Below are 139000 nucleotides of genomic sequence, written 5' to 3'. Positions count from 1 at the left end.
GAACTCCCCTTATATATATACTAGTTTTGTACCCGGGCGATGCTCAGATTGTTGTTAAAATTTTAGGATAAACTTTTTTGCTCAAATTTTAAATCATGTACTCCCTTTTGATGATTCGGAATATTTAGACATACGATATTATATCGCTTATTTATATAATAGTGTACTTTTTGTAGTTTTGGTTGTAAATAGATTTCAATGTTATTATTAACTTGAAATTATTTTTATTGAACTGAAAGTATTTTTATCAAACTAAAATTATTTTTACTGATTAAAATTTATTTTTACTAATTTTAAAGAACTTTTTAAAATGAATTTTATGACGAAAATAGAACCAAGTTATAGGATATTTATTAAAAGTTATGATTAATTTTGTATATATGAAATATTAGATTTTTATCAATTATAAAACTCCACACAACATTTTTATTTTACAAAATCTATCCAAAATTTGCTGACAAAGCATTAATAATACCTATTTTTTGCCTACATGACACGACACTTGACGAGAATCTAGAATGCCAAGTGTCGATGTTTCGTGGCCTAACTACGAGACCGACTTTATTAATGATATGATATGATATTAGATTATTGATGATTATTGATTGATTATTGATGATTATTGATTAGGAAAAGTTGCCATGATTTCTCTGTCCATTGAAATTAATCCCAACATTCGTTTATTTTTTTTATTAATCCCAACTTTATACCACATCCGCCCAAAACACTACCAAGTGACTTGCAACCGGTTAAGCAGGTTAACATTTGCGAGTTGGATTTTTTTTGCACATGTATCACCACGTGATTGGTCAAATATAAAAAAAAAAAAAGAAACCAAAATTAAAAAAAAAATGTAAAAAAAAGGAAGACACCCTTAACGTCTGCCACCTGTTTCGGGGTTTTCTGTGTACTCGGGAGTGTTACAACACCAAGACTACACTCGGGATGCCTGTACCTACAAAATAACAAAAACTCTGGTAGGGTAGAGTTCCGCCTCCGACGATCAAGTTAGAACGTGTATGGAGTCTGTAAAAAGTGCAAAAAGTAAAGTATCTTCTCGGATTCTGAGAGAATATCTGCAATTAATGATTGCTCAGTTTTTGTGAATATTTCTGAACGTGTCCCTTGATGGGAACATCTCCCTATTTATAGGGTCTCGCAATGCGTGCCACCATCCTAGGTTATAGAAACCTAGGAATGGTGGGCTTCCTTGGGAATTGGGCCAGAAAGGCCTCCATTTTTCCCAATCATTAGAGATGCCACGTGTCAAGGGGATTAGTTCTCTGGGAACCTCTCCTGAAGTGACACGTGTCACCTTCCCATTGGACCACGTGTCCTGGGTAAAAATACCCAAAACATTTGCCCCTCACGGGTGTCACGTGGCATGCCACGTGGCACCGGTGACACCTGTCAGGCGGCCATTGGAGAACGATTTTTAACAGTTTGTCTTCTAGGGAAATTACGGGGATGCCCCCTGAAATTACTCTTCTATAAATAGATTTTTACCCCTCCCTTTTTTGGACATTTCCAAAACTTAGAGAGATAGACACCCGTTTAGAGAGATAAACTATGACAACCACCTATATACCTTGCTAGTAGTTGCTTTCATTTCACTACTCACAGCCGGTACACCGTCTGGGTAGTTTGCAAACAATTATTTTCTTCCAAGGGGTACATCCGGTTATCTTCTCTAGAACCGCATGTGTACCCTTCGAGCAAGATTTGGCATTTCAAGTGGGCAAAACCAGTTACCCGTCTGAGCCTTCTAGCAAGAAATAGTTCAGTTCCCGCCTGTCAGTTCAGCCGATCACCGCTTGACTACTTTGCAGGTCATCTCATAGGTACCGTGTCACTTCTTCTCAACTCTTTCATATATTTCCGTTTGTGTACATTTTACTCCATTAATGGATTCACCAATAGCACACACGGCACACCATAGTGTAGTAGGGGGCTGTTCCCCTGGAACGGCTGAGTCTAGAACTGGGGGAGCCGCCTCTGGGTGCCCGGATCACTCTTACTCATCTCCCAATCCGACCGTCTCCGTGTCTGTGTAGGACACTATGGCTAGGACTAGGAAGACAGCTGTGGATCCGGAGTATAGGGAGGAGAGCACCGAAGAAAACCCGCCTGAGGTAGATCAGGATGAGATGGCAATAGGATCCCCCATGGGCACACCCAGAACTCCCAGTGATGGGATTCTAGGGTCCGAAAATGGAGACAGAGAAGAGGTCGCCTCCATATTTGGTCAAGAGGAAGAGGCAGATATGATTGCCTCTAAGAGAGACGGGAGTGAATCCGCCTCTAGATCTGACTCCGTAGCCTCCAGCGGCTCTCTATCTCCAGATGTGGATATTGAGGAAGAGGAGAGGCCAACATGGAATATCAAAGGGGATCCACTTTAAATCCATATTTCATCCAAAAACAGAGCAAATCTGGAGAGGCACCTGGAGACGATTAAACTCAAGCATCCTGTGGGAGAGGGATATACCATCTGGGTGCTGCTTGAGCTGGGGACCATAGCCTGGAATGACGACCAGCCCAACACCAATAAATATTTCGGCTGCTATGAGGCGAAATTTTTGGCTGGGCTCCGCTTCCCCCTTCACCATGCAATAAAGGCTATCCTTAGAGGATATGGCCTAGGCGTGTGGTAGTTAACCCCAAACTCCTGGGTGAACATCTTGGGCTACATCGCCACCTGCGAGATGCAGGGTCTCCATCCCGGCTGGGAGGCCTTTGCCAGGATGCACTATTTGAGCCGAAGTCCAGGAGGGTGGAGGGCATGGTATACTTTAATCACCTGCCTAAAATACCTGATGACCCTAGGCAAACCATCTAAGTGGTCAAACTGGAAAAATCGCTTCTACCTGGTTTCTGCCCCCACTAAGCGAGAAAACTTTGAACTTCACAGTTACAACCGGAAACCAGAGCTGCTAGGGCACAAGTGCAAGTTACCTCAAATCCCAGATGAGGATTATGAAAAAATAATAGAGGCGGGGTTTTTTGAACTTACAACTACCACTCTCTCAACCGGAGAATTGATTAGTGTACCCAAAAACTTGGTACCTAAACATGAGTTTTTGAGGGACGAGGCGTTTTTGTCTGCCTGTGGGTTAAGCACCCAATTTGACATACGTATGTAGATTATTTTTCCGGCTATGCTTTGCCATCTCTATCCTTTGTAACTAGTGATTTTTTTTCCTCTTTCTTGATGATCTAATAAACGGTTTTGTTTTGCAGAAACTGCATTAAACATGCTTCCTGTCGACAAAACGCCTGCTAAGTCCGCCACAGACATACGCAAGGAGAATTCGCAGAAGAAGAGAGCCGCACAGGCGGCTAAAAACAAGGTATTAACCGCCTAATCCAACTTCCAATTTATTGCTTTATTTCTATATGTACATCAGACGGTGATAAATCGTTTGTATAGTTTGTGCCTGGTCCCAGCTTTATGCCTAATTTCGAACTTGTTTTTCAAGAGACAGACAGGGATCTTAGATCCCTTTCCAGGGTCATCAGACCAAGGTCTGGTGAGGAGACTTCTGGCAACAAGATTAAGTAGACCTCGTCTGCTCAAACGGCTTCCCGGATGTCCGTTGGAGGAAAAAGTCTACAATTATGCGTTGACCTTTCCTCCCAGTCGGATGCTGCTGTGGCGCCGTCTGGTGTCCCGCCTCCTAGAGCTGCAGGGGATATGAGCCTTCAGCCGCCTCTCCAAGGTACTGCTGAAACCTTCAACTCCCTTGAGCTTGGCTGGCCCATGCGGGTCAAGTCACATTCTTGTCTTCAGTCAGAAGGTTCCTCTGGCAGCCGGAAATCTATTGGAGGCGGTTATATTGCTTTCTCACCATCTCTTTCTAGTGCAGATCTATCTCCTTGATGGCCGGATGTACAACAATTTTCCCGGCCCATGCTGAAGGCCATCTTCAAGGAAGACAAAGAGGCCATCCCGGGTATACATGCGTTCAGTGTTGACCGCATCCTAGCCCAGTTGTCTGAGGTATGAGTGTTTCACTTCCAGTTTTACTAACTTCTTAGTATTTGCTGGTTGCAATCTAACACTTTAAATGAACAAACGATGCTACGGGTGAAGGGGCTTAAAAATCCGTATGCCCGAAAACAGGAAGAGGTAAGGCGGGCAAAAAGAGCCACTCTCGACACGTGTGATGTTGCTCAGTACAAAATGATTATTCATGACCTCGAGACTAAGTCTGAGCTTTTTCAACAAGCGGAATCTATCAAGCGGCTTCAAAAATCCCTCGATGAGGCCAACACAAAAATCTTCAATCTGTAGGTGGCAATGGACAACGCTGAGCTCGAGCTCAAAAAGAAAGAGGATGCCCTCAAGTCCTTGGAGGACACCAAGAAGGAGAACATCTCTTTGAAATCAGACAATGACCGCCTATTGAAGGAAAGGGCCACCTCTAAGAAAAATTTCAGGGCCACGCTGGAGGCTAAGCAGAGCCGGCTCATTGCAGAGAATGAGCATGACTGCAAGAACCGCATGAGGATGGCCTGGTCCCTCCTGAGTCTAGAGGCGGATTACAGCACCTGGGAGCTTGCCTACAAATATGCATATCTTGCTATCATGGCAAAGGAGGAAAACTAGCCAGAGCCAGAGCCATTCAAAGACTGCGTCAAGAAGGAAGCTGCAGTCGCCGAGGAGAAGACGGACTCAAAAGGAGAAGAGGAGGATCTTTAGGAAGACCAGGAGGCCTCTGCCCTAGTCCCGCCTACGAAGGATGCACCTTCACCCCAAGCTCAGTAATTCAGCTGCTTGTATTTCCGGCCTGCGTGCCGTATATTTTTATGTCTATTTTCACCAGATGTGGATCCAGTTAACAATTACACTCCCGACCTCTTGGTCGGTTTTTTTAATGACATGTTCTACCGACTGTGTCGGCGTTTGCCAAATTTTTCTGCAATTTTTCAATTCTTGCAATTTTTGTTAAGTATTCGAACGCATACGAATTTTTGTTAAGTAGCCGGGTGCATGCGGCTTACCGGATGCAGCAGGTGTATTTTGCCCCTGGACGGGTTTTTGTTTGGTAATTGTCCAAACCCAAGCGAATAGTCGTCCAATAAGCATCCGGATGGTCATTTAGCGGTCATTGACCGCCTCTGAATCAATTCTCAATATTTAATTTTAAGTTGGAATAACAGGCGGTTTTCTATGGCGCCTGGGTTCCAACTTTAATTTTTCGAGTCAACCGACAGTGATTTACCCCTTGGGATAATCAGTCTTTGCCAATTCTCTAATAGCAAGCGGCCATTGACCGTGTGTAGGTATCATAACCAAGTTATGTTTTAGCTGCTAAGTTTTTAGCTTAACGTAAATCTTCAATTATGATAACCGTTTGTATTGCTTCTGAACAATGACTGGTTATATCCAACTAAGATACCAATTACCATTTGTATTGCCTTTGAGCAATAACCGGTTATATCCAAGTCTCAAATGATCATTCAAAGGACTGCAAGTTATCTTAAATCTAGACAGTCGGTAGGGCCATTTGTGTTATAGTTTATAGAACAATGTACCACCGAAATAGGAGATGTTCTCTTCGACGAATTCACCCGGATGGGCGTCGCCGATTGCCTGCTCATGTTGGAGCAGGTGAGGGTTTCAAGGATATCCGGCCATTGGCCACATCAATAGCTGCTAAGTATTTGACTGAGCTTATCTACTCATGCTGCAGCAGACGTAAGGAATTTATACAAGTCCGTCTGTACATTGTACAAACGGTATATATGCAGAAAGCAATAAACATGTGAAAATAAAGCTTTTTTTCATTGATAAACTGTATTTACAGAAAATTTATAAGTCTCAGAAGTAGTACTTTTTCAAGTTATCTACGTTCCAAGTTATGGCTAGCTACCTGCCGTCTGGAGTTTCCAGGCGGTAGGTGCCGCCTCTCACTTGTTCATAAATCCGGTAGGGGCCTTCCCAATTGGGAGTCAACTTTCCTTGCTCATTGGCCCTACCGGTTGCCTCCATTTTCCGTAACACAAAGTCCCCCACTTTCAAGGGTTGTTTGTATGCTCTTTTGTTGTAGGCTCTTGTCATTCTCATACGATAAATCTCATGACGCAAGGCGGCATTGCCCATGCGCTCAGGAAGTGAGTCCAATGCTAGCCGTATGACCTCCCAATTTGCCTCTTCATCATAGAGCATGATTCGAAGAGTTGGTTCATAATGCTCAATAGGTAGGACGACTTTTGTACCGTATCTCATGAGGAATGGGGTTTCACCGGTTGCCCCTTTTTCAGTTGTCCAGATGGCCCATAGGACATGAGGCAACTCATCTGCCCATAGACCACCAGCCCTTTCAATTTTCTTCTTAATGCCGTATGAGATGAGCTTGTTGAAGGCTTCAACTTGGCCGTTTGCTTGGGGCGGCCGACTGATGCAAAACAATGTGAGATCCCTTGATCTCCCAACCAATTTTTGAGGGTAGGCGTCTCAAACTGAGGGTCATTGTCAAAAACCATAGACATAGGTACCCCAAACCGGGTGATGATATTCCTCCAAATAAAGGAGATGACATCCTTTGTCTTTATGCCCTTGACCGCCTCTGCCTCTACCCATAGCCAAACGGTGTATGAGTTTACCGAATTTTTGACATATATCACACTTCTTCACCATTTTCATGGCATCTGCCTCAAGAGTGGGCCAAGTAGCCTGCCACCTGACCCTTTTTGCTAGAGTCTTGCCGCATATATGTGATGCACAAAAGCCCGAGTGCAAATCCTCTAGAACCTCTTTCCCCTTCCTGAGGTAACACATTTTAACAACTGCTGGAAGTAACCCTTCTTGAAGAGTTCTCCATTATGGATGTCAAAACTTGTAGCCCGTTTTTTCATTGTAGCCGCTTCTGAATAGGCATCCGGCAAAGTGTCGTCTGTTAGATAAGCCCGGATGCCATCCATCCAGCTCAAGCTTCGGTCAAGAACTCCAATGGGATCATGCTCAATACTTCTCTTATCCATGACTTCCCAAAAGACTGACCTAGGCGTATCACAGGAGGCAGATGATGCCAATTTAGAGAGAGCATTCGCCTGATTGTTTTCTGACCTGGGCACTTGACTCATACAAAATTCATCAAGTGTCTCGGCCGCATCTTTCACCGCTTGCAAGTATTTAATCATAACTGGGTGGGTGGCCTCATAGTCACCATGGTATTGGCTAACAATCAGTTGTGAATCAGAGCAGGTGTCAACCTTTCTTGCCCCTGTCGCCTTACACATTCGGACACTGGCTAGCAGGGCCTCATATTCTGCCTCATTATTTGAGGCTTGAAACTTGAACCGTAACGCATATTCATACTTGTACCCTTCAGGGGATCGGCATATAACTCCTGCACCACAACCGTCCATAGTAGAGCTCTCGTCTACATACACTTTCCAAACCTGGTCGAGATTCTCCAGCTCAGCCGGCCTTGTCATTTCGATAATGAAGTCGAAAAAACGCCTGACCTTTCACTGCCTTCCTAGGTTCAAAAGCGATTTCAAGACTTTGCATTCAATAGCCCATTTGAGCATCCTGCCGGATGACTCCAATGTTGTCATTGGCCGCTTTAGAGGTTGATCTGTATAGACCACAACCGGATGTGCCAGGAAGTAAGGTTTTAACTTTTTGACTGACATGAAAAGAGCAAGGCCAAATTTTTCAACCATGGGGTACCGTTAATCAGATCATAAAGGGCTTTCGCTACGTATTACAATCATAGAATTAATCTACCAGTATTAAATCGCATCTCTCGAATCTTGACCTAACCATTTATAAATTAATCTGCCTATTGAAACTAAGCCTAAACATCAATTCTCATCTCTCAAATCTCGAATCAATATTGCATAACTCATCAATTAAACCAGGCCTAATCTAATTGCATAGCATTAAATCAATCAACAGGAAATCAACCAAAGCATTAACAATTAACAATAATAAATTACCCCTTCATATTATTTATGGATCCTCATAACCCTAGAATTAAACTACTCACACATAATTAAATCTAAACTAATCAAAGCAATTAAGCAAGACATAATTAATTTAAGCAATAAAATTACTGAAAATAAAAGGGAAGAAATCGTTACCAAAATAAACGGAAATGGTGAATTGTATAAATCTCAAGAGTGTAGAGAGAGAAAGTAAGAGTATTAACAAAAGCTTAAACTAAATCCGAAAACTAAGTAAAGAGTAAAAAAAACCGTCTAAAACTTCCTAAAATAAATCGTATTTATACTTAGGCTAAAAAGATAAAACAAATTAAATCCTAAAACTCTTCAGAAACACGCGCCCGGTCAGGCGGAGCTTCGCCCGGCCGGGCCCGCCTTTTTTACCCTTTTTTGCTTCATTCGCGCCCGGTCGGGCGCGCGTCAGGGCGAACACTTCTTTTCCTCTATATTCCTCGCCCGGCCGGGCGCGCCACTGGGCAAGGGCTTGCCCTGTCGGACGAGCTTTCGGGCAAAGCTGGACCTTCACTTTTGGGCTATTTCTCTTGGCCCAATTTCAGGTTTTCCACCTTGGGTCTTGAATACTATGTCCATTGCCTCGGTCTCTTCTATGCCGAGCCCTTAATCACCGATTTGATGACTCCAACCGGTCTTGGGCTATGAAATACGGTCATAATTCTCCAATGCTCGTAGTGGCTTATCATAAGTCCGTAAAAATGCTCCAAATCTGCAATTTCCTATAAAATAGTACCAAAACTACGAAAACACTAGAAAACGCATATTAGTTTTAATAGTGGCTCTAAAGAGCCAAAAATACTCCTAACTATGACCAAGGGACGGGGGTAAATCACTATATAAAACGAACATATCAACCGTAATTTAGCATTTCGAAGAACATGGCTAATGAAATAAACAGGAAGCTGAACGCCGTCTCTTTCAGCCAAGAGTGCGGCACTGAGGGCATGGTCTGAGACGGCCAAATACATGTAAAGCACCTCCTGTTATAGAGAGCTTACAAGCCTTGGCAATGAATTCAAGTGCTCCTTCAACTTCTGAAATGCCGCCTCAGCATCATTCCCCCATTCAAACCTAGTCTTCTTTTTTATTGCTTGGAAGAAATAGAGGCACTTGTCACCTGACCGGTTGAGGAATCTCCCCAACGTCACCAGACAACCGGTTAACTTTTGAACTTCTTTAACAGTGCGGTTGAGGAATCACCTCACTCACTATTAGCTCCCCCAAGCCAAGTTTGGGACTAGTAACCAATGGGGCAAAATAGGCGTGTAATGTGGCTAATAAACAATAAAAGGGCACAAGCAACAACATGGGTAGCAAGCAGGGAAAAAATGTATCTAATATCGTGTGGTTGTGGTGGTGATGGTACACGGGGTCAGGGCTGTGCCGGGCCCTGGGCATGGACAAGCAGAATATCGTATGTGTAAGACTCTTGCCCAGGGGGAAAGGCAGTCAGCTCGGGGTTAGGTTGAGGGAAAACGGGGGTGTAGTCCTTCCCCACCCTGACAATCCACTCTAGAACATTACTATGGTTAGGTCTAACCCAGTTCAAAAATTGAAAATACGGAAAATTCATTAGAGTGTCCCCCCCACAGTTAGTTAACCCCTCATACCTAGACTCGTTAAACCTGCCTTCTTAATTGTTATCCTGGTAATTAGGCCGCCACAACGAACAAGGGTCTTAGCATTGTTGCTACAGGCGTTGGCGTGCCTACTCAGATGGGTAATGATATAATAGGCGATGTTCAATTTCCCGTATCCATACACATAGTGCCCTAGGATAGCTAGCTCGTTGGTTTGGGCATTATGGGGTTCGTGGCGAGCTAGGAAACAAGTCCCCGAAAATCTTTGGAAGATTTTGGGGACGGGATGGTGAACTGGAAGAGCACTAGCACGCTGAGAGTTAGGGCAATGTTTGCCCGATAATGCAAAATAAATATCGTCAGCTTTTTACTCTTCATGCCATTGGGTCAGGGGTGGGGATCAAGATCAAACAATTGGGCAAAATCAACATATGTTAAACTAATATCCTATTGTTCAATCTAAAATGCATAACTGGTCCATTATTTGTTTGAACAACATTTAAAAAAGACAAAAATTCACAAGTTAATTCCCTAAATTTTGGATAATGCATATCTACAAATTTACGCATGCCAATATCATTCATAAAAAGCCTAACATGCTCGTATAATCCTAGGGATTGTAGGGTGTCTCGGTGTAACCACCGAGAAGGAATTACCTCCCGTTCGTAGAGGTTGAGTAGCCTTTCTTGTTGTTGTGTCGTGGTTATCCTTATCGTCGGCCATTGTTGGGGTAGTTGGAGATCCGGGTTGACCGGTGCGCTAGAACCCGAACTACGGCCTGTTTGACTTCTTGCCCTCTTGAACATTGTGAATTTAGCTTCTTGAAAAACAAAAAAATATAAAGTTGGGTATGTATAGGATGAGGAGGGGAGTAAAATGATGTAAAAATTGTAGATTTTGGATGAGGAATGAAAGAGAAATCTTAGAGAGAAGTTAGAAAAAAATGGAGTTTTAGAGAGAGAAAGTATGGAGGAAAGAGTACGAAAGAAGAAGGAAAGAAAAAGAAAGGAGAAAGAAGAAGAAAAATCTCGGAGAAATAGGGGCGCACCCGGTCGGGCGACCTCTCGCCCGGTCGGGCGATCTAACGAATTCAAAATTGCTGGGCTCGCGCCCGGTCGGGCGGTCTTCAGGTTTCAAGTTTGCTTCCTCTCGCGCCCGGTCGGGCGATTTTGACTCTTTATGGGACTTTATTCTCGCGCCCGGTCAGGCGGATTCTAGCCCGGTCGGGAGAATTGTTGCCAAAATCTTCCTTTCTCTCGCGTCCGGTCGGGCACCATCTCGCTCGGTCGGGTTAAATTTGCTCGTAAACGGACTTCTTCTCGCGCCCGGTCGAGCGCGCCATAGTGTTTCAGGTCCGTATGTTTTTTTCTTTTCTCTTCAAAATTTGGCTAACTCTTTTTCTCCAACCTGTACAAAATACTCTAAAACACATTACATGCAATCCTTTCTTCCTCTTAAAAGACAAAAATAAGGGAAAGATTATTCTAAAAAGCAAGAAAAATACGGGTTGCCTCCCGCAAAGCACTGGTTTATCTAGATCCCGCACGACCTTCTTACCATATGTCGTTCAAGATGAGATAGAATCGATTAGGTGAAGTAATTCAACTGCACCAATCGTAGCCCCTTCATGGTATAATTTTAGTCTTTGGCCATTTACCTTAAAATCACCACCATGTTCATCATATAACTCTACAGAACCGAATTTGTTTTCCCTTTTAACAGTTAAAGGACCCGACCACCTTGACTTTAACTTTCCTAGGAACAGTTTAAGTCTAGAATTAAACAACAGAACCTTATCACCCTCTTTGAATTCTCTCGGAAGGATCATCTTGTCATGCCATTTCTTGGTCTTCTCCTTGTAGATACGTGCACTATCATAGGCCATCAACCAAAACTCATCTAGTTGGTTAAGTTGTAGTAGCCTATTCTCTCCCGCTAACTTAGCATCTAAATTGAGCTCTTTAATTGCCTAATAAGCCTTATATTCTAATTCCACTGGGAGGTCACATGCTTTTCCATACACAAGTCTATAGGGGGAAGTACCAATGGGGGTCTTAAATGCAGTTCTATATGCCCAAAGAGTGTCATCCAACTTATCGCTCCAATCCTTCCTAGACTTTGCTACCACCTTCTCTAAAATAGCCTTAATCTGACGGTTAGAAACCTCAACTTGGCCACTAGTTTGGGGATGGTAAGCTAAACCCGTCCTACGGTAGACACCATACTTTTTGAGAAGGGTATCTAACTTTCGCTCATGAAATTGAGATCCTCCATCACTAATTACGGCTCTAGGGACTCCAAATCTAGGAAAAATAGTTTTCTTAAAAAGCTTATGGACCACCTTGGCATCATTGGTAGGTGTGGCAATGGCTTCAACCCACTTAGATACATAATCAACGGGGACAAGGATATATCGATTCCCTTTTGAGGAGGGAAAAGGTCCCATATAATCAACACCCCAAACATCAAAAATTTCAACTTCTAAAATACCAGTTTGAGGCATCTCATACCGCCGCAAGATGTTGCCAGTCCTCTGGAAAGAGTCACAAGCTTGGACAAAATAAAGAGTGAGCATCCTTGAACATGGTAGGCCAATAGAAACCCGACTCATTGATCTTTTCTACTGTCTTAGTGGGACCATGGTGTCCCCCATATGGTGAGTTGTGGCATCTTGTAAGTACACCGTGAACTTCCCATTCGGGAACACACCTGCGAAATAATCCATCTGTACACTCACGAAACAAAAAAGGATCATCCCAAAAATAATGTTTAACATCATAAAGGAACCTCTTTTTATGTTGGTAGGACAAATCAGGAGGTAGAGTACCACCCACCAAATAATTAGCATAATCTGCATACCAAGGGTGTTGCTCTACAACTATAAACAAGTGATCATCAGGGAAAGAATCATCAATAAGAAGAGAATCCTTTCCCTCATCATACCTGATCCTTGACAAGTGATCTACAACTACATTCTCTGCTCCCTTTTTATCTTTAATTTCTACATCAAAATCTTGGAGTAAGAGATCCCAACGGAGGAACCTAGGCTTTGTTTTCGCCTTAGCTATAAGATATTTCAGAGCTGCATGATCAGTAAAAACAATAATTTTAGAACCAACTAGATATGATCTAAATTTTTCTAAAGCATAAATCACAGCAAGAAACTCCTTCTCCGTGGTGGCATAATTAACTTGGGCTTCATCCAAAGTTTTACTTGCATAATAAATAGCATGCAAAACTTTGTTCTTTATTTGTCCTAGCACGGCTCCTACTGCAAAATCACTGGCATCACACATGATCTCGAAAGGAAGATTCCAATCGGGTGCACATATGATGGGTGCCGATATCAAATCCTGCTTAATCCTGTTAAAAGCCTCAAGACACTCATCAGTAAAATAAAATGGGGCATCCTTGAGTAAAAGTTGAGTCAGTGGTCTAGCAATTTTAGAAAAATCTTTATAAAACGACGATAAAACCCCACATGACCTAAGAAAATTCTAACCCCCTTAACATTAATTGGTGGAGGTAATTGCTCAATCACAGAAACCTTAGCTTTATCTACTTGTATACCCTTATCAGATACAATATGACCAAGGACTACTCCTTCTGTCACCATAAAGTGACATTTTTCCCAATTTAGGACCAAATTGCATTCTTCACGTCTTTTAAAATTTTAGTGAGATTAGCTAGACATGCATCAAATGAAGACCCATACACACTAAAATCATCCATAAAGACTTCCATGATAGACTCTATGAACTCAGAAAAGATACTCATCATGCAACGTTGAAAAGTAGCGGGGGCATTACATAGACCAAATGGCATCCTACGATATGCAAAAGTACCATAAGGGCATGTAAATGTGGTTTTTTCCTGATCTTCAGGCTGAATCGGAATTTGGAAAAATCCCGAGTACCCATCTAGATAGTAAAAGAATTTATGATTAGCTAACATTTTTAACATTTGATCAATAAAAGGGATAGGGAAGTGATCTTTCTTGGTGGCAATATTTTATCTACGATAATTAATGCACATACGCCACCCTGTTACAGTTCTAGAGGGGATCAATTCATTGTTATTATTTTTAATCACAGTCATCCCACCCTTTTTAGGAACTACTTGTACAGGACTCACCCACTTTGAGTCAGAAATAGGATAGATAATACCTGCATCAAGTAATTTCATAACCTCTTTCTTAACTACTTCCTGCATGTTAGGATTTGACCTTCTCTAGGGTTGAATACATGGCTTGTGATTTTCCTCTAAATGTATCCTGTGCATACAAAAATTAGGGCTAATACCCTTGAGATCATCAATACTGTACCCAATTGCCTTTTTGTGGGTTCGAAGAACCTTAAGAAGTTGGGAAGTTTGTGGGTCATCAAGTGCAGTACTAATGATCACAGGGTGTAGTTCGTGCTCATCAAGAAATACATATTTTAAGTGAGAAGGGAGAGGTTTTAGTTCAGGTTTCTTAACCTCTGTAGGTTTTGATTCCTGTCTAATTTTACTACCTTCTTGTTCTCCTTAAAGTCAAGCTCTTCAAGTGCAAGAGCCTTCTCTATAGCATCCACCTCATTGCTCCAAATATCAGCTTCACCTGTACTAAAATTACCACAAAGTACTTCCTCCAAGGGATCCCTCGCAAGGACCTGTGGTAAGCTATCTTCACAAATAACATCAATCACATCAATACTACAACAATTTTCCTCTAACATAGGACCTTTCAAAACCTTCCCTAAATTAAAAGTGATATTGTCATCTCCGACAGATAGAGTTAGTTTTCCATTTTTTACATCAATAATGGCTCCTGCAGTGTGGAGGAAAGGTCTACCTAATATTATTGGAATTTGTGTATCCTCAGCCATGTCTAAAACAACAAAATCAACAGGGATAAAAAAGTTACCAACCCTAACAGGGACATCCTCTAGAATACCTAAAGGGTATTTAACAAAACGGTCTGCCATTTGCAAGGTAATGTTAGTAACTTTTAAATCACCCATATTAAGCTTTGAACACACAGACGATGGCATAACACTAACACTAGCACCCAAATCACATAATGCTTTATCAATGAAGACATTTCCAATATGACAGGGAATAGAAAAATTACCAGGATCCTTTAATTTAGGTGGAGATTTATTTTGTAATACAACACTACATTCCTCTGTAAAACTACAGTCTCCACCTCATTAAAGGCTCTCTTCCTAGTCAAAATATCTTTCATGAATTTAGCATATGCAGTAACTTGTGTAAATAACTCTGTGAAAGGAACTGTTACCTGAAAGTTTTTCACCACCTCCAGAAACTTACCAAACTGGTTATCTAACTTAGTCTTCAATTGTCTATTGGGGAATGGTAGTTTGATAACTGGTTTCTGTACATCTCCACTCTTATCTTGGGTTGTAATTTTCTTAGGAGTTGTTCCCTGCAATGTATTATCAGAAATGTTAGTTTTACTCTAGAGCCCTGCAGGGTCAGTAACAAAATCATTTAGTATAACAGAATCAAGATTAGCAATTTTTGTTAAAACAGGTTCATCATCCTTGGGCATAGCAGGCCCATCATAGTGTGAACCACTCCTTAGAGTAATTACATTTGCATGATCTGTAGGTTACTTTGGTTGCGATGGTAGGGCTCCCTGCTGGCGAGTTTGTAGAGCAGAGGAAAGTTGCGCAATTTGATTATCTATAATTTTATTGTGAGCTAGAATTGAATCGATTTGTGCATCCCTACTCTGCATATGCTTTTGCATACTAGCCAACATAGTTTTAATTTCTGACAAGGCAGGGTCAGTAGATGGAGGTGGAGTTTGTGGTTGGGTCCTTTGGTTGGGTGGTTGATAATATTTTTGATGTGGTTGTTTTGGTGCTTGTTGTTGTGGTTGTTGTGGAGGTGGAGGGTTTTGAACATTTGTACTTCGGTAAGAAAGATTTGGATGGTTCCGGAGACCAAGATTATAAGTGTTGGAGTATGGGTTATTTTGCCTATAGGTTTGGAAGGCATTAACTTGCTCCATGGAACTCCTACAATCTTGTGCCCAATGACCTACAATTCCACAATTTTCACAAAAAGCATCGTTAGTATTATTGACAGCAGAAACATTAGCTAAAGAAGTAGGAATAGCAGTACTAATATTATCTAATTTTTGGCAAATAGAGGTTAATTGAGCTTGCACAAAGGATACTGAATCGACATTATGTTTCCCCTTGTTTGCAAAACCTCTAGGATTCCCGTATTGGGAATTATGAATTGCCATCTCTTCAATAACTGTTCCTGCTAAGTCTTCTTGGAGATTCATAGATCTTCCATTGGTTGCTGAGTCAAGTATTGATCTAGATGTATTTCCAAGCCCATTGTAGAAGGCTTGGATTATCTGCCACTGCGCCAAACCATGATGGGGACACTCTCTCTACAAATCCTTAAACCTTTCCCCAGCTTCATATAGACTTTCATCAGCTTCTTAGGCAAAATTTTGGATTGAACTCCTTAATAAAGCTGTCCTCTCTACATAGTAATATTTATTATACAAATTTAAAGCAAGAGTATCCTAGTTAGTAATACCAAGTGCAGTTCTATTCAAGCCATTGTACCACAATTTAGCTTTACCACATAAAGAAAAGGGAAAAAGAATCTCCCTGATTTGGTCCTGCGTAACCCCTGCTTGCCTAATATTGGCAATATTGGCAAAAATCCAAGATGTGAAGATTTGGATCTTCACCCTTAGTTCCACTAAAATGCTTCCTTTCGATCATGGTAATAAACTGGGATTTGATCTCGCATTGTACTCCCTAGAGATCGGGTGTAGGGGCAAGGTGTGGAAAATCTGCCATGGACAGCTGCGAATAATCGCTGAGCTTGCGAGGTGGTTGAGCCGTCATCTCTGATTCTAGTTCTAAAGAAACTTCTGTATCGCTGGAATCAGATGGGGGTTCCAAAGGTGTAATACCCTCGGATTAGCTTGTACTTGTCTAAAAAGGTTCTTCTGTCTATGAAAAGAACGTTCAATTTCAAGATCGAATGGAATGTAACCTGATCTAGAACTCCTGGGCATAAACACATAATTAAACAAACAAGTATGAGAAACTGTCCCAAAGAACTTGCGTTCTCTGAGACTAAAGAAAATAATCTAGACTACAAAAATAATTAGAAATAAAAATAAAACCGTTTCCCCGGCAACATCGCCAAATTTTGACAGGCTAAAGTCGTATCACCTAATCAAAGTAATTCCTAAAACCACTAACTAATATAGATAGGGAAGAAGGGTCGAATCCACAGGGAAACAAGTCTTTTTATTCCTAATCAATTAATATAATCTAAATTATCAAGTAACCAAATTGTTTTTAATGAGAATTAAACTAATGGAAAATAATTAAACTAAGGGAGGAAATCAATAATGAAAAGGGCTAGGGTATAGGTTCACCAATAAATAATATTCCAGGGTAAAACACAACAATCAATTATCAATGCATCAATTAATCAGATCATAAAGGGCTTTCGCTACGTATTACAATCACAGAATTAATCTACCGGTATTAAATCGCATCTCTCGAATCTTGACCTAACCATTTATAAATTAATCTTCCTATTGAAACTAAACATCAATTCTCATCTCTCTAATCTCGAATCAATATTGCATAACTCATACAATAATTAAACCAGGCCTAATCTAATTGCATAGCATTAAATCAATCAATAGGAAATCAACCAAAGCATTAACAATTAACAATAATAAATTAACCCCTTCATATTATTTATGGATCCCCATAACCCTATAATTAAACTACTCACACTTAATTAAATTTAAACTAATCAAAGTATTAAGCAAGACATAATTAATCTAAGCAATAAAATTACTGAAAATAAAAGGGCGTTACCAAAATAAACGGAAATGGTGAATTGTATAAATCTCAAGAGTGTAGAGAGAGAAAGTAAGAGTATTGACAAAAGTTTAAACTAAATCCAAAAACTAAGTAAAGAGTAAAAAAGACCGTCCAAAACTTCCTAAAATAAATCGTATTTATACTTAGGCGAAAAAGATAAAACAAATTAAATCCTAAAACTCTTCAGAAACACGCGCCCGGTCGTGCAGAGCTTCGCCCGGCCGGGCCCGCCTTTTTTACCCTTTTTTCCTTCATTCGCTCCCGGTCGGGCGCGCGTCAGGGCGAACACTTCTTTTCCTCTATATGCCTCGCCCGGCCGGGCGCGCCTCAGGGCGAGGGCTTGCCCGGTCGGGCGAGCTCCCGGGAAAAGCTGGACCTTCACTTTTGGGCTATTTCTCTTGGCCCAATTTCAGGTTTTCCACCTTGGGTCTTGAATACTTGGTCCATTACCTCGGTCTCTTCTATGTCGAGCCCTTAATCACCGATTTGATGACTCCAACCGGTCTTGGGCTATGAAATACGGTCATAATTCTCCAATGCTCGTAGTGGCTTATCATAAGTCCGTAAAAATGCTCCAAATCTGCAATTTCCTATAAAATAGTACCAAAACTACGAAAACACTAGAAAACGCATATTAGTAATAATAGTGGCTCTAAAGAGCCAAAAATACTCCTAACTATGACCAAGGGACGAGGGTAAATCACTATATAAAACGAACATATCAACCGTAATTTAGCATTTCGAAGAACATGGCTAATGAAATAAACAGGAAGCTGAACGCCGTCTCTTTCAGCCAAGAGTGCGGCACTGAGGGCATGGTCTGAGACGGCCAAATACATGTAAAGCACCTCCTGTTATAGAGGGCTTACAAGCCTTGGCAATGAATTCAAGTGCTCCTTCAACTTCTGAAATGCCGCCTCAGCATCATTCCCCCATTCAAACCTAGTCTTCTTTTTTATTGCTTGGAAGAAATAGAGGCACTTGTCACCTGACCGGTTGAGGAATCTCCCCAACGCCGCCAGGCAACCGGTTAACTTTTGAACTTCTTTGACAGTGTGGGGTGACTTCATGTCAATTACCGCCTGTACCTTTTCTGGATTGGCTTCTATCCCCTTTTGATCAATCAAAAACCCGAGAAACTTCCCAGACTCAACACCAAAGACACACTTCTTGTGATTGAGCATGACCTTGTGCCGCCTAAGGGTGGTGAACGTTTCTCAGAGGTCAGTAAGGTGATCCACCTATTGTTTGGATTTGACTATCATGTCATCTATGTACGCCTCTACATTCCTCCCAATTTGATTAATGAAGACTGTATTAATCATTTGTTGGAAAGTTGCAAGCGCATTTTTAAAGCCAAACGGCATCACAGTATAAAAAATAACCCTTGATCAGTGACGAATGCAGTCGTTTCTTGATCTTTTTTCCACAAGGGTATCTGATGAAAGCCTGAGTAGGCGTCCATGAAGCTCATCAAGGCATGGCCGACTGTAGAGTCGACCAAACTGTCAATCTTTGGAAGGGGATAACTATCCTTCGGACATGCCTTATTCAGATCTGTGTAGTCAACACACATGCTCCAGGTTTCATTCGACTTTTTAACAAGAACAACATTTGCTACCCAGTCCGGGTAGTAACATTGCTGAATGAACCATACTTCCATCAGCTTCTTTACCTCGGCGGCTGCTGCCTGTGATCTTTCTTCACCGTGGTTTCTTTTTTTTTTTTTTGCCTAACAGGCTTCTTTTTTGGATCTGCGGCGAGTTTGTGGATAGCGAGATCCGGGCTGATGCCTGTCATCTCTTCCACTTTAAAGGCAAAAATGTCTTTGAACTCTTTCAGTAGTTAGTGCAAGTCTACACCCAACTTTGCGAATGTAGCCGTCCCAACCTTAACAGTTCGCTCTGGACGTGTATCGTCTAAGGCGATGTCAATATTTTCACCAGGCGGCTGGGGACGGAGATCATCCGACCATTCCCTGATCAGTGATTGCTATTGCTTTTCTTCTTTGACGGCCACTAACTAGTCCACCTTCTCTTTTTGTCGGCTGCCCTAGGGGCAGGCGCGGCTTCCTTGAAGTCATCAAGGTCAATGGGCTCTTCACCTTGGCCGGCTGCGGCCACAGTAGGCTTGACGTTTGAGAGATAACACTCCATCGCTGCCTTTTGATCCTCATTCAGTGATCCCACTGACCCGTCATCTCTCTCGAATTTCAACAGCATGAGAGATAGGATGATGACAGCCTTGGATTCATTAAGGGCTGGACGACCCAATATCAGGTTATAGGCAACTAATTCTTCAACAACCAAGAATTTGACGACCATATGGCGCCCTTCCCCCTTCTCTCCTAGCCGGATGGGTAGGTCAATCCTCCCCATCGGATGCACTACTCCACCCCCAAAACTAACCAAAGGGTGAGAGACTTTGTACATGCTGTTGGGCTTGTACTTGAGCTTCGTCAAGCACTTGTAGCTGATAAGGTTAGACGAGCTCCCGGTGTCAATAAGGTTCCGTCCCACTCTTTGATTGGCGACCTTGCATTCAATGACTATGGGGTCATCAAGTGGCCGCCTGACCTTACCCCTGTCCTTCTCAGTGATAATGACGTCAGGAAAGGTGTCTTTTGACGCCTGGTCCTCATCAACTAAATTGACATCCAGCCGCCTGATATAGTCTTTAGTGCCCCGGATGGTTGGACCCCCTCCAGCAAAACCGCCGGCTATAGTATAGATCTGTTTTTCGTCAGTGTCCGAACTAATTGCAAGTTCGTCTGCTTTTTTGGACGGCTGTCCGCCATCTGTTTTTAGGGTCACCTTGGACTTCAGAATGTAGGACTGCAGCACCCCTTTATCAGTCAGACGGTCCAACAACCGTTTGAGACTATAACAGTCGTTGGTGTCGTGGCCTATATCTTCATGAAAATGATAGTATTTGTTTTTGTTCCGACTTTTGGCGGAACCTCTCATTGCAGTCGGTTTCTCAATTGTCACCTGGTCTTTGATCTTCATGAGGATGGAGTAGCAGTCTTTGTTAAACTCGTACTTGGGGACGTACGGTTTTAACTCTTTCTTTTTCTTCTGGGGTGGCTGATCAGATTTATCTGCCACCCAGATTTCTTTTCGTTTCTTGCTCTCTTCTTTTTTAGCCGGCTGAGCAGACCGACTATCTTTTTTGTCGGATTTCTTAGGGTCCGGCTGTTTGCTGATGACACAGAGTACAGTCGCCTGTATATAGGCTTCCGCCTCCATCAGCGCCTCTTTGAGGGTAGCAACCCTCTTTCTGACAAGGTCAAACTTAAAGGTCGTCCCGTCTTTCAGACATTTGAAGAAGTCTGTGTAAGCCACTTTGTCAGACAGCCCTTGAATCTGAATTCTCATCAGGTTGAACCGCTTGACGTAGGACCTAAGCCCTTCTCTATCTCCCTGTTGTATAGCACTCAAGTCTAGACTTGTTTTCTTTGCAGGGATGTTCAAAGAGAAGTTGGAAGCAAACAAGTACGCAAGCGTCTTGAAGCTGTTTATGTATCCGGCTGGCAGGTTGCCAAACCATCGTTGGGAAATGCCCTTCAATGTAGCCGGGAAGCATCGACACCAGGTGGCATCGTCCGACCTCTGTAGATACATGAGGTTGGTGTAGGCCATCAGGTGGTCTTCAGGGTTGGTGGTACCATCATAAGTACCTACCAACATATTTTTAACCTTGGCCGGCTGAGCCGCCTCGGTTATCTCCTTAGAGAACGCAGAAGGTTGTTCCCTAAGTTTGAGCAGACGGAGCTGCCAGTCCAAAGGTTGGACATTCTGTGCCGCCTAACCCCCAAAGAGAGTCGGCTGCATATATTGTTGCCCATATGACATGTATGGCTGTTAGGGCACATACAGAGCCGAATGGATTATCTGAGGGCCAGAATGGACGGACATGCCGCCTGACTGACCCTCTCGGTTTGATTGCAAATACCTCATCAAGGTATTTTGAAAGCTGTCTGGGTAAGTCGACGTTGAGGCCGACTCAGATAGTTGTTGATTTTTCTTTTGCTGGATTAACATCCGGGCATCCGAATAAGTCTTCTTTGATCCATCCGGCTGAACTTGTCGGATGTCCTTCCTCTTCCCTGCATTAGGGAATCAGATCTTAGACAACTCAATCAAGGGCCGGTTCTCATCTTTGGTTTGGGATGTGGAGTAGGCACACGGTCCTTGACTGGTTTTTTCTTCTTGGCCGACTGACCCCTGTTGGAGCCAGCCGTCTTCTTGTTGATTAAATCCTTGATTTCCTCTTTGAAACTTGTCATGAATTCCGTGAGCTCATTTCGAGTGACAGGGGCTGCGCCTTCTGCCACCTGGGGTTCAGACGGCTTTATAATTGGCACACTTGGGCTAGCTTGATCAGTACCCCGTTCCTTTATTTCTAAGGGACGGGTGCGCCTTGTTCTGAGTGACCCATCTGGGGCCATATAGGTGTCGACATCGAAGTCGTCGCCACTATCTTGGTCCGTATATACCTCTACTCCAACTAAAGGCCGTTTCTCATTAGCAGGCGGTACAGACTCATGCAAAGCCATCTTAGAAGTACTCTCCCCACAGACGGCACCAAAATGTTTCGGGGTTTTTTGTGTCCCTCGGGAGAGTTATAACACCAAGACTGGACTCGGGACGCCTGTACCTGCAAAATAATGGAAACTCCGGTTGGGTGGAGTTCCGCCTCCGACGATCAAGTTAGAACATGTATGGAGTCTATAAAAAGTGCGGAAAGTAAAGTATCTTCTCGGATTTCGAGAGAGTATCTACAATTAATGATTGCTCAGTTTTTGTGAATATTTCTTAATGTGTCCCATGATGGGAACATATCCCTATTTATAGGGTCTCGAAATGCGTGCCTCCATCCTAGGTTACAGAAACCTAGAAATGGTGGGCTTCCTTGGGAATTCGGCCAGAAAGGCCGCCATTTTTCCCAATCATTAGAGATGCCACGTGTTAGCAGGGGATTGGTTCTCTGGGAACTTCTCCTGAAGTGACACGTGTCACCTTCCCATTAGACCACGTGTCCTGGGTAAAAACACCCAAAACACCACCCAAAACGCCAGCCACCTTAAAGGACAGCTGGAATCGGGGAGGGGAAGGGAGGGGTGGTCGAAATTCGACCGAGAAGGCAGCGGGGTGGTCGAATTCAACGGGGAAGGATGAGAGGGCGGAAATCAGTGGGGGAAAGGCAGAAATTGGCGGGGATGGGAGGGAGATGGTCATAATTCCACGGGGAAGGGGTGAGAGGGCGGAAATCGGCAGAGGGGGAAAGGGGCAGAAACGACGAGGAAGGAAGGAAGCCTGCCGAAAACGACAGGGGCTGCCATCTGTTGGAGGTGGCAGGGGTTGCCACCAGCTGGGTAGGGTTAGGGTTTTTATTTTTATTATTATTTTGTTTTAATTTTATTGAGTTATTTTTTATTTTTTTTAAAAAAAAAAATTTGGACCAATCATGGCTGACACATGTCTAGTAACTTGCTATATCAAGTTGGATGACCGGTAAGGTGCAATGGGAGTGGATTGGTTATAAAGTAGGGATTAATAAAAAATAGGAAAAATTGATGGGAATAATCCCAACTTTGGTCGATTCGTCCAAAATAATCCCAACTTTCGATTATTTTTTAATAATTCGAACTTTAATATCAATTTGCTTCTAATGGTCCTAACAGGTCACCTAACTTGTTATAACAAGTTAGATGACACGTGTCGTCACCTAATTGGTAAAAAAATAATAAAAAAAAAGTTAAGACTTTTTTAAGAAAAAATAAATAAATAAATTATTAATTATGATTCAAAAAAAAAATATTAATTAAATAATTAAAAAAAACCACCCCAACAGCCCCAACCACCATCTCCACCACTCACCCCGCTAGCCCGACCCCCCTGCCTCCAACCCCGGCGACGCCCAGACCCTCTCCTCCCGCGCCGACGCCGCGCCACCCACCCTCTGAACCACCAACTCTCCACCCTCACGAAATCCTAGAAAACCAACGGCCCACTATCGAGTCAGCCGTCGCTACCCTTCTCCACTCCCTCGCTTCCCTCCCAAGCGCCGCCCAACGTCGATTTCTTCCATGGCAGCTTGTTCTCTGCCTTGGCTCTTTCGACCGGGCCGTTGATTCTGCTTTAGCCACTGTTCTTGGACGCCGCCTTGGTTACAGTGGTTGTGGTAGGATTGGGTATAGGGTCGGGGGAGGTAGGGTGGTGGAGGTGGATAGATCGGTGTTGGTGACCCAGGGGAGGTAGGGTGGAGGTGGCTGGGTCGTTGACTAGTTGCTGGCGTGGTTTGGACTTTACAACATCAAACTGCTTTTTTTTTTTTTTTGGTAATTATTTAGTTTTAAATTAATTAATTAAGTGTAGTAATTTTGTTTAAAGAGTTAATTAAGTGTTAATTTTTTTTGAATAAATAATTAAGGCTTGGTTATTAACAAATAATCATGTTTTTTTAAACAATAAAATTATTAAAAAAAAATTTGACCGATCACGTGATGACACATGTAAATTAAATCTAAAAAAAAAATATACCTACTCATTACCGGTCACCTGGGACCATTAAAAGCAAATTCATATCAAAGATTAAAAAATAATTGAAAGTTGGGATTATTTTGGGCTAATCTAGCACAGTTGGGATTATTCTCGTCAATTTTTCCTAAAAAATAAACGTAAGTTGGGATTAATTTTGACAAACGGAGCAAAGTTGGGATTAATCCCAGCAATTTTTCTATTGATTATTGATGATGATACTAACAAGATATTTAAAAAATAAATAAAATTAAAACTTAAAAAATCAAAACCAGAAGAAAAAGAAGATAAACTGTCCAAACCCAGCCAACGGGCAAGAACAACCATGAAAATTAACCTTCAATAACTTATTAGCCTCTTCTACTACTTCATCCCAATTTCAAAAAATCATGTCAAAAACACCATTTTTACAATATTAATCATCTCTTCTATGAGCTTGTATTCAATCAATGGGAACTTTTACTAGTTGCAGCAGTCTTATTACTCTTAATTTCAGAACCACCATTAATGGGGTCCCTTCATTTTCTTCCAATATACACAGAAAACCTCAATTTGTCAATGATAACTTTGGGTCAAAGTTTAATAATAGTAATAGTTGTTATTTGTGCCAAAAGGGGTTGAAGAGATATTTGTTAATTTCCCAGAAAAATAGGGGCTTGTTTGATCGATTAATGTGTTTTAGTAGAGGTAGTGATGAAGATGGTGATGACGGAAATTCGGCAAATGAATCAAATTTGGCGACTAAAGAGAAAGAGAGAGTGGTGGAAGATAAAGAGGAGGGTGTTGGTGAGTTATGGTCGGAAAATAAGCCTACTTCCTTTTCTTCTTCCGAGGTGAGCACAATTTTTATATCCTACACTCGAGAGCATGATGGGCGTTATGCACCCGGTTACATTATGTTTTTGTTTATAGTTTCTTGAATTAATTTGTGGGCTGTATGCTAAAAAATGTAATTTCATTTTGTTTTAGTATCTGTTATGTTATGATGATTGAATACATAATTAGTTGGTATGCCAATTGATAATGCACCCTTAATACTGAGTGGTATCTGAGTTCAGTTGATGAGGTGTATGCCTTACCATTATAGGATTAGAATGTTGAATTTCACTAGTTTTAGCTGCGTAAGATAGTAATGTGATGTATTTAGGGGAAGTGATTGGAGCTGATCCTTACACTAGGCCTTTCGGCTTTGGTAGGTTGCTTAAGCAAGATGTTTTGTTAAATGTTCGTGTATTATTGGGGAATCAATTTGTGATTTTAGAAAAGAAAAGCCCTCCATATTACATACCATGCACTTTAGAACTGGCAGTCATGGATTGCATATCATCAATTTACACTTTGTTAGGGGCCGGGGTTTTGCAGGCTATAAGAAGAATTCCTTAAGTAGTTAGCCATACTGTTCCGAATCTTCTGATTGATTCTTTTATATGCCCTTGGTGGAAAGAAATCGAAATCCCATTAATATTATTATCTTTGCAGCCACCACCAATTTCTCCTGTAGGGACACCATATAACAATTTTCAAGTCGACTCTTTTAAGTTAATGGAACTTCTAGGACCGGAAAAGGTTGATCCAGCTGATGTAAAGCTGATAAAGGAAAAGTTATTTGGTTATTCTACCTTTTGGGTGACAAAAGAAGAGCCATTTGGTGATCTTGGTGAAGGAATTCTTTTCCTTGGGAACTTGAGGGGGAAAAGGGAGGACGTATTTGAGAAGCTTCAAAAACAGCTCGCAGAACTCATGGGTGACAAGTACAATCTTTTTATGGTGGAGGAACCTAATGCAGAGGGTCCTGATCCTCGTGGTGGACCTCGTGTTAGTTTTGGTATGCTACGAAAAGAGGTCTCTGAACCTGGGCCTACGACACTTTGGCAGTATGTAATTGCTCTACTTTTGTTCCTTCTCACCATTGGTTCCTCAGTTGAGCTAGGCATTGCATCTCAGGTATACTTATATCCATTAATTCCTTGGCAACAATTATATATCCAGATTATATCAACCTTACTGTCACAATTGTGGACATTCACAGATAAATCGTCTTCCTCCAGAGGTAGTGAAGTACTTCACAGATCCTGATGCAATTGAGCCTCCAGACATGCAGTTGCTACTTCCATTTGTGGATGCTGCTCTGCCTCTAGCTTATGGTGTCTTGGGAGTTCAGCTGTTTCATGTAAAGATGTTATTTACCTTGTCTTTTGGTTCTTCATTTGATTTTGATTCATGAGAAGGATTAAATTTAGCCTTATATGCTCAATCTTAAAGAAATTTAACTCTTAAAACTGGAATTAAGGGTTTATGTTACTTATTTCATAGCATCTTTTGTTTAATATGATGATGCTGAAGGAAAGAGGTGTTGTTTCATAACTTCATTTTCTTGGTTGGGTAGAGATAAAGCATGTATCTTTCAGCTTTTAATTATTTCAGCTAATACTCAACCACCTGTTTAAGTTCCTATTGCATGGAGTTTTCTATAACCAGTCTCGTTAGTCTTGGGTCAAAGTCAATTACTGGCAACTGTCATACATTTCTCTGTAATCAGATGGTAGGCTAAATGCTAGTTACCATTTGATTACCTTGACTTATTGCCAATCGTATCTCAGATCGAAGTAATTGACAATGGTGAGCTGTTAGTCATTCTGTTGACCTTGTTGCATACTTGTATTTTTCTTATATTTAACTATGACTTCTTCTTCTTCTCTTTTTTTTTTTTTTTTTTTTTTCGTTCTGTAGGAAATTGGGCATTATCTGGCAGCTTTTCCAAAAAATGTGAAGCTCAGCATTCCTTATTTTATCCCCAACATAACTCTTGGTAGCTTTGGTGCAATCACACAGGTAAGAACACGTGCTTTTGTAAGCCAACTATTGAGCTCTCCACAATACCTCTGCAGTCAATAAGCATCTCTTACTCAAATTCTTACATTTCTGACTGAAATTTCAAACAGGTTTTCTATATTTAGCTGTTTTTCTTATTAATCCATTTCCAAAGGAGAAAAACCTACATAATTTGTATGATTCAGTAAGATGAAGATAATGTATTTATCATTTAACAAAAAGGGAAGAAAGGTTAAGGAGCTGAAACTGTCAGTCTTGGAATTTCAGCACTACTTTATAGATTTATAATGGACTAAGTCTCAATTATAATTTGACTGATCTCTGCTTTTTACTAGAGTTAATTTTTTTTTTTCTTTAGATAAAAAAAAGAAATAGCAAAGATATGGTAATCTCTTTTAAGAAATGTGTTAGGCTGATTGTATGAAATTGTGTTAGCGGTTTCTTCTATATCTTTGCATATTTGTTTGTTTGTGTTTTTTTGATAATGTTTTACTTTATATATTAGTATAAAAATGCGGTCCAATTTAGTCAAATTGACCAGATGAGACCAGACCAGACCATATAATTAAAATTTACATCAAACCAAATAAGATTTTATTGAAAATCAGTTCAGATCACCGTATTTCATGTGAAGTGAACAAGTCCTTAATCCTTATGTATGTATACCCCCCAGTTTTTCCCAAAGGATTAGAATAAGCCTAGGCTCATGCTATGTGGTTCTAACCTAAAAATTAATACATATTATGTCATTCCACCAACATGGTCAACACCATAGAGGACCCAACCTATGATGGCTTACTAGTTATCATCTAGGAGTTTTCAATCTAAGTGATAAATTACTGTAGAAAAATAATTTTGTGCGTGTACCATCACATAAGTCACATAACATAATACTTTAATTGTTTTTAATTGTAGTTAATCATATAAAATTAGTTCCATCCTAATAGATTTTTAAGATATATATATAATAGATTCCGATTATTCAATTTTCACATAAATGATCTTTGCAAGACTATTTGAAAATCTTTACTGTAATAAGAAAATAGCAACCATCATTAGAAATAAGAACCCAAATTGGACCAAATAATATTTGTATATGCCAAAATAGTTGCTTGGAAAGGGAAGTAACAAGTCGAATTCCTTCCCTAAATCACATAATACACTTATACACATAAAATACGCATTATCACATCAAAAACTTTGTTTTCATTTAGATTGATAAAAGTAAAATAAATACCTTATCAAGCTCGTATAACACAAACTAAGATTTTAATATCCACTAGATTCTACTACCCACCTGCAACTAAAACGAAATAAATTGGTATTAGTTACAATAAGCATGAATATCATGACCAAGATAATAAACATGTATATCATCACGGCGAACATGCTAGTGAATGATTGGATCAATCGCTGTCTACATTTCAATCAAGTTTAAGAAATTCCCGTTACTATTTTGATACAATCTCTCATTAGTACCACGAAATGCCAAACTATGTTTTGCAAGAAATTTCACAATTGAACAATTCTTGGCAAAACCTTTTACCAATGATCTTTTTCTTTTTCATTTATTTTTGAGCTACTTTATCAATAATCTTATTACAACTTTGATTGCAAATCATACCAAATTGCCATGTTCTTAAAATACTCCATACTTGTCTTATGCTCTTTTAATCTTATTCTAATATGATTCCAATCATGACATGTTTAATGGCTTTGTTTTATTTTTGATTTATTATTTTTTTTTTAACATTTGACAACAAAAATAGAAATCTTTATCAAGCTCTTTTGAATAACCAGGCAATCTCTCTATTATAAGAGATATTTAATTAAACTCATTTTTATTTCACACATTTGAGAGATTGTAAGAAAGATTATATTAAACACAAATTTTTGTATGCGGTATGCTTTTCGGTGCAGTAATTTGGTTATTCATCACGTACGAGGATTCCCTCCGCAGGGGTTACTCGAGTTACTCCGTCAGGGGTTACTTGAGATGCTGGGGTTACTCGAGTTTCTCGATCAGGGGTTACTCGAGTTGTTGGGGTTACTAGTTGTTGGGGTTACTCGAGTTACTCGGTTAGGGGTTACTCGAGTTGCCGGGGTTACTCGAGTTACTTGGTCAGGGGTTACTCGAGTTGTCGGGGTTACTCAAGTTACTCGGTCAGGGGTTACTTGAGTTACTCCTGAACGAGTAACCCCTCAAGTAACCCTTGACCGAGTAACCCTTTGAGTAATCCATGACCGAACCCCTCGAGTAACCCCAGACTGGATCCTCAAGTAACCCCTAACTGGACCCTCAAGTAACCCTTGACCGAGTAACCCCTGATTGAATTACTCGAGTAACCCTTGACCGAGTAACCCCTCAAGTAAACCCTAACCGAGTAACTCGAGTAACCCCTAACCGAGTAACTCGAGTAACCCCGACCGAGTAACCCCTCAAGTAACCCTTGACCGAGTGAACCCTTTGAATAACCCATGTCCCGAACCCTTCAAGTAACCCCTGACCGAGTAACTCGAGTAACCCTTAAAAAAATAACTCGGGTAACCCCTGCCACACGGTGTGGCCTGCTGCACCAAAAAGTTGTATATTAAATGCATTTGTTTCATTCTTTATTTTATTATGTGAGTGTGCTACCACATTTCCAAAATAGTGGTACTACAGCCAATTAATGCAACAAAAAATAATGTGATAACTTTTCAATATACTAGAAACCTAGACTTACTAAAGAAAATTATGATAAATGTTCATATAGGATGAGAACAATTCTTGATGCACAAGAAGTTATGGAAATTGTTGAAAAATGCTATACCCAACATGAAGATTTGTCTAAATTCAACCAAACTAAAAAAGATTATTTGGAAATCAAGAGAAAAAAAAGATTATAATGCACTTACTACATGAAGGTTTGGATGATGATATGTTTGAGAAAGCTACTGATGTAGCTACTTCTAAACAAGCATGGGATACTCTTAAATTTTTTCAATGGAGTAAATAGGGTTAAGAAGGTTTGCCTTCAAACTCTAAGAGGAGAGTTTGAAAATCTTGTCAGAAAATTCCATCATAGATCATTTCACAAGAAATTTATACATTATGAACCAAATGAAGAGGCTAGGTAAGTCAATGCAAGACTCCTGCATAGTTTAAAAGAAAGTATTTCGTTCATAGAATTCTAATCTCTTTAACCACATTGTGGTTGCTATTAAAAATTCAAATAAGGTTTTGGATTCCATGATAGTTGATGAATTTAATGATTCTCTTGGAGCCCATGAGGCCATGAGCAACAATGGTAGAAAGGAAAAAAAGAAGAGCAATAGGTTTTTAAGCCGAAATTTCCTTTAACAATAAAATATATGCATGATAAACATAAGTATCAATACTGTGGTTGAGGTCCCAACAAGGACGTGGTCGTGGTAATGGCAATGGACGTGGTCAAGGAAGAGGAAAAGATGGCCAAAACTTCCAAAATTATTATAGAGGTGAAACTTCTACCATGGACATGTAGATGAATGAATCAATACCAAAGATTTAAAATTAATAAGGCTCATATTTAATGTTACAATTGTGATAAACGTTGCCATTTTCCATGGGAATGTTATTAAAAATAGGGTACCGGAAGAAACAAATCAAATCTTATTGAAGATAAAGTAGATGTAGAAGAATCAATCATGCTATTAAATCTAGAAAAGATGATACTTAATGTTGTTGTGGTTTGAGATTGTGGTTAATGATTTGATTTAGGTAGTTCTTGATTGAGTTGAATTGAAGTAATTCGTATTGTTGGATGATGATGGATATTGGGTGTTGAATATTGGCTTGATTACATCAATTTGGGATTGTTTCAAAGTACAATGATTGGTTGTTGTGGATATTGAGTGGTAGCAAAAGTTATCTAACATTGTTTGGTGGATCTTTGGGTTGAATTGATGATGATTTTTTGAAGTTTGGTGTGACCAAAAAGGTCAATTATGAATGATTTGTAGCCCATAGAGGCTTTTTTTTTTGTGACCCATAGTTGGTCTTGTTTATGAGCCCAAAGAGGCATTCTCTGATCAGTTTTTTACCCAATAAATGGTCAATATTCAGACCTAATAGATGGTCAATTTGTTGTGCCCATCTATGTTACTCGAACTCGGGTAAGTCGGGCACTTGATTTTGTGAAAAAATTCTATGAGTTTGAGCTAAAATGAAGTGTCCAAGTGTCATACCAAATTACCAAGTGGGGTCCAACATGGGAACTTGAGGTAAAATGAAGAGTTCGAGTAACATAGGTGCCCATAGAGGCCTTTTAATCTAATCCATAGTGATATTTGTAGTGGCCCATTAGAGGTCTTTGTTGATGATCCATAGAGATCAAATTTGATGACCCATAGAGGTCCTTTCTTGCCCATTGAGGCCATTTCTCAAGATCCGTTGTGATCAAATATTTAATTTGGATGTTTTTTAGCTCATTTTCTAGCTGTATTGTCTCACATTTCTTCTGATTCCCAAACAAATTTTTCTTCCATAATTATTCTCCTCTTGTTTCACCATTTACATTGGAGTTACGGTGTATTATTATGCAATTGGTGGTTGGTTTGCTTCTTAAATTTTTTGGAGTATAAGACAAGAATCGGCACTTTTAATGTTGTTTTTCAACTGAAAGTTAGGTTGTTGGAGATTAGTTTGGTTGCTGGTGCATGGTGCATGGTGCTTTTATAGTTTCATCATTTTCAAAGAACAAAGGGATAGCCAGGTTCTCTTCCTGAAATCAAACGTTTCTTGTTCGATTGGGCTGGTTGTTTCTTGTGCAAGAATTGTTGATGACTATATGGTGATTATGAAGTGTTCTTTTGGCTGTGCTAGTATATATGAAGTGTGGCAGCAATGGTTCATTTTCTTATTCAGTGTTGCATTGCAGTTTGGTGCAAAATTACGTGGTATGATTGTGGTGGTATTTTGAGGACCTGGGACAGTGTACAACAGTAGTTATCTGGTGATGTTGGTTCAACTGGAATTACTTGTTTTGGAGATTGGTATTCTGGTCTCCAACAAGATATATACTCCATTAGTAGTTCAGCATGTCAAGGAATGGTGGTCATGTTTCAGTGCCTTTTCAAACTACATGAATGAATGAAGTTAAACTGGAATACTTTTGCAACCATTCCAGTTTGAGGGGGGATGTTGGAATTCAAGTATTTTCTAAATCATGGGTAGCAGTTTTTTTATCAACATTCTGTCAACACTAACTTTGTGATCTAGCTGGTATAAGAGAGTTGATGTTAGCAGATATATTATATCACTAAGTACTGACAAGTGACAAGAAGTTTACGAGTTCACGGTGTACTGCAGTCTACAAAGGAACTAGTTTGCTACATTGGGTCAAACATGGGAGAGTGTTGGAGTTTATGATTTACTCACATTGATTTAGTTAGTTTATGTTTTATTATTAGCATTAGCTTGTAAATATAAATACTCTAAGCTTGTACCATTTTCATAACATAACAGAATCATATAAAACCTCTTTTTCTTCTCTCTTCCTCTCCAAGCTTTAGCATACTCTTCAATGGCTTCCTCTCTCCTTCTACATGACTTCCTGCCCCCATAAACATGAAATATAACAGTTTCTTATATTTATTTTGAGCTTGTGTGTGTATATTGGTTGCGGTGTATGCACATGGCTACCATCAGATTCTACACACAGGCAATCCTTTTCGTTTTTTCTTAGCAAACCCACCTAAATACTTTTATTGCTTTAGATGCATTTAATTGTTCAGTAGTGTAGAAAAAGCATTTTATATAATAATAAATAAATTTGACAAAAAAAAAAAAAAAAAAAAAAACCTCAAATAATATTGGCTTTTGGTTTATAAAGCCTATCACTAAACCCCTGATATTAATAAGAATTCTGCCTTATTTTTATATACTTGCCTTTTCTGTTCCTACTTGTGATGTGAAATGGATGAAGTAGATTTTGTACTATTGTTTTACCAGTATCATCATTGTGCAATGTTCCATTAAAGGTGCAAAGCGCTGAATGCTGATTGGCTGATTGCTTTTTTTTTTTTTTTTCCAGTTCAAATCTATCCTTCCAGATAGAAAGACTCAAGTTGATATTTCACTGGCTGGTCCCTTTGCTGGTGCTGCATTATCTTTGTCCATGTTTGCTGTTGGCTTGCTGTTGTCTTTGAATCCTGATGTCTCCGGGGATTTTGTACAAGTGCCTAGCACCCTATTTCAAGGTTCTCTGCTTCTTGGACTCATAAGTCGAGCCACTCTTGGTTATACGTATGTCTTCCCCTGAAGTGCTTTTTTGAAACTATTTTTTTTAATTGATTAGGAACTTTCTTAGTCTACAGTATACCTGATACACTGTCGAAACTTTTTCTAGTGCTTAGTATATGTTCCATCTCTTTTACGGATAAGTAATTTGAAGAAATAACTATGTTATTGATATGGATGAGGAGATGACCCATGTAAAAAATTAGCTTATTATCTCAAGGTCAGTGTATAGTGTGCTTAGGTGGCAAGGTGCAGGGCATTAGGGGTCATGCGCCTTACGCTCTAGGCAGCTAGGCTAGGAAAAGCGATTTTGATGAAGTGTGGATGAGGAGCACCTAAGCGTACCCTCTGAGGTGCACAACTGTTTTAACACAATTTTTGTTATTTTTTGGTATGTGCGCCTTATTTCAACAAGGCACAGCTAGGCCCACTTAAGGCACAGGGAACTGTGCACCTTGAACTTTTTTTTATACATTGCTCACGGTGCAAGTGCAACTCAGTTTTCTAAAAGAATTGAAAAACAAATTCAATTATGCCTTATATTTCAACTTTGTAATGCTCTTATTCTTAAATATTGTTGACTTGCTCTATGATAATGCAGAGCAATGCATGCTGCCTCGGTTTCAATCCATCCGCTTATGATTGCTGGCTGGTAAGCTTCTGTGTTCCAATCTTATATGTTTTCCACATATACTTATTTTATTGAAAATTTTTAACCTAATCCTATTTGCAGGTGTGGATTGACTAGCACTGCTTTCAACTTGCTTCCAGTTGGGTGCCTTGATGGTGGGAGAGCTGTGCAGGTAATATATACCTTGGTCTCTTCTCTTAGCTGAACTACTTGGATGACAAAATAAGTGTGCTAGGTTACTTGGCTTGAACAATTAGGATAATCTGATATGTAACCTAAGATATATCTTTTTCTTGGCAATTTTGGAAGCTTTAAATTATTGTTAGTCTTTATATCCGAGTATCCAAGGGTCTTCTAGTGTCAATATTATATTATAGTCCCATAACATTGTGTATAGTTTTCCCTAACTTTCCTTGAAGAGTTCAATGATTCATTCCATTTGTTCTTGTGGGTAACATAATATAAATCAAGAGAGTTTCTCACTTTGGGCAAGAAGAAAGGAGTTGGAAATTACACAGCCTTTTTTCAGTTAAATCGATGAAAAATGACCTTCTGCCTTTTCACTTAATTAATTACAATCCAGTAGCCAAATAATTATTTAGTTTTTTTTTTTTAATTTTATTTTCTATATTTGTTTTTTTAAATAAAAAAGCTTCATTGGAACAAGACTGGGCTTGTAAAGAGCTTATTGTTTTCTTGAAATAATTTTGTATTCTATGATGTTGAAAATCTAATCTGTACAATTTTTAGAGTGTGCAAATAGATGTCAATAGTGGTTGTAAAGGAATTCCAGTTTTCATTTTCTTCTTTTGCAAAATGAATGTTGAGTTGTTACTTTTGGGTATGCAAGGAAAGTTGAATTGCTACAAGTTCTGTTGAACCTGGTTTATGATTGGAGAATCATTTAAACCTGCACTCTGTTTTTTATTTTATTTTTTCTTCATACGACTTAGTGGTCATGATGATACAAAAACTGATCATGGTGGTGATACGCTATACACTAACCAACCTAACTATGTTGGCTGTTCTACTCTTTTGATTCGTTGCATGTGCAAACCACTATAGTTAAACAATAAAGTACAAGCAACCAAAAGCTCCAGAAACAATGGAAGAGGTTATTACCTCTCCACAATCTGTTGGCTCTTTTGTTTCATTTTTATTTTGGTGGCATTAATTAATGATGTGAGTTTGAGGATTCATATTTCAGTATCCCAAGGTTTGCTAAATCTTGTTATCAGTTTTACACTGAAGTTTAGTGTTGGGACTATCTTTTTACATCATATATGCCGTTTATATCTTCAGTAATGACCAGGCGATTCTTTTTGTGTCTTCAGTTATTGAAGTATTTGTGTCCAGCGTGTCTTATTGGGCTAGAGAACTTGGCTAACAAGATTAAGTGATTATACCTATGCCAGGTTGATTATATCTTCTTTATGTGGTTGATTTAGTTACTGCAGTGATTCGGCTGTTGCGGCCTTCTCTACTGCAGCAATGTTCAGTGATGTTCGTTAAAAAAAAAAAAAAAAGAAAAAAAAAAGACTTCTCTTTGTACAAGTAGTTGGAAATGTGCACAAGTCTCCCATTTCAGTTGATAGGTGATCTACTTGAGGTTGCTACATGTGTTTCATTATTGGAATTTATCAGATGCCCTTTATAGTAAAATGGTTAAACTAATTGTTATTTTAGTTGCTATAAATCAGGTTATTATGGTCTTCACTCAATCAAACTATTCCTGTGTCTTCTTCATGTATTGTGGGATAGTTCAAACTTGTAATTACTAAATGCTTTTTCAAATATCATATTTACAGGGTGCTTTTGGAAAGAATGCACTTATTGCTTTTGGGTTGACGACTTATGCATTGCTTGGGCTAGGATTGGTATGACTCTTATTGAATTTAATATTGAAATTACTTGTAAATCTGATGATGTTCTATCACATTTGCCACAAAATTTATTTCAGCTAGGGGGGCCTTTGTCACTTCCGTGGGGACTATACGTGCTAATTTGTCAGGTATAATGCTTCACCTTAAAACTGGAACGATTAATCAGTCTTTTGTTTAGCTAATGTATGTACTAACAATGTTCAGAGAACTCCGGAGAAACCATGTTTAAATGATGTGACGGAGGTGGGGAGTTGGAGGAAAGCCGTGGTAGTAGCAGCTACTTTCCTGGTTGTATTGACATTGCTTCCTGTTTGGGATGAGCTAGCTGAGGAGTTGGGTGTAGGTCTTGTGACCACACTCTGATCAGTTTACACGACGAACTGCATTTGAAAAAGAAAATCATCTGCTTTTTGATTTGGAGTGTGCATAGCTAAACACAGAGACTTTGTTCGTACATGTACGTTATTAAAGAATAAATGTCCAAGAAAAAAAAAAGAATAAATGTCCAAGAATTATACAATAGATGTCAATATTTGGGATTAGAGCTACTGATGTACAAAAAATTTTGTAATTTTGATTTTATACTCAAGTTTATTTATCATTCGCATTTTATAGCTTATGGAAAGATTAGTCTCCTTAACTAGAGTAATTGATGAGTTGATGTTCGATTAACTGTTCTTATATTTTTAATCAATTATTAGGTACGTAGCTCATATATTTTTATTCACTTATTAGATACGTAGCTCCGCTTCACAGAATCCTCATATAATCATATGGTTATTAATTCTAGGAGATTGAAATTTGCAAGAAGGCTTGTATCAGGGACAATATCACAATAGTATATTTTATACATTAATCCATAGAGTGCAGAAGTTAAGTTTTTGTTCAAGGACAATTTTACTACAGACCATGGTAGGGGAAAGCAAAATGATGGTCTTATATAGACGTTCGTTCCTTGATCTTGCATCCTTGTCTAAGGTATCACCAGCTCCATTTCTAGATCTCCAAGTTCCTGCAAATTTTTTTAGTAAGGAGGTTGGTCTGCTGTTTGCACCGCAATCTGAATTTGGTAAGAGTTGAATTGTCTAGTTGCATTAACCCGGTAAGTAGCTATGATACAGTTTGTCCAATTGTGATGTTCTACTTGAGCTAATGCTCTAAGTGTATTGCCTTAGTCTTTACCTGATTCATTGATAAAGACACCAGCTGATTAATACAATAATACGAACATGGTACAGGTGTAATGAGACTAATGACTGAACCCCCTGATATTAGATTGCTCTGTTATTTACCATCTCTCAGGTTTAGTCTCCATGACTAGCAGAATATAAGTTTAATAACTGGATGGCTTCATCACGCTTCATCCAATCATCCCTAAACATATAGACGGTAATGCATAGATAACAACATATTTCGGTCATCATCTAAGTTAGCTTCAGCACCAAGATCAGCTACTTGAGTCAGTAGAAGAACATACAACAAATACTGACTTTTCACAATCTGAACGAAAAGAAAATTCACAGGCTTCTACATTATCATCTAAGTTACAAGCAGCATCCCTCCTTCACATCCAGGTTACGGCACTAAGAAAAATATACAAAAATTTACACAGAGAAGCAAGCAATTTCTCACTTTAATAATCCTTCTCTTTATTTTTTTATCTTTACCTATTGGCTATTAGTGAGTTGCATACATTATTAAGGGCGATGATACTCACACGTGCCAATTAAAAACACAGAAGATGGATACACCTTTGTGGACATCATTTTAAACCTTCATACACTTTTGCATCCATAAATTGACTAATATAGAGCATGACATTTCGAGTCATATATACACCATAACCATACAATTTAGGTGGATAATTGCAAATCGTTTCAAAATCTAATACTTGCTTACACTCTGGCTTGGCTTCACAGAATTCGCCATATGGTTATTAATTCTTTGAGATTGAAATTCCAACAAGCCCCTTTGAGTCCAACTAATACTAGTTACTTAAGCTTAATTATCAACATTCATTGCACTTGTAGCTCAAACTAAGTATGTAGAGAGTAAATCTTGAGCATATGTTGTATAGAAAACTCTGTCTACTGACTACTATTTTTCATCCTTTCTAATCTAATTTGAAGCAAACTTTTAACACGTATCTTGTGGCTTTGAAACCCTCAATTGTCATGAAAAGTTATAAGGCTTGAGTGACAACAAACGCAAACATTTACTTGTACATGATCATAGCATTTTATGTTAGTACCTTCTAAGATTAACACGCATAAAAAACAATTCAAGTAAGAAAATACACCATAACTATACAATATATAGAGATGCAAAACAACTCGTAGTAGAAGAAAGGCAAAATTACAGTTTCATAGCAAGCTAACATTTTAACAATTGACACAAATCTAACACATTTAAAAGTGGTTATAAGCATAAATCAAACTAAATTAATCAAAGCAAATTCAAAAGGAAATTTGGTAGTGATTACCTGATCTGCATATGCATCCTTTAATGTTGGAAGAATATAGTCAATGAACCTGGCTAGGTCATTTTACAAGTAAGCTTTCCTTTCTTGAAAGTATTACTTGATGAGGTAATAAACCTTCCAGAAAAGACAACCTTAGAAGTCGGCGAGCTCCTTGGAAGCTTAAACAAGGACTTACAGAACTTACGTTCCTTCCAGAGTTCTTGTGCTTGAGAATGTTCATCAAACCAAGCACCAAAGTAAAGCTTTCGCAAAACTTTTGCGTTGCGTAGGATGTACCTCAGCAACATGAGCCCAGCAGCAATCCCACTAAGTGGTAGTCCGATTATCTTTATCATCTCGAGCTTATTAACTAGACAGCTTGGTACAATATCTGGTGAGCGCCACATTGTTTGCACCAGTTCATCAACAAAACCCATCACATCGAATGTCACACAAAGATGCTGTAAGTTGGGAAAGCATTGCAGCGAAACTAACAAATCATTCCAACCACTAAAATCAGACCCATTCAAGGTCACTTCAAGACGGACTACATTAAAAAACATGGGCGGATTTAAATTCAAGAAAGAGAATATATTAATACTCCTGAACACCACAATCTCAAAGTTGGTAATACTAGACATTCCTCTGAAAAATTCAGAAACCCAGTGAAAATCCTCTGCATCATTCTCATCTTCTTCCTCCTCCTCCTCCCTCCTCAATTCAATACACGCTTTGATTAATTCAGTTGGAATACGGCGAAAAGTGTAAGGTAAAACACAACCATTTATAATAAGATGTGTTAATTTGGGCGCATCAATAGAAACTTGAATAATACCGGGAATCAAAGCTAGCGCCAATGACTTCAAATCGAGGAAATGCAAATTCAGAGGAGAAATTACATTAGGCGGTAGTTTAGCAGTCGTCTCAAACACCAGAGTTGAATCTTGTAAAAATGGGGCAAATGTATACAAAGACCATACCCAATCAGGCACATTTGAAAGGTTAATCAGACAAAGCTTCTTCAAATTCGGAAGCTGAAACTGAATACATTTATAATCAAATGCAAATTTACCAGAGATTGACAACTAAGAAAGCATTCAGGCGTGCGAAAGTGCCCTTCCTCTACAAGTGTGTCAGTGAAAATGAATTGTTCAACATTTCGGCGGCAAATCAGATGAAAGCATGATTATACAGCATCAGCATCAGGGTCATCATGTAAAAAGGCACCCGAATCGAACTCAATTTTGAAAAAGTGGAGTTTAGGGGATGTCAGTTGTAGTAGGATATTGCTGAGGTTTGGTGCATCATCAAGGCGAGCGACGCCGGTCCAGATGTAGCGCCATCGGTGGGATAAGACGGAGTTGGTTGGGAGGAGAGAGAGAATTTTGATGAGGATTGCGTCGGGAAGTGAACTCAAACGGTCTTCTCTGCCATCGGTTAAACTCCTACAGAGTACTTTACAATGGTTTTCCCTGGAGTTGCAAAGGTCACTTCTAGGTTTGTGAGAATAGTGTCTGTGTGTGACCTTCTACTACGAGGGGATTTAGGAAACAAAGTTGATGGACATACATGAGCTTTAATATTACGACTACTCAGCAATTGTAATTTGGGTTGAGCGGGAAAGGAGGTAATTTTGGGAGGGATATTTTTGGTGAGGAAGTGGGAGCCAAAAATCCCGCTTCATACTCACTATTCTTGGCGTTTAACATTTAAGGATTTTTTACTCTAATTGGCTGAATTTGCGTGGAGTTATGCCCATGTCACTAACAGCCAAACAATTAATGACTCTATTTAGACCACTCACAGTGGGCAAAAAAACAATCTGCTCACTCTCTATCTACCCACTTTCTCTCTCAACAAATATCATTTTGCCCATGAGCAAAGTTTTTTCACAATAACTATCACACCAATGAGCAAAAAAAAATGCTTGCCCACTAATCTCTCTCTTACTTTTTCAATACCCCACTATTATTTTCAGTGGCGGACCCAGGAATTTCCGACTGGTGAGTCACAATTGATAACTAAATATGTAAAAAAAAATTTTACCAAATAATAGTACTAAAAAATACATCCAAAAACCAGAAAGCATATATCCTCTGTTCTTGTACCCTCTTTCTCATAAGCTATATAACATTAAAGAACTAAATATTAAGTATATGCAACCAACTAAATATACGAAACTTAGGTCGAAACACTCGCAAAAACAACAACAATGTAAGAAATAGGGCAAAATGCATATGATCTTCAACAAGAGGACACAAAACAGAAGTGTTGTTGATAAGCATTAAGCAAGCATGACTAGAATCGAAGGCAACAAGAGGACACAAAACAGCAGTATGAAGTAATAACTCGTTTGGTTGATAAGGGAAATAAATAAATAAAAAAAAAACCTAAATCTAAAAAGTCTAAAAGCCACATACAGAAGACACCCCCCCTTTCCTATTCTCAAATCTCAATCCACGCCACTCTTTCTTCTTCTCTCTCCTCTCTCCTTTCTCTTTCTTTCCCTCTCCTTTGCAGAACTGTTTAGTACCCTCTGTAAGAACTAATAGTAAGAAAAGACTTCCTTCCTTATGTATTGAATTAAATTCATTCATGTGTGCCGATTTCCTCATGCAGACCCCATTGAAGACGAGAGTGAGGTACAACAAGAGACAGAGGTCGCAGAAAAATTACGAGAGATCAATTGAAGACCCGATTTCCTACTCTGTTTCCCTTTCCTGACATTTTCTCTCTCCTCCATTAAAGCAACTTCTGAGCTTTATCTACTCCATCAAACCCCATATATTTTTAAAATAAACCTTAGATTTTTTTTTGGGCCCTGGTGAGTCACTTGACCCACCAAGCACAAGGCCAGGTCCGCCACTGATTATTTTCTCTCTCCTACACACTAATAACTAATTTATTATTTTGTTTTTAAATTTAACCATACTACTCCAAATAAAATAAAAGTAGACTAAATATTATGAATATTTTTTTAATTTAACCCGTACATACGAAAAGTAGACTAAAATACAAAATTTAGAATATTTACAAAAATAAAAGTAGACTAAATATTATGAATATAGAGGATTTTTGGAAATTATACCAAAAAATATGAAAATGGATGTCTATTTGTAGAGAAAAATATTTTATGACCGTTGGTGAATTTTATTTTATTTTTTTCAATTTTATAAAGCACGAAAAGCAAATTACATAAAATAGCCGTTGCAAAATGGCTACAAAAATCTAATTGGTTCTTATACCTGACTGGGACGCGTGGCAGCATTGGATTTGCTCTTTTTTTTTTTTTTTTCTGAATTTGCTGGGACAAGTGTCATCAAATAAATGGTCCTTTTTTATTTTTTTTTCTGATTTTGCTTGGACATGTGGCGGCTTTTGCTTGGTTCTTCTGCATGGGTCCCACGTGCACTATTCATCAGCAAATTTGCCCAAGTCTTGGGCATTTTTAGAAATGCTCATGAGCATATTTTTGCATTTCTTCATTTGATCACCATTGTAATGCATGAGCATATTTTTTGCCCACCCAAAATGTCCATGAGCATATTTTTTGATCACCATTGGGAGTTCTCTTATGTTCCTTTGAGAAAATGGATTCAATCTTATATCCTGCTGTTTTATAGTCGGGATGGAATACATAGTGATGCTATAACAACCTTCATTGCAACCTTTTGGGGCATGTGGGTCATGCGAAACCAGCGTGTTTTTAGGGGGCGAAACTGGTGATACTGGCAGTTTAACTAGGAATATTGAGGAAGCACTTAAAAATTTGGAAGAATTTAGAAAGCCGGATCTTCATGCACTTGGAACGTTAGATGATCCGGGAGCGCAATTTCAAGAACCGCCAGGTTTTTGCCAAGTTCACATTGGCAAGGAAAAGTTTGTTTTCTGCCAGAGTATAGGCATGCCGAATTGTACTTTACAGGTGGATGGTTCATGGGAGAAATTAAGTGGTAGATTTGGCTTTGGATGGTCTGCAAAGATTGATGAAGGGGATTTCTTTGATGCGGGAGCAGGTTTTGGACAAGCAACCTCGGCCTTACACATGGAAGCCCAAGCTTGCCTTGAGGGCCTGAAATGGTGTACTAGTATGGGTTTTGTGAAAGTATTGCTATACTCAGGATGAACTTAATCAATTTCTTGCGGAAAGAAGACATTACTGATATTAGTATCTTTTGGACTATTCGAGAAATTAAGAAACTGGGTATGAATTTTCAATGTTGTAATATTCTCAAGGTAGACAGGGAACAGGTATATAAAGCTCATTTGCTAGCAAATGAAAGCCTTAATAGTTTAATTAGTTATTCTTTTCTCTGTAACTTGTTTGGTTATGCTGATGTCAAAAAAAAAAAAAAAAAATCACCCATTAATTTTCATGAGTTGAAAATATAATATGTTTATCAAATGACATTTTTATAAATACTGAGTGTTAGAAATCGTGTTGTATAATCTAAAAATATTTACTTATTATTTTGTCATTTGTGTATGACGGTACATTAGACTCCTCTCCAAGACATTCACCAAAAGGATGACAACGTTGGTTGACGGAGTTAAAATATTTTAAATAACTCTTATAAATATTGTTTGGATAATTATACGCTATACAATGTTTATTTACTTTTTTGTGCATATTATATCAATTTTCTTTTTTTAAACTCTTAAAAATAGTGTATGGACAGTTATACCCCTAAAAATATTTGTTTGCACCTTCATTAATATTGCTAACAACAATTAAATTTGTGACATCAAGTCAAACCGAAAGAGATTCCCGAACTTAGCTAGCTATGACAGTGTTATCCGCCCTAATTAATATAAAGTTTCAAATGTCGAATTTTTTTTTTTTTAATTTTTACTAACATTTAATCATATAAATTTAAGGTCAAACTAGTGCTTTGACATGTATGCCGAATTTGACTGTATCGAAAAGAGTATCAACCTTGGTATTTGGTATAACCAAAGAAGGAAGTTCAATTATATCATCAATTGACCTTGAACCTCAGCTTCGCAAAATCATGTCAATTGCAATTTCACTATCCAATCTCCTAATTCATTTTTTTTTATTCCCCATTAATATGTCATCGTTGAATTTCTCTAGTCCATTTTGATGTTTGATCATCCATGAACCTACGAGGACGAGACAACTTCTGAATATTGATCGTCCATAGATCTGTCGTCTAAAGCTCTGCAAAACATTCAAATGATGACGGTAGCACTTATGCATTGGTTCTTTTCAAGCTTAATTAAATATCCACCTTCCTGATTCCAAGAGAGGATCTATTGTAGTTGAGTTAGAATATGCTAATTCTGAAGAAGTGTTTAATCAACGAATGCTTGAAATTCCTTACAAGTTGATTGTAGTCAGTTGGATACTTCAAAACCAGGATGTTCTAATAATCGAGTCAGACTAGATTCCTCACAGCCAGCTAGCTCAAATCAGTCTGTTACTTCATCACCAACCAACGACTCAACTAAATCCACCTCTGTTCCAAAGGCGTTGAGCTATAACTGATTGACATTACAGATTTACAGGTCCATATCTGAGGTCACTAAACCAAGCAAGTTAAGGCCTCTTTTTGCTTAACTAGAGCTACTTATGTAGCCTGTAAGTGAAGAGAGATTACAATAACCGTATATTAACGCCTGTATGGTATTCTTTCAAATTCTAAACTACATCAAGCAAAGTTCTCCAATAATACTCTACCATGAATAAAGTGCCATCAAGTCTCCAATAAAACTTCAAAATCAGGATGTTCTAGTAATCGAGTAACATAGTAAAACGACTCATAAGAGTTTTAGGGAGTGCAAAATAAAAAAGGCATAGGTGTTTTGCGCTAAAGAAAGTATCAAATAAGCCTTCAGTACGCTATAGAAATAAGCCTACAAATAAGCCTTCAGTAAACTATTACATCAGAAAAAGAATTATCTTTGGTTCTAATAATCCAACTTTTAGGGATTAACAACAGGAGTGTAAGACTTTAAGCTTCACAAATCACAATCAAACTCATCAAGCAGAAACTTAGGACAAATTTCCTTTGCATCATTCTAAAAACAGGATGTTCTCGGAAAAATATGAGCACCAAGATTCTTGAGTGCCTTGGAAAATTTCATACAAGGATTTGTTTGACTTGCACACAGAAGGGACTGATATCGATCCCTACAGGTAGCTTAGTAAAAATTCATGTCTAATTCTCAAGGCGATAAAGAATTGTTTACATAAAGGAAAGTGATGGCCATAACTTGAGCTTAAAAAGGCCTGACAAGGATTCTTTGAGCACCACATAGCCACATACTATCAACAACAACCAGAAGCGATTTGCTACCCTTTTCTCTTTCCCTCCTCTTCTTAACCCCTTCTCTCAACACATTCTTCCTTCTGCCCCACTACCTCCCTCCTAAAGGAACAAAATTTTATAATTGTTCTTGAACACAGGCTAAATTAGCCTCCAAACATTCCTCCAAACATTTCAGATGATATGCCAGGAGGCAAAATGTTCACTCAATCTATCTTCCAGACTCATTGGTGGGACAAGTGCTCAGATACACTAGTGTCCAAATGTCAAGGAAGCCTAGGACATAAAATTAGTCACATGAAGCTGGTTTCTTAAAATGCAATTCCATCACCACGCTTTCTAAAATGTTCTTGATCAATGCTCCATTGTACGAAATGTTCAATTGACAATGATATTTTTTTTTTTTTTTGACAGAGATATGATGAATTCAGTTAAGGAAACGATCGAGTGGTTTTTATTTATTTAAATATATGCATAATCATTGCAAATTCCATAAAGTATAGCTGCTTCATTTTGCATTTAAAAAGGGAGGAAGAGGCTGATTTTTGAAAAGCTGACACTTCTATCAACTCAGTTAGAAATTTGCTTCATTTATCATATCATACGATGCAATTTAACCAAAAAGTTTGGGAGATAATAAGCTGGGATTGACAATAATAGTCCTTTTGATGAACAAGTGCATAGAGAACAAGAGAGACAATTACATAGCATGGCTCAAATTACACTCTTAGTGCTCATTTTCTTGCATATTCCTAGAAAATTATCGTAGTAGTTCATGTCCAGTAGCATTATAAAATCTATGTATACTCAATCATACATTCTCTCCTCCCAACAAACCACCACCAACCGAGGGCAAGGTCATCAGACACATCGCCGGAATTAAAGTCGTTTTTTTTTTTTTTTTTTGTGGAGGCCAAATGCCTAAATTTTTCAAAACTCTAAAGGAGAAACGCCTAGAATTTTCAAAAGTCCCTAGGAGATTTGATATCATTTTTAGATTTTAAGATATGGCTACAATACTAAGTTTGGTCCAAAACCAACACCCTTACACTATTTTGATCATATCTTAAGAGCTAGAAATTATATTAACTTGATTCGAATTGGGTTGGAAAGTAGACTTCTAGAACTTTCCAACGATATACTATTTGTCTTAATCCGAGTTTCGGATCAAAAGTTATGATAAAAAAAATGGAAAAAAATGGAAAATTCTACGGGATAAAACGCCTAGAATTTTCGAATCTCCTAGGGAATTTTGAAAATTCTAGGCGTTTCTCCCTTAGAGTTTTGAAAAAATTAGGCGTTTGGCCATTAAAAAAAAAAAACGACTTTAATTCCGGCGATGTGTCCAATGACCTTGCCCTTGGTCGGTGGTGGTTTGTTGGGAGAAGAGAATGTTAGATTAAGTTAGACATGGAATACACGCGATGGTATGTTTGTCCATTCTGATTAGGGGATTTTTCCCACCAATCACCCTCTGACAAGTTGACCAACCAGGTTCCGCCATGTGTCCTTCACATGGGCCAATAGGAGCCTGCCACGTGTCAAGCAGTGATCCGTCCACCATGGACCAATTACGACACGACACGTGTCCACCCCATGACACATTTACCTTTTTTCTGCATTAATTACTCCCTGAACAAGTACTAACTTGACCGTTGGAGGCGGAACTCCAATCACTCGGAGTCTCCGTTTGTTTTGCAGGTACAGGCGTCCGGTTCCAGTCTCGGAATTGTAACTCTCCCGCAGGACATCAAAAAACCCCGAAACATTTTGGCGCCGTCTGTGGGGAGGGTACTTTTGAGATGGCATCAACGTCTGTACCAACTCCAGAAGAGAGGCGTCCCCTGGACGACCCTCAAGTTCACTCAGATCATGATACCGAAGATGAGGTTGAAGTTGAAGCGCACACAGCCTCAGACGGGACCCTAAGGGCCTGGCGTACCCGTCACACCGAAAGGAGAGAACGGGTAGATCACCAAAATGGACTTAGTAATCCAATCGACGCACCGCCTGATCAGCAGCAGGCGGCTGAAGGGTCTGCTCCCATTACCAGAAACGAACTCATGACCTTCATGAGGGGCTTCAAGGGAGAGATCCAAGAACTGATTAACAAAAAGACGCCTGCTCTGTCCAAGGAGCAGTCAGCTAAAAAACCTTCCCATTCAGGAAGAAGGAAGCCTGTTCAAGGACGAGAGGCGACCCCTCATCCTAACTCTAGGAAATGGGAGCCGCCTGTACTTGATTTCACAAAATACCGTTTTCCCACACCAGGGAAGAGGAAGCCCGTTCGTCATATACAGGCGGACGGGTCAAAGAAAACATACTCAGACGCTCGGCTATTGCTAGAGCAGAAGAAGAACGACCGACTGTCAGAGTCGGCCTCCACTTCTGACTTTCAAGATAGTCTGCGCAACCCCTCTATGAGGTATACTCAGACCAATCATGAGAGTCAGACAGGCGGTACCTCCCGTCGGTCTGGATTTCATAACGACCAGGCGGTACCAAACTTACCATTTGTACCGCAACAACAATATTTTCTGCAGCCACCTCTGTTTGGAGGACAGGCGGCAAAAAATGTCCAGCCTTTGGACTGGCAGCTACGGTTTCTAAGACTTGGAGAACAGCCGTCTGCTTTCTCCAAGGAAATTACTGAAGCCGCTCAGCCGGCCAAAGTTAAAAATGTGCTAGTAGGCGCCTATGACGGCACTACTAATCCTGAAGACCATTTGATGGCGTTCACCAACCTAATGTATCTCCAAGGGTTGGATGATCCTACCTGGTGCAAGTGTTTCCCAGCGACTCTCAAAGGAATCGCACAGCAATGGTTCGGCAACCTGCCGACTGGTTGTGTGAACAACTTCAGGACGCTTGCTTACTTATTCACCTCCAACTTTGCCATGAACATACCTGCAAAGAAGACGACTCTTGATTTAGGGACGATTCAGCAGGGCGAGAAGGAGGGGCTCCGTTCTTACATCAGGCGGTTCAACCTGATGAGGATACAGATTCAAAGGCTACCGGATGAGGTGGCCTATACTGACTTTTTCAGAGGTCTCAAGGACGGGTCGACCTTCAAGTTTGACCTGGTTCGAAAGAGGGTTGCGACTCTTCAAGAAGCTTTGATTGAAGCAGAAGCCTAGATACAGGCGACTGATCTCTTTAGTACTGGAAAGCAGTCAGACGGAAGGAGGTCCGACAAAAAAGAAGGCCGACCAAAGTAGTCGGCCAACAAAGATGATAAAAAGTGAAAAGAGGTCTGGGCGGCCGATTCCTCTAAACAGCCGGCCTAGAAAATGAAGAAAGAGTTCAAACCATACTCTCCAAAGTATGCGTTCAACAAGGATAGCCAAGCTATCCTCAAAGAAATCAAGAGCCGGATCTCAATTGAGAAGCCGGCCCCCATGAAGGGTTCTGCGAGCAATCGGAACCAAGATAAATTTTGCCATTATCATGAAGACGTTGGTCATGAAACCAACGAATGCATCAGTCTCATGCGATATCTAGACCGCCTGCCTGAACAAGGCGACCTTGACTCTTATGTCAAGAAGGCTAAGGGGAATACTTCCTCAAAGAATAAGCAATCGGCCAAAAAGAACCAACAGGCCGATAGTTCTGACACAGATGATGCAGTCGTCTACACAATTGCAGGCGGCTTCTCAGGAGGCGACCCCACTATCAGGGGCAACAAAGACAATATCAGGCGGCTAGATGTCAATTCCGTTCACCAAGAACGGCCCTCCAAAAATTCATTCCCAGAAATTGTCATCACAGAAGAAGATCTAGGAGGGGTTAAGGGGCCGCATGATGACCCCATTGTTATTGAATGCAAAGTGGCCAACCAAAGAGTTGGCCGAATCCTCATAGATACCGGTAGTTCCTTCGACCTTATCAGTAGCAAGTGTCTGTCAAAGCTCAAATACAAGACTGATTGCATACATCCGGTATCCCACCCTCTAGTAGGGTTTGGAGGAGGAGTCGTCCACCCTGCAGGGCGAGTGGACTTACCCATCCGCCTGGGTGAGAAAGGGGAGGGTCGTCACATGGTGGTCCGGTTCCTGGTAGTTGAGGAACTCTCGGCCTACAACATGATTCTGGGACGACCTACCCTGAATAATTCAAAAGTTGTCATTATCCCATCTCTTATGTTGCTCAAATTTGAGAAGGATGATGGAACAGTCGGCTCCCTAAGGGGAGATCAGAAGATGGCCCGGGAGTGCTACCTCTCGGACATCAAACCCACTGTCGTGGCCGCTGGGTCAAGTGGTGAAAAAGCAGATCTTGACGTTGTCAAGGAGAATGCGCCTGCTCAAGAATCAGGCGGCAAGAAAAGAAAGGCTGCCCGGTTGGGGGCCGCAAGAAAAGAAAAAAAAATAGCAATCACTGGCAGAGGAGCGGTCAGACGAATTCCGCCCTCAGCCGGCTGGTGAGCATACGGACCTGGTCCTGGACGACTCGCGCCCTGACCGAACAGTCAAGGTTGGGACGACTGCTCTTAGAGTTCTGGGTGAAGATTTTCACCAACTTTTGAAAGAATACAAAGACATCTTTGCATTCGAAGTTCACGAAATGCCAGGTATCAGTCCTGACCTGGCGGTACATAAACTGGCCATGGATCCGAAAAAGAAGCCGGTAAGACAGAAGAAGCGGAACCATGGCGAAGAGAGGAGTCAGGCGACAGCCGCCGAAGTTAAAAAGTTGCTGGACGCAGGGTTCATTCGGCAATGTTACTTCCCAGACTGGGTAGCAAATGTTGTGCTTGTTAAAAAACCGAATGGTACCTGGCGAATGTGTGTGGACTACACGGACCTAAACAAGGCGTGCCCCAAGGACAGTTACCCCTTGCCCAAAATTGACAATCTGGTCGACTCAACAGCCGGCCATGCTTTGATGAGTTTCATGGACGCCTACTTTGGCTTCCATCAGATTCCTTTGTGGAAAAAAGATCAGGAGAAGACGACCTTCGTCACTGATCAAGGGTTATATTGCTACACGGTCATGCCGTTTGGTTTAAAGAATGCCCCGACCACCTTCCAAAGAATGATAAATACTGTATTCTTTGACCAGATTGGGAGGAACGTCGAGGCATACATTGATGATATTATTGTTAAGTCCAAGCTTCAGATAGATCATCTGTCGGACCTCCGAGAAACTTTCGCCACAATCAGGCGGCACCATGTCATGCTCAATCCCAAGAAATGTGTATTTGGGGTTGAGTCTGGGAAATTTCTCGGATTCCTCATCAATTAGAGAGGAATAGAGGCGAACCCTGAGAAAGTGCAGGCGGTCATCGACATGCAGTCGCCTCGCACCGTCCGAGAGGTTCAGAAGCTAACAGGTTGTCTGGCGGCTTTGGGAAGATTTCTAAGCCGATCAGGCGACAAGTGTCTTTACTTTTTCCAGGCTATAAAGAAGAAGGCAAGGTTTGAATGGGGGCCGGATGCTGAGGCGGCATTCCAAAAATTGAAAGTTCACTTACATTCCTTGCCGAGGCTGGTCAGTCCTTTGCCCAAAGAAGTGTTTTACATGTACCTGGCTGTCTCTGATCATGCTCTAAGCGCTGTCCTTCTTGTTGAAAAAGACGGCTGCCAGCTCCCGGTCTACTTTGTCAGTCATGTACTGAAAAATGCCGAGTTGAGGTATCCCTTAGTGGAAAAGTTCGGCCTCGCTCTCTTCATGGCCGTAAAAAAATTGAAGCCCTATTTCTTGGCACATGCAGTCGTTGTGTATACATATCAACCGATTAAGCGGCCACTGACAACCATGGAGTCGTCAGGCCGGATGATCAAATGGGAAATAGAAATTCAGAGCCTCGAAGTCACGTTCGAGCCCAGAAAAGCAGTAAAGGGGCAAGCCTTTGCTGACTTTATTGTAGAAATGACTCGGCCCCCTGATTCTCAAGTTCCAGACCAAGTCTGGAAGGTATATGTGGACGGGAGCTCCACCTCAAATGGTTGCAGAGCAGGCGTCATATGTCAGTCGCCAGAGGGCGACAGGTATGAGTATGCTCTACGCTTCAATTTTCAAGCCTCGAACAACGAGGCAGAATACGAAGCTTTACTAGCCGGAATCCGCATGTGCAAGGCGGCTGGGGCAAGAAAGATAGATGCATGTTCTGATTCACAATTGATAGTGAGTCAGTACAATGGCGAATACGAAGCAACCCATCCGGCGATGATCAAGTATCTACAGGCGGTACGACAAGCAGTCGGATCCCTTGAAGACTTTCATCTGACTCAAGTACCGAGATCTGAAAACAACCAGGCGGATGCTCTTTCAAAGTTAGCATCCTCGGCCTCCTGTGATACTCCACGAACCGTTTTCTGGGAGGTTATGGAGAAAAGAAGCATTGAGGAAGACCCTATTGGAATTTTAGATAGAAGTTCAACTTGGATGGATCCAATCAGGGCATATCTGACAGACGGCACCTTGCCGGATGACTATCACCAGGCGGCCACATTGAAAAAACGAGCGTCCAGTTTTGAAATGATAAGGGGAGAACTTCACAAGAGAGGGTACCTCCAACCCTTCTTGAAGTGTGTTACTCCAGAAAAGGGGCGAGAAATCCTAGAAGATCTTCACTCTGGTTATTGCGCTTCCCATGTAGGCGGCAGGTCGCTTGCTGAACGGGCAAGGCGGCAGGGTTACTTTTGGCCTACTTTAGAAGCAGATGCAATGGAGATGGTGAAAAAATGTGACAAGTGTCAAAAGTTTGGCAAGCTAATTCACCGTCCGGCTACTGATCTCACTGCTATCCATAGCCCACTACCGTTTGCTAAGTGGGGCATGGATATCCTGGGTCCCTATACGCCTGCTACAGGCGGCAGAAAGTACATACTTGTTGCAGTCGACTACTTTACTAAATGGGTAGAGGTAGAGGCTGTCAAAGGAATCAAAACGAAAGATGTGATTTCATTCATCTGGAAAAACATCATCACTCGGTTCGGGGTGCCCATGTCTATGGTTTTTGACAATGGTCCCCAATTTGAAACGCCTGTTCTCAAAAACTGGCTGGGAGACTAAGGTATTTCACATTACTTTGCATCAGTCGGCCGTCCACAAGCAAACGGCCAAGTAGAAGCTTTCAATAAGATCATCTCAGACGGTCTCAAGAAGAAGATTGAACGAGCAGGAGACCTATGGGCAGATGAACTACCACATCTTCTCTGGGCCATTAGGACGACTGAAAAAGGGTCAACGGGAGAGACTCCATTTCTCCTAACCTATGGTGCGGAAGCTGTTCTCCCAATTGAACACTACGAGTCGACTCTTCGAGTAATGTTATACGACGAAGAGGCGAACTGGGAATCCATGCGTCTGGCTCTGGACTCACTCCCAGAAAGGAGGGGCAATGCAGCCTTGCGCCATGAAATTTACCGCCTGAGAATGACCAAATCATATAACAAAAAAGTACACAGGCGTCCACTCAAAACGGGGGACTTTGTACTAAGAAAGATGGAAGCAGTCGGTAGGGATAATGAGTCCGGCAAATTAACTCCCAACTGGGAAGGACCCTACCGAATCTACGAAGAAGTACGGGACGACACCTACCGTCTGGAAACACCAGACGACCAACTCTTGCCTCGAACTTGGAATGTAGATAATCTCAAAAAGTATTATTTTTGAATAATGTAAATAGCCGAGAGCTACCTAATAAAAGCCCGCTTGTTCACTTCATTTGTTTTGTACTAAGAGGGCATGCCTATTGGTAAAACAGTCGGCTACTCTCCAAGCTCTTTATTTACACGTTTAATTAAGAGGGGCATGTCGCTTGTTCTATACAACCGGCTACTCTCCCATACATAGTTCACCAAGAACTATCTAAGGCCTATGGCCGAAATAATCAGACCAGGCGCTAGGCCAACTAATCCAACTTTTAAATTAATTCGCCCTGTCCCAACATCATAGCAGGCGTCCGGCGGCATCCATCCGGATGAAATTCGTCGCAGAGAGCAGCTCTCTTTTGGGTGGAACATTGTTCTATAAATTAATTACACGACACCTATACGACTGTCTACTAAGACAACCACGTAACCGTTTCTGAGACAAGGATAACTCTCACTGGTCCAACAAGTGTTTGCAGTTAGCATCCGCTTCAGATAACCGACTGTACTACTTGGGATAAGTACAGTCGGTACCCTTTGAGTTAATAGCCAACAAACATTGGCGAATAAAGGGGTCCAATCGGCTTCCGCCGCCTGGTACCTCTACTACTCAAACAATAGTGGCGGCAACTGAGTGATGTTCACGTTTACTTATAGCCACTCCTTAAAACTTGGTCTAAAATTGAAAAAGGTTTTCATATATCGCCTGTTCTTACTAAGTTATCACATAGGGAACTAGCCGGCCCATGCCGCTTAGTGCCTCTACTACTTAAACAATAACCATGGAAAGCGAGTAATCACTTTCCCACTTAGCAGATTTCAGAAAACATGACGGAACCGCCTGCCTAAAGGGGAACCAGTCATCAAGATACGTTAGAGACTGGTTGGATAAATGGCCGACTGATCGCCTAGCCGGGAAATAGACAATCAGTTGTCTAGGGGCATAGGCAGCTCCTACATTGTACCTGTCTACAACTATCGGCCATACAAAATAGTCGGTATGGCATGCAAGTGGATACCAGAGTTTCGACACTTAGAAAAAATAAGAGCACAATTCGAAATTTGGCAGCTAAGGCGACCTAAAAAGATGGTCGCCGAAATTCTATTAACAGCCGGCCATAAAGACCGGCACAAATATTCAAGACCCCGGCCCCTTGGCCGGGTAAAGATACAAAATTAAGCCGGCCATAAAGACCGGAAAAATATTCAGACCCCGACCCCTTGGCCGGGTAAAAAGAAACAGAAACAGACGGCACGTAGGCCAAAGAAAAAAGTAATAAGCTTTAAGATGGGGCAGATTTTCAACAACAACAGCCGCCTGCTCAGCATTCTTCTTGCTTGACTCGGCATCGGCTGCACTCTTTTTAGATGCATCTGCTCCAATCGGCACCAAGGCCACTATCGGATCCTCTGCCTCCTCCTCTAGCGCCTCATTCTCAGCAGCCGCTAGGACTTCTTGGTTATACGTTTCAGAGAATTAGCGAAATTGTTTTTCCCAAGAAGCAAAGTCGGCATTTGGAAAGAGACGACTCTAGGTCATGCGCTGGATATGGGCCGAGTCCTCCATCATTTCTCGGACCAAATCCTTCTTCTCTTGCTCAGCCTTGGCCGAGAGCTCTTCAGTGAGTCTCTTCTCCTGGGTTGCCAAGCGTTCCTTGACATGCTCCAAGGATTTCTCCAAGGTGTCGTATGAGGACATCTTTTGACGGAGAGGCCTCAACTCGGCTTTGAGGTTCTGGATGGTCGCCTCCAACTCATTATTTTTCTTCTGGGCCGCCTCCAACTGAGTCCTAATAGCAGAAGTGGCCTGCGCCTGATAATAAAGAATATCAGTTGTCAAAATTTCATTTTGGGCAATTTGAAACATTGCCTTATCACAGTCAGAGGCGGCCATTGCTTTAGCAGCCTTTACCTCTTTGTTCTTCGCATTAAGGGGCTTGCGAAGGCCGTTTACTCGGAGCAGGGATTGAATAAAAGAAAACAGACGTCATATTTCAAATGAAAAACAGGCGTCCTGGAATTAAAACAGCAAAAATACGCTAAGTATACCTCAGCAAGGAGCCCTACAATTCCATCTAGGTCAAGGGTGCCGACACCCCTGACCGCGTCTCTCTCTCCAGGAGGGACGACTTTTATCATGGACTTGGCCACTTCGACCAGGTCCGGTTCTTGAGGGAAGAGTGAACAAGAATTTGAGACAATGTGAAAGAAAAGTGGGTCAAAAGTCTAGAGGAGCAGTCTCATACTTCTAGGCGGCCTGCTGGATGGAGTGGCCGGCTGCTTGTCAACAGCCGCTGGTTTCCTGGCAGAACCAGGCGAACTCGCAACAGTCGTCTTCCGGGCTTTGGAGTCCGGCTGTTGGGAGGAGGAAGCTCTTTGGGTGCCCGCCTGCAAAAAGATGAATGGTTAATATGTGTATAAACCCAACCTTTTAACAGAAAAAGGAGGGGTGAAAGCTGGGAACTCACTAAGGGAGTCTCCTTGGTGGGAGAGTCGGCTGATGAGTGTTGCTGCATGATGGATGCTCGCAACATAGCAGCCGCTGTTTTGGAGGCGGTAATTTTGCTCATGGCTTCCGCTGCATAAACGAATAAGAAAGTTAGAAAAATTCAAAAAATAATTTCCACAAAAGAATGTATTCGACAGGTCGGCTACCTCTAGGACACCGACTGCTGAGGCCACAAGCGGCCAGGAAGTACTCGTCATAGAGCCATTTGTAGCTCTGGACGCAGTGCAGGGGTACTTGCTCTCGTACCCCTGTAGTAGAGTCGACCCTGGTCTCTACTTTAAAGAGCCCTCGGTCTAGGATCTCTTTTTTAGCTTTTGGGGGAACAGGCGGCATGCTGCGACCGCCTGCAAGAAGAGGCGGGTCTCTGTTCCACCTATTAAAGTGTTGGTTCAGCTCCTTGTCTAAACTCTCAATGATGAGGAAGGTGCTTCTCTAATCCTTCCATTTGTTTTCTTTACCTCTTGTCATGAGGTAACCTCTGTGGCTCGTCAATTGGTACCAGCCGGTACCGCCTGCCTTAGGGGTGCGGCTGAGATAGTTCATGTGGACGAAAGCCTCGAAATTTGGCTCCACCCCATACATTTCACACCCGGCTACATAGCCGAGAACGTTGAACCTGGAATTTGGGGCTAACTGCCATAACCCCAACTCATATCCGTCAAGGATTCGCTGAACAACCGGATGTAAGGGGAAGCGCAACCCAACTCTAATGGCCGCCTCATAGCAGCCAAAGCAGGTGCTATCATAACTGGTCCCAGCTGGCCAGACGACTGTGTCTTTCGGATCTGGCACAAAAACTCGAAAGCCAGGACCCATTGCATGGTTCGCTATGAAGCTGCCCACTTTCTCTTGCATGGCCTTGATTCGGCCTTTTGGAACAGTGCAATAGTAAGGGGTGTTTTGCTCTCTATAGGTGGCGGATGGCTCCGCCCAATTGTCCCCTTTCTCTACTGAATGAGAAAGCCTCGCCTCTTGTAGGCGGTTGTGTCTCTCCTCTGTGTCGAGAGAAGGGTGACCAGACGAACTGGAGTCGGACTTGTCTTCTGAAGAGTCTGAAGAGGACGACTCCACTCCTCCCCTCTCCCAGAGGGGCCCGCCTCCTCTCCTTCAACAGGAGCGGGAGAATATGTAGACATATCTACGGTAAAATGGGAAGGGACCACCTTGATCCCTCCCTCAGAGCTGTCGGCACAAGCCGCCTTGGTTCACTTCAACATCTGGCGCTTGGTCAGATGTCTCACTAATCGGCACCTGGTAGGAGGAGCAGTCCAAATTTGTGATCCTAGCAGTTCTTTTTGTTCTGGCCATTATGTTCTGCATAGACACAGAGACAGTCGGACTTTGTATAAAGGGCAAAGGTTGGTTCGAAAAGGGGCAGGCGACACTCCTAGTCCTAGACTCAGCCATCCCCGGTGACCGGCTGATCACTAACCTAGGTCGTGTCGTGTGCTTCCATGGTGCCATTTCAAAAAGAAAAATTAAAGTAAAAGAATGAGAGAACAGACGGTTACCTGAACGAGTGAGAAGTTGACGAAGATCTGGAAAGTAATCTGAGTATCAGCCGACTTGTCAGAGCAGGCGGTAGGCTGGAAATGTCCGAAATGTCATAGCAGGTTCAGGGGTCCGAGTGTTCTCTTTAAAAGGTTCTCAAGTGTGAAAATATCTGAAGTCAACACGCCCTTATATAGGCAAAATGAGAAGACGAAGAGTCACTTCCCAAATTCAAAATTTGAGCGGGAAAAAACCCTCGGCCTTTCACCAAATGACACCTGTAGCAGGTCGTCGCCTATTACGAGCCGACACCTGTCACAGGTGACATGTGACCGGTCACGTGCCACCTGTGAGGGGCAAATGATTAGGGGATTTTTCCCACCAATCACCCTCTGATAAGTGGACCAACCAAGTTCCGCCATGTGTCCTTCATATGGGCCAATAGGAGCCTGCCACGTGTCAAGCAGTGATCCGTCCACCATGGACCAATTACGACACGACACGTGTCCACCCCATGACACATGGGATAACCGGCCACCAAGGCCCAATCCTTGGGGAAAGCCCAGTCAGCCCTAGGTTTAACCTAAACCTAGGAATTGGCACGCATCCCAATGCATATAAATATGCTCATTAATCCTCATTAAACGGGATTACGCACATTAAACAGTATCACCTAGAGAGACTCATTTACCTTTTTTCCGCATTAATTACTCCCTAAACAAGTACTAACTTGACCGTTGGAGGCGGAACTCCAATCACTCGGAGTCTCCGTTTGTTTTGCAGGTACAGGCGTCCGGTTCCAGTCTCGAAATTGTAACTCTCCCGCAGGACATCAAAAAACCCCGAAACACATTCATATTTAAATTTGGGCGTTACCTAGTAAAATAAGGGCGTCGTTTAGCTTGTTACTTTTTATCGATGATTAATTGGCCTCAAAATATTTATAAAAAAGTGAAACTTGTATTTTATCAACATAGGAGGGAGTAATCGGAGTATATTACGAGCTAGCCCCAATATCTCAACATGAGATACATTGATGTATCTCAAAATGGCATAATTGCAAATAAGAGGAATTTTATGAATTTTATAATATTTTTTTGTACTATCTTTTATGCTTTCTTCTTCTTCATGCCCCATCTATTTCATCCTCATCTTCTTCATGCTTCCTCCCTCCTCCTCCATTGAAGTGGGTCGTGAACAACCACTGTCACCACCATATTATCAGCGACGACGTCGCCGATTAAACGAAGACCCTAACCATAAAGGGAGAAAAGAAGGGCAAAGTTAACCCTTACAGGAAAGGTTTAGATCGTTCTCCATTGAAGTTCTTCCATTTTCGGTTGAACTTCTTCAATGCTCCATTGAAACTTTCTGTTCTAGCTTGAAAATACAAATTTTGTTTTTACAAAATTACAAAATTAACCCTAATTATGCACTAAAATGACAGATTTGCCCCTTTGATATTGAGAGACTTGTATTTTCTCATATATTACACCCCCTTTCAAATGTTTTTTTGTATTCATTCATGTAGCAATGAGCGCGCCTACTTCAAAGCGACACGCGCAACACACACCAACACCACCATCTCCCTTCCTATCAATTTCAGAGCTCGTACTTCCATGGCTAACACCTCAAGAACTCGCTTCCATATCCTGCACCTGCCACACCCTATCCCACCTCTCCAAACTCATCACCACCGTCCGATCTTCCGATGCTTCCAGATTATTCGAACCTCTTCCCATTCCTTTCATCAACACCGTTGATTCTCACTCCTACACTTTCTTCCTCTACACCCCCACTTACCTTACCTCTTCCCCCAATTTTTCTCGTCAATTTTGGGGCGGTAGAATAAACCCTAACCCTAATTGTAATACCCATTTCAATTTTGATTCTTTTCTGGGAGTTTCTGACTCTGTTGGGTGTGATTGTGGTGAGATTTGTGATGAGGATTGCTCTTGTGCGGTGTTGTGGGGTGGTGAGATGAGGACCGAGTGCGGAACGAGTTGTGATTGTGAATTGAATTGTGGGAATCGGGTTACTCAGATGGGTGTTAGTGTTGAGTTGAAGATTGTTAGGGTTGAGAAAAAGGGTTGGGGTTTGTTTGCTGCTCAGTTCATTCCTGAGGGAAAGTTTGTCTGTGAATATGCAGGTAATCTGAATTTTCGTTTTGGCGACAATTTTTTTGATAGCATCAAATTTTCCCTGTTTTTTGAATAATTTTGTTGCGATTAATTTAGTTGGCTTGTATTGCATTTTGAAGTTACTGTGGTAAATGAGAATTGATTTTTATTGGAATTCTGGGTTGCGCCGAGAATTGATGGTGTGATGTTTGAACGTTAGTATTGTGTGTGCTCATATTTACCAAGAAGTAATCATAAATGTAGAACAAAAGCTTCTGTAAAACACGAGCTGTTGAGAAATCAGTGTGCTGTGAATCTTTGACAGTACAGTATTGTTTGATGTACTATATGCATGACCGTCTAATGAGGAGAGATTATGTTGTATGAAGGGTATATTGGATCATTGTGCACAATTTAAAATATAGAGAGAGAAAAGGAGAGAAAAATTTAGAAAATGATAACAAGTTATATAAGTTATGCTGCTAATTCCTCACATTATAGAATACTACTGATATTTGAGTTGCTGGGCAGTAGACGCTCTCAAAGAAAGATGAGAAATGAATTGAATGACTAAATAAATTTCCCTACATATTTCCCTTACCATTGACATTAAGTCTCAGTTAAAATCCTGATGTGCCCTCCATCGTCCTCAGCAAGGAAGTATCTATAGGTTCTTTTAACAAAACTGCTTGGTGCCATGTCCTCTCAACCCTATCTTAGATTATTCGCTTATGTTTAGTTGATGGTTAGCTTAGGGAGGGTATGGTGATGCGTTAAAAATTGTTTTTGAATCTCTCGGGTACTTTCCATCTCCAATGATAGTGGCATTTCCCAAATTAGCTTTTATTTGCATTTTGAAACAAATAAACTTTGAGGAGTATTTAAAAAATAGGGTAGTGTGTACATTGCATTGTAGTTTAAAGAAGTTAGCATTTTAAAAAAGTGACCTTTTGTTTTATTATCCTAGTTGACAAGTGTTGGGACATTATTACTGTGATAAGTTTGGAATTTGGGTTCAAAATGTCCAAACTTTGAGAAATGATAGTTGATCCTACCACTTTAAATGTATGGATGGAAACTAACTGAATATGTTCATTGAGCAAATGGAGATAAATCTCAGTTAAAGTTTGTTATGTGTGTTTTTCCCTCATATGTATACAAGTTTGAGCATTAATAGCAGATCAATCATTGATGTTCATTATTAACTTATTTATTCACAGCAGTAGACTACTTATTTGTTTGTTTGATTGATTGATTAAAAGCTTGTTTTATCATTAATAAAAAGATTGTTTAAGGCTTGTTGATTTGAAGTTGATAATTTAGCATATAGATGAATGTCACTTCATAAGCTTTGCTTGTTTATTAAGACTAAGGTTGAAATGAGTCTGTTTCAATCAAATGATTGTAGCATAACAAACGCTTGGTTAAGGGAAATTATTTTGTATGAATGATAGAGATAGACCCTACTATAATTCGATTGGTGAAACAACCTGATCATAAGCCAAGCTAAAATTGGCTCATAAGATTTTTTTGTGTGTCAGTATTGGAACAAAGTTAAAATAAGCTCTTTAAATTTAATGATTATAGATTGATATGAAGTTGTTGAAAGGAAATTATATATATGAACTTTAGATGGATGAGAGCATGTTTCTCGATTGATGAACAAGCCTACCATTAAGCCAAGTTAGTTTTTTTTGGTGTGGAGTTTGGTAAGTAGGCCCAATCAGCTAAACTTGACTTTATTAAGCTTAATGAATTTAATCATGGATGTGATGATAATTAGGTTTAGCTTGGTTTATTTTACACGATTATCTATTCCTTTTGATAAATTGTGAAAGTTCTAAGTCATTTTAGTGGTTGGTTAGCTGTTGTGCTTAGGCTTTTTGTGGGTTGGGCATATTTTGGTTGCTCTGCATAGATCTTTCGGAGTCACATGGAGAAAAAGAGTGAAAGAAGAATTGCTCCAACTGAAAGTTGCTGTAAATCTATATTTTTGTAAACTTTTTCTTTTTGTAGACTCATTCTGTCTGTAAATACCCCTATCTTTTTTGCTTCTTAACTGATGGTTGCTCAATCCCCACCTCCCCCACCCACCCTCTCCCCCCCTCTCACCCCCCCTCCCCCCCACTCACCCCCTCTCCCCCCCCCCCACCCTCCCCCTTTCCCCTTTTACGCCCATAGTTATGGCTTATTTAGGCAGCTTGGTGCTTTGGCATAATGTCTGGGCTGCTTTGTGACCTAGTTGTATGCCTCAGCCTTTACCACACTTGCTGCTTTGGGGAGAATGAATATAGATCAAAATCACTTTTGGCAGCTGTAATGATTTTGAAGTGATCATTGATGGATTATCTGTTTTTTGAATTGTTTGAGGAGAAGATAAGGATAATAATACTGAGCCTTTAGTTCCATTTTTGTAGCCATCCATTTAATATCAGTCGATGTGGCCATTGAAGAGCTGATACAGGTTGATAATATGGCATATATAGAATTCGTACCATATCAAGCGCTGTCCTTTACATTAAACCGCAGCAAAGTATACCTGTTAGGTGTTTAATATTTTATCATTATTTAAACTTTGATTACATGGTTGGCAGCTAGGCAATATTCTGTTTCATTACATTAACTATCCTGGATGTTTCCATATAGTTACTCATTGGGTTGTGTTATGTTCTGATTTTGTTCAAAATCTCTGTTTCTCACACACCCCAAATAACTTCCTTTGCCTTTTATCTTTCTCATAGTAGAACCTTTGTTTTTTATTTTTATTTTTTTTCCTTTTACTCTTTGATTTGGCTATTGTAAGAACGGTAGAAATCAACATGGAGGAATTGGAGGCCGGTGAGAAAGTGAATGCAATGAGTTTTAGCAAAACAAAACATACGGCAGTATATCATAATGTTGCCTACGTAGTATATTATTTGCATTTTCTAATGAGCCATCTTGGTAGCCTCTGCTTTATGAAATACATTAAAGTTCTCGTCTCAGATATTTAGCTCATTACTCTCAAATTCTTGATGGAACCTAGTTTTATGCAATATAAACGGTATTTTCCCCGGATGGGTTGTTTGCTTCCCAATGAAGTTAAATAATCAAAAAGCTAGACAAGAGTACTAGTGTTACCAAACAAGAGCTATGTTGCTCTTCTATAAAGTATTTGTTTTCTTAACATCCCTGATATACTATTGCCTCTCCTACCCATCTTCCCTACCTTTTTTTTGAATGGGAAGGGGGGAGGCCGGGAGGGGGATGTGGACTACGAAATTTTACTTCATCCTAGGAAGATTTAGTTTCTCACTTAATTTATCAATGTAATTGTAGTTATGATACGATGGAAACTTCTATGATGTGTGTGTAATGATTACTATAGATCTTGACACTGGTTGGGTGTATGAATGAACATAATAAGGTTTCTATCTTGATTTTATTGTGAAATCTAGTTGATGGTTGATTTGAACTCTATATTAGGTGAACTATTGACAACTAAAGAAGCAAAGAGACGGCAACAAGTGTATGACGAACTAGCAAAAGGTGGCTGTTTTTCATCTGCTCTTTTGGTGGTGCGGGAGTTTCTTCCATCAAGAAAAGCATGTTTCAGGATCAATATTGACGCCACAAGAATTGGTAATGTTGCACGATTTATAAATCATTCTTGTGATGGCGGCAATCTGTCCGCAATACTGATTAGAAGTTCAGGAGCTCTATTGCCCCGGGTTTGCTTTTTCGCTTCCAGAGATATACAGGCAGGGGAAGAACTTAGCTTTAGCTATGGAGATGTTAGGCTTAGACCGGAAGGGTTGCATTGTTTTTGTGGTAGCTCTTGCTGTTTCGGCATCTTGCCCTCAGAAGACACATGACAGACAATTGCTACCGTTCTGAATATTCATGCTTTCCACTTTCCAGAAAAGGCTATAAAATTGGTAAACATATTTCTTCTTGTATCTGTATTCTACCATTAATTCTGTTATATAAATATCTTTTCCATGAGAACATGTAGGTGTTCGAAAAGTTACCCTTTACACTATATTGTTACATGTTACTGAAACTGTCAAGAGTTTTGAAATGTGTGCAATGGCAATTGACAATAGTTGTTTTATTAATCCGATTGAAAATAACCGATTACTTTTGACCTTCGATTGGTCTAATCCAAAATCTCTTAAAAGTCAAGCTACGTAAGTTGTTAATAGGGATGCCAATTTTAAATGGATATTTTATTCATATGCTCACATGTTAATAGGGTGACGCTTTTATCATCCTAAACTCGATCCATTAAAGTTAGTTTTAAATTAAATTAAAATTCTTCAAAATAAGTAATTTTCTTCCTGAATATCACTTTCCAACTCACTATTACTTCATTCTATTTTTGACAAAATCTTTTTACCACTGTATTCTACTTTACTTACCCCCACATCATTTATATGTTTATTTTGTGCTTTATTCACATTTTTATTACATCAACTCACTCTTTTATTCCTCCTTTATGTTACAGTCTACTCACATTTTAAAAAAATTCCTAGAATTAAGAGTCTACAATAAATTAGTTATACTTTTAGAAACAGAGGGAGTATATCATGAAGATAATTATATTTTAAGTTATTCTTTATACAATTATTACGCTAGCTATTAAAGTAGGAATGTACATGCAAAACATGTTTATTTTTTCACATTATTATTTTACAAAATTAATTTTTTTTTTTTTGTAAAAAAAAAAGTTTAAAACCAGTCACATTCGAATTTTAGACCATTTTTTTTTTATCGTATTGATTCCTATACTACCATAACCGGTATGATAATCGGCCTTAAATTTTAAATTTTCCTACATTCGGTCTAGTTCGATTTTTGACACATGAATCACCCTATTAGCATCATATAAATGACAACAATATTTTGCAATTTGTTACATTTACATTAAGGATTAGTATTTGATATCTCCTAACTCCTAAGTTGTTATCTTAGTTAACAAATATGGAGTACAAATTAACAAATACATTTAATATTAATTATTGATGCATATAAACCTACTTGCCGTAGAGGGTTGTGACAAAACCATATATTATATAAATATACACATGAAGAAACATTATACATTACTTAATATATTATAGTTTCTATAAGACTATAACCCTCATCAGTTACCAGTCTTGCCACCATCTTCCACACGCTACGGGCAGCACAAATCTTGTGTCTCCTTTAACAGGACAGATTAACTCATTTAATCACATAACCAACTCTAATTAATTCACTATTTAATTATTTTTTAGAACAAACTTTAATTAATTAGCCTTAATGTACACCAAAACTAACTTTTGTAAAACAAGAAAAACCCCACTCTTCACACAAAAAATCACTGTTGCTAACACTCTTTTCAATCCCCTTAAAATTTACCAACCGTTTTTAATAATAACGTTTTTTTTCCTTAATTACAACTTTTAATTAATCAGTATCTCATAATTATCATATTAACCTCGCCAAACCCATTCATGAAACAAACGTGGACCTCTCTTTCCCTCCCCCTTATAACCAACTCCATCCCCTGCCATTCTACTCACACCCCTCTTATCATTCTTTCTTAGCTATGCCAGACCACCATGATGGGCGTCGCAAGCTCGGAAAACGAGCCTCTGCCACTGCTGCTGCCTCGGGTGATCAAGAGGGTCCATTAGCTCCTTGTGGTGCTTGTAAGTTCCTAAGGAGGAAGTGTACTAATGGGTGTATTTTTGCACCTCATTTTGGGTCTGATCAAGGTGCAGCGCGTTTTGCTGCTGTTCATAAGGTGTTTGGTGCTAGTAATGTGTCTAAGCTGTTGCTTCATATTCCTATGAATCGGAGGCAGGATGCTGTTGTTACTATATCGTATGAGGCTCAAGCTCGGCTTTCTGACCCGGTGTATGGTTGCGTCTCTACTATCCTTGCCTTGCAGCAACAGGTGAAATTCTACTCCTTTATGCTTAATATCTTAGCATTTATTCGATGTTGCATACAATTAATGACTTGTATTCTCGAGTCAGTTGGAAGATAGCCTTTTTTTTTCCCCCTTGTGAAAAAAAATAAAAATAAATTGATGTTGCATAATGTTTTACATATATGTGTATACACACACCAATTTCCATTTCAGCACTTGTTACTTAAGAGGTTGTAAAATCATCAATTTCTCGTATATTTAATGTGAAAGTGATAATTATCATACATGAAAAGAATGTTGCATTTTCTTCCTCGTATATTTTGTGACGCATAATTCATGCAAGCAAACCCAAGGTAACATAACGTAAGAACGTTTATTTAATGCATTTCTGTTTCAAAAGTAAATGCCTTCTACCAATAATTTGTAAGTGAATAATTGATCGAGCACAAGAAAAAAAAGTTTGTTTACTAATTCGATTGGTCCAATAATTCAACATGTTTTCCTCTGTATTAATTTATTGAATAAGTTACGGGGTTATAAAAAAGCATGAACCAATAAGAACGAGTATAGATCATTGAACATGAAAAGTAAGATGTAGCATTTGGATTCGATGTTAAAATGATACATATTCACGTAACACGACTTTCATGTATTGCTAAAAATTTCAGGTAGCAACCTTACAAGCAGAGTTAGCAATGGTACAGAGCCAAGTAATCAACAGCCGATTGGCAATGGCAAACGCCCTTCAAACCTCGCAACAACAACTAGGCAATGGATACGAAGTAATGCATCTTCCTCATAACCACCATGTTCATCATCAGCCTGCCTACTCGAACAACTCGTCTGCTTCAAACAACCTTCTTAACATGAATACTAGTGCAACTACAACTGGCCATGTTTCTTCTACTTATAATAATGACTTTTCTGCAGTTGCTGATGCTTCTACTGCTCCGTCTCCCCATAGTCTTGACCTTCTACGACTGTCTAGGCCGTCGCAGGATGATGATGAGGACGACGAACAGATCAGCCGCAACCACATTGCCTTCGCCAATCACCTCATCCATCGATTCAACATCATCTGATTGGGAGTATTAGCTCACATTCTATGTCCTATCTTTGATCATTAAGCATTTTTAATAATGTTTTATTTTTGTTTTATGTTATAGTTCTCTTTAGTTCATTAAGATTTATTTCAAGGGATGACATAATTACCAAACAAGAGATTTGAATTAACAAAGTCATGCTTTCAACGTTTATTCTTTAGCTTGCACAATTTATTTATTAAAAAACATACTCCCCCCGTTAATTTTTATTTGCAACTTTAGGGGGAATTGCGGTTTACGAGACAAAAGTTAAAGGGGCAAATATTAGTGGGGTTAATTGAATGTGATTAAAGTGTTTGGAGAGAGAAAGGTTTGGCCCACCACTAAGAAAAGTAGTGGGAAAACCTGTACAACTTTTGGAGGGATTGTATTTTCCCCCAAAATTTCAACTAAATTTTGTTCTAGGCTGAATTTTGGAGAAATTTCATTTCCCACCAAAATTTTCCAAAATTTTAAACTACAAAACAGTATACTGTTTAAAATCTGCAGACTTATATAAGCATTGCATTTCATATTACAGAGGCAATTAAATACAGCCTCTCCATTCAAACAGCATTTAATGGTTTCTTGTTCACCCAAAACATAAACATTGTTCCTCCAAAACATAATCTACCTTACAAAATTACACGACGTTAGCCCATTATATACCAAAAAAATTCCTACAATTAAATTAATACTACCCAACTAAGACCCAAACACCTTCATAGGCAGCTGCAGCTCCTTCTTCCTTCATCTTGTTCTCAAAAACACAACATCCATCGTTACATCAATCAGCTGAAGCTAAGGAAACAAACAAGGTCAGACAACCATGGCAGACTCATTTGAAGCGACGTACTTCGATGTGGATCAAATTTTGACAGAAGAATAAGAGGCAGAATTGTACTACGAATACGCAGAAAATATGCAAGATTTAGGCATGGATTACTACGACTCTGAAGATGATATGATGCAAGAGGCAGAAGGAGAAGACCAAGGCCAGCAAAACACTGAACACACACAAGCTGAGGGTGGTTTCCAGGAAATGGAACAAGCCATTCACCAGGGGACTCAACAGAGACAAAGAAAGCAGCTCACCATGAAACAAAGAAGAGAAATAGTGGATTCAATGTTGGTCAACATGCATCAAGGCAACTTACCAAGAGGTCACTTAAAGCATTTGGCAGTTAATTACAATGTGCACAAATCAAGCATCACAAGAATTTTTTCAGACATAAAGAAACAAATGGCACAGGGCAGTTTGATTGATGTTAGGAGCAAAAAATTTGGCAGAGTAGGCCGAAAGCCAAAGGAATTTTCTGATGAATTCCTACAATCAGTGCCTTTACATTTAAGGCAGAAAGAAAGGAGCTATGCAGCAGCATTAAAGATCTCCCATGTGACACTTCACAATTTGAAGAAAAAGGGAAGGTTAAGAACACACACAAGTACCAACAAGCCAGCCCTGACATCAGACCACAAGGTAGCAAGAATGAAATGGATTTTGTCACACATAAATCCAGTTACAAGTAATGGGGAACCAACATTTGTTGAAATGAACAATGTGATACACATGGATGAGAAATGGTTCTATCTAAACCCTGACAAGAGGAGGTTTTACCTCCTACCTAGTGAGGAAGATCCTTATAGGCCTATACAGTCCACAAGATTCAAGCTCAAAGCAACGTTTATGGGCTTAATTGGGAAGCCATTGTATGACACAGATGGGGGACTACTTCATGATGGGAAATATGGAATATTCCCATTCACAGTCAAACAACTAGCCAAGAAGTCAAGTAAAAACAGAGTAGCAGGAACATGGGAAACAAAAGCAATACAGAATGTAAACAGAGAGGTCATCAGAGACATGTTGGTGGCCAATGTCATTCCAGCAATTATTTCAATGTGGCCTGACAGTCCGCCAAAAAATATTGTAATCTAATGGGACAATGCAAGGCCACACCAAGTTCCTACTGATGCAGAGTTTATGGCAGCAACAACAGCTCATGGATTTAACATTCAATTTGTTTTCCAACCACCATAATCACCAGATTTGAATGTGCTTGACTTAGGGTTGTTTAGGTCAATTCAATCATTGCAATATCAGTCTTTTCCTAGCAACCTAGATGAGTTAGTTACAAAAGTGCAAGAATCTTATGAGGCATTCAATCCTCAAGTCAACAAGTACATTTGGCTGTCTTTGCAAAAGTGCATGATTGAGATCCTTAAGGTACAAGGTGGGAATAAGTACAAATTACCCCACATGAATAAGAAAAAACTCGAAAACCTTGGAGAGTTTCCAAATAATGTACCAGTGCAGAAGGAACTTGTTTTGGAGGCATTGGAGTACCTAGACACTATGTTTAGGCCAGTAAATGAGGGGACTGAACAAGGAACAGAAGAATTTGAGGTAGATGCAGACTGAGGGACTCATCACATCAAAGTAGAGACACATGGACTGCCACACATAACCACTTACAGTTGGTATGGTAATTTTGTTTTATGTTCTGTTTTTTATTCTGGTATTAGGTGGTTAGGTGTATTTTGTTGATTACAGTGATGAATCATGTTAGGCAGTCTAATGTCAAGTACTTTTGTAACCACATGTTCAATGGAATAGAAATGGTTTAGAGTCTGATGTTAAGTGGGCACTCAATCCATCAGAAGTTTTTTTTTTCCATGTTTCAATAAACCACCAACCACAAGGTTACCTCAACAATAACAGCATAAAGCACATCATTGGAGCAAAACACTTGTGGGTTGGGAAGGTCAATAGAGTCCCTTCCTCATTTGGATTTGGACAGAGTCCACAACACAGACACTTAGGGGACTGAATACAAGTCATGATACCACATAAAGGATTGTCATGTGTTCTCTACTTAATTGATCATTGAGAACACTTCAAGGTATGACCAAGGCACCTTTAAAAAATGTACAGACACATTAGCCTCATCATTCATCAATCAAACACCCATATGCCATTTTCCAACAATCCAACAGCTGCTAAAATATACTCCAACACATGCATACATGCAACATAGTCCAGAACAACAGACATAGCCAAGCATCCAACTGACCAACCAATAACAAACAGGCTATCTAGCCAACAAATTCCGGAACAACAAACATAACAAAAGAGCAGGCAATCAAAAACAGGCAACCATCCATGCTAAAATATACTCCAACACATGCATACATGCAACATAGTCCAGAACAGCAGACATAGCCAAGCATCCAACTGACCAGCCAATAACAAACAGGCTATCCAGCCAACAAATTCCGGAACAGCAAACATGACAAAAGAGCAGGCAATAAAAAACAGGCAACCATCCAACATCAATCCAGATCTACGCATACAAAACCAACTAAGCCAACATGCATCCAGATCTAGTCACAGAATCCCACAACACCTACCAAATAACAAAGCTAATCAACAGTATATCAAAAAAATAAAAAAATAGGGACTCTTTTTAAAAAAAAATTAACACAGGAAGGGTTAGAAAGCGTTACGCAAGGGTCACTTGGAGGGTTGAACCCTAAGGTTCATCCGCCTCGCAGAGTGCTTCTTCAGAAGAAGGCCAACCACTTCACCGTCGTCACCTTGGTCAGCCTCGTCATCAGAATTCAGGATAATGACCTCCTTGTCAGGCAACCCTCGAATACGACTCAAAGCCACCAGGGCCGCCTTCCTTTTAGGCCGAATCTTGCGTGGTGGCCTTGGATTGTTAGATTTGGGCTTAGTTTTGGGCATAACACTCCCCTCAGCACTGTCGCACACTGGATCTACAGAAACACCAGTGCAGTCTAGCGCTTGTTTCCCCCGTGAATCTCCTTGACCCTCACCGGTCTTGCGACGCTCATCCTCGTCTACGCTTTCAAGAACTTGGCCCAAGGCCTTGTATGTGGTCGGAGAACAGTAATTCAGGGCCTCCTCAAACGCGTATAACTCACGAGGAAAAGGAGATCCTTCGGCGATACCTTTCATCAGGGTTTTTATCAAGTTTGCCTCGCCCTCGTCATCGGTGGCAATATAAGCGTCGCGAAGTGGAGATAGGTTAACCATGGTGGTGGGGGACTCTTTTTTTTGGAAGTTGAGAGAACGAAAACTCAGATTTCAGGAGGAACAATGGAGAAAATTACAGAGGCGAAGGAGAGTGAAAGTCGAAGAACCAGATCTAGGGTTCTTAAGAAGACTCGAGAAGCCATAAATAATCCCAATGTTTTTTCAATTAAATGTTGGTGGTTGGGAATGTGGCTGATGGGATTGGATTGGGGGAAATAAATGGAGGGAGTAATTAGATTAGGTTAATTTAGATGTTTTGTATATAATGTGGGATTAGGGTTAATAAGGGGTAGAATTAAAATAGTAATTTTTTGGGTTTTTGTTTACCAAAAATGGAAATAAATTAGAAAGTTGCAAATAATTTTTAGCGGACTAAAATGGCAAAAGTTGCAAATAAAAATTAACGGAGGGAGTATTTTAGATAAATATATATTTTAAAAATAATGTCCATGAATATTCATTTGTTTGACAATAACAATATTGCACAATACATTCACACATTAACAACTTTTTGGTGCAGCAGGCCGCACCATGCGGCAGGGGTTACCCGAGTTTTTTTGTTAGGGGTTACCCAAGTTTTTTTTGTTAGGGGTTACCCAAGTTATTCAGTCAGGGGTTACTCGAGTTACTTGTTTAGGGGTTACTTGAGGGGTTCGAACAGGGGTTACTCGAGGGGTTCACTCGGTCAAGGGTTACTCGAGTTACTCGGTTAGGGGTTACTCAGTCATGGGTTACTCGAGTTACTCGATCAGAGGTTATTTTAAGGAGTTCGGTCAGGGGTTACTCAAGTTATTTGGTTAGGGGTTACTCGGTCATAGGTTACTCGAGTTACTCGGTCAAGGGTTACTTGAGTTACTGGGTCAGGGGTTACTTGAGGGTTCAGTCAGGGGTTACTTGATGGGTTACTCAGTCAAGGGTTACTTGAGGGGTTACTCGATCAGGGGTTACTCGAGGGGTTCGGTCATGAATTACTTGAGAGGTTACTCGGTCAAGGGTTACTTGAGGGGTTACTCGGTCAGGAGTAACTCAAGTGACCCCTGACCGAGCAACTTGAGTAATCCCGACAACTCGAGTAACCCCTGACCGAGTAACTCGAGTAACCCCGACAACTCGAGTAACCCGGGCAACTCAAGTAACCCCTGACCGAGAAACTCGAGTAACCCCTGACCGAGAAACTCGAGTAACTCCTGTTGCACAATACAACAAGCCGCATACAAAAAATTATGATCATGACCGCTGATTTTTAGTATTAACTAGGTTAGGTCCCGTGCCATGCACGGTAATTTCATGACATTTAATAAAAAAATTTATTTTTGTTTTAATAATAACATGGACAAAATACAACAATAATATATTTCTTTTGTTCTACTTTTGCAATAGATAATGAGATAATTCACATAATATTATGTAAGAGTCAATTAGACAAATGACTGAAATGAGTATATTAATACTACGTCTTAGACCATCTAATTAAGTGTTCAAAAAATGTGATGATAATTTAGTATCATTTTCTTTTTATTAACCAAAAACTACATATTTATTTTAAATTTATTATGTATTACACCCAATATACAAGAATAATAACCATGATTTAATGATAATAACCCCAGAGTATGATAATATGAAAACATTATATTGGACAAAAAAATTAAATTTTAATTAATCAAACTGTCTTACTTGATTACATATATAGATTAAATGTTTATAATGTTAATTATGTTGTTATTCTACCTTCGTTTTTATGTTATTCGCATTAGAATTGGGCAAGAAATCAAATAAAACATTTAAAAAAACACATTTTCATTTTATAATAAAAAAGATATTCTGATTAAAGTATTAAGAAGCTAAAGATTGCACCAGATCATAAGTTATTGTGCATTTTATATACTTTGTGATAGTGGAAAACACAAGGAAAGAAAAAAAACTCTGTAATACATAAACAGTTGGAAATTAAAAAAAATAGCTTAAGAATATTTTGAAATTTCTAAATGGAAAATGTTGGAAGAATAAAATAACCAAATATTATTATGTTTATGTAGAACCAATCATGGTACATAGAAGTGAGTTTATGAAGTGACTTAAGCTAAGATGATTCATTTTTTTTCCTTTTCTTAAGATTTTTTCTATTTTAAAAAGAAGATAATTTATCAAGAATATCTAAAAATAATTTGACACTGCACCTAATTTGATACAGACAGATTTTGGTGGTGTTTTTCTTTCTGAATTGCACTTTGACCACGGCTATGACATTGTGGAACCTTATGCGAATCTTAATCTTGGTGAGGAAGATGTGGGCGTGGTTGATTTGGGGGCAGTACAATCGACTGATTCGTCGGAGAAATTCGACCTGCTGCTTATTGGTAGATTGGTGACGGATAGACCATTTAATGTACAAGCGTTTAAAAATACGATGATTAAGGTGTGGGCTCTGGCTAATAAACTTGTGATTAGGGTTTTAGGACCCAATCTCTTTGCTTTTCAATTCTTCCATTGGAGAGACAAGGAGAAAGTGTTGAGTGGGAGACCGTGGTGTTTTGATAATAAGTTAATTGTGCTAAAAGAAGTGGAGGGGGGCGAGGAGCCGAAGAAGGTGAACCTTTATCATTCTCCGTTTTGCCCTTCAAATGCAGATCAGATGAGGATGTGAAAGAGTTGGTCGCAAATTGGAGGGGAAGTGATTGAACTGGAGGAGGACATTCTGGGTTTGGATCTATTTCGTAGGATTAAAGTCATGATAAATGTTACTAAGCCATTGCGACGCTTTTAGAGGATTCTTGACAAGAGTGGTAACACTGTGATGGTGGAATAATTTGCATACAAAAGATTTCCTTTTTCTTCTTTGCATGTGGTTTTATCGGACATTCTGAAAAAGATTGCTGTATGGTTTTAGAGGAGAGTAAACGTGCGAAGTTGGGATGGGGTAGGTGGTTGCGGTCATCTCCTCGAAAGGGGAGGTCGAAAGAAGTGGAGGAGTTGGAAGGGGTTCTTTCATCTCGTAAGCAATTGTTTGTGACTAAAGATATGGATGATTGGGCTTGTGAGTTAAAGAGGAATGAACTGCATGTGAATCTTGCGGGGCCTGATCAACCGCAAGGTGTTTATTTGAAGAATCAAAGTGAGAAATGAGAAGCAATTCAGGAAATCTAATCCTTCCAAGAAATCTCTGGTCTCTTGGGTTCAAGTCTGCCTTCCTAAAGTTAGTGGGGGATGGAACATGATTTCTCTTCCAGAATGGAACATGGCTGCTATTACTAAGCTCCTGTGGGATTTAGCTCACAAAGCTGATAGTCTATGGGTTAAATGGGTCCATACTTATTATTTCAAAAATAAGCCTTGGTGGGGTATGGCCATTCCTATGAAATGCTCCTGGGTGCTCAAACGAATTCTGAAATGCAGGGGTCTAATTGACAATATTGGTAATTGGGATACATTGGTGCAGGGGAATAGATTCAAGATTAAGAAAATGTACAAAGCCATCATGATTCAAGCTCCTAAGGTCACTTGGAGAAGGGTTATTTGTAATAATTTGGCTACTCCTAAGAGCCTGTTCCTCACCTGGTTGGCTGTTAAAAACAGACTGCTGACTAAAGATAGGTTGCAGCATTGGAACATCCAGTGTGACCCTGCCTGTTTTTTATGTAATCAGAGCTTAGAGACTGTTCAGCATTTATTTTTTGCCTGTGATTACAGTAGAGCTATTTGGAGTCAGATCTTGAAGTTACTCGGATTTCAGAGAAGTGTTGGCTGTTTTGATGTTGAGTTGGATTGGATTTCAAAGAAATGCAGGAAGACTAGAGTTAAAAGCCGGTTATTGGCTATGTGTTTTGCAGAATCTGTCTACCATATCTGGCTTCAAAGAAATGCTCTGATCTTCACAGGAAACTTGAAGTCTACTGATGTGGTGTTCAAAGATATTATGTTTTCAGTAGCTTGTAGATGCCATGTTAAGGACAGACATTTGTTAATCTTGTAATTCTGTTTGTAGTTGGCTGTAGCCTTTGGGCAGTTGGTGTGTTGTATGCTTGATTATCTTTCCTTAATGAACCCTTCCTAGAAGGTGGCATAAAAGGATTGTTTGATCTGTTTTTTTTGGGTAGGGTTCCCTGGAACCCTTCCTAGAAGGTGGCCAGGGTTCTCTTCCCCTAGGCGGGTGTGTGTGGCTCTTGGAGTCTTGGGTGTTTTGGTGTAGTTCCTCTTGTTTTTTTTTGTGTTTGGTTTCAGCTTTGGCTTCTATAAGTTGTAACCTTTTCTTGTCTTGGTAATAATATTGCTCTATTTACCAAAAAAAAAAAAAAAAAAAAAAAAATTCAGGGGGTGAATGTAGATAATGCTAAGATAGTAAGTGTGGAGGGGAGTATTATTGTGCTCATATTAATCCTGGTGTGGGGGAGTTTGGAGCGCTTACGAAGATGGGGCAGGGTAAGGGTGGCATGGGTATTCATTCTCAAGTGATTGAGGGAGGTGTTGAGAATATGAAGGGGGGAGGGGGGTGGCTAGAGGTGGGTGGGAAGGTGTGGGTGTTGAAACGAAAGGGAAGAAGAAAGGGTGGAAAAAAGTGCTTAGGGAGAAGGATTCTTATGATTACCATGCTGAGCTTTCGTTCTTGGGGAAGAGAGGGAGAGAGGGGCTGTATGAGAAGATGAAGGGGCTGAGTCCGAACAAAAAAAAGGGCCGTGTGATCGAATTTTCTGGTTGGCGTGAGGCGGAGGCTGCCGTTAAGCAGTGCCACCAAGCCCAATGAATATCATAAGATTCAAATGAAGGGGACTGGGCAACACCACTACAGTTAATAATTTTTGGAATTTGGTCCGAAGAGAGGCCCTGTCTCTTCTTTTCTTGATGGAGACGAAGTTAAGCGCTAAAGAGATGATTAAAATTCGTGCTAAGTTGGTTGGATATGAGGGAATTGCGGTCGGTTAGGTGGACTGACGTTATTTTGGCTTAAAGGGATTAAGGTAGAGCTTCGTTCGAAGTCTGTTCACCACATGGATGTCTTCGCAGAGTTAACGTGGATCGTAGACTCATTGGGTTCTATAGCTGGCCCGAAGTACAAAATCGTCACTTATCTTGGAAGTTGTTGGATGAGCTTGCGCGTGAGGGGTCAGAGTCGTGGGCATGTATGGGTGATTTCAATGAAATCTTGGTGGAATCGGAGAAGAAAGGTGGCAACGATCGTGCATTATGGCAGATGGAAAATTTTAGAGAAGTGGTAGCTAGGTATATGTTCATAGCTTGTGTGACAGTGATTTTACAGGCTATGCGTTTACTTTTGATAATGGACAATGTGGCGATGATAATGTACAATGTTGACTTAATCGGGTACTTTCTAATCAAGCTTGGATGGAAGCGTTTCCTAAAGTGAGTGCCGAGCATTTAGAACGAGAGTGGTCACACCATTCACCAATTAAGCTTACTATGAGTGGTGATGGAAGGCCGAAGGGGGCTGGGGAGAGAATTTTTCGGTTCGAACAGTTGTGGGTTGAGAATAAGGGATGTGAGGGAGTTGTAGATAGTGCGTGGCTATTGGGGGGCTCGTCTTTGGAGGGTCATTTAGCTCGGTGTGCTGAGGAGCTGACTTCCTGGAGCAATAAGGAGTTAGGGAGTATTTTGAAGGAAATTCGAAAAAAAGAGAAAAAGATTGGGGGTGTTTAATAAAGGGGGGAGGTCTATTGCACAAGTGAGTGAAAGGAGGAAAGTTGCGAGGGAGTTGGCAGATCTATTACACCATAAGGAGATTTAATGACGCCAAAGGTCTCGTGCTCTATGGTTAACTGCTGGGGATAGAAACTCAAATTTCTTTCATAGAAAAGGTTCTCAACATCGGCAGAAGAACACCATCTCATGTTTGATCTCGGATGATGATATGGAACATAATGATGTATAGGGGATACAGAAAGTGGCAGTGGACTATTTTCGTGGTATTTTTACCTCTTCAATGCCATCCGAGTTTGAGGCAGCTTTGGAGGGAGTGGAGAGGAAAGTGACGGAGGACATGAACGCAATCTTGTGTGCAAGGTATACCGAAGCTGAAGTTTAGACGGCTCTTAAGCAAATGCATCCCTTAAAGGCCTCTGGTCCGATGATATGTGTCCGTTATTTTATCAAACTTATTGGCATATTGTTAGCCTTACACTTAATCAACTTGTGCTTGGTGTGTTGAATGGAGAGTCTATTTCGGATTCGATTAATAAGACTTTTATTGTTTTACTTTTGAAAAACAAGGCATTGGATAAAATGGTTGATTTAGGCCTATAAGTTTGCGTAATGTGGTGTATAAGTTGATTACAAAAGTCCTCGCTAACCGTCTAAAATCTTTTCTCTCAAATATTACATCGATAAATCAGAGTGCTTTTGTGCTAGGGAGATTGATAACTGATAATATTCTTGTTGCTTTTGATGTTTTTCATCATATGAAAAATTCTCATAGTGAGAGTGGTACTATGGCTCTGAAACTTGATATGGCGAAAGCATATGATAGAGTAGAATAGATTTTTCTAGAGGCGGTTATGAAGAAAATGGGTTTTGCGGAGATGTGGGTGGATCGTGTGTCTTCAGTGTCTTTTTCAGTCCTTATTAATGGAGCACCTTAGGGGGAGTTTATTCCGGCTAGGGGTTTACGACAAGGTGATCCTCTTTCCCCATATCTCTTTATATTATGTGCTGAGGCTGTAATACCCTGGAAATTCCCTTATTTTAAAATACTCTTTTTACTCTAAATCAAACTTAGTTTAGGAAATCTCCAAAGTATTACCGCCACTGTGATAACGGCTAAGGCTATTTTTCAAAGTCACATAGCGGAAGACTAACTTTCGAAAACTCAAATGAAATAAAGTTTAATAAAATCAACTCAAATTTTAAAATCAACAATAACTTAGAACCATTAAAGGCCCTTTAAAACCAAATTAAAATATAAACAATAACTAATGTTAGTGTCAACAATTACATAAATAATTCAACACTACTAGAAATAGGCCGTTTTCCGATGGACCTAAAATTCCGTCGGAAATTTCGAATTTTCCGATGAATTTGAATCTGTCAGAATATTCCGTCGGAAAAGGTATTTTTCGACGGAAATTCCCTCGGAAATATTTTGACGGATTAAATTCCGTCGGAATTAAATGCTTCCGACGGAATATTCCCTCTGAAAATATCTTCCGACGGAATATTCTGTCGGAAGCATTTAATTCCGGCGGAATTTATTTCCGTCGGAACAGGTTAAAACAACATAGGATCCTTTGCATTGTTATTCACGAAACCAAGAACAGAGGAGAGAGGAAAAAAGAACGGGAGAAAGAGAGAGAAAGAGAAAGGAGAAAGAGAAAGAGGAAGAGGAAGGAAGAGGAAGGAAAAGGAAGAGCGCTCCCAGATCCGCCGCCACACCGGGTCCCACGCACCGCCTTGGCTGCCGTTTGGTAAGTGGAGTTAGTTTTGTGACAATTTTTTATTTTTTTTTCTTTTCCAGATCTCTAACCCTCACCACCGCCGTTTTCACTGCCGATCACAGCTGCCACCGAAGCAAGGTTCTGCCGCTCCTGACTCCCCCGGTGGTTAGTGTTGTTGTTGTTGTTATTTATTTTTTATTTTTTATTTTTTTAAAACAACCGGTGAAACCCTAACTTTAGAAGTTCTTCGCAGCCACCACCTATGCCACCTCCACCAACGCCACCTCCACTGAGCTTGCCATGCAACCACCACCGAGGTTATATCTACTCATAGTGAGTTCCTTTTCCCCTTTTGTTTCAATTTAATATAATTTTGGTATAATAATGAACCCTTTTATATTTTTTTTGTCTTTAATTTTTGTGTAGGATTTGTACAATTAGTTGGTTTAATTGTCACATTACAAACCCTAATACAATGCATGTTAGATTATTTAGGGTATTTTAATATTATATAGTTTAATTTACTTTAGTTTTATGTAATGTATGTTAGTTTAGTTTAATATTGTGATATGTTAGTTTGGTTTGGTTTAGTTTAGTATGATGTATGTTAGATTACTATAGTTTAATAAAATGTATTTTAGTTTTGTTTAGTTTTAAATAATGTATGTTATTTTGGTGTAATAGTATGAAATTTTAGTTTACTTTGGTTTTGTTTGATTTGGTTTATTTGAATATTATGATATGTTAGTTTTGTTTAGATTAATTATGATATATTTGTTTAATATAATGTATGTTAGTTTAGTTATTATATTTTTAAATAAATTATTTGCATAATCATATGCTTAGATACCCGTTCAAGGCATACACATTAGGAGTATGTCTTGAATAGTCCCCGGTTGGGACTGTCCTTGTACGTTTATTCTCACTTAGGTGGTGAATGTATGCCTTGTTATTGATTCTAGGGAATATCCTGCCTTCTCATTTTTCTACAATGTTCTCTGGGTATATATGTAGGTGTGTTTAATTGCCTACATCGTGTACTTGGAGAACTGTAGGGAAATGCTGGCGGATTTTCCATAGAATTGAAAACCTGGCTTACATTCACTAGTGAGATTAAATGTAAAAGGATGGGTTAGGTTGGAGTGATAAGGACCCTTTGGAAGCATTTCAAATCTCATTTGCATTTCCATAACACTTTGATGGATAATGAATAGGAAATACGCTTTGTGACTAATGTGACTATACATATGCGTGAGTTGTGTAGAAGTTGTGATCATGAAACGAACAGAACGTAGCTTGATGTATGAAAGGAAGGTTGGGCTTTCTATTAATCCAGAGTTCGTGAAAGGGGTTGATGAATTCATTCAGTACGTCAAAGATCATCCCAAGAGTAGTAACCCGAATGAAGTACAAACGGCTTTGGGATACGGAAACGGTTAAAATTCATTTGTTTCGCAAGGGTTTTCTACCTAATTACTATGAGTGGATGTGTCATGGGGAAGGGTTTCTAGGAGTTTCTAAAGGGCGGACCATCGAATATCGTGAAATGGTTTTCGATGCTTTTGGTCATACTCAAGATCAAGGGAATTCAGAGGAGGAGCCTAATTCTTAAGCCAAGCATTTTCTAGATTTGTTGAAGGCTTCTGAACAACCATTATACGAAGGGAGTTCATTGTCTGAGTTAGAGATGGCTGCTAGAATTACTAGTCTAAAGTGCGAGTATAATTTGCCCCACAGATTTGTTGATGGCTTCTTTAGTCAATGAAGCGATTCCTAATAACAACCATATGGCTGACGCATTCTATGAGGTGAAGAAGATAGTGAAGGGCTTGGAGCTGCCTCATGAAAAGATTCATGCATGCCCGAAAGGATGTATGTTGTTTAGGAAGGATGATGCTCAGCTATCTATATGTAGGGTGTGTGGCAGCGATCGATACAAGAAGACTTCTAAAGGCAGCTTAGTGCCTTTGAATGTTTTATTTATTTCCCGATCACACCCAGGTTGCAAAGGCTCTTTGTAACCAAGAACATTTTAGAGGAAATAACATGGCATTCGAAAAACCCTCGAGTACAAGGCACAATGGCATACCCTAGTGATAGTGAAGCTTGGAAACGCCTCGATAGTTGCTTTCCAGAGTTCGCTTCCGAGCCTCGTAATGTTCGACTTGGCTTGTGTACAAATATTTTTGCTCCTCATGGTAAGTTTGGGGGACAATATTCTTGTTGGCCTGTCATTTTGACCCCTTATAACTTGCCTCCATCAATGTGTATGAAAAGACAATTCATGTTCCTATCGTTGCTCGTTTCTGGTCCTAAAAACCCTAAGGGCAACTTGGATGTGTACATGAAACCGTTGATAGAAGAGTTGAAACAATTATGGGAAGTTAGCGCAAATACTTACGATATTTCGAGGAAACAGAATTTCAATCTTCGAGCAACCATCCTATGGACCGTTAGTGACTTCCCGGCCTATGGTATGTTGTCTGGTTAGACCACATCCGGTAAGAAGGCTTGTCCATATTGCATGGAGAAAAGCAAAGCATTTTGGCTCGAACATGGTGGTCAAGTTTCTTGGTTTGATTGCCATTGCCAATTCCTTTCCACAGATCACCCTTTTCGGAATAGTAGAACTGCATTTTGTAAAAACAAAGTCGAGAAAGGTGCACCTCCACGTATCATGTTAGGAGAGGAACTGTGGGAATGTGTGAAAGACCTTCCAAAGGCCACAGACGGGCCCGAGGCACTTAAACGCCTCAAAAAAGCTAAAAAGGGGTGGTTCAAGCAAAGCACACTGTGGGAGCTTCCATATTGGAAGCATCTACTCATTCGACATAACTTAGATGTCATGCACATTGAAAAGAACTTCTTTGATCAGTTAATTAACACTATAATGAATGTGAAAAAGCATACATGTGACACGCCATCGGCTCGAAATGACATTGTCAAATATTGTAAACGGCCGTAGCTTCATCTTTAGGAGGATGATAGAGGAAAAGAATTCATGCCAAAGGCTCCATTTGCCCTTGACAAAGCTTAGAGAAAAGTTTTGTGTGAGTGGGTTAAACAGCTGCGGTTTCCTGATAGTTACGCATCCAATTTGAGCAGATGCGTAGATTTGCAGGCATGTAAGCTACACGGAATGAAAAGCCATGATTGTCACGTGTTCATGGAGAGGTTGTTTCCCATTGCTTTGAGGGAATTTCTCCCTGGTCATACTTGGAATGCAATTACAGAAATCAGCCAATTCTTCCGCGATTTGTGTTGCTACACAATCACAATTAGTGACATGGAGCGATTGGAGAAAAACATAGCTGAGATCCTTTGCAAGCTTGAGAAGGCCTTCCCTCCTGCATTCTTTAACTCCATGGAGCATTTGCCTATTCATTTTCCATATGAGGGCAAGTTATGTGGTCTTGTTCAATATAGATGGATGTATCCCTTCGAAAGGTAAATCAAAGACCCTTTCACATCCTCTTTTTTACTTCCCATTCATTGTCATGACTTGTTTATGCATTTATATAACTATAATTATAGGTTCCTCAATCACTTGAAACGAAAAATTGGGAACAAGGCTCGAGTTTAAGGTTCCATATGCAATGCTTATCTCACTGAAGAGATAGCAAACTTCTACTCTAATTACTTTTAGGTGACAGTTGACACTAAAACACGAGATCTTAGTCGAAATGTAAATGACGACGTGGAATCCACAGTGGACGACGCTGAAATACCAAAGTTGTTCATAGAGGACAGCAGTCGTGTGTCAAATGAGGGTAAAACTCGGTTTTTAGATGAAAAAGAACTCGAGTGTGCTCATTTGTTCGTGTTACGAAACAGTGGCATTCTTGGTGAATACGAAAGGTATAATATGTTTAGGAGTGAATTGTATTCAACGTTATGAACAATTAAAATGATTACAATGTTGATTTACTGCGTGTCTTTGACCTCGTAGGAGGTTTGAGGACTACATTCTTAGTACTCAACCTTATCTGCGTAGAGAAGAAGTCATGGAGAAATGCGAAGCTGAATTCTCTGATTGATTTCATCACAAGGTGATATAAACGGTCTAACCGTGACATAATTATGAATTTTACTTCTTGCACTTCAATTTATTCAATTCATGAACTGTGACGTTGATATTCAAAACGTTCATAGGTGGTTGAAGAGAAACCAAATTCGGATGTCCTGTGAGCGTTGTGCATGTGTCCTTTCAAGCGAGTTCGAATTTGGAGGCAGATTTTTGTCTGTGGATTTAATTTCCATACACATGCCCATGGCAAGCACAAATCTACAATGAATTATGGTATGTGTGTATCAAGTGAGGATGGTGGAGAGTACTTCGGCATTTTAGACGACATAATTGAACTTGTCTACACTGGTTCCGAAAAAGAGTACAAGACTATTTTGTTTAAGTGTAGTTGGATGGATTGTGGTAGGGAAATGAACATACATGAACAATACAAGCTTGTCGAAGTAAATCATACTAAGAAATACCCCATGTATGATCCATTTGTCTTATCTTACCAAGTGACTCAAGTGTACTACGCATCATACCCTAGCCTGAAATGGGATTGAGTTCAATGGTGGGTTGTGTTTAAAACACAATCAAGGTCAGTGGTTGATGCTCCGGTGGACTTAGTGTTTTTGCAGGCACCATCCCCACAAGTACATGTAACTCTTTGCCCACCAAATGACATTCCAGACTATGCAGCGCAATAGATGATGATGATGACGATGGCTTTGTTATCTCAAGCGATGAAGATGATGAATCTAAGTATAGACTCTAGTGATAGTGACGAGGATGATGACATCGATGTATTATTAGATGATAGTAGAGATGATTCTAGTAGTGATAGTAGTGATGAGATTACTGAATAGGATAATATGTTAATCTCCTTTAAGAATTTGCGTGTTATTGTAAAATCAAAATATGACTTGGTCTTATATTAAATCTTTACTGTTTGTTAAAATTTTATTACATTGCACTATACTTGTCATTTATAATATCATGCCATGTTACTAACATCTATTTCAGCTGGTCATGGCGGGGGGTAGAGATGGAGAATCCTCGAGGAAAGCAAGGGGGAAAAGGAAGCTCCCGCCGTTGTGATCGACGACGATGATGTAGATATGGAGGATGTGGAGGCACATGATTTGGGTGCCACTCTGGAGCCCACCTCCACCCATGCACAGGATCAGACACAGGAGGATTCAGAGCTGCCGGTATTAGACCCTACTACGCTCTGGTACATACGTACATTTAATGAATTGGACTTATATTCTTATTTTCAAAAATTTAACCTATTTATTACTTCTAACAAGTTCTACATTACTTTTTGTTGATGATCATCTAACATTGTTGTTTCTCGTTTATTGTAGGTTTGATGATAACAAGGTGAGGAGTGCGGTCTCCGGTACGTTTACCGGATACTACCGAGACCCTTGGAGGAACTATGGAGAGGTAGATGAAGCAACGAAACAACACTGGTGGAACTTGTTCAGCGTATGCTATTTTTAACTTAGTTAATACATGTTTTATTAATTGTATTGATTGAGTTGAGTTTATAACTTTTAAAGTTTATCATTTGCAGAAACAATTCACATGGGCACCTCAATTGAACAAGCATGTGAAGGTCACTTTTCAAAGGAGGTTTGCAACTCGCTTACGTGACATGTTCTACACAGTCACACACAAGATGAATGGCGCCAAGCCAGGCTTGCTCAATGAGGAAGTCCACAAGAAGATGATGGACATTGTTGCCACAAATCCGACGTATAAGAAGAGGTCGGCCTAGAATAGGAAGAACAAAAGGGGCGGTTCGATGGAAAATGTGGTCGAACCAACCACTATCAGGGCTCTATGTCAGCTTTCCAACATGCAAAAAGGATGGTAAGTTTGTTTAATAGGCAAGTAAAATAGAATGCATTTGTGTATTACAATGTAATGGGGGTGTGACATTTATAACGATGATTTTCTTCATGTATAATCAAAGGCGGCGAAGAGTAAAGGCCAGCTACCAACAGCTCCTGAGCTTTTTCTGAAGACGCACCTCAAGGGTGTGCCTGGGAAAGGATCAGTGCCAGTCAACACCAAAGAGAAGCAAATTGCGGTAACAACTTCAATATAACTTAGGTTCCAAATTTATTTGCTATGAACATTGAAAATGGGCAAAGTATAAGTCACCTAGGCCATATTTGGTTCTATTTTGATGAAAATGATTTCCAAAACTTAGTTACTTTGGTTTTTTTTTTTGTCATTTCAAGCCCTATTCACCTAAAACTACCTATAATTGACATGTTATAAGAAAGAAAGAGTTCATTTGCTAAGAAACATTGAAAATGGGAAAAGTATAAGTCACCTAGGCCATTCTTGGTTCTATTTTGATGAAAATGCTTCCTTAAACTTAGTTAATTTGGTTTTTTTTTTGTCATTTCAAGCCCTATACACCTAAAACTACCTATCATTGACAAGTTATGAGAAAGAAAGAGTTCATTTGCTAAGAAACATTAAAAATGGGCAAAGTATAAGTCACCTAGGCCATTCTTAGTTCTATTTTGATGAAAATGCTTCCTTAAACTTAGTAAGTTACTCATTTTCATATGTATATCTTGTAGGAGGCCTACTAGAAGAAGGTTGAAGAGGCAAGCACTCAAGAGATTCGGAAGAGTCCGAATGAGTTGTACTGGGAGACTGTGGGTGGTCGCAACAAGAAGGGTCGTGTGAAGGGACTTGGCCGAAGTGCAGAGTTGTACTATGGCAGCCAGATGGGTCGAGTTTTCACGTCTTCACAGCAGTACACGCCTTCCATTGTTTCTCAGATGCAGGATCAGATGGAGCATAGGGTGCAGGCTCTTCGCAGTGAAATCCGGAGTGAATTAGAAGTCGAGATAGAAGCCCGACTTGAGGCAATGGAGAGGAGAAACCTGGAGAAGTGAGCGGAGTTTATGAGTAGTCCCCCCCAGCAACACATGTTCCACCATTCAACCTCAGCCTCGAGACCCCAGGGACAACCCGGGTAGTGGCGGAGCAGGGCAGGGTACTCTGGCTGTAGCTTAGCTTTGGTTTATGTAGTATGTACATGTATATATTATTTTATATATATATATATATATATATATATATATATATATTTATATACATATATATATATACATATATATATATATATTTTTTTTTTGTAATTAAATCATTAATTTAATTTTATCGTGAATTAGGTGCAAGAGGTATAGGTTTCGATTGGGGGAATTTAAAAAAAAAAAAACAATAAATTTGTTAAATTAGCAGGTGAAATTCCGACGGAATTTTTGATGGAAAATCCGTCGGAAACTCCTTTTGTTGCGACGGAAAATTTATCCTTCGGAATATTGCGACGGATTCTCAGATGGAAAAATTCCATCGTAAAGTGTCTATTTTCCGAGGGAAATAAAATTCATCGGAAATTTGCGACGAAAAAATGCGTCATAAGTTTCCAAGGGAATATAATTCCCTCGCAACATTCAGAAATTCCGACAGAAAATTCCGTCGGAAAAGTAATGCTTTACGACGGAATATTCCGTCGGAAGAGGGTACCTAACTACAGAATTCAGTCCGTCGGAATGTTGCGACGAATTTCCAATTTAAGTCAAACCAAGCTCCGACAGATGTATTTCCGTCAGAAATCGTCTTTCCGACAGAAATTCCATCGGAAAAGTGCAAATTTCCTACAAAAGCTTTTGCGACAGACCTTTCCGACGGAAAATCGATTTTCGACGGAATTTCAAGTGATTTCAACGGAATTTTCCTTCGAAAAACGGCCTATTTCTAGTAGTGCAATACAATAAATAATAAACAAATAAACATGTAACCCTCTTCGCTCAATCCCATCATGCTTGATATGCTCCTTCTCTACCTGTACTTCTCTTTATTTCAACCTCACTACTGGCCATATAAAATGGGTCATAGTAGGGCCAATCCAAATAAAAGCAAAACACAAACAACAAAATACGAATCAGCAAAAGCTGAGTACATATGCACCAATAGGAATAAGCACACTAACATGAATATCCTAACAATAAAAATAAATAAATACATGCTTGCATTGCCATACAACACAAGTCAACTTACCTTTGACTCATGACTCTACTTTAATTTATTAATATATAGTTTTGGAGATAACTCATCGAATGGGTTTCCTTCCTTAACTATCCCTTAATAATAAGGGACCCCTCACTTGGGAGCTAACCAAGTGAGTACCAACTAGTGTCACCATGTGACGAAATTCCAGCACATAATAATAATAATAAAAGAAAGTACAGCGTCTTGTATCCCTGTAGAAGCTATGGTTAAATATAAAACCCCATAACTACCCCTATATGTCCATACTCAAGGTAAATACGTTCCAAAAGTTTTGGTGCGTATCTTCTTACACTTTACGTGATTTACTAATTTAACTTGCGATGACTCCAACCAATCAAACAAGAATACAATACAACAATAATCAACACATATTTCCATTTCATTCTTGGATTAATTAGTGAGCACATACCATTTATTTTAATTAAGGTTACTTGCCTAGTTTTGTGCACAAAATCGCACGATTACTGCCTTGGTGCATAAAATGCACTAATAACTTCCTTGACTCAATCTCAACTTATGTGGGTAAGTAATAAACTAACTTCTTGACTCGACCTCAACTTATGTGGGTGAGTAAAATAAATAAACTAACTTTCTTGACTCAATCCAATAATAAATGGGTGAGATTAAAATCATGAATCATGCTCAACAAATATAACTTTAGCTCTTTTCAATAAACATAAGCCTTGCTTATTAAATACATGTCTTCTTGATGATGAATAACAAATAATATAACATGATTCAATCTATTTCAACTTGTATCAAGCTCATAGTAATAATTTCAACATATTCATATATGCTTACATATAAGACATGGATAATCAATCAATTAATTCAAGTATCACACCACAACTTAACATGATACTAATCTCATACTTGATACCAAATTTAACTTCCTAACATGGTACTACGCATAACTAATATATCCTACGCGCATACGTACCTTAAATCATCTTTCCAACTAGCCACAATGCTAGAAATTACTCAACTTAAAGTCTCCTACAATACCAAATACATAAACTCAATTATTCCCTTGATTACGCAAATTTTCAGCAACTTTTAAACACTTTAAACCCTCTCTAATAAGCTGAAATTTTGGTTTAAAACCCTTAAAACTCTTTCTTTAAGTGAGTAATTAAAACCACAAAGTAAAAACTCATTCAAGGTGTTTATATAAAAATTCCAGTACACTTTTTAAGGTTTAAACCCCACAAATAAATCTGAAAATTATATTAAAACCAATTAAAACCTTCTTTGCATATGGGTAATCAACCCCTTTTTATTAAAACACAAAAGTAATGCTTAAAATAAAATTCTAGCAATATTAATTTATTAAAAACTCATTAAAACTCAATAAAAATATAGTTTTTAAGCTTTATTATCACTTACAATCAATAGGTATATAAAACCCCCAAATCAATTGTAAGTTAGAACCCTAAAAATCAATTCTTTTTCAATTGAAACCTTAGCTTTTAATACCTTATAAAATCATAAATTTAAACACTTTATACTCTAAAATTTACAATCTTTAATCATTAAAACACAATTATAAAACATACTAACCATAATTTAACAACCAAAATCAAAACCCAAGATATATAATTATATAAGAGTAATAATTTAAAACAAGGAAGAGGAGAGGAAAACCACTATGGGTGGCGAGCTGAGCCGACCGAGGGTCACCGGCTGCGGTCTCGTGGTCGACGGAGGTGGCCAGCGGCGTGGCTATGGTGACGGGTGCCGGCAACACATGAAGGCAGCAAGTGGCCATGCATGCGTGAGTTCACGCATGAACCAAGGACCAGAAAAGAAAGAAAGAAAAAAATAAGAAAAGGGAGAAAAGAAAAGAAAGAAAAAGAAAAATAAGGAAAAACAAAGAAAATAATACTTACCCCCAAGAATCTGATTTTTGAGTTTTTGTGTGGGAAATTTTTGGGATTTTGGGGAATATTTATAAAGTAGAGAGTAGAGATTAAGTTTGGGCTTAATAAATAAATGGACTTTAGTCATGAAAAATTTGACCCACAAGGGTTTAAATAAAAGAATTGGGCTTACTTAAATGAAATGGATAGGTCCACTAAGAGTATGTAAAGATTTTGTATATACTATTGTTTAAATGAGCCCAAACAATTAATACTTTAGCCATTTAAATATTTAATTAAAATACTTGAGCCCTTAAAAATATATTTTATAATTAATTAAATAATTTATAAAATACATAAAAATACGGAGTATTACAGAGGCATTGTCTGGTTTGTTGTCTAGGGCGGTGGAGGGAGGAATGTTGAGTGGGATTAAGGTTGAGTCATCGGCCCCCTACTATTTCTCATTTGTTTTTTGCAGATAATAGTTTAATTTTTTCAAAGGCAAATGAGGATGATATTCATACAATCTGGGAGCATCAGTGTAAGTTTTCTTGCTGCCATCCGGCTCTGTGTGCCGGATGGGCTTCCTCTTGAATGTCTCAGGCAGACGTATCCTTGTCCAGTCAATTAAGGGTCTGGTCCGCTCCTTCTGCTTGGGATGTCGAGTGGCTTCCCTATCCTTGATTGCTTTGACCTTCTCTTCTTGGACGACTAACCCTTGCTAGGGCCAGCCGTTTGGCTTTTGATGAAGTTTTTCTTTTCTCCCTTGAGGTCATTCATAAACTTCAAGAACTCGAAACGGGTGATGTGAGCAGTCGGCTCTTCAGCCTGAGGCTTGCCGTCTAACTTGCTCGCACCAGCTTTGTTAGCATTCCGCTCCTTCTCAACTTTGGAACGGATACGTTTGGTGATGAGGGAACCATTTGCTGTCGTATGTACTTTGACCTCTAATTCCGACTCAGTGTCATGGTCCGAATGTACCTTTGCTCCTTCTAGATGTTTGTCCTCTAGAGGCGGTACAAGTTCTTGAGAAACCATCTTAGAGGTACTCCCCCTACAGACGACGCCAAATGTTTCGGGGTTTCCTGATATGTCCTGCGGGAGAATTACGTCACTAAGACTGGATCCTCGTTCGCCTGTACCTACAATAATAAACGGAAGCTCCGGTTGTTCGGAGTTTTGCCTCCGACGATCAAGTTAGTACATGTTGAAGTTGAGTAAAATGCAGAAAATAAAGTAGTTCTTGTCGGATCCCGATATCAGGTTTTTCTCTGTTGTAGTGAATGATTGATGTAATAATCAGATGAAGTTGTGTAAGAATCAGATCCCTCTCCCACGGTAATAAATGTCCCTATTTATAGGGCATGGGAGTGAGTGCCCTCCCATGCCCTCATCCTAGGTTATTTAACCTAGGTAATTGGGCTGCACCGTTTATACGATGCCTCGGGATTTGGGCCCTTGAAGGCCGCCATTTCCCTACGAGAGGTGCCACGTGTCATCCTCTAATTGGCCCCATTGGGACTACTCTTGAGGTGACATGTGTTGCATCCTGATTGGGCCACGTGTCTTGGGTATTTTTACCCTAAAAAAAAAACTATGGTGTTGTGGTGGTTTTTGGTACTACCTACAAAGTTAATTCATATGACATGCCTTGTAGAAATTTTTTGGGTATAGATAATAACAATTTTGTTGGAGTGTGTTTTCTTTCGTAACGAGACAACATCTATTTTTAAATGGTTAATGAAGATATATCTTTTAATATTATTTTTAGTTATTAGAAAATTATTATCTAGTGTATGTTTTCAAATAGTAAATTGATTCATTATTAATATTTTTAAAAACATACATTTGTTACTATTATGAAGAAAGCACCTGAAGCTTTTGCAATTGAGATTCCAAGTACGAAACATTGTTTTGTATTTGACATATCACTTTCAAATTTAGTTGTTGGTTTGCCGCCCTTCTACGTGATGAATACAAAATCTGGTCACTGTGACATGTTAAAGACGATTAATCTTGAAGATTTTGAACAACATTATTGGCGTCTAATAGCGAAAGACAAACACATCCACGGTTTATACAAAATCAAAACTTTTTGGAACCTGCTTATTTCCGTGATAATTTTTTTTTTGAAGGATGATAATGAACGAAAGATTAGTTAGTATAAATGCGTTTATCAAGCAATTTATTTTATCTCATTTTAAATGTGACCGAATTAGTTAAAAATGTTTGTTAATTTTTTTTAATCTCAACTACAAATATGTTCTTATAATATTTATCAAGCAACGTGATGTCTGATATGGATGGAATTGCATTACAAAATGTAGTTGCCTTTGTTTTATGAGTGGCTTTAAGACTATCTTTAGAGCAAACAAAAATATGCATTAATTATGAGGATTTGCTAGTTTTATACATAGCCTTAAGGATTGGATATAGCGGGACTATATTTACAATTTGAAAATTACATACATAAAAATTTATTCAATTAGCGTATAGATGTCGTGAATGAAGAAGGAAAACAAACTATCATTAAATGTTGAAAAATATTTACTCTGATACCATGTTATCGAGTACATTATAAAGTCGGAACCAAAAATAGAATATAAATCAATCATTTGTTATTTTGTAAAAGATTCATTCCCGTCACACAAAAACTTTCCAAAAATGAATGAGTTGCAAAATAATATTTGTTCATATTACTATATATATATATATATATATATATATATAAACATTGATACAAGAGAAAGTTGATACTCGTTACGAAATATCTACATAGCTCAATGTTGTTAGGTAGGAGGTTATTATAACAAATGTCTAAATATTGTTACAACAATTGAATTGTCTTCTAGAACATGTTAATTGTACTGTATAGCCACATCAATTGTTCATAACTTCATATTGTCTTCTAGAACATGTTAAAATTTAGCCTTCAATTGCCTTGCCATGCATGTTGATTGCCTAAGTGTGAAGCATAACTATGTTTAATGTTTCTTATGTACCCAATATATATTGCATCATGGAAGGATTTATGCAACCCAATGCACATTTTAAACCTTATATATCTATATTTATATGAGTGTAAAAATTATAAAACATTGATATTATAAAAGTATATGACGAATCGAATTAGAACCCACATTAATATTCTTTTTATGTACTTCTTCCCTAACTTATTACTTGCTCCACTTTTCTTTTGTAGCCGTATTTTATTACTTGCTCCATTTTCTTTTTTGGAAACCTCAGACAATATTTAACTAATTTCTTCTCTCCTAGTAGACCCCAACTATTTTATTTTAATATTTTCTGATCATTCTCTCTCATCCCAACTATAATACTTTATTCTTCTACCAACCCCACCTCCATATTTTATTACAATTTACTATTTCTCCTAAAACTCTGCGCATGAAATAGTGGAGCAAATAATAAAATACAGAGGGAGTACATCATAATATGTTGCTGAGAAGATGTAAATTATGTCAAAAGTGTAAAATTGTTGCACTTTGTGGGAAAAAATACATGTTGATTCCAAGAAATTAAAGAAAAACAAATTGAAATAATTGTTTAATTGATGATCTTAAAATATAGTTGTATCGTGGTTTGGAAACCACTGCCTTAGAAACGAAATATGCCATTATAGATACAAGTATCTTGGTGACGAACACCCCTCAAGGTTTACACAACTTACTTCGTAATCCGTATACCCGAACTCAAAAGATAGAATTGCTACTAAAACTGTTCAGATCTCAAAAGGTAGGTTTGTATTTTGTGTTAGGGTTTTTTCAAAAATCGCATCACTGAAGAGGCCCTCGTTTGTATTTATAAAGTTCCAAGTTACAAGGAAACAAATAAAAACTAAACCACCTATTACTTTATGTTGAGCCCGATCAGACCCGACTAATAACCACTTCACATAATACTTGATGCACACGGACATTTAGAAGAGGGTACATGACCGTGTAGAGAAGTTTGTACGCAAAGGGCTACCACATGACCGTGTAGAATGAGGTACACGGCCATGTATACCACACGACTGTGTAGCATTTGGTACACGGCCATTCATCATATTGTTGTGCACCGAGTCATCAAACAAAAGGAGAGTAAACTTCTCCGGTTGCATTACTAACTCCAACACAATGTTAAGGAACAAAGAAAGTATTAGTTTGCATAAAGTTGTGATTTGGTGGTGTCATGTGGAAAAACTTGTCGTGCCATATCAAAAACTGGCAAAAAATTAATCAAACAGCAGTACAAGCTCAACACACAAACACATACATCGTCCTTTTGAATTAGTACTTCCAAATATTCTAGTGAGGCAAAAAACTATGTGATACACACTTTTGACAAAATGAGATGCAACTGATAGTTTGCTTTCTATATGGTTAAGTATAATTATAGCCGCGTTAAGTTGTGCTTTCTTTCAACCTGGTTAATGTACGGTGAACCTTAGCTTTGGAAGTTGAGGAGGTGAGGCAGGGGAGCTGCTTCTGCTGCTTCGCGACTCTCCTCCTTGCCACGCATCCTGAACCTGAGAAGCAAACTGCAAGTTCCACAGTACATCCTCAATGGTTGGTCTCAAGGTCAGGTCTTTCAGCAGACACCTAGTGCATATTTCCATCATCGTCTTAAGTGATTCAGCAGAGCAAGTGTTCTGGATTTCTTCAGCCACTGTGCTCCTACGAGCTGCTTCATCTGCTGCAAGGCTTGCTTGTACCTGCAATATTATGAGTTGCATAAGTACCTCATGAATGCTGGTACATAGCCAAGTTCAACAAAAAAATTTCTTTGGACTGACATAATTCAAGAGTAAACATACCTGGTGTCTCAAAGCATTGAGCTCACTCCTTGTTTTAATTTGTATTCCCAAGAGCATCTCCAGTAATATTACACCAAAGTCATAAATGTCCATCTTATCTTCGTGCTTTATCCTAAAAGGTGATACATGTAGAAAGGTAAACAATTACAGTCATAAAGAAAGTATTTCAGTTGCCTTTGTATGATAACTATGATAGAAAACGAGAATGAAAGATTCTAGGTACTGGGTTAGTACCTCTTGTAAACCTCTTTAGACCGTGTTGAAGCTCCGTTAGTATCCTGAAATTTAAAAGTCGAGCAGATATGAAGTTTACAAGTCTGGATTCTATTTATTAGTAGATAGTTTAGTTCTTACCATTCCCATATTTTCAGTCAACAGTGGAAGGTTATAACTGCTGATTTTAGCAGCCAAGTTTTGGTCCATCAAAATATCTGTTATCCTGAGGTTGTTTGAGAATATGCCGGGTGTTATCCCTGTATGAAGAAACTCAATTCCTTTTGCAATTCCAATGGAAGCTGCTATACGTTGTGACCAAGTGAGCTTTCTTCTAGCGCGTCCAGCTTCCATAAAAAGAGAGAAAATAAATTATAATGAAACTAAAAAGGTTCCCTTGATCTGCAAATTGTAATGAAGCTAAATATCTGATAGTGTAGACAGTTACCTGAAATCCAACTCCTTAGTGTCCCATTTGGAACATATTCAAATACAAGGAATAATCTGCTAACACTTGAATCCTCCAAGTAGTACTCGAAACAGTGACCAAGTGCACTGACTAAATGGCGGTGTCTGAGCTTAGATATTAGTTCAATGTGAGGCATAAAGTACTCAGTAGGGTGATTTTCCTTGAGCTTTAAGCATCTAATGGCAACAAGAGAACCGTCACTTAGCTGGCCCCTATACATCTGATGCAACACAAAAAAAGAAATCCAAAACTTTTCAATATAGCTAAACTTCTAAACACTTGATTAGTATAAGTTGAAATCTCACTAGTGGAACACTGAAACCTAACACTATAGACACCTTACAAAAAAAATGCTGAAGCATACATCAGACCTTGGCCAACCAGGAAATGGACCGAAAATCAGATATCACTAAAATAGACTTCTAACAGTAATCAGAAAAATGATTGTAACATACCTGACCTTTAGAGCCTTCTCCCATGAATGCTGCTGAAGCAAATTTATTAGTAGCTATCTCAAGTTCTTCCAACGAAAATGTCCGGTATGCTGGAATCCCTAGTGCACCAAGCTTCATAGTTTGTGATATATATCCTTCATTCAAAATTTAAAAAAGAATATGAGATCAATATTAAAAACCTATAAATAAAAAGAATCCTCCATCAAGCAAAATTCATTGGAGATATATCATATTCATATAAGTATGTAGAATTGTGGAAAGGGCATAAAACTTATTACACATTGATCCAATGAAACTTTTAGCAAGGATTATGAGCTCCCTGTTATCCATGTTGTGGCATTTGTGGCAGTAATATAATGGTGGGTATAGGATTCATAATGGCAGGAAATGGTTCGACATTGCCCAATGACAATTGGTTGAAAAGCTTATTTAACCATTGTGCTGTTAAATGGTAGCCGTCAACTCAGAACTAAGAACAGAGCTCAGGTCATGCACTGATATATTTTGAATCATCAAAATTATCTACATCATATGCCTAATTAACTCTGCTGACTTTATCAGAACAAGACGCTGTTAGGAGTTTATCTCTGTATTAAAGACTAATTCCTCGATCCCTTAGCTATAGACCTACCAACCATCAAAATTTCTACATTTGTATACCTTTAAAAGAATACATCGATCAATTTTAGCTGTTTAGACACGTCTACAGAAATTTATCAAATGTACTGTCTTTAACAAACTGGCACTTGAATACAGATCTAAGTTGCATAAAAGAATTGGGACTTACTTGCATCACAGAGAAGCTTTGATGTGTATCCTGTTGAAGCCTTTTCTGATATTACTCTAGGTGGTTGTGCATCAAGTTTCTTCCTAGCATTAACTCGTCTAAACAGCCAGAAAACCATAACTATAAGCACAGCAAAGACTAATACTCCACCAACAATGCATGAAGCTAAGATGGCTTTCCTTTTTTGGTCGCGCTTCTTGATGGAAGTTGCAATCCCAGCAGCCAATGCTTCATTTCTGCAGTAGGAATATTGATGCTGGCCGTCATCTGGCGCATTTAAGCAGTTTCCTTCATAATGAAGAATTCTATTCTTGGACTTTGATACAAGGCAGTCAGGCAAGTCACCAGTCAAGAGATTGGACGACAAGTCCACAAAATTAAGTGCAACATTACACGCCATATTTTTGGACAGCGTTCCAGTAAACTTGTTTTTTGCGATGTTCAGATAGTTGATCGAGGGTATGGATAACAATGACATAGGTAATGGACCCATAAACTTATTCAAAGAAACATCCAGCTTTTTGAGCTGATAATATGAACCAATTTCAGCAGGAATACCTGATCTAAACTTGTTATTTCTTAAGATCAATGACACCAATTTGTTCTCAAGCTGAGGGAAATTAGGTCCAAACGAGTTATTCTCCAAATCAAGATCTTCAAGATTCTTTATTCCTCTAAGATCTGGTACTTCTCCAGAAAACTGATTATTTGCAAGTGTAAGAACTCTGAGACCACTTAGTTTGCTCAAACTCTTTGGTAACAATCCATCAAACGAGTTGTTCCTCAAACTCAGAGCATTCAGAACAGGAAATGATCCGATTATATCAGGAATTTCACCATTAAACGCGTTATCATCAAGTACTATACCTTGGAGATTTGTCAGAGATGAAATTTCTTCAGGGATGTTTCCTGATAAGAAGTTCGAGCTTACATTAAGCATCTCAAGTGAAGACATCTGCTCGATTTTTCCAGGTAACGAACCCCATAAACCAAGTGAAACCAGAGTAAGAACCTTCAAACTAGGCAACTTAACAAGAGTTTCAACCAAAGAACCAATTGAGAAATTATGAGGCAATTTTGGAGCTCCCTTATCACCACATATATGAAGCTGAGTTACATTATTTCCATAGCATACAATAGTCACAGACGAAGACGGCTCCAAATTACAAAACTTGGTTTTCTTATTCCAGCTGCTTAAAACAGAAGGGAAGTTCAGAATTGACTGAACTCTCAAAAGAGCCTCTACTTGTGATGATTGTAGCTTCACCGAGATCGAACAATGGATCGATACAACTAATAGAAGCAAGATTAATGACTGTCTGATGAATCCCTTTGCCATCTGTTCTCAGTGCTAAGACTATTCAGAGATGCACAAATATTTTGAGCTTCCATACACTGAAAAACAAAGAACAAATAATGCTTCAAGTTTGAACTGCTACCAATGGAAACATAAATATCCTAATGCTACATATAATAGATTATGCAACACAAATACTATCATATGTAGTAAATAATAAATCAAGTAAAGATATATTCAAACACATAGTGGAGAACTATGCAGAACTCATAGTCAGTCCAAGAACATATCCAAGTGTCAAACTCAGCTATTTTATAAAAAAACTATCCATTATTTTGGTCTAAGATAAAAGGTGAAAATTTCCATACCCATGTCAGAGTGTCAAGGATCCGATAGAGGAAAAATGAAGAGTATTAGTAGCAAAGATAATGACAAAAGTAAAAACTGAAACTTATGAAAGTACATGATGATCAAACAATTCTACATACAAATGCTACTAATCATGAGCAAAATTTACAAAAAGCTGAAAGGAAGCTTACCCAGCTTATGTAAGAAAAGCTTGGAGAATTCACTGATCTTTGAACTCCATTGAATCACCAAAAGATTTTTCAAATTTTGAGATAGTTTAATTAACTTAATTTTTGGCTATTTTTTACCAACAGAAAACAGCTCCTACCCTTTTTTTCTGGTTTGAAGGAACCTGGGATAATTTCTTAGCAAAGAAGGAAACAAAGGAAAATGTCAAAACTCACATCATATGTGACAAAATACCTTAATATTTTCTCAACCATAAAATTTCAAATAAATGTTAAAAGAAAAAGAGAAAGAAAAAACCCCTTAATTCACTACAAAAATCTGTTTTTAGAAGGCGAACATGAAAATAAAAATAATAAAAAATTACAAAATAATTCAATGACCTTTTTTTAATATATATTTTTTTTAATAGACAAAAGGGCAATTACAAGGAATATGAGCTTTGACAGTCACTGAAAAACAGTAACCGACAGTTATTTTAAATTTTCTAAGTTAATAGAAATAATTAACAAAAATAAAAGGACACTTTTTAGAGACAGTTGAAAGAAGCCATTGTTATGGAGGAAAAAAAAGGGGGAAAAGAAAGATTCTTAGCAGAAGATAGAAGCTTTAGTGTTATTGTGTTGGTGGGGTTATGTTTATGTTTATGTACAAGAAGAGCAATATCGTTTGTTAGCATTTAATTGGAGATACTTTACTACTTACCAGAATTTTGTAGCTAAATTACACAGTACTTAGTACCATATTTAATAATTGGGTTACCACTATCAGTGTCATTTTATTTTCACGTTCTTTGTATTTTTTTGGCACGTGATGTTAAGAAAATGAGAGTTCAACTACAAAATGCTTCCATTGTGTTTTAGAGTTCTTTGTATTTTGTACTCGTATTCTTTTTTATTAGTTGGTCTATAAAAATAAGTTTATTTTATTAAGTTTTGATTGTGTAAAGTTGATGAGAAAAATGATTGGTGGGATTTTGATATTAGTAGTAAGTGAGAATAAAATACTCGAAGATGATTTTCTACGACTATTTAAAGTATGGAGTAAATTAAAGGAACAAAAAACGAGAGAGTGTTAAATTATTTAGAGTATTGGTGACAAATATTCATGTGTTTAATTAAATTGATTAGGTTAAGGTGTTGCAATTCAATTAAACAAGCAAAAGAGTAATTTGTATCTCGGTTTAGAGAATTGGTCCCTCACCCTGTCATCCGCCCGGTGGCGCGCCCGACAGGGCGCGAGAGCGAAGAAAGATTAAACTATGTCAGCCGCCCGAAAAGGCCATCATCGTCCGGCAGGGCGAAGTCAGCCGCCCGGCAGGGCCACCATCGCCCAACAGCAGGGCGCAAGAGCACCTAGATTTATCTGGGTTGCTTGGTTTCTCTCGCTCGGTAGGGCATGGGTGAAATCTGGCAATTATTATTCATTTTTTGGCTTGGTATTTTGCTCTTAATATATATATGTTATATATGATGAAAATGGAGATTGAAGAAAATCAGTTAGTATTTTTATTGAACAAAACCTTTTTGCATTCCAATTATCATCATCATAAATTACCCAAAGTTTGATTACATTAGATCACAAAGATACTACACACTATTGTGATTGTCTTCGTTGTATCTCCTAGTAATTTCGTGATACCCGATGTATATTAGGGTCGAAATATTACTTTGGGAAAGTGATTTTGTTCACGCCTCGAAGTGTTAAATTTGTCCGATTTTCGTTGCATTTTTGTGACCCGGTAAACCAATATCCCCAACAATCCAAAGTAATAATTTCCTACAAAGATGACAACGGTGTAAGAACTGACTTGCAACTTCCAAAATTTGGACAAATTTGAAGGAGTAGTTTGACGAAGATGGCAAAAGTCATTGCATTTTTGGTGATATCTCTTAGAGTGGCATATGTACTCACATCCCCGAACTTAATGGAGGAGGAAAACGAGACATTTGAGGCCACAAGGAAGAGGAACTAGTGGAAGAATGATTGTACGGTGCCATCGAAACGATGCAATTTGCGTTTGTTTATTATTGTGTTTATCCATGGAGAATTGGTTAGTATTTCTATACTATTATCTTTATCTCCATGCTTGAAATGATGAATGTGATGATTCATTGTTTGATTGTTTATTTCATGGTTATTTAGCATGGATGATTTATCAGTTATGATTTAGTTTGATGATGACCTATTTATAGAAAACTGTTAACATGTATGTCATTATGTTAATTGATATTAAATATGTTTTTGGTATTATGTATGCTAATGGTGTTTCATGGGATGACTATCGGTGGTGATTAATGTGGCAATTGTTATACTTTAATAAAGTATGTTATTAGTCTATGCATGGTAAAAGTCAATTGTAATTTTCAATGGATCATGCGGTAATGACTAATGGAAAGGCTTATATAAGTATTTTGTTGGGTCATATACTCATATGTATTTATTTTTGTTGCCTAATATTTCTTTTCTTATAATTTTGTTGGCTTATATCAATATTTTATTTGGCTTATACCATTAATTTGTTAGCTTATATGCTCTTTGTCTGTTTCAATTATTTTGTTTACATGTTTCTTTTGCTATCTTATTTATCAGTTGCTACCTTATAAATTCTTGGCTTATATTATATAAATTCTATATTTACATCATCTATTGCTTGGATCACAAGACCTATTAGTGAAATGATATCATCTATTGCCATGTCATACCATCACTTGATTATATGATATTATATATTATGTGTATGTTATCATTCAATTGATGAATGATATCATTATCTTGTTGGCTGTTATCATTCACTTGATGAATGATATCAGTAACTTGTTGGCTATTATCATTCATTTAATGGATGATATTGTAAATTTTTTTGTCTTTTTTTTTTAATTATTTTCCTTTTACGCAGATGTTTTTCCCTGTTCATGAGAATAATCATTATGCAATCATAGTGTTTAATGCAATTGCAAGATACTAGAACAAAAAGGCAGCAATTGAGATTATAGATAATCGAAGTGATAACATTATTAAATTTAATAATAGAGAAGATTTGTTGGTAAGTAATTTATATATTTTAATTTTAAATATTGTTTTTAATTTATAAATAAATTTGACATGAATTTTTTTTTTTTAGGCTGATGCTATCCAAAAATCTTATAAGTTTTTCAAAAATATAAAATTCTTTAATTGTATTACTTGGGGTGACATTGTATATCGCAATTTTAAATGGAGGTTGTTTTGGGTATTTTTACCCGGGACACGTGGTCCAATAGGAAGGTGACACGTGTCACTTCAGGAGAGGTTCCTAGAGAACCAATCCCTTGCTGACACGTGGCATCCCAATGATTGGGAAGAATGGCGGCCTTTCTGGCCCAATTCCCAAGGAAGCCCATCATTCCTAGGATGGCGGCGTGCATTTTGAGACCCTATAAATAGGGAGATGTTCCCATCATGGGATTTATTCAGAAATATTCACAAAAATCAGAGCAATCATTATTTGCAAATAATCTCTCGGAATCCGAGAAGATACTTTACTTTCTGCACTTTTTACAGACTCCATACACGTTCTAACTTGATCGTTGGAGGCGGAACTCCACCCACCTGGAGTCTCCGTTATTTTGCAGGTACACGCGTCCAGAGACCTGTCTTGGAATTGTAACTCTCCCGCAGGACGTCAAAAAACCCCGAAACATTTGGCGCCGTCTGTGGGGAGAGTACTTCTAAGATGGCTTCGCAAGAGTCTGTACTGCCTGCTAATGAGAAACGGCCTTTGGCCGGAGTAGAGGTGTATACAGACCAAGACAGTAGTGACAACCTCGATGTCGACACCTATGTGGCCCCAGACAGGTCACTCAGAGCAAGGCGCACCCGTTCCAAGGAAACAAGGGAACGAGGCGAGGACAAAGTTGGTCCAAGCAACCCAACTATCAAGCCGGCTAGACAACCCCAAGCGGTGGAAGGTGCTGCCCCCGTTACAAGAGACGAAGTCATGAAATTCATGACAAGTTTCAAAGGGGAAATCAAGAACCTGATAAACAAGAAGACGACTAGCACCATCAGGGGTTAGTCGGCGAAGAAGCCTTCTCCCTCAGGGAAGAAGCATGTGAAGGATCGTGTGCCTACCCCTCACCCTAAGCCAAAAGGGATGGATGGGCCCATGACTGATTTATCCAAACTCCGTTTCCCTGAAGCAGGGAAAAAGGAAGGTCATCCGACAAATTCAGCCGGATGGATCAAAGAAGACTTATTCGGATGCCCAGATGCTAATCCAGCAAAAGAAAACTCATCAGTTATCTGAGTCGGCCTCAACGTTGACTTACCCAGACAACTTTCAGAATAATTCAATGAGGTATTCGCAATCAAATCGAGAGGGTCAGTCAGGCAGCCTGTCCGTCCACTCTGGCCCTCAGATAATCCATTCGGCTTAGTATGTGCCGCAGCAGCCATACATGCCGTATGGGCAACAATTTATGCAGCCGACTCTCTTTGGGGGTCAGGCGGCACATAATGTCCAACCTTTGGACTGGAAGCTTCGTCTGCTCAAACTTGGGGAACAACCTTCTGCGTTCTCCAAGGAAATAACCGAGGCAGCCTAGTCGGCCAAGGTTAAAAATGTGTTAGTGGGTACTTATGATGGTACCACCAACCTTGAAGACCACCTGATGGCCTACACCAACCTCATGTACCTACAGGGATTGGACGATGCCACTTGGTGCAAGTGCTTCCCGGCTACATTGAAGGACATTGCCCAGCGATAGTTTGGCAACTTGCCAGCTTGGTGCATAAACAACTTCAAGACGCTTGCGTACTTGTTTGCTTCCAACTTATCTATGAACATCCCTGCAAAGAAAACAAGCCTAGACTTGGGTGCTATACGACAGGGAGATAGAGAGGGGCTAAGGTCCTATGTCAGGCGGTTCAATCTGATGAGAATTCAGATTCAAGGGTTGTCTGACAAAGGGGCTTACACAGACTTCTTCAAAGGTCTGAAACACGGGTCGACCTTTAAGTTCAACCTTGTCAGAAAGAGGGTTGCCACCCTCCAAGAGGCTCAAATGGAGGCGGAAGCCTATATACAGACGACTGAGCTTTGTGCCATCAAGCAGTCGTCGAACCCTAAAAAGTCCGACAAAAAAGAGAGTCGGTCTGCTCAGCTGGCTAAAAAAAGAAGAGAGAAAGAAAAGAAAAGAAGTCTGGGTGGCGGACAATTACGGTCAGCCATCCTAGAAGAAGAAGAAAGAGTTGAAACCGTACGTCCCTAAGTACGAGTTCAACAAGGACTGTTACTCCATCCTCATAGAGATCAAAGACCGAGTGACAATTGAGAAATCGGCTGCAATGAAAAGTTCCGTCAAAAGTCAGGACAAAGACAAATACTGCCACTTTCATGATGATATAGGCTATGACACCAATGACTGCTATAGCCTCAAGCGGTCGTTGGACCATCTGGCAGACAAAGGGGTACTGAAGTCCTACATTCTGAAGTCCAAGGTGACCCTAAAGACTAACGGTGGACAACTGTCCAAAAAATCAGACCAACTTTCTATTAGTTCGGATACTGACGAAGATAAGATCTATACTATAGCAGGCGGTTTTGCTGGAGGGGGTCTAACCATCCGGCGCACCAAAGATTATATCAGGCGGCTAGCTGTCAATTCAGTTGAGGAGGACCAGGAGTCAAAAGACACCTTTCCTGAGGTCATTATCAATGAGAAGGACAGGGGTAAGGTTAGGCGGCCACATGATGACCCCATAATCATCGAATGCAAGGTCGCCAACCATAGAGTGGGTCGGATCCTTATTGGCACCAGGAGCTCGTCTGACCTTATCAGCTACAAGTGCTTGGCGAAGCTCAAGTACAAGCCCATCAGCATGCACAAATTCTCTCACCCTTTGGTTGGTTTTGGGGGCGGAGTAGTGCATCCGGTGGAGAGGATTGACCTACCTATCCGGCTAGGAGAGAAGGGGGAAGGACGTCATATGGTCGTCAAGTTCTTGGTCGTTGAAGAATTGACTACCTATAACCTAATATTGGGGCGTCCTGCCCTCAATGAATCCAAGGCTATTATCATCCCCTCCCTCATGCTCCTGAAATTTGAGAGGGATGACGGGTCAGTGGGATCACTGAATGGGGATCAGAAGACGGCAAGGGAATGTTATCTCTCAAACGTCAAGCCTACTGTGGCCTCAGCCGGCCAAGGCAAAAAACCCTCCTCCAATGGCCACCTGACAGGTGTCACTGGTGCCACGTGGCATTCCACGTGACACCCGTGAGGGGCAAATGTTTTGGGTATTTTTACCCCGGGACACGTGGTCCAATAGGAAGGTGACACGTGTCACTTCAGGAGAGGTTCCCATAGAACCAATCCCCTACTGACACATGGCATCCCCAATGATTGGGAAGAATGGCGGCCTTTCTGGCCCAATTCCCTAGGAAGCCCACCATTCCTAGGTCTCCGTAACCTAGGATGACGACGCGCATTTTGAGACCCTATAAATAGGGAGATGTTCCCATCATGGGATTCATTCAGAAATATTCACAAAAAACAGAGCAATCATTAATTGCAAATATTCTGTCGGAATCTGAGAAGATACTTTACTTTCCGCACTTTTTACATACTCCATACACATTCTAACTTGATCTTTGGAGGCGGAACTCCACCCACCCGGAGTCTCCGTTATTTTGCAGGTACAGGCGTCCAAAGACCAGTCTTGGAATTGTAACTTTCCCGCAAGACATCAAAAAACCCCGAAACAGAGGTCAACCACTGAAGGTTAAGATTGCGCTCTATATGCAGTCAAGGTTATGGAGTTATATACTAGTGGTTTTGATGAAAAACTCTCTGAATTGTGTTCGGTAATATTTTTGACTTAATTTATTTTATTTCTTATAAAAATGTATTTTTCTGATTTTTAATATATATGTATATGTGTGTGTGTGTGTGTGTGTGTGTGTGTGTGTGTATATATATCTTTTTTATTTTAACTGAAAATAAATAGGATATTGTTTAGATGTAAGCTTGCCATTGAATTGGTGTTTTTGCGACAGAACAAATATGTTCCTGAAGTTACAAAGGATCTTGATAGATTTTGTGGAAGGAAGCTTGAGATTTTAAAACAGCATAACCAAAGGAAGAAAGAAGAAATTGAGCATGATGCAAAAAAGTTATTGCTGGAGCAAAAGAAAAGCAAACTCAAAAGTCTCTTGAAAAACTTAAGAATGTAGAGGATAAAGAGGAAGATAATGAGTAGTGTATATGTGTGTGTATATATATATATATATATATATATATATATATATATATATATATATATATATATTGTATAGTTTTTACCCTAAAGAATATAGAAAATCGACATTATTATACATGTATATTTTGATTTTGATGATATGACTTTATAAAATACAGAATATTGTTGGCTGATTTCTTTTTTATTTGGTTGATATGCTCTTTTTTACTTGCTGATATGTTCTATTTCTTGGCTTACATCTTTTTTAAATTGGCTAAAATCATTACTTGCTAAGCTGAAATGTTATCTTTGCTGGCTTATATAGATTTTATGTTGGCTGATATATTATCTTTGTTTGCTGATATGTTTTATCTGGCTGACTGATACATTTTTTATATATATTATTTGTTGGCTATTTTTGTTGGGTAATATTTTTTATTTGGCTGGCTGATACTTTTTGATATATGTTTTTTGTTGGCTAATTTTTGATTTGGATGATATGCTCTTTTTTACTTGCTAATATGTTCTATTTGTTGGCTTACATCTTTTTTTAAATGGCTGAAATCATTACTTGCTAAGCTGAAATGTTATCTTTGCTTGCTTATATGGATTTTATGTTGCCTGATATATTATATTTGTTTGCTGGTATGTTTTATTTCGCTGGCTGATACGTTTTTTATATATATTTTCTAGTAATCAACAATGAAGGAATCATACCATATTAGCCAATAAAAATATCATATCAGGCAACATAAGTATCATATAGGCTTATAGATTTAATATATTAGACAACTGAATAAACATATCAGCCATTTAAAAACCATTTAAGCCAAGATAAATATTGGATATGTCACATATATATATCAAATACATATTATTATTATTGCATAACACATACATATATTATATAAATATTATTATTACAGAATGTATGAAAACTTATACATTAATACCATTTTCAGCTTTAATAGGAAGCCTTTCATTACCATTAGCACTAAAAACTCTAATGTAAAAACTTGTATCATTATCGTGATAAGTATCAAGTCTTTCTCCAATAACAATATTATTGGAATCTACAAAGCCAGTCCATCCTTCATCAACAAAACAACCACCAACGCTTCTTGTTTCTTGTGCTACACATATCACTCTTACCTCCAAAAAACGTCCATTATTCCCACGATATACTCTAACTGGACCTCTAAATCTAAAACGAATTCTTTTCCAAATTGCAGGAAGTGGCAGAAATAAAAAACACAAAAAAAAAAAATACAAAAAAAGTTAAATATTTAATAATACAGAAAACTAAACCAGACTAAGCCTATAAGGAATTCTGTAATTCACTGAACATGATAACATATTTGCATAGAAATCATCCATAATCTTCAAGATTTTGTAGAAGAGAAAAATATAAGTTAATAATATATGTTTCAACCTTTATATAGAAACAATAAAGCTTATTAAAGAAAGTTTTTTTTTTTTTTATAGAAAAAGCTTAAATTAAAACCGCCTTTATATAGAGAAGCCTTATGTATGAAAAGCAATTATTATAACATATAATTTAAACGAATTAATTTAATACAACTAATGAAAATATAAACAATTTAATTTGACTAAAAAAATATTCTACATGTGCGAAAAACTGTGTATGACTTTTTCATAGTGCAGAAAATTATTATGAATTTAGTCAGATTTGTTGAATTTTTTCTTTGGAAATGGATCAATTGTGTATACAGTTTGAAGATAACTATTAGATTATTTTTATATATTATCTAAAATATCTATTAAAAGATCTTTACTAAGATATCTTATATAATCCTATTATTAGCTAATACCAACTAAAAGTTTGCTTATATGTATAGTTGTGTATTATATTGCTGACTAATAATTTTTTTAAAAATATTTATCTTCTTGGATTTAATGGTTTTATTAAATGGCTTATGTTTACTACTATAGATGATATGTGTTAAACAATATATTAAATAGTTTTTTTATAAGGCTTATATATTTATATTGATGCTTTAAATAATCAGTTTGTTGTCTTATATGATACTTATTTGGCTTTTTAAATCATTTTCTTAGCTAAAATTTTTATCTAGTTAGCTTATATAATTTATTTGATGGCTGATATTATTAAAGTGATGCTTGAAATAATTAATTTGTTGGCTGTTATGATATTTATATTAGCTAATATGTTTCTTCTGTTGGTTGATTTCTTAATCATGTTGGCCAATATGAATATTTTAATGGCTGAAATAATCTACTTTAATAACATGGATATAATATAAACTATAAATCCCACATAAATTACAATTACAAAGACTATAGAATATTATCATAGAAAATTAATAGAGATAATTATACAAATTATATAAAGCTTTTTGGCTTACACATTAATACCGTTTTCGATTTCAGTAGGAAGCCTTTCATTCCCATTTCTATCAAAAACTCTAATATGAAAAATTCTATTTCTGGCGTAATAAACATCCAATCTTTCTCCATCAACAATTTATTAGAATCTATAAAGTTAGTCCATCCTTCATAAATAAATAAACCTCCAGCACCTCCTGTGTCTTGTGGTAGAGTTATTACTCTAACATTCCAAGCACGCCCATTATGTCCACGATAAACTTTAACTGGATCTTTAAATTTTGTATAATATTTTTCCATTCTTCAGGAAGTGGCTGAAATGCATAAAAAAAAAAAAAAAAAAAAAAAAAAAAAAAAATTAAACAAAAAATAATTTTAAAAAAATTACTTGTTAATACAGAAAATATAGGAATAAGTTACAAGATAAATTATTTACCAGACCAATCCTATAAGGACTTCTAAATTTCATGGAACTTGGTAGCATATTAGTATAAAATTCATCCATAGTGTCAAAGATTTTGTAGATAGAGAAAAATATAAGTTAACAATATACTAAAAAAATAGAAGTTAAACATAGCATTTATATAGAAATTAATTGATTTAAATAACTACTAGAAAAATAATTATTTTAATTTGACTAAAACAACTATTCTACATGTGATTTCTAAAAAGTATGTACACTGCAAAAACTTGTGTATGACTTTATTTAAAATGAAGAAAACCATTATGACTTTAATTAGATTTGATTGAATTATTTTTTTGAAAATATTAATATATAACAAAAAATATGCGGCCATGGCATGCATTGATGATATGTGTATACTGTATATAGATAACTATTAACTTATTAGATTGCCGACATTAACAACTATGGATTATATATGAGTATCATGACTTTTATAAGAATCAATGATATTTTTGCTAAGATAGCTGATACGTTTTCCTAGGCTGGCTGACACGTTTTTTAATATATATTATTTGTTAATGGTTTTGTTTTTTATTTGGCTTATATGCTCTTTATTATTTGCTTATATCTTCTATTTGTTGGCTTATACATTCATTTAATTGGCTGAAATCATATAATAATAAGTTGAAATGTTATTTTTGTTGGTTTACATATTTTATTTGGCTGGCTGATACTTTTTGATATATGTTTTTTGTTGGCTGATTTTTTTTTTTTTGGCTAATATGCTCTTTTTTAATTGCTGATATGTTCTATTTGTTGGCTTACATCTTTTTAAAATTGGTTGAATTCATAACTTGCTAAACTGAAATGTTATCTTTGCTGGCTTATATGAATTTTATGTTGGCTGATATACTTTCTTTGTTTGCTGATATGTTTTCTTTGGCTGGCCGATATGTTTTTATATATATTATTAGTTGATTGTTTTGTTTTTATTTGGCTTATATGCTCTTTATTATTTGCTTATATGTATTATTTTTTGGTCTATATATTTATTTAATTGACTGAAATCATATAATACTAAGCTGAAATATTATTTTTGTTGGCTTACATATTTTATTTGGTTGGCTGATACTTTTTGATATATGTTTTTTGTTGGCTGGTGTTTTTTTTTTTGGGCTGATATGCTCTTTTAATACTTGCTGATATGTTTTATTTGTTGGCTTACATCTTTTTAAAATTGGCTGAATTCATAACTTCCTAAGCTGAAATGTTATCTTTGCTGGCTTATAAGAATTTTATGTTTGCTGATATTATGTCTTTGTTTGCTGATATGGTTTAATTGCCTGGCTGATACGTTTTTAATATATATTATTTTTAATGGCTGATTTTGTTTTTTATTTGGCTGATATGCTCTTTATTTGGCTGAAATGCTCTTTATTTGTTGGCTTACATATTTTTTAAGCTGAATGAAATCATTAAATACTAAGCTCAAATGTTATCTTTGTTAGCTTATACATTCCTATTGTTGGCTAATACCATTTAAATTTTGGCTTAATGTACAAGTCATGTAATTTATATTGAAACATCAACAAAACAAATAAATAATCATATCAACCAATAGAAATATCATATGAGGCATCATAAGTATCATATAGGCTTAGAGATTTAATATATTAGACAACAGAATAAACACATCAGCCAATTGAAGAAATATATCAGCCAATATAAAATACATATAAGTCAAGATTAGATAACTATAATATTATCTATTGTATAATATATCTATAAAAATAACAAGTTTTCATTAAAATTCATTTCTAATATCATACATTCGAAATTTTAATTATTACATAAGATAATTATCATATATTCTAATGAATTTTCATAGATTTTCTGAATATCATATATGCGAAATTAAACCTAAGAACTTAAAAGGGGGAAAAAAAACCCTAGAATCTTAATCTTCTTTATCTTTCTTTTTGAGATTTTAAACTTGCTTTTTCTTCTGATCTTCTTCTTCTTCTTCTTTCTTTCTCTTGTTTTGTGCTTCCTGGAATTTGTCATGTTCTCTCTTTCTCTTCCTCAGTTCTTCAATTTCATTCTTTTCCACTTTCTCATAGAGCTTCATCAATTCGTCTTTCACCCTATCTCTTCTTTGAAATAGATCATTTAATCTTTTTTCCTAGTTATCCATCACATTTTCTTCTGGATCGTTTGATGAAGTAGAAGACTGAGAATTGCTTTCCATTTTTGAGAAGTAAAAGAAAAAGGTTTATTTTAGGAGAAAGAATATTTAAAACATGCGAACTTTGTGAGAAATCATATGGTTTTATAGGAAAATAAAAAATAAAAAAACCCTATCTTATTTGTTTTTCCCTTTTTTATTATTAACTCTTTTGTTGGCTTATACTATTGTTTTCATGGCTGGTGTTATTTTTTTGGTTTAAATTAGTTTTTTTTTTTTTTTTTTTTATAATGTTATCATGTGCTTGTATCAAAATAGAAATTTCGAGAAAGACTAGATAAATATCCTTATTTCAAAACCCTAAACCCTAAACCCCAAGAGTATCCTTATTTTATCTTCAACCTCAAGCTAATATTCACAGAAAAAGTAAAATAAATCAATGTTAGACTTCAAGGAAAGAGATGGTAAAGCAAAAGCTGAAGATGAAGATGATGTAATACGAATATGGAAAATAGGATCAACTTCAACACCATTGAGGTCATTCGAAATTGAAAAAGCTCAAGAGATTGTAGAAAATGTAGTTTCTAACTGGAACACAGACCTTAAAAATAACATAGGGAAATTTACCATACTCAACCACATGAAAACTTTAGTTGAAAGTCATTTAATGGCAACTCTTGTTCGAGGAAGCTTTAACGCTATTGAAGGTATAGATTCTATCCATATTTGACTCCTTTAAAAATTGGTAAATCAACATTTTTTCAGAAAGAGACATTTTGTTTGTTATACTACTTAGTCTCCGTTTATAAAATCGCGTTTAGTTTCAATTTAGAGAAACTACATAGCAGAATCCTAAAATGCATGAGATATCCTATATTTCACCGGTATTTTATTAAGTTAATGGAGTTGTTCATGCCAATACATAGGTGGAGAGAGGAACTTATTATGATGTTAATGGAGAATGAGCCATCTAACAAAATGTGGGGATTACTTGTTTTGGGAAGGGACATAATTGGGTTTAAGGACGAAGACGATGAATGTGGTGGACAAGTCTCAAAATTAGAATGGAGTGTACGCTATGAGTGGCTAGGAACCTACAAGGAGGATCCGTATGAAAACATTATCATTGGATCAGAGTACAAGAAATTCAAGAGTATCATGGTTGACAGAAACAAAAGTAGCTATACTACTGAAGTTATGGATTTCATTGCATTTGATTTCGATAATTACCCACAAGGATACTTGAGAAAGTTGAATTTGTGCCTTTATATGAACTGGTTTAGGGATGAAGACTCTGATTCAACAACAGAGAATTACCCAAGTGATCATTGGTCATTAGATGAATGGGAAGAAATTGAAATATGAAATCATTTATATTATAATATAATATATAATATATTATTTTAAAACTTTTTTTGTTTTAATTGGACGATAGATTTCTTTCATAGGCACATTTGTTATTTTGTTGTCTATTATAATACTTTTTTGGCTTATATGATAATTCATTGGCTTATATAATGTTTGATTTGGCTAATATGCTACTTATGTTGGCTGATATGGTTGTTATTATGGATGATATAGCTGGTGTGTTTTATTTTGTTCCATGTTATAATCATTTTGATTTTGGCTAATACTTTTTTTTTAATGGCTTTTAAGATAATTTTATTGGCTGAAATCCTTATTTTGATTTTGTCTGATATGTTGGCTAATTCCTATCTTTTGATGGCTTTAAGATAATTTTATTTGCTGAAATCCTTATTTTTATTTTGTATAATATGTTGCCTTATATTTCTCTTTTGATGGCTTATAAGATAATTTTATTAGCTGAAATCCTTATGTTGTTAGCTTAAATAGTTCAATTTTTCGATTTTTGGGCTTATAGTGAAATCAACCAAGAATATACTTTATCATGGTTTAGAATTGTTGTATATACTTAGGTTGGCTTATATGATAGTCTTGTTGGCTAATATTATTCTTTCATTAGCGTATATATTATATATATAAGCTTAAATGATTTTACTTGTAGCTTAAATGATATGAATTATTATATATACTTAGATTGGCTGATTCATTACAGTTTCTATTATTGGCTTAAATATTTACTTTTTTGGCTAATATTATTAATTCTTTAGCTGATTTATTTCTTTTGTTAGCTAATTTTATTATTTTGATTGCTGATATTTTTCTTGTGCTGGACTTTATATTATCTATGTTAGCTTAAATGAGACTATAATTGGCTTATATTATTTTTGTTTTGTCTTATATTATTATTATTATTATTATTATTATTATTATTATTATTATTATTATTATTATTATTATTTTGCTTTATTCTTATTAGTAAACTTAAGTATATTTTAGGTGTTGGCTTAGATATTTATGTTGTTGCCTAATATTGTTTATTCATAAGCTAATGTGATTATCTTGTGGGCTGATGTGTTACATGTGTGGACTGTTATAAATTTATTGTTGGCAAATATAACAATTCATAAAAAAAACTATCAAAAAAATACTAACATCATGTATCATTTTATCAACAAAAACTAATACCACTGTGCATGCATTTAATCAAAGAGTCAATTACAACATAAATAACCTTATATATACAATTAGATTACTCATACATAGCCTCCTCCTCTGCAAATAGCTATTTTAGTCCATCAAGAAACTCTGCCTAATCTTCCACCATTCCATTGTGCCTCATTATGTCATAGGCCACCCACCATCTTTTAGAAGCCTGGTTTCTCCTTACAACATTAGGAATCCACCATTTATAAAACCAGAGATTATACCAATGATTACAAGTACAAATGCACATGGTTTGAGCTCGATGAGGGCACCTAGGGAAAATATGCATGCATAAATTTTCTTTTACAGATAAAGTATGGTAGGCATCCTTTAGAGTTGTCATGTGGTTTGAGTCGTTAATTGGACCCATCTAGTATAACAAAACATCCAACAATAGTGGTGTTAACACAGATTTTAAACGATAATTTTGAAAACAAAAATGGTGTAAAGAAGTAAGAATTATACCTTTAGAAAATGTATTTATGTGTTTGTACAAGCTTTCTACAACTGGCTGTAGTTCAAAAAGAGATAAATAGTTCAATAAAAGTTAGAATATCCTTTGTACTTTATTTAAGTTGAGTTAATATAACCCAAAAAAGAAGGAGTATTTTTTTGCCAAATTCAATGCAGTTTGAGTTAAAGGGTTCTTCCAATACATTTGGATCAGAAGTATCAAATGAATATGAATAATCAATGTTTTTTGAAAATAGAAAAAAGAAAAAAAATAAAAAATTAAATTAATTTTCTATTGGTTAACCTTATGTTTTTTGCCCCCCCCCCCCATTTAATTTCTCTCACTGGAAAATTGCACCCAATAAATAAATTACACAGAAAAAAAGTTAGAACGTTAGAGTATATACTTAGGTTGGCTGAAATCTTTATCTTGTTGGATAAGATATAAAATTCTTTTTTTAATTGGCTAATGTGTTATCTTTGTTGGCATAAATATTATTAATGTGGGCTGATATTTTTATCTTTTTTGGCTTATATATTTATTAATGTTGGCTGATATGATCGATTAGAATGTTAGCTGATTTATTACTGTTATCTAATTGCTGAAATCTTTATCTTGTTAAATGAAAATTCTTTTTTAAATGGCTTAAATGATTCTATAGTTAGCTTATATGACTCTTACGTTGGCTTAAATGATAGTTTATACTTAGTTTTACTGATTCGTTAATTTTTTTGCCTTTATATTTTATCTATGTTAGCTTAATATATTTTATTGTTTGCTTATATGATTTATATGCTTGCTCATCTTATTATATGTCAAGGCTAAAGTATACTAATATCAATCTTTCAATAGCTGATATAATTTTATTTTTGGCTAATATGATTCTATCGTTAGCTTATATTACATCCAATATAAACCTATTTAAAATACTTAAGTCATATATCATTATCATTAAATAAAATACAATAGTACAAAAGTAATTTCAACAACATTGTTTCATCAATATCAAACAAAATAATCTAATCTAATTAAATATTTATCTTGTTGGCTTATACCATTCATGAGCTAATTTGTTTCTTTTAAGTTGGCTAATTTTATCATTTTATTGGCTGATATGTTACTGTTTTATTTGAATTTCATGTTATCTATGTTAGCTTAAATTTTACTCTTTATGGCTAATATTATTCTTATATTGGCTTAAATGATATGAATTATAGTTTAAACTTAGATTGGTTGATATATTAATTTTTTTCCCTTAAAAACTTTAATAAATTGTTGAAATTATTATTTTACCTTATATGATAATTATTGTTGCTAATATCATTCTTTCCATGGCTTATATGATTCTTTTTTTGTTGGCTGTTATGATTTTATTGTTTGCTATATGATAATTTATATCAGGGATCAAGCCTTCTAAAAATTAAATACGAAATAAAATGATTTCTAATATTTAATAGATAACGAAGTAAACTTTATTACATATATCTAACATTTTTCAGGATATGAAAATAAATTTTAAAAAAAAAACATTAATTTTATATCATATAAAGGATAACTACTTTGAAGATTGTCCAGGCTCTCTCTTATTCCTCCCAAATTCTTTCACTTTCCTCTGCAGCAGCGGCAATATCACCTTTTCACACCTTTTTCTTCTTCTCTTTCACGAGGTTTTCAATCTTGTTCACTTCCATTGTAAGATCAATACAAAGCTTATCCTCAGCCTTGCATCAATCAATGGCTTCCTGTAATTGACCCTTGAGATAGCCCAATTAGATCTCCAATTATTTTATATCATGCATTTGCTTATCAACTGAATCATTCTTTTTTTCATTTCGTGATGATTTTCCGTCTTCCATTTTTGCAAAAAAAATTAAGTGTAGGGTTTTTGATGTGGGTACAAAAGAATATATTTGAAATGAAACTTGATAAAGAAAAGTGACCTTTATATAGGGGGGCGTCAAGTTATATGTCGTTTAAGGTTTTTTTTTCAAACAATGTGTCGTTTGGTTTAGGTTAAGATATTTTAAATAATATTAATATCTTATTTAAGATATTTTTAATAATAATAATATTTTATTTAAGATATTTTATTAAATACTTTTATAAATTGTTGAAATTATTTCTTTGGCTTATATGATACTTAAATTGGCTAATATCATTCTTTCTTTGGCTTATATGAATCTATTGTTAGCTTATACGTAGCTATTGTTGGCTTACATGACACTTAAATTGGCTATATCATTCTTTCATTAGCATATATGAATCTGTTGTTGGCTTATGTGAATCTAATTAAGGCTTCTGTTTTATCTATGTTGGCTGTTATGATTCTATAGTTGGCTTATATAATACTAAATTGACTTATATGAATCTATTGTTGTCTACTTTGTTATCTGTGTTGGCTAATTATGGCTGATTTGTTTCATTATTTAATGGCTTATAAGATTTTATTTTGGTGTATACAAAATTTTAAATTGTTGATATTATACCTTTAGCTTATATGATAGGTATGTGTTGGCTTATTATTGTTGATGTTAATATTATTCAATGTAGGCTTAAATGATACTATTGTTTCCTTATATGATTCTTACGTGAATCTAATTATGGCTTCTATGTTATCTGTGTTGGCTAATAATATAACTTTGTCTTATATGAATCAATTGTTGTCTACTTTGTTATCTTTGTTGGCTGTTATATGATTCTTTAATTAGCTTATACATATTTGTTGTTGGCTTATATGAATCTTTTGTTGGCTTACATCATTCTTTTATTAGCATATATATATATATGAATCAATTGTTGGCTTATGTGAATCTAATTATGGCTTCTGTGTTATCTGTGTTGGCTGTTATGATTCTATAGTTGGCTAATATGAATCTTTTATTGGCTTACATGACACTTAAGATGGCTAATATCATTCTTTCATAGCATATATGAATCTATTGTTGGCTTATGTGAATCTAATTATGACTTCTGTGTTATCTGTGTGGCTAATATGATTCCATAGTTGGTTTATATAATACTTAATTGGCTTATATGAATCTATTGTTGTCTACTTTGTTATCGCTTATATAAATCTCTTGTTGTATACTTTGTTTTCTGTGTTTGCTTATATGAATCATTTGTTGTCTTAAATAACATTCATCTTAAAACTATCAAAAAATTATAACATTCAAATACTAATAATTGATATACATAATAATTATAATTCATTATAAAAGCTTTGTCATTGATATGACATTGTGTTACAAAATCAAACTGAAAAACTAGCGTAATTCATCCATAGGTTTTTTTTCCTATAATTATGACCAAAATACTACAACTACCTTACTTTTTTATCCTACTTTTTAGCAATGAACTTTTATTCAGCAAACACAGAATCCAGAGCCAACTTGCTGGAATTGTCAAGGTCTTGTGTTTCAAGAACCCAACTCCTTTTCCTCCACATCCTTCTCCGTTCCTTGCACACCAATTTCACTTCATTTGAATCCCATGACTCAAGTCGAGGAAATATATTCATGCACATAATGTCATCCATTTCTAGAACTGGATGTGCTTGTTCTAGATCGTATCGGGCTATCCTTCTCCAACCCCTACATACACTTGTCACACAATCACTATCTATTGGGTCTCTAAGTCGAGGAAAAACGTTAAATTGCAATATATCAGGCATGGAGAGGGCTGGGTGAAGTTCATCAAGATCAGCCATTGTTTATCCTTCGAAATTAAGTTTATCAACAACCTGTTTACAAATAACAAACAACCAATTTCACAAAAAAATTTATCTGATCACAAAACCATAAACCCTAAGTTTACTGATATATTATGTTCGTGGCTTATATAACATTTAAAAAACAATTTAAGAATCACAAACATCCTTTATGTTAACTTAATAATTTTATTATTGGCTTATATGATTCTTACACATACAATAAAAGAATAACGAATATACCTTACTAAATTATGGAATTGCCTTCTTTTGAGTTCTAAAAATGGTTGAGTTTTTCTTCTCCTGTTCTTCTTCATTAATTTCTTTCATCTTTTCCTCATCTGTTTGAAGCACCTTCTTCACTGATTGATACATCTTTTCAAGTGCATCATTACATACTTTTTTAGCTTCATCATTTGATTGACAAATGGATACCAAATTGTAGGAATTTCTTGCTATTGTATGTCTCCATAGTGTGTCTAGCATTGAATTTTGATCCAACACTTCTTGAACATTTCCTAAAAAATTATATATATATATATATATATATATATATATATATATATTATATAATCTGTAATCCATGATATGTAATATATAATAAACAATATAATATAAGCCAACTGATGATTTATATCAGCCACCTGATGAATTATATAATCCAACAAAAATACTTATAAGCCAACAAATTATTGATATAAGTAAAGATATATCAGGCAATTAAATATAAGCCAACTGATGATTTATATCAGCCAACTGTTGAATTATATCATCATTTTAACCATGATCAATATGGTCATATAAGCCAACGAAAAAATACTTATAAGCCAACAAATTATTGATATAAGCCAACATAAATACTTATAAGACAACATATCAGCCAACTGTTGAAATCAATTTTTCAATATCAACCATCTATATGATCATTTAAGCTAACAAATTATTGATATAATTAAGAGATATCAGGCAATAAAGATCATATAAGCCATAATATAAACTGAATTAATAGTAATTTTAATATTTAATAATTCAAAGTTGGTACCTTGTCTGCCTTCCCAAATTGAAGATTTTGCTGATTTTGTCCATCTCTTCTTGATGTACACTAATGGAATAGTAAATACATTATGCATATGAATTATTGTTAATATATGGTAGCATATCATTCCTGTTTCATTAAAACATAAACAGGTGCAAGCAAATTCCTTCAAATTCTCATAGTAAATAATTCGATGGCTGCCCTTGAAATCTTCATTTATTGACACTTCAAACATCTTCAGACCTTCAGTTATTATTTCATGAGTTAAATCTCGAATATAAGATCTCATACTTGTTTCATACTCTTCTACAAAGTCTTTGTAAAGATTCAAAGTGTAAACTTCAGCCACTTGTTTCAACAATTTGCAATTTGTTTTTGGCTTCTCTACTTTGTTTATGTAATTATCTTCATTTTCATTGTTTCTCCATGTTTTCACTGTTGCTTCAAAGATATGGAAGAATTCAAACAATGAAGTCTTCTTGTTTATTTTGAAAGATATAGCTTTGTTTGTCACCTCTGATCTTTGTGATGATAAAATTCCAGCAAAAAATATGTCCTTACTAAACACAGGACACCATTTCTTCCCTAAGATTATACAATCTATCAAACCAAGATTTTTCTTCCAAACCATACTTCTTAATCATTTGAGTCCAACATGCTTCAAATTCTTTATCATCATCACAGCCATATAAACATTTGTCAAACATATTTTTGAATCCTTCATTACTTTTCAATTGACCAAACCTTGAAACAAAGTTATTTTTTTGAAGATGCCACAAACATAATCTGTGTCTTGAATTTGGTAGAACCTGCATTTATTTATCATATGTTAATAAATATTAATGATATAATCATTTCTTAGAATAAGCCAACTTTATAATGAAATAAGATAACAAAAATTACTTATTAATATAAGACAGGAGTTATTAGGTAATAAATCAGATCATATAAGCTATCATTATGATGATATCAGACAATAAAAATACATATAAGTCAACAAAATACATTTAAGTCAACAAAATACGTATAGGCCAACAAATTATTGATATAAGTTAAGAGATATCAGGCAATACATAACATATCAGAAATATATAAGTAAACAACAAAAAAATATCAGACAATAAAACAAATATATAATCCAACAACAAAAACATATCAGTTAATAAAAGAAATACACAAGCCAACTAATTATCTTAACTGTTACCTTTTCAATTGCATTACTCATTGCTTGATCTTGATCTGTAAATATTGTATTTGGCTTTAATCCTCTCATTGACTTTTTGAATGTTTCAAGAACCCATTCAAAGGTAGCAGTTATCTCATCAGTCATAAAAGCACAACCAAACATAGTTGTTCTCCAATGGTTGTTTAGCCCAACTATTGGAGCACAAACTAAACCATATTTATTTGCCCTATAAGTTGTATCAAATACAACTACATCTCCAAAGGCTTTGTAATCTTCTAGCATCATTGAATCACACCAAAAATAACTTACAATGTGATCACAATCACCAAATTTCAAACGATGAAAGAATGAGGAATCTGCTTCTAATCTCTCTTGTAGTGTATACAAAATACTTTGCATATCTCCACCTTCAATCCTTTCTGCTCTATATCTAGTCACATAATTCAACAGATTTCTCTTTGTGTGTCTTAAAGCCTCTTCTGATCTAGCCTCATTTTATAAAAATTGATAGATATCCATTGGCTTTATACCACTTTCAATCATTTTTTCAATCACCTTTCCTATTTCTTCCTTTACATTTCTTTCAGATTTCATATGATGCCTTTCTGTTGTACCAACAAACTCATGATCGTGTTTTGTGTTATGTTGAATAACACAATACACTCCATTTTCTTTTTTCTTGAATATGATATTAGCTTTACAACCAGTTCGAGTCTCATTCACACATCTCTCTCTCCTTTTTTTTTTTTTTTTTTTTTTTTTTGTATCCTTCTATTTCTAAAGGCATTTCACCAAATGTAATTTCTTTGTCCTCTTTCTGTCTTTTTTCATCTGTAAATCCCTCCTTTGAGCAGCAAAAGTAAAAATCATATGGTATACCATTATTCCTTTTTAGTGTACTTTTTCTAACACTAAATCCAATTGCTCTAAAATGAGCTTTGTATAAACGAAATGCATCTTTATGATCTTCAACAATTCTTCCCATCAAAGATAAATTTATATCTTTATCACCATCATACTTGAAATAAACCAAATCTGCAATACAATATTGTAATCTGAAATGCATGATATGTAATTTATAAGGAATATAATACATGTATTAGTTGATATGTATACTATAATTATTTTATGTAATATCAGCCATCAATATTCTCATATAAGCCAACAAAAAATACTTATAAGCCAAAAAGTAATTGATATAATTTAAGAGATATAAGGCAATACAGATCATATGAGAAATATATAAGTCGAAAACTTAAACTTATCAGATAATCAAAGAAATATCTTAGCAAACAACAACAAAATATCAGATAATAAAGGAAATATATAAGCCAACTGTTAAGTTATATAAGTCCACATAGATGATAGGTATACTATAATTATATTATGTAATAGATTATATGTTTTCAATATCAGCCATCAATATGGCCATATAAGCCAACAAATTATTAATATAAGTTAAGAGTAGGGGGGCTAATCGAGCGAGTCGATCACGAGCTAAGGGGTGCTCGACTCGACTCGAAAACTTTTTTCATGTGCTCAACTCGTGCTCGTTAATGTTTTGAGCCAATAATATTTGCTCGACTCGTGCTCGTTAAAGTTTCGAGTCGAGTCGAGTAGCTCACGATCTGCTCATTAAAGTTTTGGCCCTTCTAAAATTCTAGGCCTTTATTGTTTTTGTTCACTTTGTATAGTTTTCTTTTATTTATTTTATTTATTATTAAAGATTTACTTTTTCATTTTTGATAATATAAATTATCCTTATTATGTGTCAAATTTATTCATGGTAATTGACAATCAACAATAATAAATTACCCCTTCATATTATTTATGGATCCCCACAACCCTAGAAATAAAACTACTCACACATAACTTTGTTTGTAAATTCTATATCAATAAAATACATTATCGAGTTGCTCATGAGCTTATCGAGTCGAGTTAGAGCTTGCTCAACTCGTGCTCGTTAACATCTCTAGTCGAGTCGAATTCGTGCCAAGCCAACTCGAGCTGAGTTTTGACCGTGCTTTGACCGAGTCGAGTCCGAGTTGCTCATGAGCTTCTCAACTCGATTAGCATCCCTAGTTAAGAGATATAAGGCAATACAGATCATATCAAAAATATATAAGCCGAAAAAAAAAACATATCAGATAATAAAAGAAATATATAAGCCAACAACAAAAACATATCAGATAATAAAAGCCAAATGTTATGTTATATAAGCCAACTATTCAATAACAGCCATCAATATGATTATATAAGCCATCATTATTATAAACTAACAAAATACGAATATAAGGAAAAAAAAATCTAACAGGCCTATAAAATTTTCAATAACTTAAATTACAATTATGAAGCATAAATTTACTCACCAATATCAGCTTCTTTTATCACAATTTTTTGTGTTTGTTTTTGATATTTTTTTCTTATGCATTACAAAAATAGAAATTACATATCACATAAGTATTCAGATCATTTTTAACTGTTTAAAAATCGACAAAAACGTTATAGAGTAATAAAAATAGAATTACCAGGATTTTCTAAGGTGATTGTAGATGAATTAGGTGAATTTGAATTCTCTTTTTCATGATTTGAATCAAATTGTTGATAATTTGATGCGTTTTGCTGTTCAAGTTCTTCATTTTGATAATTAATTGATTTATCTGTTCAATTTTCTTCTTCCATTGTAAATTTCGAAATCACGCGATCTTGTTCTTCTTCTTCTTTTTTTATTTTGCGTAACAAAATTTCGAAATTACACGATCTTGTTCTTATTTTTCGATTTTGCGTAAAAACCTAATAATTTATAACAGCCTGCGAAGCCCGTTTATATCGGGCCTTTAACCCGCGCTCATTTTGGGCTTCTGTTTGGAATCCTGTCCGCACGCGATCGGTTCTCTTTCCTTTATGGGTAGACAGAAACAAAACTGTTTGTAAATATTGTAAAATTGGTTCGTGCTCAGTTTATCTAATGAGCCAACTTTTTGAATATTAGATGGTCTAAAATCAAACTCATGAGATATTCTTATTCTGCTCATAGACTCGTTAATTTGTTAACCTCATGAACTTGTTAATACAGAGTGCTAGAATTTGGATTGATATCTATTCTATTAACTAAAACAAAACATGATGACATCATTCCTTCTCCAAATTATACACATGTTACTCTTACATAAATTTTTTTCCCGTCAATTTGCTATGATGACATCATCATTTTTTTTATTATTTATTTATTTATTTATCTAATAAACCTTTCATATGTTTTACCCTTTGTCCCTACTAAATTTTTTTTTTATGTTTTTACAAGTATGTTAATATTTCAATGTTCAAAAGTGTTAATTGTGATTTTTTATTTTTTTTTTTTATTTTTTATATTTTACAAGTAATATGTTACACTATAAATTATTTACCATGTATACAAAAAAAAATTAAGGAGTAGAAAACTTTCTTTCTCTGTATTATAAAAGAATTTCACAATGTATTTGTTTAAAATCGTGCATCGCACGGGAACTAAACTAAGTATTGGTACAAAAGAGGTCTAATCAATCATGTCATCATCAAAGGTGTGTAGCCAATATCCATAATACAAATGGAAATAAAGCATACATTTTTTAACCTTTTGAAATGTAATTGAAAAACAATAATCCTATTAAAAATTAGGTTGGTTTCGTTTAGATAATTTTCGGTTTCAGATGTCTTATTTGAATTATTATTGAATGCATTATAAGTACAGAGTCGTTGTTTGAGGTCGAATTTGATTTTAGCATCAAATAATCAAATACGATATACATAGGGCTGGCAAACAGGTCGGGTCGGGTCGGGTTCAGGTCGACCTGTTTACATAAACGGGTCAGGACCCCCCAACCTGAACCCGACCTGTTTACTTAAACAGGTCAAAAAAACCAACCTGAACCCGACCTGATTATAAACGGGTCGACCTGAACCCGACCCGCCTAAACCTGATTTTTTTTTAATTAAAAAAAAATAAAATAAAAACCTGTAATTTACTAATTTCTTTATACTGTAATTTTTTTAACCTGTAATTTGACTAATTTCTTTAACCTGTAAGATTCAAGTATTCAAGACTTCAAATTCAACACATAATTCAAGCAAACATAACTTAACAACATAATTCAAGAGTTACATGTCCAAAATACTTCCAAGTAGGCAAATAAAAGTTCAACTAGAAAACCAAATACATGTCCAAAATAACAGTAACAGTTTCATCAACTAATTTTAGAAGAAATTAACAACATAATCAGGTTTGACTCTCCATGACAGCAGGACTTTCTGGTGCACTTTGTGGAGGGCTGGGGCTGGGAGTATCCCCCACATCATCGTTGACTTTCATGGCCATGATTTTTCCACATAAATCTTGCAATTGCGGATCCATATTAGCTACAACCAAAAGAATACATACAAAAGTTAATTTCAGCCTTAAGCATAAATAAAATAGTACAAAAAAGAAACAAAAAAAATTGTAATTTTAAATACATAAACTATTTTCATACCTTCACCAAAAGTCCAATCTTTGAGGCAAATGATAGCTTCTGCTGTGTTTGGTTTCAAAGAGCTTCTATAGCAGTCCAAAACTCGACCACCAGTACTGAAGGCAGATTCTGAAGCTACTGTTGAAATAGGGATTGCAAGGATGTCCCTTGCCATCTTTGAAAGAATTGGATACCTCACAACATTTGTTTTCCAATGATATAGAATATTAATGTTGGTTGCACGAGGAATCAATGGCTCTTCCAAGTAGATTTGCAAGTCAGATTTAGCAGCAACATATGATTTGCTAGAAGAGAAGTTATCAAAGTCCTAAAAGATGTTTAAACAAAAATTACAATAAAGCATACAAAAAACAGAATTTAAAGCTGATTATCAAACAAAAAGCAAGTGTTCACAGTTACCATCATAAAAGAATCAGAAGCAACATCAACTTGCTCTTCATTAGGCTGTCTAGAAGAACGACGCCTTGTTCGTGGTGTTGTTGTGGAAGCCTCAGTCACATAAACACCATATAAATAATCCAACCTTTCCTTGAACTTCACCAACTCATTAGTACCCTCTATTTCCCCATACACCTTCTTAAAAGCCCACTCCACAAACTCATACTTAAATCGAGGGTCTAAAACAACAGCCACAGCCATGATTATGCTAAAGTTGGTCCAATATTTAGCAAATTTCTCATTCATTCTTGCTGCCATCTTATGCATGAAGTTATCAGAATTTTCAAGCTCCTCTTTCAAGAGTAAACGGATTTTCAACACATTTGGGAAGTATACATTAGCGGTAGGATAATTAGTACCCGAAAAAACATTTGTCACATCAAAAAAGACCTTCAAAAATCTAAATAACTTCTCTATTCTCCCCCACTCCTCATTTGTTGGACAATGAATGTAATTGGCATCAACCTTTTGAAAATGAAGAAAAGCTTTTTTGTAGTACAAAACATTCTCTAACATCAAATAAGTTGAATTCCATCTAGTAGGGACATCTTGTCTCAATCCTCTACTTGAGTCTAGTTCAACATGTGCCACACAAGTCAAAAAACGTTGCTTTCTAGCCTGAGACCCTTTACAATACTTCACAGTTTCTCTCACCTTAACAACAGCCTCATTAATTTCTTTTAACCCATCTTGCACAATTAAATTTAGGATATGTGCACAACACCTCACATGGAAATAATCCCCCCCACATACCAAATCAAGTTCATTTTTAATTACATCAGCAAACACATCATTAGAGGAAGCATTATCAAGAGTAATACACATGATTTTCTTTTGGATACCCCACTCTTTAAGAAAATCATAGACATGGTCAGACATATGGACACCGGTATGAGGTGGAGGCAAAAAACGAAAGTTCAGAATTTTTTTTTTGCAAATTCCATTGATTATCAACAAAATGGGCAGTCAAAGACATGTAACCATCAGTAGTAATTGAAGTCCAACAATCAGATGTAAGAGAAATCCTACCCTTAACTACACTCAACTCCTCCTTAAGTTTATCTTTTTCCCTCTTAAACATTTTCAGAACATCAGCCTTCAAAGTATTTCGAGACACAAGTTTAACATCAGGATTTATGTAATTAATCAACTTCCTAACAGCACTATATTCAGCAAACTGAAAAGGCAAATCATGTTTCACCACAGCAATAGACAACATCTCACGAACAATATCATAATCAATTGTAGGAACCCTATTCATCATAGAACCAGAACTGCTTGAATCAATAATCATCTGACCCACATCTTTAAAGGTCCTTTTTTTACATTTCTTAATGTGGCGTTTTAAATTACCAGTTCCTTGCCTACTTTCAGCATTATATTTCTGCCCACATTTTTTACACATGCAAATGATGTTACCTTGTTCGTCAGGTTTATCAAGGAATTCAAAATTTGCCCACACATCTGAAGTGAGCTTTCGTTGGCGCTTGAAATGAATTCCAGGCTTATTCAGCGAGGTGACATTAGAGGTTTTCTTCTTTGATTCCGTTTGATGAGAATCAGAAACTTCATCATCTGAATCAGAATCCGGAAGATCAATGGGTTCATCAGGATTAGGGCTATTAGCCATCTGTGAATAAATTAAAGAAAGAATTACACTCATATCCGAAGTATAAACATGAAAAACAGAAGTATAAACTCATGAGTCATGACATAAAGAATCAAACTCATGAAATTGCAGAGTAAGAAAATCAAATCAGGGCAAAAAATCGCATAAACAAATCGCAAATAATCGCAAAATAAGTAAATAACAAATCAAATCTTCGAAAGAAATTGCAGAGTAAGAAAATAACAAACGAACAACATTAAATGATTAAATCACATAAACAAAGCATACATAAACCATAATAGCAAAAAATCGCTTAAAAAATCAAAGAAATCTGAAAATTGCATAACCAAATCAAGGAAATTGCATAAACAAATGACTCATGAGCAAACAAACTCATAAAAAATCGAATAATAGGATTATTACCTTCAGAATGTTTGAGATGAAGCTTCAATCTTCAAGGTTCAAGAATTTTTATTTCAATCTTCAAGAGTTAGAGAGAGAAAAGAGAGGAGAGAAGAGAGAGAAACTGAGAAGAAAGAGAGTTTGAGTGAAAGTCTGAAAGAAAGCGGCGAGTGAAAGAGGAAAAGCTTAGGGTTAGATAATTTGGGCTTGGCCCATATTTTTAAATTAGTGTTTTAAGTTAAGCGGGTTGGGTTCGGGTTGACCCGACCTGAAACCGACCCAATTAAATAAACGGGTTTATGCGGGTTGGTTTCGGGTTGGGATTTTCAACCTGAACCCGACCCGTTTAACTTCAGGTCGGGTTCGGGTTGACCCAATTACATAAACGGGTTGAAAATCTCTATCAAAACCCATTTATTTCGGGTTGGGTTCGGGTCGGGTTGTCGGGTCGGGTCAGCTTTTGCCAGCCCTAGATATACATCAATATTACTAAGCCTAGTTAATATTAGTATTTTATAGTAATAAAACTAATAATCCACCCACAATTGACTTGATGATGATATGATATCAACCATGGAAACTTTCTTTCACTTTGACATGAAAGCAATGCTTGTAAGCTTTTGCTGTTCCATACGAGCAAGTTTTAGCAATAGGCATCAAATGGGCTCTAGTCATGACATTTGAGTGGCCCCATAAACTTTGGTGTACCAATTGCTTTGTTTGGCCCTCACACCACTACTTTCTTTGGTTGGTAGCTAAAGATTTTTTTAAAAGAAATGGTAATTGCAATGTTGACTAAAGTCTCACCAACAACTACTATGTGTGCTTTCTAAATTTATGGAATTGCAAGTAATTCACTTTGAGAAGAAACTTAAAGAGAGCCTTGAGAGGAAACACATTTTGTTGTGGTTAACCTCCCTAGTCCTGAGTCATCAAATGCCCATCATACACTATATATATAGCTTAATCGTATAGGGCGGCTGATTGATTGGCAAATTTTGGAGTTGGTTCATCACCTAAGCTAGTTATGCTTCAGTCGGCTCTGGAGGGTCTTCGTGTAGTTTTATTGGAGGATTGGGGTGGAATGGTGTGGCACGAACTGTTCCAGCAATATTAGCTTGAAGTTAGGAGTTTTCGTTTTGCTTTTATTTTCTTGTTGTCTTTTTATTTTAGCGTGTTATTTCTTTCTCTTTTAGGGGCCTAGCGGTATAAATATATATTTGTTTTGAGAAATCACTAATAAGTTATCTCGTAACACATATTGTTGAGAATAGTGCAAAGAAAATGGGAGTAAGTTGGTGTTTATCCTACATTTGTGAGATATATAATTTTTTTACCTTATGCGGGTAAATAAGATGTTTTTTGAAGAGCTCTCACAAGTGGTATGAACTACAACTGTGCACATAGTTTGTTTCGTTCGTGTTGGTAAATGGATTTATGAATGTCAATTGATATGTGTCATGTACATTTTTTTTTTTTCTCCTTGATCTTCTCTTTTGTTACTTTGTTGGATTTAAAAAACATGTGAAACCCTTAGGATCATTCTAGAGAATACACTTTGTTAGTTCGTTACAGTATTACTTAAGATTCATTAATCAATTAATGGGCTAAAGAAAATGGGTTGGATGAAGGGACCATTATGGAATGGGCTAATAAATGATTATTGGTTAGGCTAAAAGGTAATTCTTCAACCCATTCTCCGATTCTCACTATTCAAGCAACTTGTACAATTCAATAATCGTACATTAAATTAGAGAACCGAGATTTAGATATCTACATAAACATAATCCCAAATAAGCTTTAGTATCCCTCAAAAAAAAAAAAAAAAAAAAAAATAGCTTTAGTAAATATATAATGTTAAAGTTTGATTAAATATTCACTCAATAAATTCACTCAACTTGATTTAACACTGGCCTATAGTTAAGCTATCTTCTTTTCACTTTTCCAAGTGTAAAACCTAACTTCATTTAATTAATTTTGATTATCAATTCATTTTTAATATGAAAAAAATAAAGCTTCATCAAATTAAGATAGTTGTGATGGATTAAAATCTATATAAATTAATTTAATACTCATATTTTGAAGTTACAAATTGAGATGTATTTAATTATATCCCACTTATTATATATTATTTTTTATTTATATTACTGATGTTTCTAAATGTTCTAAACATTTTGTTCCATTAGTCTAGTTATATTATTTCTACATACTTTTAAATTATTTCTACCAAATCAACTTTCCTACTTGTACTTCTGTAGTTATTAACTTACTACCTTACCTCCCATTATCTACATATTTTTTTTTTTTACTCATTATCTCTTACTTTTTCAACTTTTTCTTACACTTGTCTCATTACTCTATATTTATAAGCAAAAGATAATAACCAATAAATCACAGCTTACATGATCTTTTTATTTATAATCCTTAATAGAAAAAAATTGTAAAATTGAGTTTTGATTACGGAATGTGAAAATCATTTTAATAAAAACACTTGTGCTTAGTAAAATGAGTTCAAGTAAACAATGCCCAATTTGACTTTTGTATAGGTTTCAATGCGCACATTTGCATATTATTATCATTTATTACACATTTTCTTTTTTAAAGGAATTCATTATACATTTTTACAAATAAAATTATTTTAAGATTAAAAATGGAGAGAAATCTGACTAGATATCACATAAATACGCTTTTTTTTTTCTTCATATATATTAATAAACAAACATGATATGAAGAAGCACATTTGAAAGAATTAACGAACCATTTGTACTTCATCCATCATAATCAAAAAGCTAAAAAGAACCATTTGCCTCAAGGCGATTTCAATTATATGCCCCGTTTCATACATAGTTTAATAATGCTGATCTGCTGCTAAGCTGCCTATGAAAACAATTAGTCATAAAGGTAAAGGTATACTGAAAAGCAGCACTAGTTCTTTTGATAAAGTATGTACAATGCAATATTGCAATGTTATCAAACTATAACCTGTGGTTCAAAGGACAACCAGATCCAATTTCCCCAAAAGCGAAGAAAATAACAGAGCTATTACAGGAAGGTGGGGAAGAAAGGATCTATAAGCTAAGAAAAGAAAGCAACTACAGAAACATGGGGGTATAAGACACCCAGTTAGCTGGAAATCTAAATGATCTTTGGACCTAAATACTCTATTCCGTCCATCTCTGAGTTTTCTGGCATCTCAATCTCTTCCAACCATCTAAACGAGTACTCACTGTCTTTCACCTCAGCTAAAGTTTCATCTGCATCTGCATTCATAAAATTTCATCATTAACAAAAGTGTTCACATATATATTACATCATAAAATTTAACAGCAGCTTCATATGAATCATACATCTTGGCATCCCTCTTTTTGATGTCTGCATTACACATTTGATAAATTTGCATAGTAATACAAGTTATTGTATCAACAGCCAATTAACTACTGGTTCATGTAAGGCAATAAGCAAGTCATCCCTGTCCTTAAAGTCCAGTGCACTTGTAACACACCTCACACACACCACTCACATTTTATAATTGATAACATATCTCCTTATGTCATAGCATTCTTCTCATTTTTCAAAAAAGCAGTCGATAAAAAGCAAATAGATATTTTAAGGACAATGTCATTACTTTTTAACCTAACAAGTATTATTTCCTCTTTGTATGGTAATATCAGAATGATACTATCTCCCTCAGAAATAATTGTGGACTTGTGTTCCTGTTTCAGGATGTACAAAAATATTTGTCAACATATAGCAATAAACTATAAGAGAAATTATAGAGAATCCTACTTGTCACTTTAGGCCTTTACCTATGTCTCTCTCCGTTCAATTATCAATTATGCACCTAATTTAAAGATGAACAAGCGATGATTGCTGAACTTTTAGGGGTGGCTAAACTAGAAACGTCGTAGAGGAACATATATTGAAGATGGAGCATCACTATGTTACTTGGACTCTTCTAAATTAAATGTTAAACCATTGTATTTTTTAAAGAAATGCTCAATCTTTTCTATGTTTCTTACTCATTCCGTCTAGATTTACTTACCTTGTTTTCCTATTTGGGGTGTCCTAATTTACTTGCTTCATTACTGTTTTATTAATTTTCTCTCATACAGAGTACTTTTTTTTCTTTTTAATTAGGTCTCACATTCACCCAAGTGACCCAACCTTTTTTTTTTTTTTTTTTCCAATTTCTGGGGTAGATAAATAGGGACAAAGGGAGTATTATTTTTCATGAATTATACCAGGGTATACATGTGTTGTCAGATGAATGTCTAGCATTAGTCATCAAAAAAACTGGGGTATTGGAGAAACACAGCAGTATCAACATGATGATTCCGCTTTTCATGTTGATAACGTAAATGATATATCCCTTTCACAACTTCACCCTTTTCAATTGCTTTAACTGGGTATATTGGGAGATATTCCAATATATTGGAGCTTAGGAGAGTTACTTGGCTTGTGTAAAATTTCTTATCCTTGGCAGTTATCACTAAGGGTCAAATGAATGATAATGAGAAAAAGAACAGAGATGGAGAGGAAAATTTATTCAACATGATGGTTGATGAAAAGTTAATCAAGTAATCGAGGGTAGGACAGACTCACTTTTTCACAAAACAACTAGCAGATTATACAACCTTAATAATTATGGACTTAGGGTTTCATATTATTGACATTCAATTGTATTCGACATGACATGTAACTAATAAAGGCTAACTAGATTCGGCAAAAATCAAAATATTATGAGGTGAAACTTGCCTGAAGATGCAGACATAAGTTCTTCATAATATGTACAATCACGGCCATCTTCTTTTGAGTACGGCGGTCCAAGGACATCAAGAACAGCACATGGTGTTATGGCTGTGAACTCATGGATATTGCCCCCAGTGGTTGGGTAGAGGACTGATGTGTTACATGGAGAAGTAAAGACACTGTTAGCTTTTAATTTTGCTAGCCTCCCTGCAATAAACATTCAATTTCAATTAAAAAATCTGTAAAAGTTATTCAAAATTGAAGAGAACTGAAAAAAGAGATTTTTTTCAAAAAAAAAAAAAAACTGAAAAAAGAGATGACTTACTTGATGAAGACTTTTCGCTACAATCCACGTCTACTGAATCATCCCAGTCATATGCTTTGATGTGCATTTTACCTAACAGTAGTTTGTTGAAAACTGTCATTTCTGGATGATTGTGAAGAGGAATGACAGCTGATGCTGGTAGAAAGAAAAGCACCAACTGCAATTTGAGAAAATCAAACAATCAGAAGAAGCCATTGTAACTTGAATGTCGAATTCTGGCAGGCAACATTATATGAGCTAAGATTAGATGTTAATTGAATATGTATAGGAGCACATCAAGTGGATTTAATGCATTACTCAGGAATGCAAAGGCCTTGGTCTCTTCAACTAAATAAAACATAATTTCAAAAAAATTTAGTTGCAGCAATAAGTAGTTTTGATTGGAAAAAAACAGATTTAGTCACTAAAAATCAGTATACTGCATGTGAGAAGAAAGGGAAAAAAAATAGAAAATCAGTACAAAATCTTTCCAATCAATAAAAAATAATTTCAGTTCGGTAGAAAACGGGTGAAGAGAACGACACGGGAAAAACCATATAATAGAAAACTAATTGAGTTGCACTGGACTTACTGAAAAATCCCGACACTTGTAGACTGTGGTGTATGTGACTCTTGGGTTTCCTTTGACACAACTTTCAGTCTTGAAAAATGGGAGATCTCTACTCAGTCCAAAATCTTCAGGTACCAGGCAATCTGAAAACATACAAGAATAATACCTTCTTAAGGATCAAATCTAAATTAATTTAATGTCCTTGAACCACGTGTCAACTCTATACACGTGCCAGTGAAAAGTAATGAGGCAACAATGCATACAATCTATAAAATTCCAAAAATCCAAATTCATGATGAAAACAAGATTGAGAAAGAAGTCATAATAAAAGACTCCTCATGGATCATCATAGCTAGAATATTGCTAGGGTGTTAGCGTGTTACTATTGCAAGTCATGTCACTACAAAGCACCAGTTATCTATATGAAAACTGATGATTAGCGCAGTTTAAACCTAGTTAAGTATGTTAATTGGCCTAGCTAGTTGGTATTAACTTCCTGGGGCAGAAACAGTTACTTAAGCATAATAAGCTGTCAATCCCATACTTTTCTTTCCCATCTTTTTTTATATAATGAAATAAAGCACAATAGAGTTGTCAACTAATATCCAACACCAAGAAAAGAGAAGGCACTGTACAATTTGAAACAGTAAAAATGTCCAGCATAAATGGAAAAGAACCCATATGTCAGGGTGGATGGTACAAATGTTTATTAACGTGTTTGATGACATCAAACCCCCATTGTCTCCCCTATTAAAAGGCAAAAGTAAGGAACGTTACAATCCAACCCTTTTCATTATCTTGTTGGGTACAGTATACGTATAATAAAAGAGAGGATGGTCAACAAAAATATTAATCAGAAAACAACCAAACTACAAGGATAAGTTGAAGTAATCACAAATATTACTCATCAATTATAATACATCGATTTTCCATACATTCATCACTACAATAAATACGATATTTGTAGCTGCAGAAGTTCATAAGTTTTATACGTGAAACTGAGCAGTGATGGGCGATAATGAAAGTGAGTTATCGAGTAGTGGAAGCCAACAACTAAATCAAACTTTATTCTACATAAGTGAAATGTAAGGTAGTGAGATGACTCTAAATTCCATTTATAAAACCATCTCATGACAAACCAAAGCAACAACCATAAACTCCCACAAGTCTAACGCCTACATGTGGGTATTTGAAGGGAGAGTTTTCAAATATACATTAATAAAATCTACCCTAGAAAAAATTATTTAAATAATTTTACAAAGGAAATCAAATTTTCAGATCCTTTATATAAAAAAGGGATTAACTTTCTTGCCAACTCCTCCAAAATCAAATGAGTACTGTAAGAAGGAACATTAAATTTCTATTATCTCAATGACTATCTAAGTTTCAAACTTATCAAAATGTGTTCTTGTCAAATATGGACTTGCCTAAGCTGCATTACATCAACTTTTAATCAGCCTAATATTCACACATATACTTCCCAAGGGAGAGAGTGAGGTGTAGCTTAAGTGGTTAGAGCTCCCCTCCCACTTCCAGGATATCTTGAGATCGATTCTCATCACCTGCCCTTGTGACTCTCTAAACACCAAGAAAATATACTTCCCAAGGGAAGACAATATAAAAACCAATCTTCCAATCATTTGGCACCAATACTTATAAAGAAAGAAAAACAAAAATATCTTCTCTTTTTTTTGGGAACATTATATTAGGATTGTCTTTCCCAATATAGTTTGCTTCCACAAGGGAAACTCGCAAAAGATAAACATCAGAAAAAGGAGCCAAAAATATCAATAAGGAAGCAGTTGTGGTAGTGAACTAAACGACATCATAGCCTCGTGATCTTTCACACATGAAATCAATTAGTGTCTATCGTAAATGAGCAATTTAATTACACCGATCTAGTTAAATCTATTGCTCTTAACTTCATCCCTTTTTCTCTTTCATTAACTAAAAGCCAAAATTCTGTTTCCATTATAGAAAGTTCATGACGTCATCTGCAAGCGCTTAGTGAAAGTAGATTTCTTCCAACCCTGAAACCCTAATAACCTATCGTCCTAGCATACTCTTAGTGAAATTAGCTTATCTCTTGCCTCAATTAACAACCAAACTTCACCGACAAAGGCTACAACTAGTAAAAGAACATCTTCAAAATGATTCAAAATTATTCCACCCACCGAACACCCCCCACCCTCCCCCACAAAGCCCTATTATCAATATGGCATTATCTTCTGCTGTATGGGACAACATATGTAGATTCTTCATCAAGGTGATATCTATACAATTAAATAAGTAACGGAAAAATGTGGATAACTCCGGAGTTGCCAACATTGAAAAAGCAAAATGAAGATCGATAACGAAACGAATTACTGGTCAATGAAACATAATGTGGGATACCGTAACATTAAAAATAATTTCCATCTACCCAAAACTGTTATCTTAACTCAAGCCAGACACTTGCACGCATAACTTCTTGTTCTATAACGAGACGAATTACTAGTCAATGAAAGCATAATATAAAACACCATTAACATCAAAAAAATTTCCATCTAACCAGAACTGTTACCTTAACATAAGCTAGACACTTGCACGCATAACTTCTTAAGCTTATACTAGTAAGTAGTAATACCACTACCGCGTAATCCAACCAATTTGCTTACTGTAGTTTTGACAAGTCAATTATGTACCATAGCACAAGCCATTCACAAACAGTAATTTGACATAAATTCAACAATCAAGTTGCTTAAAGACAATGCAGGAGAAGGGCAATCTAATGCAGGAAGCTCTCTATTCGAACTTTCGAAGAGTGCTATTATGAATCTAACACACGTTTCAATCTCAACTTTTCACATAACATCAAAACTAGTAAAATCAATGGTAACATAGACTTATACTCTTATAGTTATTTATCGAAAAAGGAGGCACAAAGGGCAATGACGTAAAATTTTATACGTAATTCGGTCACACATACCCATAGTCTAATTTTATATAAATATCAACGACACAATCCAAAAGCACATTACCAAAAAAACATCATAAGTGGGAAAATTTTTACAAGCAAAGTTTAATTTTGGCACTTATATCATTCGGATAAAATGACAAGCAACAAAATGCAATCACTTTTTCGGCAAATTAAGGTAGAATTAAGGGAAAAACTAGAAAACCCAAATCAAATTTAACACCAAAAATCAAATTTAACAAAATCATTAAGAAAGAGACTCACCCAGTATGTTGCAGAGATTTTTGAACATCTTGAGGAGGAGGAACAATCCCAGGACCTTTGAAAACATTCTTGCAATAACTATAAAGTTGTTGCAAAGTGAAAGAAGGCAATTCCTTCTTCATGGTAGTAGAACTTGATGAAGAAGATGAAGAAGATGATCTCCTTCTAACTTTTTTCTTCTTAACAACCTTACCATTAACAACCCCACTGATCTCCCTTCTATGTTCAACCAACCCAGCATCCATTTTCATCTTAAGAAGAGTTTTTGAGTTCTTTGAGGAATTTAACAAACACCTGGTGTGCAGAATTTGTAGTAAGAAGAAGAACACAGGAAAAATACGTATGGAAAACAGTAGATCTGTATATTCTGTGGGAATAAATTGAAATTGGAAATTGAGATCAAAGTTTTTGGGTTGGATTGAATTGAATGAAAAGTAAAAGAGAAACTGAAGAGATTATATAAACAGAGGGAAGGATATAGAAAACCAGGGGCCATCTTGGGTGGAGTCGAAACGGTAGAGAAAACCAGCAAGTATTTTTTTCTTGGGTTGATTTTTTTAATTTTTGAATTAAAATATTGTGTTTGGATATGGTAATAGATTAAATTAAGATGGAAATATGAGATATTGTAAGATTTAAATTAATGTAATTTTTAAGTGTCTAGACCCCACTAGAATAACATTATTGTATAATTGTACTTATTTGGTTGATTTTTAGGATTAATTTTTCCTTAAAGGGAATATATGGATAGATCTGTCACATCGGTTTGTTATGGTATGAAATAATTCAGTCAAATTGGTTGCATATGGTATGAAATAATTTAGTTAAATCGGTTGATATGGTATGAAATAAATTATATTTGAAATGACTGGATAGAACGTTGTTTTGGTTTAAGGTTGAGAAGATGTGAAAATTTTTGGTTTAGGGTTTAGAAGGTTTGAAAATTCTAACGATCGGTATTTTAAAGTTGTTTTTTTGGTTTAATTCCGAGTTTTTAGGTATGCTTCTTACAAGGCTATACGCCTATACTTGTTGATTTGTGGGTTGTATTTACTAACATGCCATTATTGGCATCTCGCTATTTTATGTTTTATATGGAAAAAAAATGTAGGTGTTCTCTACGTTGGATTGACATATTTGTTTTAGGAACTCAAATAATTTTAGGATATTATTTTTCAAGTGCAAAAGATTGATAAGTGCATTCAGCATATATTTAATTCCTAAATTTAGCTGTTGAGTGGTTCTTTTATGTAGGATTTTATTAAGCTATATTACTAATTAATAGTGGAATTCATAAGAAGCCTTCAAACACTTAATTATCGCTACATCAACATAATGTCCCTTAATGCCAAATCATTTTCTTCAACAAACTAGAAATGAAGACAAACATTCAAATAAATTAAAAACTACTTAATTAACCAATTTCAACTTAAAAATCAAATTGATAAAATTGCTCATTGAAATTAGAAGATACAACCAAACTTCTTACACCAAATTGCCACCAAGTTATTTCAACTCAACATTTTCTAAAAAGTGAGAAACATCAATTTGAATTTTAAATTAATTTAAATAAAAACTAAAATTAGAAAATACAATCAAACTTGAAATGTACTAATATTTTATTTTACAATTTGATTAATATTGGAAAATCTATTTTTGTAGAAAGGTAAAAGCTTCTAAAACCCTAAATCTCGCCTTTCAGCTATGTCATGTCATATGTTCTTTAACACCTTAAGCACATAAAGCACCACAAATCCTATCCCTCGGTGTATAAAACACCTGTTACGCTCAAAAATTAAAAATTTAACTTTTCTTGACTTTGACCAAATTAACCAAGTTAAATGAACTTTAGACTCAATAAAAGGCTTTGGGTTAGTCGATGGTAGCAATTAAAGGTGGGCTGGGCTTAATCAAAGGCCCAATATGAAGAAATGGCCGGTTTGGAGGCAAAAGTAGACAACACCATTTTGATAGAGAGTTGGGGCCAAGAAGAAATAACTGCAAAACAGTTATTGGAGTCAGCCATAACCGCTCTAATTTTTCTATAAATAGAGGCAAGGGGACCGTATGAAGATCATCAGTAAATCAATCAACAACAAGTATTTCATTTTCTTTAAACTTTCTTCTTAGCTTTCTTAGTTTTCCCTTGGCTTAGTAGCCAAGCGATAGTGTAGTTTTTCATAGCATGTATTGAACATCGATCGTCTTTTCCAATTGTATTGAACATGCAGGTAACCTCTCTTTCAACTTATACAATTGTAGACCTGATTTTATCCTTTAATTAATTAATGGAGAGTATTTGCATCTTTTGTCATATGTTTATCTACTCGTTTCTTTAAGCAATCTAACTTATTTAATTTCTTTGGAAAGCTTCCTTATTGTTTGTTTTTGTTACGTTAGCGAGGTTATCAATTTTGTTACGTTAGCGAGGTTATCAATCTTTTGAAAACCAGTAACTTGAGGAGCAACCCCCTAATACTCTAGAACAAGATAAGGTATTTGACTTGTTGGGAAAGAACAATATTTGCCTCAACAAGTTTTTTGGCGATCACAGTGAGAGAACACTAAACTATATCCATTTAACTTTGTTAATTTGGAAGTTTCCCCATGGCTCTTAAGCGTTCAGCACGTAAAGGAAATATTCAAGAAGATGTTAATTCATCTGAACTCAATCTTGAGACCATTTTAGAGGATCAACAAGATCTGAAAAATCAACTGCCAATTGAATATATAGCACACTCTCCTGATCAACTTGAGCCTCAAACACAAAGGCAAGATGAGTTGATTCTTGATAGAGGAGAAAGTCATTCTCCTACCAAAAACTTGCTCAATACAATATACATAAAATATGTAGATATTGTAAGGAATTTGATGGAGGATCTAAAAGAAAACAATAAAGAGCAGTTTGATAACTACTATCGTGTCATTGTAGAAGAAACCGCTAGAGTGGTAACTATCGAGTTAAGAAAATTTGGCTCAAGTTCTCAACAAACGGTTACCAGACAAGTGGATAGGATCATTCTAGATATTAATGAAACTTTAAATGCTACTAACGTGACTTTATCAAAAAGTATAGCAACCGAAGTAGTTATAAGGCTTGAACCTTTAGTGGAAAACATAACCAACTCAATGAGAAGTTGATGAATGTTCTAACCGCTTTAGGTAGTGGGATTACTGAAGTAAATTAAAGGGAGAATATCCCTTTCGGATACCCTAGAGTAGAAAATATGACTAGATCTCATGCAAATCCGCCTTCTCTTTCAGTGCTAAGAAGTATCCCTCCTATTGGTACAGATGAGGGGTATCTGGGTCAAGGGAGACTAAATGATTTAGGACTAGGTTATGAGTCAGGCTATAACCATAATGGTTAGGGCCCATCTTCCTCGTCTTTGCCCCCACTTGTTACTGCACACCCATTAACCTCTTAAATGGAGACTATACCTCCTATAGGAGCAGACATTGGGGTTAATTATGCCAACTATGGTATTGGAAACCTTCCAGATATAGCTTGCATGACATACACAAGCTGCTGCATCTACACAAAGGGTGCCCTCTCAGCTTATTGGCGTAAATGGTAAACAATCTTCTACACAACCTGGAAATTATAACCAACATCCATATAGATATCCAAACTCTGGTCACCCTACACGTACAAGGTTCTTCATGGAATTAGGATCAGGCTGGTGTTCCATATGGTGTAAGGTATCTAGCGATGTCTAAACCAAATCCTAATATTCTAGGAGGAACAAACGCTGGATATGCGGGCTTCCATAATCCTCAAGGGAATCAACAAAATACCTTTCAAATGCATGATACATCGTTCCAGCCTAACGGCTCAATGCATGGTCAACCTCCACAAATGGGACTGCTCAGACAAGTAGAGGAGATGATCCAGAGGGCCATAGGTCAGAATGGTGGGTAAGCTAGGAGAGGAACCTACAGTCCATACCCTGAGTGGATTGATAGGATTGTAGACATCTTAAAATGTCTTCCCAAAACAAAACCCGATGATGAACAACCTTTCACCGCCATTATTGGTCGGGTCGAGTATTTAATCTCGGGAGTGCTTAAAATCCATTTTCAATCAAACACAATTTACAAATCAGTCCACATTTTTAGTCCAAGTGTTTAGTCAAGCATTGTCTAATTTTCATTTAAGCCTAAACCATTTTAATCCATTTCATTTATTTGTTAATTGGGCCCAATTGATAAATATAACATAACCCTAAACCTAAAATGAGTCCGGAATAGCTGAGACGGCGCCCAATTGTCACGTGCTTTTAAGGAAAATAAGATAAAATTGAATTTTAAAGAACTTTCCAGAAAGAACATATGTCGTGGCACGACATTATCTTTTTACGTGTCTTTGAGTTTTAAACAGATAGATTAGATACCGCGCTACGTCACCTTTACCGTGCCGCGACATTTATACCATGCCACGACAACCTTTGCCGTGCCGTGGTGTTTTATTCTTCAGCAACACCTCATTTCTAGGGTTTCGGACCTCACCCCTCACATTTCCCCTATATAAATACGAGGCTAATTTCATAGTTTCGGGGCACCAATTAATACTCTCTTTCTTTCTTATGCTCTAGCCTAAATTCCTGCCTTCCCTATTTCACAATTTATCCCCTAAGCACTCCCTGGAGTCCGTACTTTACTCGAAGTTCTATACTTAAACCAAGGCGTGAAAGGTAGAACTATTTGAGGGTTTGGCCCAAATCAACTTTACTTTCATTTGAATTAATTTCCATTTTATCATTTATTTTCCTTGAAGTTACTAACGTGCTTATCGTTTTATAGTTGCAAGCAAACACAATCAAAATAAGGAATCATGTTCCTTTTGTTCCTAATTATATTTTTAACGGTTTTTATTATGTTTTTCATATATTAATTGTTAGATTTATGGTTAAATTGCTTCCAATGTTATTGTCATTGTTGATCACCATATTGCATGTTAAAGGGAATACGTAATTGAACATAACACTTAATAAGATAATTTGGACGACCGGTTAGGATCCTTTTTAATCTTGTTGTTAATTGTTGAAGTGATTACAATATTTAGAATTACGTGTTGCATTAACATTCAACCAATTTAGCTTAACATTAGTTTGGAGCAAATTGAATATTTGTATTGTGTGCCTTTGAGATCGCAGGAATTACTTTTCACAATAAGAATCGAGTAGAGGCTAATACGGGCGAATGTGACTCCATGACTCACTTCAGACCATCATCCCCGATCCTCCTTTTGTGGTTTTGAACCATATGGAGTTAGTAATCTCATGGATTATGAATGGGGTGTAACCTTCACGGGTCAAACGTTGTTGCATATCGTTGTCCCTTATTCGTGGTTGCCTTAAATGATCCGTGAACGACTTACAAGTTCCTTAAAAACTTGTTGGCAGCTCCCTACTTTATTTGTCCCTAATCGTTGTCCCTAATCGTATTATGTCAAATCTCGCTTCCTATGAGTGCCAAGCATATTCACACATGCTTAAGTAGGCGCGCTTCATTCGACGCCTATAAGGATGTATCCAATTCCCAAGAGAGTTTAAAGTTCTTGAATTCTCCCCTCTCTTCTCTGGCGACAATACCATATCTACTGAGGAGCATTTAGTTAAATTTAATTGCCACTGTAGAGAAGCGGCAGATAATGAATTCCTTAAGCTTATAATGTTTTCCAGATTTCTTACTAGTACTGGATTCTCTTGGTTTACTCACTTACCACCTTATTCAATCCAAAATTGGCAAGACATGTAAACACAGTTCCTTCGCCATTTTACTAGGGTTGAAGTAGGGGTTACCATAGGTGATTTGGCTAAGATTGAGTCTGACGTTTATGAAATGAATTGTTTCATGGTGAGTGCTAACATGGATATTTTTTAGGATAATATACAAGTGACGTGGGGAAAACTAGGTCGTTGACTAATCCTCCCTAAGGTCAAACAAAATTTAAAATCACTTAACAAACCTAGATACAAGTATAGAGGTAATTCAAGGGTCAGACCACTAGGAACGGTTATGCTCAAGTGCTTTCAATCTATGCCTAAGGTAGGTTGAAGTCAAAGGTATGGAAAATGAGGTAACCAACACTAGCTAACTAAAAGAGCTAAGCAAATAAACTAAATACTAGGGAATGGGGATCCACATGCATTCATGATAATCAAGCTAATTAGGGAACCAAGCAATCCAAGCAATGTAAAGACAAATAGTGGGAACAATTAGGAGCATTCAATTAATCATCCTCATATTCTCTAACCTAGATCTCTCTAGTGCTAAACAATAAGAAGAAACATAATCAAATTCTCAACTAATTATGATCAAACCAATATCAAGTGGTCATGTCAATTAATTCAATCATGCAATCAACTTTAGCATCATGGTTAGCTACTCCAATCAAACTAAACAACATGCAAACCTCTATCAATCACTTTAATTACAACACAAGAACAACTCACATTCCCAAATCAATCTCAACAATCATTTATACAAGCTTCACCCAAACCCAAGCAAGCAACTACTCACTAACAATCATCATCAAATCAAACAAGCAAGTGAATGAAATCAAAAATCAATCAACATGGATAACAACTAATCTAATCAAGAATCAAGCAACAAAACTAAATCAACATGAAATTAAAGAAAACAATAAGATGAGATAGAGTAAGAAATGCTCATTGATAATTGAGAAGATCTTCAATACAATTGCCACCCTTTCATCTTCAATCTCTCAAATCACTATTGAAATCCTTCACTTTCTCTCTCTAAACTTCTCCTAAAACTAAGCCAAAAACTAGAGAGAGAAACCTCAACCTAAGCCAAAATATGAGGAAAAATATATGTAAAAACTTATTACAAAATTTAGGTGTTAAAGTATTTATAAGAGGCGGGAAAACAAGCTCGAAACGGACCCAGGAGCAGGGTTGCGCGCCCGTGCACGCATGCTATGCACTCGCGCACTATTTCTGCGCGCTCGCGCAAGGTGGGCTGTGCGCCCTCACCACATCCATCGCGCTTGCGATAAACTGAGTACAAAACAACTCTT

General features: G+C 37.1%; 7 protein-coding genes and 1 pseudogene across 7 annotated transcripts; 5 read left to right on the top strand and 3 right to left on the bottom strand.

Annotated features, from left to right (window-relative positions):
* The first annotated feature begins 24203 nt into the window (after positions 1–24203).
* LOC110739874 (probable zinc metalloprotease EGY1, chloroplastic) lies at positions 24204–36203 on the top strand. The gene is made up of 10 exons (XM_021920354.1): positions 24204–24809; positions 25456–25920; positions 26006–26146; positions 26707–26808; positions 32865–33076; positions 33672–33722; positions 33804–33873; positions 35510–35578; positions 35662–35712; positions 35789–36203. Exons 1-10 carry the CDS (start codon positions 24426–24428, stop codon positions 35945–35947), a joined length of 1704 nt encoding a protein of 567 aa, XP_021776046.1. The 5' UTR covers positions 24204–24425; the 3' UTR covers positions 35948–36203.
* Positions 36204–37940: 1737 nt separating this feature from the next.
* On the bottom strand, positions 37941–54075 carry LOC110739908. The gene is made up of 3 exons (XM_021920390.1): positions 53986–54075; positions 53516–53749; positions 37941–39130 (listed from the first exon to the last, which is right to left on the bottom strand). The coding sequence occupies exons 1-3, from the start codon at positions 54073–54075 to the stop codon at positions 38120–38122; spliced, it is 1335 nt and encodes a 444-aa protein (XP_021776082.1). The 3' UTR covers positions 37941–38119.
* A 3384-nt stretch (positions 54076–57459) lies between these two features.
* LOC110739872 (histone-lysine N-methyltransferase SUVR3-like) lies at positions 57460–61936 on the top strand. Its single transcript, XM_021920352.1, has 2 exons — positions 57460–58085; positions 61522–61936. Exons 1-2 carry the CDS (start codon positions 57470–57472, stop codon positions 61908–61910), a joined length of 1005 nt encoding a protein of 334 aa, XP_021776044.1. The 5' UTR covers positions 57460–57469; the 3' UTR covers positions 61911–61936.
* LOC110739873 (LOB domain-containing protein 20-like) lies at positions 61846–65211 on the top strand. The gene is made up of 3 exons (XM_021920353.1): positions 61846–61973; positions 63627–63979; positions 64624–65211. Exons 1-3 carry the CDS (start codon positions 61907–61909, stop codon positions 65035–65037), a joined length of 834 nt encoding a protein of 277 aa, XP_021776045.1. The 5' UTR covers positions 61846–61906; the 3' UTR covers positions 65038–65211.
* Positions 65212–65959: 748 nt separating this feature from the next.
* On the top strand, positions 65960–66976 carry LOC110739907. The gene has a single exon (XM_021920388.1). It carries the CDS (start codon positions 65960–65962, stop codon positions 66974–66976), a length of 1017 nt encoding a protein of 338 aa, XP_021776080.1.
* Positions 66977–72335: 5359 nt separating this feature from the next.
* On the top strand, positions 72336–73070 carry LOC110739906. The gene has a single exon (XM_021920387.1). It carries the CDS (start codon positions 72336–72338, stop codon positions 73068–73070), a length of 735 nt encoding a protein of 244 aa, XP_021776079.1.
* Positions 73071–90648: 17578 nt separating this feature from the next.
* Positions 90649–95708, bottom strand: LOC110739871 (probable inactive leucine-rich repeat receptor-like protein kinase At3g03770). The gene is made up of 8 exons (XM_021920351.1): positions 95031–95708; positions 93195–94589; positions 92408–92541; positions 91932–92172; positions 91625–91830; positions 91505–91548; positions 91271–91382; positions 90649–91168 (listed from the first exon to the last, which is right to left on the bottom strand). The coding sequence occupies exons 2-8, from the start codon at positions 94531–94533 to the stop codon at positions 90884–90886; spliced, it is 2361 nt and encodes a 786-aa protein (XP_021776043.1). The 5' UTR covers positions 94534–94589; positions 95031–95708; the 3' UTR covers positions 90649–90883.
* A 30178-nt stretch (positions 95709–125886) lies between these two features.
* Positions 125887–133077, bottom strand: LOC110739870 (annotated as a pseudogene).
* Between the last annotated feature and the right edge of the window lie 5923 nt (positions 133078–139000).

This window comes from Chenopodium quinoa, unplaced genomic scaffold (assembly GCF_001683475.1).
Source record: "Chenopodium quinoa cultivar QQ74 unplaced genomic scaffold, ASM168347v1, whole genome shotgun sequence".
Taxonomy (NCBI): Eukaryota; Viridiplantae; Streptophyta; class Magnoliopsida; order Caryophyllales; family Amaranthaceae; genus Chenopodium; species Chenopodium quinoa.
This window is presented reverse-complemented; position numbering and strand designations above follow the sequence as displayed.

Coding starts and splice junctions, on each gene's coding strand:
- LOC110739874 (XM_021920354.1), top strand. CDS start 24,426: ATGGGAACTTTTACTAGTTGCAGCAGTCTTATTACTCTTAATTTCAGA. Junction 33,723..33,803: donor CCGCTTATGATTGCTGGCTG/GTAAGCTTCTGT, acceptor TCCTATTTGCAG/GTGTGGATTGACTAGCACTG. Junction 35,713..35,788: donor TATACGTGCTAATTTGTCAG/GTATAATGCTTC, acceptor AACAATGTTCAG/AGAACTCCGGAGAAACCATG.
- LOC110739908 (XM_021920390.1), bottom strand. CDS start 54,075: ATGATAAAAGTCGTCCCTCCTGGAGAGAGAGACGCGGTCAGGGGTGTC. Junction 53,750..53,985: donor TTGTAGGGCTCCTTGCTGAG/GTATACTTAGCG, acceptor CTTTATTATCAG/GCGCAGGCCACTTCTGCTAT. Junction 39,131..53,515: donor AGCAAGAGAAGAAGGATTTG/GTCCGAGAAATG, acceptor ATGCTTTCTTAG/TTGTCAATCTCTGGTAAATT.
- LOC110739872 (XM_021920352.1), top strand. CDS start 57,470: ATGAGCGCGCCTACTTCAAAGCGACACGCGCAACACACACCAACACCA. Junction 58,086..61,521: donor GTTTGTCTGTGAATATGCAG/GTAATCTGAATT, acceptor ACTCTATATTAG/GTGAACTATTGACAACTAAA.
- LOC110739873 (XM_021920353.1), top strand. CDS start 61,907: ATGACAGACAATTGCTACCGTTCTGAATATTCATGCTTTCCACTTTCC. Junction 61,974..63,626: donor CAGAAAAGGCTATAAAATTG/GTAAACATATTT, acceptor ATTCTTTCTTAG/CTATGCCAGACCACCATGAT. Junction 63,980..64,623: donor TCCTTGCCTTGCAGCAACAG/GTGAAATTCTAC, acceptor TAAAAATTTCAG/GTAGCAACCTTACAAGCAGA.
- LOC110739907 (XM_021920388.1), top strand. CDS start 65,960: ATGCAAGATTTAGGCATGGATTACTACGACTCTGAAGATGATATGATG.
- LOC110739906 (XM_021920387.1), top strand. CDS start 72,336: ATGGCTGCTATTACTAAGCTCCTGTGGGATTTAGCTCACAAAGCTGAT.
- LOC110739871 (XM_021920351.1), bottom strand. CDS start 94,533: ATGGCAAAGGGATTCATCAGACAGTCATTAATCTTGCTTCTATTAGTT. Junction 92,542..93,194: donor AAAGCTTCTCTGTGATGCAA/GTAAGTCCCAAT, acceptor TTTTGAATGAAG/GATATATATCACAAACTATG. Junction 91,831..91,931: donor ACTAAGGAGTTGGATTTCAG/GTAACTGTCTAC, acceptor TTTTTATGGAAG/CTGGACGCGCTAGAAGAAAG.